This window comes from Panthera pardus, unplaced genomic scaffold (genome assembly GCF_024362965.1).
Source record: "Panthera pardus isolate Hobbes unplaced genomic scaffold, ASM2436296v1 HiC_scaffold_1, whole genome shotgun sequence".
Classification (NCBI taxonomy): Eukaryota; Metazoa; Chordata; class Mammalia; order Carnivora; family Felidae; genus Panthera; species Panthera pardus.
The window spans coordinates 11,201,274-11,325,420 of NW_026526654.1; the positions used below are offsets into that span (position 1 = coordinate 11,201,274).

General features: G+C 49.0%; 3 protein-coding genes across 7 annotated transcripts; 1 reads left to right on the forward strand and 2 right to left on the reverse strand.

The window, feature by feature from the left end:
* Positions 1 to 42,474: 42,474 nt before the first annotated feature.
* ING1 (inhibitor of growth family member 1) lies at positions 42,475 to 49,436 on the reverse strand. Of its 3 annotated transcripts, none has more exons than XM_019443898.2 (2): positions 49,269 to 49,436; positions 42,475 to 43,422 (listed from the first exon to the last, which is right to left on the reverse strand). In XM_019443898.2, exons 1-2 carry the CDS (start codon positions 49,408 to 49,410, stop codon positions 42,719 to 42,721), a joined length of 846 nt encoding a protein of 281 aa, XP_019299443.1. In that variant the 5' UTR covers positions 49,411 to 49,436; the 3' UTR covers positions 42,475 to 42,718. The 3 variants fall into 3 exon arrangements, with proteins under 3 accessions (XP_019299443.1, XP_019299445.1, XP_053744729.1); XM_019443900.2 differs by lacking the exon at positions 49,269 to 49,436 and adding an exon at positions 48,138 to 48,617; XM_053888754.1 differs by lacking the exon at positions 49,269 to 49,436 and adding an exon at positions 44,847 to 44,988.
* A 4,597-nt stretch (positions 49,437 to 54,033) lies between these two features.
* CARS2 (cysteinyl-tRNA synthetase 2, mitochondrial) lies at positions 54,034 to 99,108 on the forward strand. Of its 3 annotated transcripts, none has more exons than XM_019443902.2 (15): positions 54,035 to 54,330; positions 54,588 to 54,638; positions 59,555 to 59,672; positions 66,831 to 66,902; positions 67,020 to 67,125; positions 69,527 to 69,610; positions 71,775 to 71,904; positions 84,338 to 84,471; positions 86,752 to 86,819; positions 93,815 to 93,881; positions 94,433 to 94,571; positions 96,325 to 96,448; positions 97,104 to 97,228; positions 98,426 to 98,632; positions 98,957 to 99,108. In XM_019443902.2, exons 1-15 carry the CDS (start codon positions 54,119 to 54,121, stop codon positions 99,051 to 99,053), a joined length of 1,734 nt encoding a protein of 577 aa, XP_019299447.1. In that variant the 5' UTR covers positions 54,035 to 54,118; the 3' UTR covers positions 99,054 to 99,108. The 3 variants fall into 3 exon arrangements, with proteins under 3 accessions (XP_019299448.1, XP_019299447.1, XP_019299449.1); XM_019443904.2 differs by having other exon boundaries at positions 54,037 to 54,330; positions 97,130 to 97,228; XM_019443903.2 differs by lacking the exon at positions 54,588 to 54,638 and having other exon boundaries at positions 54,034 to 54,330.
* Positions 99,109 to 100,992: 1,884 nt separating this feature from the next.
* NAXD (NAD(P)HX dehydratase) lies at positions 100,993 to 119,277 on the reverse strand. Its single transcript, XM_019443905.2, is given in 11 exon segments — positions 100,993 to 101,263; positions 102,149 to 102,192; positions 102,194 to 102,270; positions 103,386 to 103,506; positions 104,046 to 104,150; positions 104,231 to 104,281; positions 109,783 to 109,891; positions 111,898 to 111,986; positions 112,684 to 112,729; positions 115,398 to 115,548; positions 119,158 to 119,277. Coding segments are annotated over 11 exon segments (1,044 nt in total). The 5' UTR covers positions 119,258 to 119,277; the 3' UTR covers positions 100,993 to 101,112.
* Between the last annotated feature and the right edge of the window lie 4,870 nt (positions 119,278 to 124,147).

Below are 124,147 nucleotides of genomic sequence, written 5' to 3' on the forward strand. Positions count from 1 at the left end.
GGGGAAGTGGGTGGACAGTGGGTTACCTAGGTGATGGGTAAGGAGGGCACTCGTGATGAGCAGGGGTCGGGCTCTGTGCTGACAGGGCCTGTGTGGGATTCCCTCTTTCTCTCTCTTCAAAAATAAATAAATAAACATTAAAAAACAAAACAAAACAAAACAAAAACTTGAGGGCAGGGTGCCTGGGTGGTTCAGTCAGTTAAGTACCCGACTTTAGCTCGGGTCATGATCTCCCAGGCCATGAGTTCAAGCCCCGAGTCAGGCTCTGTACTGACAGTGTGGAGCCTGCTTAGGATTCTCTCTCTCCTTCTCTGCCCCTCCCCTGCTCACTCTCTCTCTCAATATATAAATGAACATTAAGACAAATTTTTTTAACTTGAAAAAACAAAGGATTTATATGGAATTGGGGCACCTGAGTGGCTCAGTCAGTTAAGCACTCGATTCTTGATTTCAGCTCAGGTCATGATCTCACGGTTGGTGGGTTCAAGCCCTGCCTCGGGCTCTGTGCTGACAGCTCAGAGCCTGCTTGGGGTTCTCTGTCTCCCTCTCTCTGCCCCTCCCCCTCCTCTCAAAATAAGTGAACATTAAAAAGTAAAGGATTATATGGAATAAATGAGGCAATGCTGGGCTATACAGCGGAAGGGAATAGGCTTGTATAAAATGCTTCAGTGCTGCAGTTACTGAGAAAACCAGTGGGGTCAGCAAACTGAGGACACAGATCTAGTGCAGAGAAGAGAGCCGGGAGGGCAGCGATGCGGCCAGGGTTTGCTGGCCTTCCGTCCTGGGAGTCCATTGTGTTCATGCTCCTGATGGCATGTGGGTCCCAGTAGTGCTAGCCGCAGGAGGGGGCAGCATTTCTTTTTTTCTAACTTTTGGAAGAGTTTTTGAAGAATTGGTAAATGAGTGGTAGAATTCAGGGACAAAGCCACGTGGGCTTCTCTTTTTCAGTCGTTGTTTCACTACTGATTCGATCTCTTCCGTTCGGCCCGCACCAGCCCCTGCCCTTCCTCTTGCCCTCCCGGGCCCTGGCGCTCCATACTAACCCGTTATTGGCCTGCACCTGAGTTAAGGTCCACAACTCGGGTGCCCATCCTGTCTGCCCTGCTCTCCCTGCGATGTACCTGCTATTGTTTCTGGACCCATGAGAATAGGGAAGTTAGCCATCCACCCAGACAGCAGCTCAGGGCATAGTCTCCTGGGCTCCATGATTTAACCAACCTGTCCACCCTCCAGTGGGCCTTGGAGATGCCACTTCTGGGGTTGCAAATGCCAAATGGGCCACTCTTCACAGGGAACTTGCAGAAATCAGAACACCCCCGAGGTTATAGCCTAAAACCATAGGAGAGAGACTGAGATTCCACTCCCACTGTCTTCCCTCAAAATGTGATTGCTGGGGGCCCCTGGGTCTTTTAGTCGGTTAAGTGTCCAACTTTGGCTCAGGTCATGATCTCACGGTTTCTGGGTTCAAGCGCCACGTGAGGCTCTGTGCTGTCAGCGCAAAGTCTGCTTCGGATCCTCTGTCCCCCTCTCTCTCTGCCCTCTCCCACTCATTCTCTCTCTCTGTCGTCTCTCTCTCTCTCTAAATAAGTAAATAAAATTTAGAGGAAAAAATTGATTGGTCAAAGATCTAAGACTGCAGGCAACAAAGAGATGAATCCACCTGTAACTATAGGCATAGAAGAGAATGTTTGGAACGTACTCTGGCCCTACTCTAGACACCCAAACAGTTCTGGACGCAGCCGCGCATGGCGGGAACCCCATGAGCACCACTGCAGGAAGGCCGGGCAAACACAGCGCAAACTGATGGCTTGACAGCTTAAGAATTTGAAGGAAACAAGCCAGGGCCAGCTGTTCCCTCCAACACCCCAGCAGGTAGGCGTGTTTGCAGATCCCGTAAGGAAGAGGGACGCTGGGTTTAGAATTGCGTAGGACAGACGCCTGGGGGGCTCAGTCGGTGGAGCGTCCAACTCTTGATCTCAGCTCAGGTCATGATCCCAGGGTCGTGGGATCGAGCCCCGCGTCAGGCTCCGCACTGAGTGTGGAGCCTGCTTGGGACTCTCTCTCTCTCTCTGTCCCTCCCCCGCTGGCACTCTCTCTCTCTCAAGATTAGTTGATAGATAGATAGATAGATGATAGATACAAAGAATTGCCTGGCTTTGAAATGCTCCATGGATCCTGCCAGAGTCCACAACTAACTCCATGCGTGGGGGACATAATCCCCCTCAGGGGACACCCCCAACTTCCGAGCGGGTTCTCCCGCTAACACTTCTGCCACCTTGGAGTAGGCACACCACGCTTGGGACTCCTCCCTGACACCTGCTCACCGAAAGCCCCTCCTCTCACAAGGGGTCCTCACCCCCATGCCCCACCCCCACCACCCGGCTCTCCGCTCAGCTCTACTGTCGACAGGAAAGCCTCAGGAGGTCAGTCACCTTCAAGCAGAGCATGACTATGTCTCTGCTCTCCTGGGAGCCCCACCATTGATGCCCAACTCCACTCCCCACACCTTTGTCTTTCGTGAGTGCTCCGCCCTTCCCGCTCCCGCTCAGAGTCCCCGAACCCCTTTCTACCTTCACGCACGGACCCCATTAACTGGACACCTGAGTCCTGTGGCCTTTCTTGCTCCCCTGAAACTCTCACAGTAGAAAAAATGCTTCCATGCCGTGGCCAAGCTTACGGCCACGTTCTCAAAAACTAGAGGCCCCAGGTCTACAGCCTAAAATTAACCCGAGGACCCCTGAACATGGTGCACATGAGAATACCCCGAGGTATGGGAAGAGAGCTGAGCCGGGTGTGTGGGAGAGCCGGCCGTCTCCCAGCGCATCCTGGATTGAGGCAGTTAAGCATCTGACTCGTGAGTTAGGCTCAGGCTGTGATCTCACAGTTCATGAGTTTGAGCCCTGCATTGGATTCTGCACAGTGTGGAGCCTGCTTGGGATTCTCTCTCTCTCTCTCTCTCTCTCTCTCAAAATAAATAAATAAGCTTTAAAAAAAAGCTATTGAGTTCCAATCCTGTCAAAGGCCGATTTTTTCATTAAAATTCCTATTAAACTCTTCCCAGAAGAGTAACCAAAGCAGTGTAGACCCTGCCTCAGAATGAGCCTCGTCGGAGGTCAGTGAGCACGTCCCCAACAAAGCAAGGGCCACAGCTGTGGCGTGATGGCAAACCTTCTGGCCGCTAAGAGTCACAAAGACTGCTCCCGTCAAAATCTTGTCACTTAAATACTTAGTAAATAAATTTCTTCAAACCATTTCACATCCGTGCCCCTCAAGGATCCACAGACTCACCTCATGACTACTGGACTTCCAAAAGGTAAGGGAAAGCACTTTAAAATGTAACACTTATAGTTTCTCTTAGTATAAAAGTGAGAATCGTGCATTTGTTTTTATTATGTGTATACATACATGCATACATTTATTCTGTAGGCAACTAAGAATAGAAAATGACGAGTCGATTTTTACATTTTATCAAGAAATTATAGAGATTTTATTTTTACAATTTAAGGGGACAGAACCAACAACACACTTTTTAAAATACTCAGAGAAGGGGCATCTGGGGGATCAGTCGGTTGAGCATCCAACTCTTGATTTCAGCTCAGGTCATGATCTTGTGAACCGTGGGATCGAGCCCCACATCGGGCTCCGTGCCGACAGCTGGGACCCTGCTTGGGATTCTCTCTCTCTCTCTCTCTCTCTCTCTCTGTCTCCCTCTCTGCCCCTCCCCCTGCTCATGCTCTCTCTTTCTCAAAACAAACAAACATTTAAAAAATGAATAAAGTAAAATAAAATACTCCTAAAAAGCATCCACAATGGAAACACCAACACATGAATGAAAATGAAAACCAGCGACAGTGTGACCCTCCAGCATAATGATGGAGGCGTTCACGTGGGATTTCCCTGAGAGAGCAGTCTGGCCTTGCCCTGGTGAAAATCCACACAGCAGCCTAAAATCAAATGACTTCTGGATAAACATGCGGCCACCCACCTCCGCATTTTTTCAGAGACAAAACGGCGCAAAGGCAAAAATTGTTTGTAATCTGTACATGTGAGTAACCCGCACTGGTTGGCAGAAAGGATCCTGGGGCTGTTTGGACGAAACTGCAGCTGCTTGGAGATGAACATCATGAACTAGATTTATCATTGAGGTCTTCTTGGTGTATTAAGAACTAAGATAATCCAATTTGTGACTCGTCAGTAGACATGAGAAAGAAGGTGTGTTCTGTTTCAGGATACAAAGTTCAACGTATAAGGATGGAACAGGTCTCATTAATTCTGCTGTCCAGGACTGTCACACCCCAAAACTCATTTTTCTGTCCATTTGATCTCACGTGGATGAAAGGTGAAGTTAAGACTCCTATTGTATTTTAATTTCCTCTTGCGTCTCTTAGTTGTACCTTATAAACGTGATGCTTTTTTAAAACTTTTAAATCTTATTTTTAATTTTTAAACTTATTTTTAACTATTTTTATTTAGCTACTTTGTTTTTAACTTTTTATTCTATTCTTAACTAGTTTTATTTTATTTAACTTTTTTATTCATTTTAACTATTTAACTTTTTAAATGTTTATTTGAGAAGGAGAGCATGAGCGAGCGAGATGGGGAGGGATGGAGCAAGACGGACAGAGAGGGAATCCCAAGCAGGCTCCGAGCTGTCAGCACAGAGCCCGACTCAGGGCTCCATCCCATGAACCTTGAGATCACGACCTGAGCCGAAACCAGGAGTCAGACGCTTAACCGACTGAGCCACCCAGATGCCCCTATTTTAATTTTTAATTTTAATTTTATTTTGGAATGACTCCAAAGTATAAAATGTATGAAAAAAAGCAATACCCATATATCTTTCACCTTGATTCCCCAGTTATTCATATTTTACCCTTTTTGTCTTATCGTCCTTTCTCTCCTTCTATTTATCTGTTATTATTTTCTGAACCATCTGAGAGTAAGTTGAAGATGCAATGTCTTATTCCCCCTAAAAACTTAAGAAGTATTTTCCTAAAAATAAGGTCACTCTCCCACTTGACGGTAAAACCAGCACCAGTGCAATGCCACCGTCTGATCCGCAGACTCCCTTCTGCGGCACCCGAGTCAATGTGACTTTCCAGCACAATGTTGGAGGTTCCCGGTCCACCTGGACCACACGCTGCGTGTGACTGTCTCCTCAGTGTCCCTCACTCGGGGCCAGCTCCTCAGTCTTCACGGGTCTTTAATAACCTTGAGAGCCGTAGAACAGCCTAGTTACCTTGGGGACTGTTTCTAAACTTGGCTTTGTCTGATATTTCCTCCTGATTATATTCAGAATGTGCATTTTTGGTAAGAATACCGCAAAAAGGACACTGTGTTCTCCGTGTGGCGTATCAGGAGACGCACGATGTCCCTTTGTCTCCGCGGTACAGGTAATTGCGTGCGAGTGCTGGAAACCGTGTATGCTCTTTATCGCTGAGGATTCTTATCTGAATTGTTACCATGATGACTTTGCCAAATGTTGGTTTTCTAATTCCATCACTCCTTCTACTTGTATTAGTTGGGATTCTGCTGTATTTTCTTACTTGTTCCTGTCAGATGATACCCACAGATCTTTATTTTACTCAGTGGGTCGTAATCTATCTATTGTGACACTCAGATGTGGCCCATAGAAGCTTCTTCAAGATGACTCCCACGTCGTTTGACGTGTTCCCGGTAGCTTTGACGTTTCCTCACTTTCCGGCACAAGAGACGTTCCAGGCACAACACATTTCCCTGTGCAGCCTGGAGTCGGGCTTTTTTCAAGAAACCCTGCTTCCTTTTAGCGGAGAAGGGTATTAGAAACCACGATCTGGCCGCGAGACCTGCTGGTTGCATGGGGCCCATCGCTTCGAAGCCCTGAGTGCACAGAACTAGGAAGCACGTGTGCAGGCACATCTGAATTGACATGAGTTCATATTGATGGAATTAACTCTAATTCAATACAACGGAGGCTGTCTGCCCCTTTTCATATTTGTAATCCTCTACGGGTTTGGAATATGGCTCTGATTAACCTCGGTGCATTACACACTTGCTCAGGTCCCCTGCACCAAACCTCCTGGCCCCCCAGACCATCTATTTGGCTGAAGCCTGCAGACGCAGCCTCACAGATGTTCCCCCCTGGGTGGCTCTAACAAACTCTCGAGTGGTCCTCCAGAATTCTCTGCTCCCAGTCCCAGCGAATGCATAATCTCACCCGCCACATCCCCCACCGAGGAGAGGGGAAGGGAGACGGTACGTTCATGATTCATTAACACTGGTAACTGTCATAACTTCACTGGATATTGTTCCTGTTAGAATTACAAAGCACTGGGGTCGCGCGGGTGACTCAGTCGGTTAAGCGTCTGGCTCTTGATTTTGGCTCTTGTCATGATCTCATGGTTTGTGGGTTTGAGCCCCACGTGGGGGTCAGCACTGACAGCGTGCAGCCTGCTTGGGATCCTCTCTCTCTCTGCCCCTGCCCTGTGCTCAATCTCTCTCTCTCTCAAAACAAATAAATAAACATTAAAAAAAGAATTACAAATCACCATGCTTTGCTTCGTTTAATTCCTATTCTTAATTCAGTGTAGTCTGAAATGAAGATTTATATCTTTTAAACAAGTTTTTATTTTGCTGGAATTTTAGAGTTATAGAAAAAGGCGCAAAATGGGAGAGTCCCATCTGCCCCTCCCCCAGTATCTGCTCATGTCTCCATCTCACACAATTCGGTACATTTGTCAACATTCAGAGATTAAAGTTGGCATGTTTCCACTAGCCGAGCTCCAGAGTTTGTCTGGATGTCACCAGTTGCTGTGTGAATGGCCTTCTTCCGTGCAGAGACCCCACCCAGGACCCCCCATGGCGTTCAGCCATCATGTGTCTGTGGCAATTCATCAGTCTGTCCTTGTTTTCCATGACCTTGGCGGTGTGGGGAACATTGGCAGGTATGTGATGGACTGATGTTTTCACTGTGTTTAAACTAGGGTTGTAGGGTTGTTCTGGAGGACACTGAAAGTGAAGTGTCCTTCTTTCTCCCCACATCCTACCAGACACGCGCCATCAGCACAAATGGGCACTGGTGACATTAATCTGGATCGCAGACTTCTCGGCAGTGAAGCCACCATTTTCTGGTCTCCAGACTCTAATCTTGGGAAGTAAATCGCTGAATCCAGTCCATCCTCCAGGGGTGGGTGGGGCGGGGGGAGATTGGGCTCCGCCTCCTGGAAAGGGAGTACCTTCCTGTATCATTTGGAATTATTCTCCAAGGAACATGGGTCTTCTTTCCCTCTTTAGTTACTCTTCCAATCGTTTCTTTATAGCAATATGGATTCATGTTCAGTCTACTATACATACAGATACAGAATACAGAAATCATCACAGATATATGTGTATACCTGGGTTAGAGTGCATACATACATCTCCTAGCTTCATCTGCTACGAGGTCCTATGAGAAGTGATAACGGGGAGCGACAGGCACAGCTACCACCAGCTCTTGGTGTCTGAATATCATCCTCCGATGAAATGAATCAGACTCCCTGGAAAATAATGGATTCTGGGATGGGCCTGGAGGATCTAGTAGTGCAAACAAATAAGGAGTGCTCAAAAAACAAAAGAATGGGGACGCATCGGAGGGATATGGGAGCCAACCAGAAGAGCTCTCACGGGCCGAAGCTAGAACAATTTGAGCAATAGAGTGATTCTTTTTGTTATTATACCTGTGTATTCTATCAATGTGTCAATACTTACATTCTACCAAATCTTCTGTGGCTGCAAATATGCTGCTGGCCTTTTAACAGCCATTGCACAGTGACTGCAGTGTGTAAATCCATAAGATAAAATCCCAGAGATAGAATTGCTGGCTCAGATTTCAGTGGTGGCCATTCCTTATGGCCTCTTGTTGTTTTAGCATGGAAAATGTCTTCTCAGATTTGTCTAAAAGTACTAATTAGCGCCCGTACAGATTCTCTGCTGTAGTCGTTCCTTTCATGGGGCCATGAACCCAGATGGATCATCTCACATATGCAGGTGGTCGTCACGATCACTTTTACATATGAAGGTTAAAATTTTATTCTCATTGCTTTTTGGTCATTGAAGTTGGTCTTTAGGAGAAAAGAGAGATGAATGTAGAAACCAAACATTCCACGTTGTTCTGAATAAGTAATTCACAACAGTCGCACTTTCTGTTTCGTGGAGGAAGATTTTATTAATTACAAGGGAAAGGGAATATAAGGAACTGAACAATTATAGTAAAGATCAAGAGGGAGAGAGTACAGAGAACAAAGAAGGCTAACACACCAAACCGGGTACTCGTAACACCCCCCCTTCTGGCAGGGGAAGGCCCGTGGTGAGCAGCCCGCTTGGAGTCCTGATTAAGGGTCCTGGGCAGACTGTCCTCCCCTCAGGTGAGAGTTCAGCTAGCTCTTCCCACCAGTGCAACAGGTGCACCACCCACCCGTGTGTGATCTATGCTGAGTCATGAAGTTTACCTAAGTGCAGTCCCGAGCAAGCTGGTTTTTCTCTGTTTCTCTTATTGTATCAGGATCTTAGGAACCTGGCATCCGCGTTTTTCTCTTCCCTCCCTGATCCATTCCAGGGGCCCAGCCCGGTCCGGCTCCGGGAGGTGAGGCATGATAATCCCCCTTGGTGTCAGGAACAGAAGGGTCAGTTCTGATCCCGAGGCCAGATACGGAGCACAAGCCAAGTAAGCCCCCCCGTGATTGCGTATGTGTGGCTCTGGGCAGAAACGCACAAGTCACACAAAACAGCTTCAGTACAGAACACACCTGGAGGTGAATGTTTACATATTGTTTCGTCATCTTTTAAAATTCTAGATTACGTACACTTCTCCGTATCTTCGAGTTTTCTCCAAGTAGAAATTCTCAATGGCTGGGGAGTAGTCCCGTTGTCCAGTGAAGCATACATTTTTACATCATTTTACTATTTTTAAATATTTTGTCTGAAACTGAGAACAAACTGAGGGTTGATGGGGGGTGGGAGGGAGGGCAGGGTGGGTGATGGGTATTGAGGAGGGCACCTTTTGGGATGAGCACTGGGTGTTGTATGGAAACCAATTTGACAGTAAATTTCATATATTAAAAAATAAAAAAATAAAAAATAAATTAAAAAAAAAATATTTTGTCTGTTTCTTTTATTTTATTTTTACGTTTTTATTTCCACTCCAGTTGGTTAAGATACAGTGTAATATTAGATTCTGCTATACATTATTTTTTAGTTTAGTTTTTGGGTCTTTTTTATATAAAGATCGTATTTTTAAGTAATCTCTGCATCCAACATGGGGCTCAAACTCACAACCCCAAGATCAAGAGTCACACGCTCCACTGACAGAGCCAGTCAGGCACCCACCCTCTAACTTTGTTTAACAGATTATAAATAGTAACATACATTACAACTAAAACTGTAAGGCATATCTTTATATGTAAACCTTTCCAGACCTCTCTGATTATTTCAAGGGGATTTTTGAAAATGATGTCGTAGGACAATCGGAAAGCGCACCTGGAGGTTTGAAACACAATGGCAAACCACCCTCTGTACTGATTGTATCCACTCACCACTCCCCCATCAGAGGGTGACTTCAGGGAAGTAACTTGAAAGTGTCCCTGAGCGAGTTAAAATAAAATTCTAAGTGTCCCTGAGCAGGTTAAAATGAAATTCTAGCCAGCTACACTTAGCTAGCTAGATGTCAGGTCACTAAATCTGAAATAGGTTCTAGCTAAAGAGGACTTAGCTGACTATGGATCCAGCAGACCCTGAGCTTCTTGGAACCCAAGGGCTGAAGAAGCCGATGCAAGGTCATTTGAAGGCTAGTAAAAGGTCATATCCTCTCCCGATGTACTCAAAGGTATCTCTTCCCCGATCCAGAAATTCATTGCATGAAATGAGCTCTTTGGGTGAAAAAATCTGAAAGTAAGACCATAAGGAAAAGATAGTGAGGATGAGAAGTTTCTTGGAGGTGGGGGCTTAGGAGGGGGGCCATGGGGTGCATTCATGCCTCCCCAGAGGATAGGTGCAGGTGCACTCCCCCATGGTGGCCATGAACCTAGAATTCCCTGCTCTGGACACCTAGAAGAACCAGTAGTGAGGAAGTGGAAGCCCTTGGGTGGGCGAGCCTCAGAACCAAGACCAGATGCTATGGTCTCCTGTTAGATTAAGCAGAGCTGACATCTAGAAAACATTTGTGTCTTTAAAAATAATGTGGGGGAGGGGCGCCTGGGTGGCTCAGTCAGTTGAGCATCTGACTTCAGTCATGATCTCCTGGTTCACGAGTTTGAGCCCCATGTCAGGCTCTGTGCTAACAGCTCAGAGCCTGGAGCCTGCTTCCGATTCTGTGTCTCCCTCTTTCTCTGCCCCTCCGCTGCTCACACTCTGTCTCTCTCTGTCTCTCAAAAATGAATGAATGTTAAAAAAATTTTTTTTAATAATAACGTGGGGGAGGGAATATCTTTCAGCTAAAATGTGTAATTTTTGTTGTACAATAATACTGTAGAGGCGCTTGGGTGGCTCAGTTGGTTAAGTATCCGACCTCAGCTCAGGTGACAATCTCGCAGTTTGTGGGTTTGAGCCCCGCGTCGGGCTCTGTGCTGACAGCTCAGAGCCTGGAGCCTGCTTCGGATTCTGTATCCCCGTCTCTCTCTGCCCCTCCCCCGCTCATGCTCTGCCTCTCCCTCTCTCTCAAAAGTAAACATTAAAAAAAAATTTTTTTAATAATACTATAAACATAAATATTATAAAAATCAAAAATTCTAAGAAGAAAGTACAGATCATCAGATGAATTAAGTCTTCAGCTTTAAAGGATACTGGACTTCTCAGGGTTTGTAAGGAAACAGCCATGGCTATTTTTAGTCATACTCATGACCAACTCTTGGGCAGGGCAGACTCATTCGGTTCCGCTCATCAGGCTAACAAGATTCCAAAGACCTCATGGCCACTTCCGAGAAACAAGAACTTAGTTCCAAGAACTAAGCAAGCCAGGCTGTGACCTGCACCCCTGTGCTCCAGATGTGGCAGAACCACTTGGAGAAAGGAGTGGGTATATGTATGAACTGACACTGATTCTTCCTGTAGAATGGTCTGGAATGACACCACAGCCATTAGCTGCATTTCCACACCTGCAACATGGAGGACTTCCTGTGTGATCGGAAAGAGGCTGCTATGACGTACACGAGAGATCAGAGACTCTCTCTTTTGAAACTCCAAGGTCATAGAAATCATAGTCATATTCCACAAAATAACTATATATGACCTTCAAGGATAGGCCCTTCCTCTTATTATTTTAAGAAAACTATATCAATCTGCTCCTGTTTAACTCATTAGACCAGCAAAAAGTTCAAACGTCTTGGGAACTTACAAAATAAAATAACATTCCATTGCTCTTTTGAATGAAAATTATAAATATATATAAACCTTTAAATAACGGAATAGGGATTTTTGATACATTTCTATTCCTATTTTTACTATTCACGTTGTAGTTTGCCGTCAGATCTAGAACAATAATGACCAAGGTCAATCACATGTGTTTTCGTTACTCGTATTTCTGCTTCAAAAAAAATAAACATTATGCATTCTACTATAAAAAAAAAAGATTAAGCAGACAACTTGTCCAATGAACAATCTTACTGTTCATTCTCCCAATTTTCAGTTAAGACACTAAGTCTTTGGTGAGGAATCCAGATGGGAAATGGCGGAGGTCCAGCCCCATTGGGTGGCTTCAGACGCCATGCTGTAATTCCTCACAGAAGGGTGGTTGCCCCAGAAAACCCCTACCTGAGTGGCTCAGACTGGGGACTCATGGCCTGGCTACTTGGGGCACCCATGGAGACAGCTTCCAGGTGCCAGAGCCCCGCTGTCAGGACTCACACACCTCAAGCACTGGGCCCTGTGGGTGGGTCATGATAAGTGTCTACTGGTTAACTGAAAACTGTACAAACTTCATCGAAGAAGGACTTACAAAATGGTAGGAGGAGAACAGAGAGATTCACAGAGAGTGGGAGACAGAACAACAGTTTCCCAGAGGCTCCCCTGTAGGTGGGGGCAAGGGGGAGGAGTGAGGGCCAGGAGAGGAGGGGGCCAGGGGGCAGGGACCCTTAAGGGTCACATATGCCCTAGAGTTTGCCACATCTGTGTGTCATGTCTTGGGTGGCCATGCTTGCTCCTCGTCCAATAAAACTTGGCAACATTCAAGCTGTTTGAAAGACCAAACAACTCATTTAGAATCCACTTGTGTTAGAAACGCACCTAAGGAATTCAGTTTTCTTAATTGGGTAAGGCAGTTTCATTAACCCTTCACAGAACTTTATCACAATCACACTACTCTTCAAATGAAGTGAGAAACCTAGAATACCAACTCTAGATTATATAATAGAAGGGGCGTGAGATTCATTTTGAATTATGAAAAAAGGTGGCAAAATAAAAAAAATCAAACTTGATATTAAACAAGTAAAATGCAGTCCTGCGTTTCCCACTGGGCTGGCAAAGGAGAACAGAACTGGGCTTTGAAATTGTTGAAGCTTCTTTTTAAAGTAGACTTGGGATTTTAAACCCTCTGGTCTCTGAAACAATCATGGAGGCATTTATGAGGTTTTCAAATGAGTGGTGGCTGGGCAGAACCAGTTAGCAAAGTGGAGGGGGCCCCGCCCCAACTACTGGCGGGCAGGTAAGACCCCCAGTCTCCATGGCCACTTGGAGTCCACCTCGGTCCATTGAGGGAGGAACTGCCGATTCATGCTTTTCTCACATCATCTCCCCACCACCTATCAGGAACATCCATCCTTACAAAGCAGCCCGGAAATTCTTGGCATTGGACAATAAAGTGAAAAAGACAGCAAGATGTTTATTGCTGAACAAAATATTAGCAAGATAAGGCTGTGTTCGTGATTCAGATTTTCCACCCTAACCTATGTTAGGCAGGAGTGACAGAGGAAACAGACACAGATGCCTGGAGGAATACCTTTAAGGCTAGAAGCATCTTTGCTTGGTAAAAGAATTAAATCAACCAGTGTTCTCCACACAGTCTCCACTGTTCACCCATCGGTACATAGTGTTTGCACCTGTGCCCCTAGTCTATGCATATTTATAAGTCACATGCATGAAAGATACTGGAAAAACAGCAATTTTCTTTAATTTTTTAACATTTTATTTATTTTTGAGAGAGACAGAGCACAAGCAGGGGAGGGACAGAGAGAGAGGGAGACACAGAAGCTGAAGCAGGCTCCTGTCAGCACAGAGCCCAATATGGGGCTCAAACCCACAAAGGTGAGATCATGACCTGAGCCGAAGTCGGATGCTTAACCAACTGCTCCACCCAGGCATCCCCCAAAATAGCAATTGTAAATTGCTATTTTTTTGGTAAAAAAAGTAAATCATAAGTATTCGAATATTTCCTTCCTGCTCCCCAGTGTAGAATTCTGGTCCTGGGGGGGGTCACCATGCACTTTGGAGTCTACTGAAATGGTAAAGGAATTCATGGAAACATGCAGCCTGTATTTTAATTCAGAATATAACAAAGGCAAGTTGAAGAAAGAGGATGGATAGATAAAAGAGAAGAAGCATGTTCATGAGGGAAAAGGAACATGTTCTGGGTATTTTGGTTGTCTTTTCTCTCGGTTTGTATTAAGTTGTATCACTCACATTTCTAAACAGAGACATGGCACTTTGATTTTGCATTTATTCAGAATGTTAGGTTTTAACTTCGCTCTCGTAAGAATAGAGCTATAGCAAGGAGCAGATTAAAACCCTGTAGGACTTTAAGAAAGCAGGGAAGGGAGGAGGATAGGAGGAAGGGCGTTGAGACTACTGAGAGCACTTAAAAATGTCCAGGTTATCCAGGAAGAGTGAGGAACGGAGACACAGTCAACTGGGTGAGTGTCACCTGGGAAGAGCCGGTGAACACTGCCCTGGGGGATGGGCACAGCAAACTGAGAGTCCTTGGGGGCCATTAAAATCTGAGGACACATGAGCAGTAAGGACCTGGTGCTTTACAGGCAGGGGACACAGGATGGGGACACTAGATGGGGACACTGGACAGGGAGGCAGGGACACTGGATGGGGCACCAGACGCTGCCCCCTGACCCGGGCTGCACCTTTCATATCTCGCTCCATCCCAGTGTCAACACTGCAGCCTCCAGTGAAACCCTCCCGGCTGCTCCAAACTCAGTGGCCACTGTCTGCCTTGTGCCACTGCTGTGACCAGTACGGATTTCTATTGCTGCGTACTTTTCACTATGCTGCAATTACTAACATTAGCCTCTGACTGGGAGAACACAGAGTCAGGACTATGCTTTCTTTAGAACCCATGTTAACCGCAGAACAGATAACACACAATCCACCAAAGCCGATTGAAGAATGAAGGCTGAATTTGAAAGAGTGGTTTGGTGAGACAATCCAATGATTGTGGCTAATGTTGATACCAGTGGCGGGGTCGGGGGTGGGGGGATGCCTGGGTGGCTCAGTCAGTTAAACATATGACTCTTGGTTTTAGCTCAGGTCACGATCTCATGGTTTGTGAGTTTGAGCCCCATGTCCAGCTCTGTGCTGACAGTGCAGAGCCTGCTTGGGATTCTCTCTCTCTCTCTCTCTCTCTCTCTCTCTCTCTCTGTCTCTCTCTCTCTCCCCCCACCCCAAAAATAAATAAACTTTAAAAAAATACCAATGAGAGAATGAGGAATACCACCGGGAAGCAGCAGAAGTTGCAAAATTCTTAGGCTGAGAATATTTTTCTAAACCTTTGGAATCTGATTCCTCTAATTATGCAATTTGTCTGCAACGTAAACTTCTCTGCTGTCCTATTGTATCAAACCCGTGTGATTCCAATTAAAGTACAACGGGGCGACTTCCCAGCTAATTCGATTAAAATAAAGTTCACATGAATAGTCAGCTTCCCAGGGTCCTGTCTCATCCACACTGTGGTGTTGAGTTACAGCCTCAAGGGTTTTCAGAAAGGAAATTGCTTGGATTGTACTTAGAATTTCAAACCAATTACTTGAACCTGCAAGGGTTGTTTCTGGCGTTTGTTCCAGTAGTATTTCCTGTGCACGCGCTAATGTGTGCCAGGGCCCAGGATGTAGAAGTGAATCAATCAAGGTTCCTGGTCTCTTGGAACTCAAGGTTTAATGGGCAGAGGGAGTTGATAAGGCCCGTTTCCAGTCATAGGGCAGGCTGGATCTCCTGGAAAGCCCTGAGGTTGAAGTGATTCCTATGTTAGAAAATACTTTTTAAATGCATTGCCGACATGGCATGAAGTTAAAACAATTCCACAGAGGCCAAAACCAAAATGAAAGCAGAAAGCCTTGTTGGTGCCCAAAATGTCTTTCCCCTTAGGCTAAACGCTCCGGCCTGGGGCTACCCCCTGCGGGCGGCAGGGGGCCCAAGGCACAGAGTGGACCCTCACCTCTCTCGAGGCCTCCCTGGTCCAGAGCCCACCCCAGCTGCAAGTGTAGCATCATCCATGCTCAGAAAGCTAGAACAAGGATAGATTTGCCATGCGGAACAGGACAGCAAGGAAAACTATCTTTGTCAACTGTGGTCGGAAATGCAAAAATGCCCTCCCTTTCTCGTGTGTTTGTGGTGTGGATTTAACCAGCTTTATGGTTTGAAAAACCCCACACTGAGATTTTTGTTGGCCTTGGTTTCCAGGTTGCTGGGGGTCAGCAGAAGAAATGAACGTTCCAGTGGAAGACGTCACCTTCAACCACAGCCTCGACTCCTATTGATGAAATCCCGAAGAGATCAGCTGCATCACGGAAGGAAGTGAGCTCATTAATTAATTTTAAAAACAACAAGAGAACGAGGTCCTACAGCTGAGAATGACAGACAGCAGCATAAAATCCTCGAAGACTTCAGATACTACAAGTATTGCACTATGAGTTATATACGATGTAGAATTATCCATCATAGAATGACTATGTTTAAAATGATTTTGAAATAAAAGCTTAATGATATGATTAAAGAGCAAGGAAGTTTTTCAAATAACCAAGTAGAAGTTTCAGAAATGAAAACCATAATTGAAATTTAAAATTTAATGTAGAATAGGGATGGGGCACGTGGGCGGTTCAGTTGGTGATGCGTCCGGCTGTCAATCTTGGCTCAGGTCTTGATCTCGGGGTCGTGACTTCAGGCCCCGCGCCGGGCTCCATTCTGGGCACGGAACCTACTTAAATAATAATAATGTAGAATAAATATCAGATTCAATATTACTGTCAAGGGAATTCGTGACCTGGACGATAGAGCCAAAGGAGTTATCTGGGATGTAATGTGCGTAGATCAAGGTAGAAAATGCATTTAGTAGGGACATGAAGAGAATGAGAATTTGGATCCCTGTGTGATCAGAGCTCCAGACGGCTGAGATGGAGAGAATCTGAAAGAGTAAACCACCAACAGATTTTTGCTAAAGGAAACCCCAAAGTCAGAACTTAAGGCGGAAGAAAACCTCCCAGGGACAACTTCTGAGGCGCGGGAGCTGTGGTGAGCAAAGGTGTGAAGGAGCGAGGGCAGATCTGGACAATATTGGCCGTACGAAACAGCGATAATGTCTGATTTGTGACAATAATGGTGCCATCCCGGGCAACGGTGTATCTACATGGGTGTTTATATTGTTACAGAGGAGACACGGGTGTGAATTAACCTCAGGCCTTGCTGGGGATACAGGACAAGGTCCAGAGTAAGGACTAAAGGCATACAGAGGGTGTATCACTCCTCAATGTTGGTCTTGGCAGTTATTTGGGGGGATACGACACCAAAAGCACAGGCAACAAAAGCAAAGATAAACACACGAGAGGACATCAAACTAAAAAGCTTCTTGTGTCACAAAGGAAATCAACAAAATGAAAAGGCCACCTACAGGATGGGAGGAAATATTTGCAAACCATGTATCTGATAAGGGGGTAATATTAAAATATATAAGGAACTTGGGCAACTCAAAAGCAAAAAAAAAAAAAAAATTTTTTTAATGGGCAAAGGATCTGATAGACATTTTTCCAAAGAAGATATGTCTTCTAGCAGAGGCCTACCAGCATCAGGGAAATGCAAACCAAAGCCACCATGAGAGATCACCCTCACACCTTTAGGATGCGACGATCTCAAAGACAAGAGGGCAATGCTGGCACGGATGTGCAGAGGGGACCCTCGTGTGGAGGGGCCTCGAAGGACGAGAAGTGGACCAGCAGTCCCACTGCTGGGGATTCACCTGAAGGAAAAATGAAGCCAGGATCGTGAAGAGACATCTGTGGCCCCATGATCACCACAGCATTACTCACAATCGTCAAGATACGGAAACAACCCATCTGCTGACAGATGAACAGGGAAAGAAGACACGGTATTTATACACAGTGGAATATTACTCGGCCGCAAGCAAGAAGGAAATCCTGCTGTCTGCGACAACACGGATGAATCTAGAAGACATTATGTGAAGTGAAATGGGGCAGAGCAAGACCCTGCGTGATCTTACTTATATGTGGAATACTGTTTTTATGTTGAATTCACAGAAAGGGAGAGCAGAATGGTGAGGACCAGGGGCTGGGGGCCGGGGGTGGGGGTGGGGACGGGGAGACGCTGGTCAAAGGTTATAGATGAACAAGCTGTGGGCATCTAATGAACAGCACGGTGATTATAGCCAATAATACTGTGTTATGTACTTGAAATCATCCAGAGAGTAGACCTGAAGCATTTCCAGCCTCACACAAGACAACTAAGCGAAGTGATGGATGTGTTAATTGGCCTGATTGTGGTCATTTTGTAAAATGGACATATGTCAGATCATCAGGTTATATGCTTTAAATACACACAAATTTAGGAGCGCCTGGGTGCCTCAGCTGGTTGAGCATCTGACTTTTTTTTTTTTCAACTTTTTTTTTTTTTTTTTAATTTATTTTTGGGACAGAGAGAGACAGAGCATGAACGGGGGAGGGGCAGAGAGAGAGGGAGACACAGAATCGGAAACAGGCTCCAGGCTCCGAGCCATCAGCCCAGAGCCCGACGCGGGGCTCGAACTCACGGACCGCGAGATCGTGACCTGGCTGAAGTCGGACGCTCAACCGACTGCGCCACCCAGGCGCCCCTGACTTTTTTTTTTTTTAATGTTTATTTATTTTTCAGAGAGAGAGAGAGAGAGAGAGACAGAGTGCAAGCAGGAGAGGGGCAGAGAGAGAGGGAGACACAGAATCCGAAGCAGGCTCCAGGCTCCGAGCTGTCAGCACAGACCCAGGCGTGGGGCACGAACCCACAAACCCTGAGATCATGACCTGAGCCGAAGTCAGACGCCCAACGGACTGAGCCACCCAGGTGCCCAGAGCATCCGACTCTTGATTTCAGCTCAGGTCATGATCTCACAGTTCATGGGGTGAAACCCAGCATCAGGATCTGTGCTGACAGTGCAGAGCCTGCTTGGGATTCTCTCTATCTCTCTCTAATCTCTGCCCCTCCCCCACTCACGCTCATACTCTCTTAAAATAAATAAATAAACTTTAAAAAAATATTTATTTATTTTTGAGGGGAGAACACAAGCAGGGGAGAGGGGGACAGAGGATCCAAAGCGGGCTCTGCACTGACAGGCTGACAGCAGAGAGCTGGACGTGGAGCTCAAACTCACAAACCACAAGATCATGATCTGAGCCAAAGTCAGACACTCAACTGACTGAGCCACCCAGGCACCCCAAAATAAATAAATAAACTTAAAAAAAATGTGAATACATAGAATTTTATTTGTCAATTATACCTCAATAAAGTTGGAGGGGAAAACATAAATAAATAACAAAAGCTATGAAAAACAACAAAATAAACTCAACGAAAGAAGAAAGTTCTATTAATCAGAAATCAATAAAATGAAAATAATCACAGATTTGATCAATAAAACCAGATACAGTCACTTTGGAAGGACTACTATTTGACCACCCGATGTAAGAAACAAAATACAATATCCAATAAACAACACTAGAAAGGAGAGAGGTTACACGACCATAGTCATTGAGGAGATAAAAGTAGGCAATACCTTCAGCAGCAGATCGATACATGTGACAACCTGGATGAAACTGATGACTTTCAGGGGAAATGCACCAGAGAGTATAGGAAATGTCAAATGGAGTCAAGGAGAGGTAGAGAGGTCCCGGATGTAAGGAACCAGAACCTCCCTGCTGTCATGACTGCTCCGTTACTGAAGCCGCGTCCACTGACCCCCCTGGGCCTTTCCTGTGCCTGTGACTTGCCCTGACTGTGCTCCTGGCGAGGGTCAGGCTCCCTGCTGGCCACCTCTCTAGCTGCACTCTCCTAGCTGCACACTGATGGTCCCAGTGACTGTCTCTGCTGGCACGGGGGCAGGTTCGGCCAGCCAGCCTGCAGCTGGCAGGGCTGGCGGTCCCCAGCTGGTGAAGCAGCCCGTTGACGCCCGGGCTCTGCGTCTGGGGACCGACCGGGTTCCACCCGGCCTGGGCACCGCTGACCTTGGGCGCTCGAGTTAACTGGTGGCGAGGTGACAGTTTCTGGTTTCAGTTTGGGCAGACCTCTCAGTGGGCACTTGGTGCGCAAGGGCACCTGGGCCGGTTTCTCCCGCTTCCTGGCCTTGGCTCTTGGACTTCATTCAGCCACCTCCGAACAAGGGGTGTGGGGTCTCATAGCCTCCTTTTCTTGCTGAAGAGAAGGCTGATGAGGAAGCCGGGCAGTTCAGCCAGCGAAACCCTGACTTTGAGGGAGGAACTAGAAACCAGGGAGCCGTTCGGTTCAGTGCTGAGGGCCCACATTTGGGGGAGGAACCAACGCTCACAGGGGAGCTCTGGCTTCAGTCAGTTTGTGTGTTTGCTGCAGCTTTTGGTAGCTGAACACAACCGCCGTGTTCTAAGTGGAAAATGGGAAATGAGCACATATCTCTGCTGGCAGCCCTTTGGGTCATATTCTCCCAAACTGAGCAATCTTTTTTTTTTTTTGCAACACTGCTTGGCCACAATATTCATTAGATTCCGGAGAAAAATGGCCAGTGAACGGGTCTATAAATTATGGTACCAACTTGCAATGAGATTTGTGTTGTAAAGGGGAGACATCTGGAAATTGGGCCTTTTTGTCACATCTTGTTTTGCGTATTTGGGTGTGCGTCCACGCACGTTGTAAATGTGAGATCTTCTCGACCTCCAGTGACATTGCTAAAATTAACTTGCAAAAGAGCTCTGTTTAGTTGGTTTAAAGGTAAGCGCTTATAAGAAGTGGGCATTCTGCAACTCAGAAACACAGAAACGAACTCAAATGTTTTACAAGTTCACATGATCTGGGAAAACATATGCTATTAAAGCTAATATAAAGTCGTTTTAATTAACCTGGACACATCTTTAGAATTGTCAGCATCACATATGAGGCTTTTTTACGCTTACTGAAAGTTAAGTTGGTGTTATCTCCGTTGCAAAATTTGTCCAGAAAGAAACAGAACTTTCCAACTCTAAGGCCTCATGAAGTTTTACCGGTAAGCTAAGAACAAACACACAGGTGTAGATAATTTTAACAAATGTCATTAAGACTACTGGAAATAATCGTGGAAACAACTCTGTATGTGAGGAAAGCGAGGCTGGGTATTTAAAGGGGGAACACTTAGGACAAAATCTGAATGAATGTAGAAAAGGGTTGTAGGAGGTTCGTGAGAAGAGAATCTTTGGAAAGGACCTCCGTGTGTGATCGGGACCAGGATGGTGGAGAGCAGTAGGGAAAGGGGTTTATCAGAGAGCGATCGACACCTTGGCGGGAAGGGAGGGTAAAAGTAAGATTGGGCAGAAGTTGAGCAGTGACACGGCATCAACGGGAGTCCCAGCTGGTTCTCCGAGGAGCCCCGACAGCTGGACTGCCCTCCAGAACCATCCTAAATTGGGCCAAAAGGGCTGGGCTTTCCTAACAGTCCTTGGATGGGACCACCTGCGAAGGGGGGCCCTGGGCAAGGCGGGTGTCTTCAATGAAGGCAGATCCCTGGCGGCCTTCTCACAGCTGGGGGTCCTTCATTCCTGAAGGGGGTTCTGGTCGGCACAGCATCCAGCCTCAGAGCGGAGATCCACGCGGTTCCCTGCATGTCCTTGTCTCAATAAGCACATCTCAACGCGGGAGACGACAGGGAAGAAAAGGTAGGGACTGCACATATGTTTCCAAAAATGCACCTTGAGGGGATGAATGAGCTTTAATATAAAGTGCACCTGTATAAGGTTGGAATTGGGGTTTTCACTCTGTGGAAATGAGTTTTCTTAGATTATTAGCCTAAATTGTAAACCAAGGTTTTTCTTTATCCTTAATCTGCTTAGAAAAACAAAGTTTCTATGTTTTGTCTTTATTAGGTTGTTGATTACTTAACGTTGAATCTTAGCAATATTTTTTAAAGTTTATTTATTTTTAGAGAAAGAGTGAGCAGGGGAGGGAGAGAGAGAGAGAGAGAGAGAGAGAGAGAGAGAGAGAGAGAGAGAGAGTCAGAGTCCCAAGTAGGCTCCACACTGTCAGCACAGAGCCCAACTCGGGGCTCAAACTCACCAGCCAAGCCATGAGATTGTGACCTGAGCTGAAGTCAAGAGTCAGACGCTTAACCAGCTGAGCCACTCAGGTGCCCCTGAATCCTCTCATTATTAAAAGAACTAAGTTTTCTTAATAATTACGTAACCCTCTGAATTTACCTTTTAGAATCTCTTATTGTGACCTAGATAAATAGATAAAGAAGTTTTATAATGACTTGTAATCCTATTTAGGCATGTGCTTTTCAACTTTTTGATATTTCAAGGAACTTCCCAAAATTCAACTTTTCTTTCTTTCTTTCTTTTTCATTTTATTTTTCTCATCATGACAAGTGCCCTCCTTAATCCCCATCACCTATTTCCCCCATGCTCCCACCCCATCCCCTCTGGGAACCATCAGTGTTCTCCATAGTGACGAGTCTGTTTCTTGGTTTCTCTCACTCTCTTTCTTTTGCTCGTTTGTTTTGTTTCTTGAATTCCACATGAGTGAAATCATAAGGTGTTTGTCTTTCTCTGACTTATGTCACTCAGCATCATACCCTCTAGATCCATCCATGTTGTTGCAGATTGCAAGGTCTCATTCTTTTTTATGGCTGAGTAATATCCCATGGTGTATATAGAGTTATAGAATAGATAGATACCACATATTTATCCACACATTATTGACAGATGCGTGGGTTGCTGCCATGAGTTTGGTTATCGTACATGATGCTGCAATAAACATAGGGGTATGTGCATCCTTTTGAATTAGTATTTTTGTATTTTGGGGAAACCCGGTAGTGCGATTGCCAGATCCAAGGGTAGTTCTATTTTTAACTTCTTGGGGAACCTCCATACTGTTTTCCACAGTGGCTGTACCAGTTTGCATCCCATCAACAGTGCATGAGGGTTCCTCTTTCTCTGCGTCCTCGCCAACACTTAAAGTCTCAATGGTTTACTTTTGCTTTTATTTCCCTACCCTCAGGAGACCTATCTAGAAAGATGTTGCTATGGCCAGTGTCAGAGAAGTTACTTCCTGTGCTCTCTTCTAGAATTTTCATGGTTTTGGGTCTCACATCTAGGTCTTTTAATCCATTTTGAGTTTATTTTTTTTGTATGGTGTAGGAAAGTGGTCCAGTCTCATTCTTTTGCATGTAGCTGTCCAGTTTTCCCAGCACCATTTGTTGAAGAGACTGGTTTTTTCTCATTGCATATTCTTGCCTCCTTCATCAAAGATTAACTGACTGTATAATTGTGGGTTTATTTCTGGGTTTTCTCTTCTATTCCATTGACCTCTGGGCCTATTTCTATGCCAGTACCGTACTGTTTTGATTACCATCACTTTGCAATGTAACTTGAAGTCTGGAATCGTGATGCCTCCAGCTTTGCATTTCTTTTTCAAGGTTGCTTTGGCTTTCTGAGGTCTTTTGTGGTTCCACACACATTTTGGGACTGTGTGTTCTAGCTCTGTGAAAAATGCTATTGGTATGGTGATAGGGATGGCACTAGATGTATAGATTGCTCTGGGTAGTGTGGACATTTTAACAATATTTGTTCTTCTAGCCGATGAGCGCGGGATGTCTTTCCAATTCTTTGCTTCGTCTGCAATTTCTTTCATCCGTGTTTTCAGAATACGGGTCTTTCACCTCTTTCATCAATATTCATTTCAATATTCCTAGGTATTTTGTTGCTTTTAGCGCCACGGTAAATGGGATTGTTAATCTCACTTTCTGCTGCTTCATCCTTAGTGACGAGGAATGCCGCAGAGTTTGGTACGTTGATTTTGTATCCTGTGCCTTTACTACACTCATTCATCAGTTCGAGTAGTTTTTGGTGGAATCTCTGGGGTTTTCTATATATGGTACCAGGTCATCTGGACAGAGTGAGAGTTTTACTTCTTTCTTGCCGCTTTGGATGCCTTTTATTTCTTTATGCTGTTTGATTTCTGTGGCGAGGGCTTCCAGTACTGCGTTGAATAAAAGTGGTGACAGTGGACATTCTCATCTTATTCCTGACCTTAGGGAAAAGGCTCTCAGTTCTTCCCCATTGAGTATGGTGTTCACTGTGGGTTTTTCATATATGGCCTTTATTATGTTGAGCTATGTTTCCTCCAAACCTTTGTTGAGTTTTTTATTTTTCTTTTTTTGAGAGAGACAGAGCACAAGTGGGGAGAGGCAGAGAGAGAGACACACACACACAGAATCCGAAGCAGGGTCCAGGCTCCGAGCTGTCAGCACGGAGCCCAACGTAGGGCTCGAACTCACGAGCCATGAGATCATGACCTGAGCCGAAGTCAGACTCTTAACCGACTGAGGCACCCAGGTGCCCCAAGAGTTTTTATAATGAATGGATGTTGTACTTTGTCAAATGCTTTTTCTGCATCTAGTGAAATGATCATATGGTTTTTATCCTCTCTCTTATTGATGTGATATATCATGTTGATTGTTTGCAAATATTTAAAATACCCTTGCATCCTGGGAATAAGTCCTACTTGATTATGGTATATGATTTTTTAAAATATATTTTTGGATTTGGTTTGCTAATATTTTGTTGAGGATTTTTGAATCTATATTCATGAGATATATATTGACCTACAATTCTCTCTTTTTGTGGTGTCTTTATCTGGTTTTGGTATCAGGGTAATATTGAACTCATAGAATGAATTTGGAAGTTTTTCTTCCTTTTCTATTTTTTCGGAAAGGTTTGAGAAGAATAGACATTAACTCTTCTCTAAATGTTCACAGGTACAACTCACCTGTGAAGCCATCCAGTCCTGGACTTTTGTTTGCTGGGAGGTTTTGTTTTTTTTTTTAACCTTTCTTTTTTAATTTTATTTTTATTGAGAGAGAGAGAGAGAGAGAGAGAGAGAGCAAGTGGGGGGTGGGGCAGAGAGAGGGAGAGAGAGAATCCCAAGCAGGCTCTGCTCTGTCAGCACAGAGCTGACACAGGGCTCAAACTCACAAACGATGAGACCATGACCTGAGCCAAAGTTAAGAGTCAGATGCTTAACCTATTGAGCCACCCCGAGGCCCCATTTTTGCTGGGAGTTTTTAAATTACTGATTCAGTTTCATTGCTGGTTATCGGTCTGTTCAAATTTTCTATATTTTCCTGCTTCAGTTTGGGTAGATTATATGTTTCTAGGAATTTATCCATTTCTTCTGAGTTGTCCAATTTGTTGGCACATAGGTTTTCATAATTTTCTGTTAAAATTGTTTGTGTTTCTGTGGTGTGAGTTGTTATTCTCCTCTTTTATTAGTAATTTTGTTTATTTGGGTCCTTTTTTTAAAATGAGTCTAGCTAGAGGTTTATCAATCTTGGTGATCTTTTCCGAGGGACCAGCCCCTGGTGTCATTCATTGATCTGTTCTCTTGTTTTGTTTTTGTTTTTTTAGTTTCTATATCATTTATTTCAGCTCTAATCTTCATTATTTCCTTATGCTGGGCTTGGGTTTTGTTTGCTCTTTTTTTTTTTTTTCCTAGCTCCTTTATGTGTAAGTTTAGGTTGAGATTTTTCTTGCTTCTTGAGGCCTGTGTTGCTATAAACTTCCCTCTTAGAACCATTTTTGCTGTAACCAAAGATTTTGGACCATTGTGTTTTCATTTTCATCTGTTTCCCATGCAATGTCTTTGATTTCCTGGTTGACTCATTCATTGTTTAGTGGCATGTGATTTCACCTCCACGTACTTACAGTTTTTCCAGATTTTTCTTGTGGTTGATTTCTACTTTCGTAACATTGTGGTCAGAAAAGATGCACAGTGGGGCGCCTGGGTGGGTCAGTCAGTTAAGCGTCTGACTCTTGATTTTGGCTCAGGTCATGATTTCATGGTTTGTAGGCTCAAGCCCTGCATCAGGCTCTGTGCTGACAGTGCAGAGCCTACTTGGGATTCTGTCTCCTTCTCTCTCTTCCCCTCCCTCGCTTGCTCTCTCTCTCTCTCTCTCTCTCTTAAATAAATAAACAAAAAAAGAAAAAGAAAGAAAAGATGCATGATATGACTTTGATCTTTTTTAATTTGTTGAGGCTTGTTTTGTGGTCTAATGCGTAATCTATTCTGAAGAAAGTTCCGTGTGCACTTGAAAAGAATGTGTATTTTGGAACGTTCTGAATATGTCTGTCAAGTCCATCTGGTCCAGTGTGTCATCCAAAGCCAGTGTTTCCTTGTTGATTGTCCGTTTGGATGATCTGTCCATTGATGTAAGTGTGGTGTTAAAGTCCCCTAATATTATTGTATTTACTATTGATTATTTCTTTTATGTTTGTTATTATTGTTTTAGGTACTTGGGATAGTCTATGTTGGGTGCATAAATATTTATAATTGTTATCTCTTCTTGTTGGATTGTCCCCTTTGTTTTGGTATTCCTTCTTTGTCTCTTGTTTCAGTCTTTGTTTTAAAGTCTATTTTGTCCAATTTAAGTATTACTACCCTAGATTTCTTTTGGCATCCATTTGCATGATGAATGTTTCCCAAAGTTCAACTTCTAAATGAAGTCTTTTTGACGATTTTTGCTTGTTTATTTGGTATGTCAAATCACATGGGAAGCATTGTGAAATAAGTGATGATAACCTTAGGTTATATTATATGGTTGGATGCTATAACTGTTCCAGAAATTATATAAAGGCCTATGGTTTTTATATGTCCTGGTATAATGCCATCACTTGTAGCCCTAATAATTGACATGTTATGTGTCACAGAATTTCCTTGTCAATTGCACTGTTACGAGGAATACATGTCTCTGATACCTTTAAGATCATAAAAGTAAGAGTGAGAGTTTCTGGAACTAATTGGAAAATTGCACCCAACACTCTTGTTTGAAACACGGCTGGTTGTCTAATGTTTGCTCTTCCAGAGTTAAAGCTACCTATGACTTTTAGATATTTGGTAAAATATTCCTTTGTAAACAAATAGGAAAACTTTATCTTTTTCTCTCTATGTGATCCCTTCAGAAATCAGAAAGTCTCAGTATTTTTATATTTTCATGGCAATATATTTATTTGCATAAGTTCAATAAGAATCTGATCTTCTTGTAATAGGCCACCATTGGAACACTGGTCATATTACTAAGGCTTTGGCTGGGTTACCATATTTGAGAGAGACAGGTATAGACTCGGACATGTCCAGACAACTTTAAGGAGATAAGGTCAACTTTATGAATCCAATAGAGCCCCTTCAAAGAATTGACCTGGTACGTTGCTATTTATAGGGTTCCCAGAAGCCTCCCCAAGTGAGTAAAAAAGACCATTTCCCAGCAGGCACAGGAGTGTCAGGATATTTGGGGACTTTGAGAAGAGAGGAATTCACTCAAATCTATAGGTATTATGGGTGAAATCTGATGGCAAGTATTTGGCGTGGCTTATTAGTCTCAAGAAGCTGTTAAAAACTCAACCTGAAATTTCTTATGAACAGTTCCAGTAAAGGAAATTTAAAAAAACAAAAAACAACAACTATGTGGCCAATCATTATTCTTGCTGTGTTTGTGTAAATAATCAGGCCAACTTTGTTAAAATTGGACAGATTTACAAATAAATTAGTCTTAATTTGGCTATCTTTGGAAATAGGGTGATTTAAAAAAATTTTTTTAATGCTTATTTATTTCTGAGACAGAGAAAGACAGAGCACAAGTAGGGGAGGGGCAGAGAGAGAGAGAGGGAGACACAGAATCCGAAGCAGGCTCTAGGCTCCGAGCTGTCAGCACAGAGCCCGATGTGGGGCTCAAACTCACAAACCGTGAGATCATGACCTGAGCCGAAGTCGTTTGCTCAACCGACTGAGGCACCCAGGCACCCCAGAAATAAGGGTGATTTTAAAAAGAAACATCAGGGGCACCTGGGTGGCTCAGTTGGTTAAGCGTCTGACTCTTGGTTTCAGTTCAGGTCATGATCTCACAGTTTGTGAGATTGAGCCTCACGTCGGGCTCTCTGCGCTGACAGTGCAGCGTCTGCTTGGGATTCTCCCTCCCTCTCAAAAACAAATAAATATTTTTTTAAAAGAGAGAAAAGTCGGGGCGCCTGAGTGCCTCAGTTGGTTAAGCATCCGACTTCAGTTCAGGTCATGATCTCACAGTTGGTGAGTTCGAGCCCCGCATCAGGCTCTGTGCTGACAGTTCAGAACCTGGAGCCTGCTTTGGACTCTGTGTCTCCCCATTTCTCTCTGCCCCTCCCCCAGTCGAGCTTTGTCTGTCTGTCTGTCTCTCTCTCTCAAAAATAAACAATAAAATTTAAAAAAAGAGAGAGAGAAAAGTCATGTTTCAGTAACACAGCTTTGTTGATGTTAGATTCTAGTTCTGATTAGTTATCTTCAAGTGTTTGTTGTTTGTCTATAAAACTGGGCAGGATCTTGAATTCTTCTGGTTTCCTTGAACATCTGGCTATGACTCTCCAAACTAAGGTTTCCAGTCTTCTCCCATTCTCTTGGCTTGGAATCATTGAACTAAAACTGCTCTTTTTCCCGAAGCCCTGCAGACTGAAACTAGACAACTTGAGGTCAACCTCAGAGAGAACTTGCCATAGTGACCCATGTGTAGACAGTCTTCATTCCTGTCATTGTGTGGTGTGGGCCACTCAGAAAGAGAAGGAGGCATACAGGTAATTGAACAAGTTTATTTCAGTCATCCCAATGTGGTGGGTCTGCCATTGAAAAATTCAGACTTTGAGACGCTCATGGATGGGAACAATTTTATGGATCAAAGACAAAAAAGAACTGCATGCAGGGTGACCCGTTAGCTGCAGTCCACTGTTGAGGACACCAGGAATCAGACTGACTGCCTAAGGGAACAAAGACCCCAAAACCCTCTATGATGACTTTAGTACCAGACATAGACTTAACTAAATATCAACCCCAATATTCCTTGGAGGACCAGAGAAGAGCTAAGCGATGGGGATTTGGACACCACGCCGACTCTAAAGCTGGCTGCAAATATAATGAACCATTTTCCCAAAACATCTTATGGAAGAAGTAATTAACCACATTCACCAAAGCACCCTTTATGGGTATCAATAAAGATCTTCGGTGGACCCAGAAATATATCGCAGGTCCCGATCTTCAGAGAACTCTTCAAAAATGTGACATCTGTGTTAAAAAACAACCCTAAAGCTGGGCCCCTACCCGTTCTAAAAGGTATACAATGTAGAGGCCCTAGACGTGGAGAAGGCTGCCAGGTAGCCTTCACCATGATGCCAAAAACAACAGGGTAATTCTTGATATTTGCTAGTATTTCAGTAGACAACTTTACAAGTTGGGTTGGGCTTTCCCCATGCTGTTCCGACTTCAGAAGTTGTCAAAACACCTGTAAATGATGGCATTCCTAGGTTTGGACTGCCGCTAACAATTCAGAGTGACAACAGGTTGGCATTTGTGGCAAAAGTCACACAAGCAATGTCCAATGCCTTGGTCATTCTTTTTTTTTTTTTTAATTTTTTTTTAACATTTATTTATTATTGAGAGAGACAGAGCATGAGCATGGGAGGGGCAGAGAGAGGGCGAGACACAGAATCCGAAGCAGGATCCAGGCTCCGAGCTGTCAGCACAGAGCCTGACGCGGGGCTCAAACCCAGGAACCGCAAACCCAGGAACCCGAGCTGAAGTCGGACGCTTCACCGACTGAGCCACCCAGGCGCCCCTATTGCCTTGGTCATTCTATAGAAATTACGTGCTTCCTGCAGACCCCAACCAATTGGAAAAACAGAAAAAATGAACTTTGGCAAAGATATGCCGAGAAATCAACTTAACTTGGGGAAAAAGCCTTGCTGGCTGTCCTGCCTTGGGTGAGTGTGACCCCCAGAAGTATGCTTGGTTCAAGCTCCTCTGAGATGTTATGTGGAAGACTGTACACCCTTGTTGTGACTTAGGAATTCCTGACAGGCTCACACTTAGGGAGTTGGATACGATCAGGTACATTTGATACATAAGTTTGCTTCTAGCAGGCTGACGAACCCACAGATGTGCCTCTTCCTGACCTGAATCCTGGAGACGTGGTGTCAATAAAGACCTGGAAGGCAGGTGCCTGGAGGACCGGCTCTAAATTCATGGGACAGGACTTTACGAGGTGCTGTTGACCACCCATTCCTCAGTAAAACTACAAGGAATTAAGCCGTGGATTCACCACCCTGGGACTACAGGCATCCGCAGGTTCCCCACACCCTGTCAGCAAGGAAGCCATAGAAAAGAACCCAGCTTGGACCATTCAACCTGTGACAGACCTGACACAACGATTTAGGAGAGCCAGTCTGAAGAAATCAATCAATAAGTACAACATGCTGCTTGGTCACGACAGCTCTCCCCTAAAGTCCTAGATAAATACAGTACAAAAACTAATAACCAAAGTGCAAAAGTCCTGGTAATGCAGAAGGTTGGGTTCCATCTGGAAACTCGAGAATATTTCTAGGCACGTGTGGAAAGGTTCCATTCCTCTACCCCAGTCTTCACCCCATGTCAAGCAGGAAGTAACCAGAGCCATAAAAACTCTAGGTACCCAGAATCCTGTGGTGCTGATCCTTTACCCAGAAAATCTCAGTTAGCTGATGAATTTCTACAAATAATGGGAAATTTCCAAGCAAGCAAGATGGCCAGATCAAGGACCAACATACAGAATTTAACTGCTTTCCTACATGCAAATAACAGCCAATAAAGCAAAGTCATGGAAAAACTCGTCCATGTATGGTAGCAACTAAAATGCAAAGTTCCAATAAGAGATAGGAGGAAAACTACCAAACTTCACTAAAGGATATAGTAGATGCTGTAAGTGAATGGAAACACACGACACACCCGCACGAAAAGATTCAAATACCAAATATATAGATATTCTCCAATAGTTAATGGAAAGTAATAGAATGTTTGCCCTATTATATATAAAAATAGATACTAGAGGGGCACCTGGGTGACTCAGTCGGTTAAGCATCCAACTTCAGCTCAGGGTCATGATCTTGTGGTTTGCGAGTTCAAGCCCCGTGTCGGGCTCTGTGCTGACAGCTCAGAACCTAGAGCCTACTTTGGATTCTGTGTCTCGCCCTCTCCCCCTTCCCTGCTCATGCTGAGTCTCTCTGTCTCTCAATAATAAGTTAAGTAAAAGTTAAAAAAAAATAGATAATAGAAGGGCGTGCCTGGGTGGCTCAGTCGGTCAAGCATCCGACTTCAGCTCAGGGTCATGATCTTGTGGTTTGCGAGTTCAAGCCCCGTGTTGGGCTCTGTGCTGACAGCTCGGAGCCTGGAGCCTGCTTCAGATTCTGTGTCTCCCTCCCTCTGCCCCTCCCCCACTCATGCTCTGTCTCTCTCTCTCTCTCTCAAAAATAAATAAACATTAAAAAGAATTTTGATAGATACTATAAAGCTACTGCAACAAAAACACTGGAGCTCGTTGCTGCAGATCAGTCAGTAAGTGGAAACTGGAGACATCTGTGTATTTATGGAACCTCAGCATATACTAGAGTTGACATTTCATAGGAGTGAGAAAGTAGTGGATGATTTGGCATTGGATTGAGACAATGGACCATCCATTTGGCTAAATACATGGTGAGGGTTAATATGCAACATTATTTTAAGTTCTATGCACTTTTATATACTTGTCTTGCCTGAACTTCATAGAAACACACTGAGGGATACATATTGTTACCATTTCACAAAACTGAGCCTTGGAGACAGGAAACAACCTCACTGGTCACCCAACACTCCCCCCACCCACCCCCAACCACCCAGAGCACAGCCATAGCCTCTGGCTTCTGGGTGTATCTGCCATGCCTCACGGCATCGCCCCCACTTCCCCATTGTATTCCAGCAGTTTCTGGAACTCCCCACCCCAAACACCAAATAAATTCCAGATGGATAAAGAAGGGTTTTTTTTTAAATATAAAGAATAGGGAATATTTTATAATCTTAGGATGGAAAAGACTTTCTTAAGCAAAATATAAACCCTTATAAGGACAAAAAGTTCAGAGCAGCCAATCTCAAAATTTAAAGCTTCTTTATGACAAAAGATGCCATAAACCAAAGTAACAACAACAGACTGGGAGAAAATATTTGCACATAACAAAGCAATAAGACAATTAATGACTTTAGTATAAATACAAATGGCCAATATACACCTGAAGAGTTGCAGAAAATCACTACAAACAAGGGAAGTGCAAAGTATATTTAAATACACATACTTATATATAAAATATACAATATGTATTATATAATATGTATAAAATATGTAATATTTAAGTAGTTAATCTATACTACATAATAACCATACAATTATATCTTTTTCTCAAGATAGGAAAACGTGTTAATATCCAGCAATGATAAAGATAAGGGGAGGGAAATATTCTCATATACTCTGGTATAAGTGCAAAAGGGCACAGCTTTTTGGGCAATTTGGCAGAATGATAAAAGTGTGAGGTTCTTCTCTTAAAATTTCATTTCTGGATATCGTAGAGAAATGCTCCCACGTGCATGATGAGACCAACACAGAGATACCCATCTTAGAATGGTTTGCAGTAAGGAACAAGTTGTAGCAATCAACATGTTGACCAACAGAGGAGTGTTTACATAAGTTAGGACAAAATTATTTGCAGTAGTTAATTATATGTTAATCTTTATGTACTGACATGCAAAGATCTCCAGGGCAAAGTGTTACCTAGGAAAAAAATTAGTGTAAGATCAATACAGAGGATACGATGCCATTTACGTACAGGGCAAAGGGAAACCATATCTTTGCACAGGTTACCTACTGCTGTGTAACAAAACACCCCAAGTTAACTTTCCTGAGCCTCTGCGGTTTGGTCAGGGCTGTGCACTCGGTGTCACCTGGGGTTGGAACCACCTGCGGGCTTGCTCGTGCGTCTGGTGGGAGGCTCTGGCTGCCCAGAGACTCTGCTGAAGTTGTGGCAGGAACACCCATCTGGCCTTGGTGGGTGGCTGAGTCTCAGGGTGAGCCTCTGTGGACTGGGCTGGGCCGGAGCTATGCTGCCCTGTCCACCCTCACCTGGGTAGTCTCGAGGCCTCCCGGCCGGCTGGCCATGGTCTCCTTCTGAGCACAGGCTGGAAGGTTCATCCAGAGGCCAGGGGAGGGGAACTAGGCCCCGCCTTTAATGGGAGGAGTGAGAAATTTGTGGTTTCAAAACCACCAGAGAGGCGTGTACGTAATACCCTGGACAGAGATCTGTGAAGACAGACACAGCTGTGATGCTGGGGAGGTTAGCAGGGCTGGGCAGCTTAGGTGGTGGTAGATTTGGTCAGTGTAGAAACCCAACGTGGACTAGCTGAAGAACAAAAGGGTTTTTTTAAATTTGTTTTTTTAATTTACATCCAGGTTAGTTAGCATGTAGTGCAACAATGATTTCAGGAGTAGATTCCTTAGTGCCCCTCCCCCACTTAGCCCATCCCTCCCTCCCACAACCCCTCCAGTAACCCTCAGTTTGTTCTCCATATTTATGAGTCTCTTCTGTTTTGTCCCCCTCCCTCTTTTTATATTATTTTTGCCTCCCTTCCCTTGTGTTCATCTGTTTTGTCTCTTAAAGTCCTCATATGAATGAAGTCATAAGATTTTTGTCCTTCTCTGATTAATTTCACTTAGCATAATACCTTCCAGTTCCATCCACATAGTTGCAAATGGCAAGATTGCATTCTTTTTGATTGCCGAGTAATACTCCATTGTGTGTGTGTGTGTGTGTGTGTGTGTGTGTGTGTGTGTGTGTGAATGTATGTACACACACACCACATCTTCTTTATCCATTCATCCATCGATGGACATTTGGTCTCTTTCCATACTTTGGCTATTGTTGATAGTGCTTCTATCAACATTGGGGTGCATGTGTCCCTTTGAAACAGCTCACTCCTATCCCTTAGGTAAATACCTAGTAGTGCAATTGCTGGGTCGTAGGGTAGTTCTATTTTTAATTTTTGAGGAACCTCCATACTGTTTTCCGGAATGGCTGCACCAGCTTGCATTCCCACCAACAATGCAAAAGAGATCCTCTTTTTCCGCATCCTTGCCAACATCTGTTGTTGCCTGAGTTGTTAATGTTAGCCATTCTGACAGGGGTGAGGTGGTATCTCATGGTGGTTTTGATTTGCATTTCCCTGGTGATGAGAGGTGTTGAGCATTTTTTCATGTGTCAGTTGGCCATCTGGATGTCCTCCTTGGAGAAGTGTCTATTCATGTCTTTTGCCCATTTCTTCACTGGATTATTTGTTTTTTGGGTGTTAAGTTTGTTAAGTTCTTTATAGATTTTGGATACTAACCCTTTATCTGATATGTCATTTGCAAATATCTTTTCCCATTCTGTCAGTTGCCTTTTAGTTTTGCTGATTGCTTCCTTCACTGTGCAGAAGCTTTTTATTTTGATGAGGTCCCAGTAGTTCATTTTTGCTTTTGTTTCCCTTGCCTCTGGAGACGTGTTGAGTAAGAAGTTGCTGCAGCCGAGATAAAAGAGGTTTTGCTTTCTCCTCGAGGATTTTGATGGCTTCCTGTCTTACATTGAGATCTTTCATCCATTTTGAGTTTATTTTTGTGTCTCCTGTAACAAAGTGGTCCAGGCTCATTTTTCTGCATGTTGCTGTCCAGTTTTCCCAGCACCACTTGCTGAAGAGACTGTCTTTATTTCATTGGATATTCTCTCCTGCTTTGTAAAAAAATTAGTTGGCCATTGTTTGTGGGTCCATTTCTGAGTTCTCTATTCTGTTCCATTGATCTGACTGTCTGTTCTTGTGCCAGTACCATACTATCTTGATGATTACAGCTTTGTAATACAGCTTGAAGTCCACAAAAGGGTTTCTTGACTCGCACAATTCGCCATTCCAGGGATTCAAACGATGCCACCAGGGACTACACTTATCTCTGTTTTCCAGGCAGACTTTCTCCACGTGGTGGGCAAGGCAACCCCAAGAAGCCTCAGATCCAAATCTCACACCTTAGCGGTTCCAACAGAAGAGAAAAGTCACTGTGCTGGTAACCAGAAAAAGTTCCGGGAAAGATGCATAGCCATGGGCTTGGGGTGCCTGCCTGCCCCCACACTCCCGCTGGGCCAGCAGTGGGCACTGTAAGCAGCCAGGTCTTGGTGGCCTTGGTGGCCTTGGTGGTCTCTTCAGCAGCTGCCTACTATTCTTACTCTGATTTGCTTTGGGAAATCTCCTTTCTTGTGGTTGCTCTTGGGTACGTATTTCAAACATTTTCCTTCCCGCATGTGAAATATATCCAGTCTTTTTACTCTTTGAGGCTTGGTCCATCGTATTGATGAGGAGTCTTTCGTGGCTTCCATAGATTGAGACACCAATTCTCTCAATGTTATGTGTTTGATTTTATTGTCTTCTTTATTGGGGGTGATCTTCTGCTTTTCTGCACTTCAGGAATATTGGCCTGGCACCCTCAGCTGTCAAGATCCCAAGCTGCCCTATTGTCAAGGGGGACAGAATGGTTCAGGTGACAGAACAGTCTTGTCACACACACACCATGGTGTTACCACTTCCCTATGAAGCCAGAGATGTCATTTGTTGCCTTCTTCCCTACGCCAGATACTAAAAAAATATAAATAAAATTGTTCTAAGACTCTTACTGTGAAGTAGCCTTATAGGAGCAAAAGAAGAAATAAAATTAGCATATCCGTCCATGTATTTTGTTTCCGCAAGACATTGGCCCCGCTTATAACAGTAATCCCACCACAGTAAGTTTTTGCCAGTATGAACCAATTTGCTCCCCTGTGGTCTGTTCAGCTGTTTTGTATTTTTCGAAAAGTAGGTTGTGCTGGTACAAACTCAGTGGCAGGAATTGCAGCCTCTAAGATTTGCTCCACACCGGCAGGTCCTGTCAGAGGTTCTTAAGTGTGAATGATGTGCTTACTGGACACTGAATGTTCAGATAACTTTTAAATACAGAGTAACATGAATAAACCTGCAAACTGTTTTCAGAATTGTCCTCACACATTCTGTTCTCACCCTTCCCTTCTGCAGCTCAGTTGGGTCTCTCCTTTTGTTAATATTCTTGAGTCCAGGAATAAGGTTTCAAAATTTGCAAAGTGAAATGCTCCTTATTAGCCTTTGACACCGAATGATGAGCCGTGAAAGGTTCTAGGAAAGTCCATCCTTATGGGTCACTGCCTTCAACTACCTGATGTTTTCTGGCAGATCTTTGTGCCCTGAGAGTATTTCACTGTTGGCCAAGTTTTAATCATGTTTAGGGAGGAGATCAATGATGAAAAGTGTCACAAATATTTTGAAAATCATGTGTATTGACCACAGAATAATTACAGTCCTCACCACCTAATTTTTACTTACCTTGAAATATAAAAGTTAGGGCGCCTGGGTGGCTCAGTCGGTTAAGCGTCCAACTTCAGCTCAGGTCATGATCTCACGGTCTGTGGTTTCAAGCCTCGCGTCGGGCTCTGTGCTGTCAGTTCAGAGCCTGGAGCCTTCTTTAGATTCTGTGTCTCCCTCTCTCTCTGCCCCCTCCCCCGCTCACGCTCTGTCTCTCAAAATATGAATAAATGTTAAAAAATTTTTAAAAAATAAAGTGTGCAAACATGTTTAAAAAAAAGAAAGAAATATAAAAGTTAATTTCCATTCCCTGAGCATATCCCAAGTAATGTGGAAAGAATGAAGCCAAATACAGCCTGGTTGCCATGGTGGCAGTGTAATTACCCGTTTTAAACACAGCATCTATCAGGGCAAGAAGGATTTTAAAAATGGAAAAGTTTACTCCAAACACAGTACCTGACTGTCCAAGCCAGACTCGTGGCTCAGCATCTAGCAAGCCATCTGCCCTTGGCCATAGTTGGGGCCACATGTGTCTTCTCCACCTGTGCAGAACTGTTCCTCAGGTCACATCTGTGAAGATCTCATCACCACCTGTCCCCGGCGCCACTCTGCTTCCTGGATTTTCTGAAAGGTTTCTCTTCCATCTCTGCTTAAGGCCTAGTCAGTCCGTTACCGTTAGTTGCAGACAAAAGATGCTTAAATACAACAGTAGAGAAAACAAATAACTATCAAGCAATCTCTCATGCAGAAATAAATTTGGGAGACAGCAAACCATTTCAAGCATCTTTGTAAGTGGATAAATTGTTAATAAACCCTACAAACAATTATTTACATCTGTTCTTTTGAAACTTCATAGTAGAAAATATCAAATGCATTGGGTGACCAAAATCTAACCAAATTCCATTTCTCAAATATTAATCATTTAGAAATACTGCATTTCTAACGGCCTATACATCTATCCTAAAAACATTTCCTTTACCCAAGTTTGAAATTCTGTCCTAGGTGTGATCATAGAACATTTAGAAGTTAGAAAAGAAAATGTCAAAGAAAGAAAAGAAAATGTCTTGTTTTTCTGTCAATTCACGGATCGATTATATACTTAACACACATCTACTGAAGGCCTCTGCTCTCTGCAGACAGCAGCTCCCCCCACGCCCGCAGGAGGGAGGCCAGCCCCAGGCTCAGACGGCAGCGTGGGCACTGGCCTCGGTGACCAGACCACCCAGGTCTGGCTCAGGAGCCTTACCACTGACTTGAGCGACTACATCGTTCTGGGCCTCAGTCTCCTCACCTACACACGGAAGTGACTGAGCTAATTTTGGGTCTACTCGGATTCAATCAAGAGGGGAGTCAACAGGACGATTACCATGTCTCTCCACCCCTGGGTTCTACACAGAGAAACAGGGTCATTTCTGGAAAAGCAGCTGCAGCGCCCCCCGCCCCCCGCCAAAAGGACGGAAGACGAAGCCGCCACTGTATTTTACAGCTGGACTTGATGTTTCTCTCCAGCTGTAAGCAATCTCAATTCCATTTTTTGTTTAATGTTTACTTATTTTTGAGAGAGAGAGAGAGAGACAGAGCATGAGTGGGGGAGGGGCAGAGAGAGGGAGACACAGAATCCAAAGCAGGCTCCAGGCTCTGAGCTGTCAGCACAGAGCCTGACGCGGGGCTTGAACCCACGAACCGTGAGATCACGACCTGAGCCAAAGTCAGACCCTTAACCGACTGAGCCACTCAGGTGCCCCTCAACTCCATTTTCCAGAACACATCTGTTAATTGGAATGATCAACAATGGACCAGAATTGTGTAGGATTCAGCATCCTTAGAGTGGGTGCGCACATTAGCTGGGCTCATCCCCAGACTGCGGGACACACACGGTCAGAGTTGTCTAGGAGGATGCTGGGCGAGAAAACTGACCTCCCCAAGGTAGGCTGTACTGTCCGCCAGTCCCGATTCAGACCTTCTGACTTCACATATCATTCTGCACCTGGTAAACTGCGTAAAGTCTTAGGGGTGAAATGCAATCCTAAAACTGACTACGAGGCGAGGCAGGAAGCATGCGAGAACAAGGCGCAGGTGCACCTGGAGGGAAAGCCTGTGTGTGCTGCGCTCGGCAGCATCGGTCTTTCCTTCCCGTAAGAAGCCCAGCCACGAAGACCCCAGGCTGACCACCCTGATGTCTTATTCCGGCTCTACTCCTGGACCATGTGAGTTTCTTGGATCTTATTGTTTTTGTGGTCATAAACTGAGGGTAATTCCCTACCACACTGGGAAGCAAGGACAGAGACGAGACCACTGTAGACACCTGGTTCCACTCCTGACATCAGTTACTTTGGGCCAATGGTGCCACGGCCTGCCACCCGGCGCGTCTCCTGTGCAGGATGGTGGCTAAGAGGATACAGGCTTTGCAGACACATGTGGGCCCCCTGCCAGGTCGTGGCATCCTCTCCAGGAACACTAATGTCTTCCCAGGCAGGGCTGTTGGGAAGATTTAACATACAGTATACACGGTGCCTGCACACGCAGACGATACATGGCGGCTGTTACTTTTATATGTTGGCTGAATAATTTAAGGTTGACTCAAACCTGACATTTTCTTGTTTAGTAAGAAAACTCTGGTTTAAAATGAAGCACTGAATGGCACAAATCAAGACTTAGCCAGTTACTGTTTGCAGGGACTTCTTTTTAAGTAAGGATTTCTCTGTTTTGTTCATTCATTACAAGTGGGGGGTAGGGGCAGACACAGAGATTTCCAAGCAGGCTCTACGCGGTCAGCAGAGCCTGACATGGGGCTCAAGCTCACGGCCCCAGAGATCACGACCTGAGCTGAGATCAAGAGTTGGACACCTAACCAACCAAGGCACCCGGTTGCCCTTCTAAGTAGGGATTTTAAGTTGAGAAAGCATCGACCCCATCTTGATGAACAAAATCAGGTAATACAAAGTGTTTGAGGCAAGAGAAGTGAGCTAATGCTTTCCTTCATTCCAGTTAAAACCATGTATTTGTTGTCCTTTTTTGGTGGGTTGGGGGAGCGGGACACAGCACACTGGTGTCTGTGAGGGAAACAAAGCCCCCACAAAACCCTGAAGAGGCCCTTTTGGTACGTGACGGACCTCTCTCCTGCTGTTCCCACCCCCGAGCCCTCCACAAGCTTGTAGACGGAGGGTAAGGAGAACACGAGTTCCTCAACAGCAGTAAATGATGACTAGCCAGTTCTCCAGGTTAAACGAACCCAGAAGTCTACCTCCCAAATTGCTTAAAAGCACCTGGGCCCCAAGACTAAAGAGCTCAAGCTGAAACAGCGGGAGACCGACAGCCACGAGACCTCGTTCCGTACATGTAGTGATCGCAAGCAATCAGCAATTCCTTTAGACAGACGGTGCAGAAAGGCTGGTCTCCTGCAAAAAAAACACATCATGTCTTTAAATAGCACGTGGACAAAATGTTTGAAACTCTGCCTAATGAGGTTTGATACCTTAATACATTCTGAACACTATGAACATGAGATACAAAAGGATATTACGAGTAAACATCCGTTCTTTCCAAAGTAGGTAGATAGTAAGACCATGCCTTTTATGTTGGTACATGCGTTATTACGTCAGCACTTGCAGCCTCTTACAGCCTTGGGTACAAAGACCAGCACACCCCAGTGTCGTCTGGGTGGGTGGCCTGTGGGTCCTGCCACTGCGGTGTTCCTTCTCACGATGGGGACGCAGGCTCCTGTGCCCCAAGAAAGCCATGCCACGGCTGTCAGTACACACCGGTTACCTGGATGAACCAAGGTCCTCAGTCCAGATTAAAATGAAGCATTCAATTGGGGCACCTTGGGGCTCAGTCGGTTGAGCGTCTGACTCAGTTTCGGCTCAGGTCATGGTCTCATGGCTTTATGGGTTTAAGCCCCACATTGGGCTTTGTGCTGATGGTGTGGAGCCTGCTTGGGACTCTCTCTCCCTCTCTCTCTCAAAATGAATAAACTTAAAAAAAAAAAAAAAGTAAATAAAAAGAGGTATTCATTCTACTGCAAAGTTTAGACTGTCTATGTGAAGCGTAGTAACTCAGTTATTAAATGCAAACAATAGATGGCTGCCAGAGCAGGCATGGGCAAAACGGGTGAGGGGGTCAAAAGATACAAACTTCCAGTTGTAAAATATGCCAGGGATAGGAGTACAGCAGGATGACCACAGTTAATAATACTGTATTGCACATTTGAAAGTTGCTAAGAGAGTGAATCTTTAAAAAGTCCTTATCAACAAGTTTAAACAAAAAAAGTTTAACTGTAGTGACAGGTTAACTAGGCTTACTGTGACGACTTCGTAATACATAGAAACATCGAGTTATCGTGTACCTCTGAAACTAAAACGTTACAGGTCAGTTATACCTTAATTTAAAAACTTTTATAAACAAAGAAATCTAAGCAGCCGTTCCACGTTAGCTAGCCTGGCATTCATCTAGTTTCACAGACTCTGGCCCCCTTGCAGTGTTTCCCACGGCCACCTGCATCTCTCTACTGTATCTAATCATGACCTAAAGCCTAAAGCTTGACGTGCTGAGTACTCACGTGTGATTTTACTGTTCACTGGAAATAATAAAAGGGATTTAAAGATCACTAAGTCAACAAAATCTTCCTAGACCATCAAATCCAACAGAATCTGCTTCTGTAACATTCCGTATTTTTAGAAAAAAACGCCTAGGCTTTTGTCCTTATGGGAAACTTCATCAAAGGTAGGGGAAAAATACCCAGCATTTGTCTTATCCACTTACCCTGACTTATTTATTTCTCAGAGGCACCTTTTATGAAATAGGGGTTTTAAAAGTGACCCGTGGATGGAGTTAAGCTGTTTATTCAAGATCAAACCCCTAAGGGACAAAGATGGGTTTAAACCCAGCAAAGTTTAGCCTCTGTGTATGTGTCTCTACTACAGCCTTTTACATACACCAGAACTGTATAAATATGAAGAAATCCAGTATTAGCAACTGTGTTCTATTCAATCTTAACTCCCATAACTTCACTTTCAGCGTTAGCTCTAATTAAAATAGAAGTAGAAAAAGCAAATGGAATTTTCTAGAAGGAAAGATTCTTTTGAACTACTTTTATTGCCACTGGACTGCTAATCAAGTATCTTAGCTTTTTATTATTTGTCTAGGTTAATCTTAACACTCAAAAAGATTCTTAAGGGGCACCTGGGTGGCTCAGTCGAGCACCCGACTTCGGCTCAGGTCACAGTCTTGCGGTCTGTGGGTTTGAGCCTCATGATGGGCTCTGTGCTGACAGCCTATCAGTGCAGAGCCTGCTTCAGATCCTCTGTCCCCCTCTTTCTGCCCCTCCCCCACTCACACTCTCCCCCAAAATAAGTAAATGTTAAAAAAAATTTTTCTTAAATGTTTCTGAAGTTTTGCCTTCTTGTAGATCCTGATATGCAAAAAGGTCACATTTGAAGGTATAATGAACTGCAATTCGCATTTCTTCACCAGACAGTTCTCTATGACAGGGATTCACTGTAAAACACTGAGGGATTTCCATCTGGCACAGATAATGTTCTCGGTGTTCATCAAATGAAGTAAACACTCAGAAAACAACCTAGTGTTTACCCAGAGCCCTGTGTGCTCCAGCGGCCACTCAGTTCTTCCTTGTGACGGCTTCATAAGTGGCTACAAGGCAGACTATACGAAAGAAATTCTCTTCTCCACTTACCGCTTAGAAATGTGAACCATATTATCCCCTATAAATGAAGTTGGTCTACATCAGAAATCAGCAAACCTCTTGAGCGCAGGGCCAGAAAATAATATCAGCTTTGTGGGCCATTTGGTCTCTGTTGCAAACAACTCTGCCATCGTACAAAAGCAGCCACAGACGATGCTTAAGCGGATGAGAATGGCTGTGTGCCAATAAAACTTTATTTATGGACACTAAAATCTGAATTTTATAATTTTCGTGTATCATAAAACAGGATTTTTTTTTAACCATTTAACAATATAAAGCTCATTCTTGGCTCACGGGCCCTACAAAAACAGGTGGCAAACTGGATTTGGCTTATGGGCAGTATTTCCCACCCCCTGGTCTACATATATATTCTGCTTTGACATTTATTTGCTGGCAATTAGATAACTTCTACTTCGTTATTAAGAACGACAAAAGAACTTGCTTAAGGCTTCATCTAAACTGCTGGTATACAAATTTGTAAAACAAAAGTTTAAAAATTACTTCCATCCAAATTAAATATCCTGCTAGAGGAGCAAAGAGACCAAATTTATCTCTCGACCTCGCGTCTGCACAGCTCTCGTGCACACACAGGAAACACACCTTAGTCTTACAGTGGCATTTGATGACCCTGAGACAAGCACAGGGTCGCTTGGAAATGCACATTTACGCGCCTTATGTAAATGAGTATGGCCACACTGGGGTGTGTGATGGCACAGAGTGATTCGAAGTTCCATGACCAAGCCACTTCCATGTCGTTTCATAAAAAATATGTCCAATCACTTAAAAAATGGCCACTTGGGGAACAAGCCAGTATATAAGATGTTTGCCAGGTAAAACTTAAACCATTTCCTTTTCTACAAAATAATCTTCAAATTTAAAACCTTTATATTGAATTGTTAGATGGACAGACATTATTAGAGCAAGAAACAGATTTGCTACGGGCTATGTTTGTAGCAATTCGGCTAATTTTTTTCAACATACTCATGAAGTGATGACATTATTTTTATTGAAATAGCAGCTACGTGAAATCTCTTTCCACATTTACTGCGTTAGGTTGCTTCCAGGCCACCCCCAGCCCAGCCAACCAAAAACAAAAAACAAATCAGTCTGAGACTCACTTGAGTGTTTAATTCAAACCTATATTTGTAGTTTCTAAAATGTTGATCCACAGACCACTCTCTGGTTACACGTGTGTAGCAATGAAAACAAAGGCAGAGAATCCCGGCCATCCCGACAAAAGGAACAGCTCCTTTCCCAACATCCTTTAAAAATACACATGGGACCGTCTGGCACATCAGCGCGGGCGGTGGTGGAACACACGGGCTCCTGGTGCTCTCCTCCCTGCGGGCCCAGCTCCGCCAACTACCTGTTGTAAGCCCGCTCCTTTTTGGATTTCTCCAGGGCCTTGTCCATGGTTTTCTCATTCTCCCCTCGACACTTGGGACAGTACCACTTGCCCTTTGGTTTATGATTCAGCCCCACGCAGGAGAAGTGGAACCACTCGATGGGGCACTCGTCATTGTCGCAGCCGATCATTTCTCCATAGGAGACCTGATTGCACAGACAGTACGTGGGCTCGTTCGGGTCGATGGGAAGGTCTGCAGGGGACGCCTCCCTCTCGGCTTTGGCCTTGGAGCGCTTCTTCTTCTTGGAGGCTTTCGCCTTCTTCTCCTTGGGCGTTCCCGAGGTGACATCATCATGGTCGTGATGATTGGCCGCGTTCTCCCGGTTCTCGTTGTTGCGCTGCCGCCGGGACCTCTTGCTGTTGGTCTTTTCCGCCTGCGTGACGGTCTCGCTCTTGGACTTATCCTGGCCGGCTTTGCCACTGTGGCCAGTGGTGTCATTGACCTCCTGGTGGGCCTCAAAGAGCTCCACGTGACTGTCCACCTGCCTGGTCCGGTTCTCCACCAGCTCCACCATCTGACTCACGATCTGGATCTTCTCGTCTCCCAGCTCCTGGCTCCGAATCAGGGCTCTCTGAATGCAGTGTAACACTCTCCTCTTCTGGACACCGTCTGTCTCACGTTTAAATTTCTCATAGTACTCATCCAGCTCCTTTAGGATTTCTGCAGAGGGAAAAAGAAGCATTACACCCATGCCACAAACACTGCTGAACCTTTTATTTGATTCTCCAGTCTAGGAGAAAGCAATGGCGAAGCACAGAAACGATCGCTGCAAGATTTCCTAGGATGAAAATCCTGCAACCTACAGGCCTTTCGAGGGGGCACCGTTTTTCTCTATTGAAAAAAATCCCTGGAACTAAATACAGATGCCAACACCGTTCCGGTTCAGCGAGGTGCCGCTCAGAGCCCCCCGGGGGGCTCTGTGCATTCAGAAGCATGAGGAACGTTTCTCGGAATGGGCAAGGACGAGGAAAAGTTTAAATTTAGATGAAGTGCTGGCACCCAAACTTTTATTTTCTATAAAATTAATGATTTATGTCCTATATTTCCATTATTTTATTCAAATATTCTTCTAACTTAAAGGCCTGTATTTCCTTCATTTTAATGTACCAATGTCTAGAATACCCTGTTAGAGAACGTATATAAATAGTACCCAGTGACCCAGAGCCTCAGTTTGTCACATCTTTCTCCTCCTACCACATTATTCCTCCGTATTTACTGAAAACAAGAATGGTTTGTCACAATAAAGCCCAACAACCTAGCTTTGCTTTGAAACAAGGGTGTCACATTTTGCTTTCGCATTTACTGCTTAAGACAATACACATTCATATCTATAAAAACAAACAGATTTTAAAACATTACCAAAAACAAAAACCCTCAGTACTATATTTAAACCTTGTACAGGGGATGCCTGGCTGGCTCAGTCTGTAGAGCATGTGACTCTTGATTTTAGGGTTGCGAGTTCAAGCCCCACATTGGGTATAGAGATTACTTAAAAATAAAATCTTACAAAACAAAAAAACAAAAAGCCCCAAAAACTCTGTACAGACACTATATGATTGGAAAATGTAACTTGGGAAAATTAGGAAATTTCCCAAGAAATAAAAGTTGTTAAATTATCTTGATCAAAATAAAGTAAATATTCTTGCCAAAAGCTATTGAAATACAAATAGAAATTCCCAGTTATTTTCCCCAAACAGTAACAAATCTAAATAGAATCAGGGGCACGTGGCTTAGTCGGAAGAGCACACAAATCTTGATCTCTCAGGGTTGTGAGTTCCAGCCCCATGATGGGTGTAGAGATTATTAAATATCAATAAATAGTATCAGATTTTTTTTTCCCTGAAACCCTCTGTAGTCTCTTAAAATAATGCAATTCTACTCTCCAACCAGGAAGTATGTGTATGTATGGGGCCGGTGGTGAGGGGGGCAGGGGAGCAGGGGCCGGTGGTGAGGGGGGCAGGGGAGCAGTCGGTGATGTATAAAATGTAACCTGCAAGGGTTCCAGATCTTATCTTCAAATAGTTATAAGGCATAAACCTAACACTGAAATAAACACAGGCACTTAGGCCAACCCTGAAGCTTACCTAAATGTAAGTATTCTGGGGTGCCTGGGTGGCTCATTCCATTAAGTATTGAACTCTGGATTTCAGCTCAGGTCATGATCTCAAGGTTCATGAGTTCAAGCTCTACATCAGGCTCTGCGTCGACACTGACAGTGTGGAGTCTGCTTAGGATTCTCTCTCCCCCATGTTCTCTTTCTCTCTCTCAAAAATAAAGAAAACAAAAAAGAGAGCTCTGAAGATACTTCCTAATTGAACAACGTAGACTATCTGCCACCAGAAAGGAGGAATCCCACAGTCTCATAGCGTCTTAGAGTAATTCTGAAAATAGGCTCAAGGTATCTAAGTTCTGTTTCATAGATATTAAAATATGAGTTTCTGCAACGTATTTTTAAATTGATTGCACATTACAAAACTATTATCTGGTTTAATCAAGTAACCTTTTTTTTTTTTTTTTTTTTAAGTTTATTTTGAGAGAGAGCAAGCGGGGGAGTCAGGGAGAGAATCCCAAGGACGGTCAGCACTGTCAGCGCAGAACTGTACACAGGGCTTGAACTCACCAACCTTCAGATGAACCTGAGCCACCGATTCAGAGTTAGATGCTTAACCAACCAACCAAGCCACTCAGATGCCCCTCAAGTAACCAAATTTCTAACGACAATGTTACTCTTTGATAGAAGAGAGAACGATTTTACCTTATTGCTAATATTAAAATCAGTAAGGTATGGCTTCTTTTATATCACAAGCAAACTTATATCCATGTGAGGCCTCAGTCTTGGGAAAGAAACAAAAATGACATCACAAAATTACCCAGAAGTAATTCTGTTCCCTACACAATGGCTTAATTTCTGAGACTCTCCAAGTACACCGTTCCATCAGCAAAGCCAGTTAAGTACACACTGTAACAAGACCACCACCAGTTCTAACTGCGCGGGCGCCCTGCCAGGACACTTTCAGGAGCTTCTTCAGTTCCACCAGCTCAAACTGCTGCTGACGTTCCTTCTGAAACGCTCCACACCAACATCACTGTAGGCAAGCAATGGTACCACGGAAAGAATTTAAGGATTAAGTGAGACTGTAGCAAAATTTAATGTGATCTGGCCAATGTATAAAAGGCTGCACTGGTGTTCTTTATGAAGCTGACTTCCATTGCGAGGTGGGTATTTTTAAAATACTTGAAACATAACGCAAAAATAAGTCTGAATTCAATAATCCAAGCATAACCTCAAATAACATTTAAAATTGGTAAACTAATTATAATCCATCTTTATGAAGCAGTCTCCAGTTGATGCGTACTAAGCAAGTCTGACCCGCAACACAGGCCCTTCGAACGAAAAGCCCGAGTGTTCCCACGTACGGTGCACACCCCCACATGCACAGCGGAGCCCCCAGGCGAGGGGTGACCATTACCGGCAGCTCACTCGGCGGCACCGGCTGCCCGCGGGCACGCCGTCTTCCCCGCAGGAGCAACCAGCCCCGCCGCGGGTGCAGGCTGTACTGGAGACACCTGATCCCGAAGCAGCAACAAAGTAACTTCGAGGGGATGCTAGATGAATTCACAAACACTGTCATCTTGAAATTTCCTGTAGGCGCTAACGGACGGTGAGGGCGACGACTCCCTTTGACCTCTGCACCGAGTCGCCGTCCCGGCTCGCCCTGCGCCCGGCCCCTGTCCCCTCACGCTTCCCCCGCTCCGCGCGGACCTGGACCATCGACGGGCCCGGGGAGGGAGGCCTGAGCTGCAACCTCTGCAGCTCCGGCACCGGGACGCCGCCATTGCTCCGCGGCCGGAAATGGCCAGGCTCGAGCCCCTGAGGGACAGGGGCGGGGCCTGGCCCCCAGCCAATGAGGAGGCGGTCAGCGGCCGTCGCGCCCCGCCCCGAGAGCCACCGCCTGTGGGGATCGCCGGGCCGTAGGGCGGAGGCCGAGCGGGGCTCCAATCACAGCACAGGATCGACGAACACGGCCCACCCCAGCAGCGCCAATGGCCAATCCCAGGCCGGAGGCCGGGCGACCCGAAGACATTCAAATCAACTCGACTCCCCTCCTCCTCCCCGCCCCTCTGAAGAAAAAAGAAGGCAGCGGAAACAGAGACCCGTGCCAGTCACTGCGCAATGCCCACCCTCCTCCGGCGCAGCAACCAATAACTCAGCAGCGGATGGATAAGGACATTCCATGGGGGACGCCGAGACCAATCACAGGGAAGCCAAAGCGGGACGTTCGCAATATGCTAATAAGACCCCTATAAAAGTCGCTGCGAAGCAGAGACTCGGCTAGAGCGCGCAGGGGGCGCCATGCCCGCAGGGGTGCCCGTTGCGCTTCGGGGCGTGCGGCTGCTTCCCACCTTCCCCCCCCCCCCCACGCTTCCGTTTCCCTGCTGCGCAGCCCTGTAAACATTAGTAAACTCCGAGTGACGATCCGCGTCCCATACGCAGCCCCCACTGCCGTGCCTGACCTGGCAGGAAAGTTTCCCCAACAGCCAACAATTCCCAGCGGACACGAACCCTCCTCCTCTGTCCGGAACTCTGGGCAGCCGGGGCTGCAGAGAACGACCCACAGGTCCTCTCCCCTGCCATGTTCCTCTGCAAACAGACAATCTTTGCCCGCGCCCCCCGAGCACAGATGGGCGACTTCCTCGACCCATCCTCCCTTCCCTTCCCTCTCTTCCTCTCCCCTTCCCCACCGCACGCACAGAATAAAGCCCTAGCCCTCAGCGAACTACACCCGGCCGCGCCACCCCCTACACGGCGGCCCTCACTCGGTGTCCAGCTCCACGGGAGGCCCGGGGGGCTGCGCGGGGGCGGAGGCGGCCGGGGCCACACCGCGCGGAGTGCCGACCCCGGACTTTATATAACACTCAGATTCGGGACTGGGTGGGGGTGGCTCCGGGGATGGCAAGCAGAGCAGGGGACCCGCCGCCCGCAGCGCCCTCCCAGAAGCCCTGCGCGCAGCCCCGTCGCTGCGCCCCTCAGCCCCAGCTACCGCGGCACATCCCTCCCTCGGCGCCCTAGCCTGCGCCCCCCTGCGCCCCCTCCCCCGCAGCACCCCGCCTCGTCACTTCACTACAAAGAGCGCTTTGCTCGCGCAGCCTGGCATTGAGACCTCTCGTTCCTCCTTCCTCCTCCGTGTCCGGGCTTCGCGCACAAGGACCTTGGCGAATCAAAGACGCTCCAGACCTTTTGTTCCTGCCCGGCCGGGGCCACCTCCGCGGGCCCGCGGCTCCTCCGGGCGGGGAACAGGACGGCCCGCGGCCCCGCGGCGCGCCGCGACCGGCGGGGATGGAGCGGCCGCCCCCGCCCATCCATCCCGCCGTACCTTGGTATTTCGCGTCGATCTCCCGCATCAGCGAGACGTTTCTCTGCAGGTCGAATGGCAGAGACTCGATGGAGTCCAGGTAGTCCTCCACATAGTTCACCAGGTGGATCTGCTCCCCGTTGGCAGGGCTCAACATGGTTCACCGAGGTCCCCGGCGACTCGGCGCGGCTTTCCGCTTCCTCCAGCCCCCGCCCCCTCGGAGCCCAGCGCTGCAAAATGCAAAGCTCCCGCCCGCCGGCGCCCCCCCTCCGGCCGGCCCCGCGCCGCTACATCTGCGAGCCGCGCCGCCTGGGCCCGGGGACCCGGCGCCTGGCGGGCCGGGCCGGCGCTCGGCGGCCTCGGGCGCGGGGCGGGCGCGGGCTGCGCGTGCGGGCGCGCACCCCGGCGCAAGGGCCGGGGCCGGGGCCGAGCGAGCGCGGGAAGGGGCGCGCGCCGCCCGCCGCGCCGCACTTGTCCAACGTGGAGAACCCAAATACCAGTTTCAAACACTTGGGAAACATTCGGCCCCCCGCACCGCGCATGCGCCCCGCCCCCCCACGGCCCCCTCCCCGCGGGCCCCGCCCCCGCCGCATCACGCCCCTCACCGGCCCGGCCGCGCGGGGGGTGTGGCTTTGTCTGTCACTTTGGCTGGGGAAGGGGTCGCGGGAACAGGGGCGGCGGGCGAAGCGCAAACTTTACTAGGAGTTTCGCACTTGGAAGCAGAGCCTGTCGGGCGGCAGTGCACGCCCACCGGGGAACGTGGGGAGCAGCCGGCCTCGCCGAAGACCCGGTCGGAACCGACTTAGTCGTGGTACCAATGCCGCCGAGGCCATCGCTCGCCTGGGTTGCCACCTCCCTATCCACACCCAGCCCCTCACTCTCCAGAGCCCCGCCGCGCAGCCGGGCATAAGTAAGGCCCGAAACAGACTGGCAACGCCAAGACCCAATCCGCTCGCCGCCCTTCCTCGATAGCCCAATCAAACCGAAGGAGAGGCGGGACGAGTGAGGATAACCCCTCCCACGCTCTTACTACGAGAAACCCGCGTCCCGCGGGGGGCGGAGGGAGGGGGCGCGCCGTGCAGGGCGGAAGTGGTGGCGCATGCGTACTTGCACGGCCAGGGAAGCCATCGGCCCGGGAGGGAGGAGACCTACCATTAGGCGGCCGGACCACCGCTCCCAGCAACCTCAGCGGCTCGCGCGCCTGCGCGGTCCTCACCGCCTTCCCTTTGTGTCGCCGGCTGGAGCCCAGTGCCGAGCGGCTTGGAGACAAAGGGGCCCAAGAGGGGAGTTGCATTCGTAGCCGGGCTCCCGCAGAGGGCGGGCGATCCCGACCCCATCCCGACTGTGCCCTGGGATCCGATCTTATTCGAAAGGCCACTCAGATCGGGGCGGGGCAGGCGTCCGGGACCCTCTCCCCTTGCCATCTCGGCCTCTCCCCTCCCCCCACGGCCTCTCTCCCCACCCTAAGCTCCCGGATTTGGGTTTTCTGAAAAGCCCCGCGCAGACGATCCCGTTGCCTAGGCGACGGACCAGCGCGCAGGCCCGCCGCTTCCGGCAGAGGCCCCGCCCCGTGGGCGTGGCCGCGCTCCGCCTTTGTCCTCTGGGCTCCGGCCTCTACGGCCACAGCTGGTGCCTCCGGGGCGGGCCTCCGCTGCAGCGATCCTGTGCAGCTCGCAGGCTTCCTTCCCCCAGGTGGGCGGGGTGTCCTGTCGGGGTCTCTGACCGTGTAGCTGGCTCAGCTCTACCTGCTCCCGGTCTCTGCGGGCTGAGCAGGTGCCCTGGATCCCGCGGGATGCTCCTCCACAGACTCCGAGCCAGGGCGCTCAACTGCTGTGCAAACTCGGAGTGCTCGGCGAAGGGAGGCATGTTGTCAATAGGCCAGGCCATTGGCGATTTTTAAATTACTGTATGTTAGGGGCGCCTGGCTGGCTCAGCCCGTGGAGCCTGCGACTCCTGATCTCCATCCAGGCAGTGAGTTCCAGCCCCAAGTTGGGTGTAGAGATTACTTAAAAATAAAATCTTTAAATAAAAAGTAAAGAAAAATAAATTACTGTGTGTAAGCCACTAATATTTCAGATCAGTCCGACTTTTATAAAATAGGTTGTTATCCGGTGGTACTCATTCCAGCGATCGTACGGCATTTTGTGAGAGGGATGCCAGTAGAGCAAATGAGACTAAATCGAGCTGTTTTGTCTTTGAAATGGTTGGTTCTCGTTCCAACGTTGTTGCGGTGATAAACGACGAAGAATGTAGCACTTTAAAGTAAATAGATTTGATCTTCACTCTTAAACCCCTTCATCCCTTCCCCACATCAAAAGAATGCTCGCTTTGATAATTGGGAAAATAGTTATTTTACTTATGGATTCACACTTCTTTCAGTCTTGGCTCAGTTTAAAGCAAACGATGAAGTTTCATTTCATTTTATACAACAAAATGTATTGGCCACTAGTCTGCACGAAAAGACTTGAATACTATGACATTATGTGACAATAGAAATGGTATATGGGATAGAGATAGGATACAAAGTTGAATAAGAAAAATAATTACTAAAAAATAATTACTTTTCTCTGAGAGCAGACAAAAAATTTTTAAGTACTTATTAGTAGATCTTTGCATTTATTGGCTCTAGAATGAGTGTTTGTCTGAATTTAAGAATAAAGGTAAGACATAATTTACTGCTTCCAGGGATAAGCCAGTTTGAACTAGGGTATCTTAAAAAAAAAATTTTTTTTTAAATGTTTATTTATTTTTGAGAGACAGGGAGAGGGGGAGGGGGTAGCGGGGGAGGGGTAGAAAGAGAAGACCTATAATCCAAAGCAGGTTCCAGGCTCTGAGCTGTCAGCACAGAGCCTGTTGGGGGCTGAAACTCAGAAACCATGAGACCTGAGCCCAAGTCGGAAGTTTAACGCACTGCGCCATCCAGGCGCCCCTGAACTAGGTTATCTTTTTTAAAAATCACGATATTATCTGAATAATGATTCCTTTCATGTTTCCATGGTCTTCACAGACACAGAAACAAAAGGTTATCTTAATCATTCAACAAGAAATATTTCGTGAGTGCCAACCAGGTGCTAGCTACTGCCTAGGCCCTGGGGATACAGCAGTGACTAAGGAGCTTACATTCTATAAGATAGTTTACCCTGTGGGCTAAAAAGTCAGAAAATATTTTATTAGCTTTATAAAGTTCTTAAAAAACATAACAATGACTTAACAGTTTTCTGAACAAGGTTAGAAGACCAAAGGCTAAAACGTAACTATGATCATGCATTTTAAATATACTACTAAGGAAAAGTAATTCTGAAAATACATCGAAGAACCCTGGCTGTTTTAGTTCTGCTCTTTGGAGTGTGTTGCAAAGATGGATATTACATTTTTTTTCTGAATTATATTTCTAGTTTAACTGGTGATACTCAAACTCATGGGGGAATAAAATCAGAAGTGAACATACAGTTTTTGTTTGTTTCTTTTCAGGTGCTTAAAAAAAATAACACATTTATTTCAAACTTGAAATACCTTAAACACTGTGCTACCTTATCTACCCTACTTTGGGTTTGCAAGACTTGGCCTTAAAAGCAAAGGTATTACTGAGAACTACATTTTTGGTTGTCATTAAGGACTAGGAAATGGCGTTCAAGATACTTTGAGATCATTATTATTATTTCTTTTTTTTTTTTTTTTTTTTTTTTTTGAGAGAGAGGAAGCGAGCAAGCAGGAGAAGGGCAGAAAGAGAGGGAGAGAGAGAGAATCCCAAGCAGCCTCCACACTGCAAAGCCCAAACCCATGAACCATGAGATCATGACTTGAGCCGAAATCAAGAGTAGGACGCTTAACCCGCTGAGCCACACAGGTGCCCCTGAAATCATTAATTCTAATATACTTCTTTGTTCTGACCCAGCGGGAGGACGAGTCCCTCCAAATTAACAGGATTCTCTTTTTTGGGAATATATTTGCTAATCTTCCCAGTCATTTTTACTATACCTGAATATTCAACCTGCAAAAGGAGTTGTATTTTAATTATTCATAATTAATCATATTTTAATTATTCTGTATCATTAAATAGAGGGTTATGTTTATCATAGTTTTGATGATTTCCAGAAGACTTAAGAAAAAGTAGAATTGCTGCCAGTTAGGGCTGAACATATTACACGACCGGTTTTCTGAAGACAGAAGATCCCATTGTTCATTTAAAAGTCATGACTTTTCTATGGCCAATTCAAACATGCCAGCTATACAGATTCATGTGTAGGATTTGGTCTTCAGTGTTACTAAATCTGTTTTCAAAACTTCTAGCCTTTCCCGTGAATTCTGTGTGTTGTCACAGATTGCCTTTTGTTCATTTTCCTCTTTTACCAGCACATCTAATATCTGGACCAGAGCTTTCCCTACCAGATATTTTACTGCCCAGATTTCCTCCCACAGGCACAACAGGTGGATTTCACAGAGTAATTCAGCAACCCTTTGCTGAATTTAATCTGCTTACAGTGAGAGAGTTCAAAAAAATTTACAATCTCAAGTACTCAGAAAAATATACACATTGTACTACAAATAAGAGACAGTAACAAAGGAACCAAAATAGGGATGCAGAGAGCAAGGGAGGGATAACCTGCCAGTAGGACTTTGAGGAGTCAGGGAGCCTGTGCTTAGCACTGAGGGAGAAGTCGCCTAATTCTCAACCACAGGTTCTAACGCTTCAGCACTATGCATTAGAACAGAGTTTACGTTGGATTACAATTTAGCTTGAAGTACAATTGCAGAATTAGACTTCAGGGATCTTGAAAGAAAGAAAAAAATAAGGAACATACCATTTTGTCTCTGGTTAAGAATTTTCCTTTCAACTGAATGACCAAAACAAACCAAAAAAAGGAAAGAAAAGAAAAAAAAAACAATTTAGGGACCTCTGTGCGGTTTTGAGGAATGTAAAAACAAAGGGGATTTCTTTCTCTTTCTCTCTCTTTTTTGAGACATTGTTTTGCAAGACATCAGTAAGGGTACTTTTGTCAAGACAATATGAAAGCGACTTCAAATGAATCCGCCTTTTAAAAGTCCCACTGAAACCGCAATTCAGATTGTTTTTGTTCTCGAGAGGAGATGATATAGAATGTTTAACCTTAATGAATCCCAAGTAGACACTTCCCACTACTGGCACTTGATGAATGGGGCGGTTTCCAAGCTTTGGTCTTGCATCCGGAGACAGAATGCTGTCTTGGGGTGCAAGTGTGCCTTGTGCTGTTAAGTGGAGACGTGCTGTGTGCGTCTTGGGGTATCAATATGCTGTGCTGGGGTGCACACGTGCCTTGTGCACATTGGGATCATACGTTGCTGTGTTGGGGTGCAGACGTTCTGTGTTGAGGTGATGTGTTTGCTGTGTGTGTGCGCTGGGGCACAAACGTGCTGTGTTGGGGTGCAGACGTGCTGCGTAGGGGTGCTGATGTGCTGCGTGTTGTGTTGGGGTGAGACGTGCTTCCTGAACAGGCGAGAAGCCGGAGGCGTGTGCCCGCACGGTGAACTCCGGCACGGGCGGGAGGTGGGCACCGGCCCTAATTCGTCAGCGCACAGCCCGCACGACGGGCTCCAGGGAGAAGGGCCCCCTCCTCCGGACGCGAAGGAGCGCCTCTTCCTACCTCCTCCCGCGCCCGCGCCGCGCCCCGCCCCCAGCGCCGCAGCAGGCGCCACATGCCTGTGGGAGGCGCCGCGGCCACTTCCCGACCCCTTCTTCGGGGGTTGACAAGGCCGAGGCAGGTCATCTTCCGGAATGGGCGGGCAGGGCTGCGACCCCTTCCGGGATGGGCGTGGCGTGGTCAGATCCTTTTCCGGGTTGGGCGGGGCCTGGGCGTCCGCCGTTCTGGGTTGGACAGGTCACGGAAAGCCTTTTCCGGGGTAGGCGGGATCTGGAGGCCCTCTTCCGGGTGGGCGGGCCCAGTGCGAGTCCCTCCCGGAGTGGGCGTGGCGAGCCTGTCCCGCGGCCGCAGGTCCCCAGGCTCCGAGCCGCGCGCCTGCAGGCCATGCTGCGAGCGTGCGGGGCGGGCGTGGGGCCCCAGCTTCTGCGGGCGGCGCTGGGCCTGGGGGCCTGGCCCGGTCCGGAGCGGGCGGCGTCGGGGACGCGCGGGCAGGGCTGGCTGCAGCCGGCGGGCCACGACACGGGCGTCAAGGTGTACAACAGCCTTACCCGGAGGAAGGACCCCTTGATCGTGGGCAGCGCGGACGCCGCCTCCTGGTAGCCGCCGGGGACCTGGGGGACCGGGGTGCTGGGGACCAGGGCGGGAAGGACTGTGCGTCGGAAGGTTCTCAGGTGGAAAGCATCCAGTAAGTGACAAGTGCGTGGCGGCACAGTTGGAGATACTGTGCTGTAGTCACGGGTACTTGACAGGCTTGGGCTGGGAATCCCCCAAACGTGGTTCTATGATACCCTGAGAATGTGGTGTCCTTTCTTGCAAGTATGATTCACGTGATGGATTGTAACTGTGTTCCTAGGTATAGCTGTGGACCAACTGTCTATGATCATGCACACCTTGGCCATGCTTGGTGAGTGACCCCAGTTTGATTTTTCACGCTTCAAGCGACCATTTATTTTGTAAAGAAAGAGTCTTTTGCAGGTTTTTTCCATTTCTCAAGTGGCAGCTTAATACTGAATATAGTCCTGGTGCTGTGGGAAGCACACCTGTTAACAGTCTCTCATTTCGTTCTTGTAGTAGTGCTAAGCGCTCATGCCCATTTCACAGGTGAGGAAACTGAGGGAGGCAATGAGGAGCGGTGATAAATGACCTGTTTTGGAATTAGATGTTTAATGCGATGAGGCCATTCCAGGGGTTAGGACTCAGCTGGTGAGTTATTTCTGGCCCCACTAACTTCTTTCCAACTTTGGACAAGCCACTTTATTACCTTGAGTCCTGCTTTCTTTATCTTTGTGACGGGGACGATAATTGTATCCATCTTTTTTCAACCTGCACAATTTTTTGAAATAACGCCCATACAGTGCTGCTTGCAGAGTGCCTGAAGTGTGATGCGTGGTGGGGACTTCACAGTTAGTGTGAGGAACTTCCCCGAGGTCACACATTCAGGAAGCCTGGAGCCTGGTGTCTCTGATCTCCCAGGTACTCGCTTTCTCAACCTGCTAACCAGCAGCTGCACTCCTGCCTACCTTTGTCAGAATTGCACTTTTCCGAATACTCTCTATGTTCTCTCATTCGTGTTTTAAACTTGTTGTGTTTCAGACCTAGACTAAAAGTGAAAAGCTACCTGTACTCATTACACTTCTTACAAAATCATGTATCACCCAGGAAGTTTGGAGCATTTTTTGTGTTTTGTTAACATCAGTAGTGTGGGAATCCTTTCTTCCTTCACTGTGGGCTAACTTAGCGTTACTTGTAAAAAGCATATCTTGACCTCTTTATTGAAGTATGAAATATGTTGGGGAAGTATTAAAAAACAAGAACTCTTCCCAACCTGGAAAAACCTCTCCACAAAGGCAGAAGAGAAAGCAAAGTTTATTGTTGAGTAACATTAAATCAGAACGGGACATGGTCACAGGCAGCCCGCTAACAGGATTGCAAAGACAGAACTCTCACTCTCATAGAGCCAGGTGAGTGACACTTGTGAGATCAGGTGGGGTTTGTGACGTGCAGTCAGATGACACGTCCGGCCCGTCCCTCTTCCTTCCTTGATGACTTTATTTCAGAAGGGTGGCTCTTAGCTCTGATGGATGTTAGCAAACAAACGGGGTCCCAGTGATCAATACAAGTTCTGTTTACTGAGCGTTGATGCCGCAAACTGAAGAAAGGAAATGTTTCACTATAAAGCTGCTTAGACTGAAGGTCTTCTAGAAGCCATCCGCACAATTTTCCACTTGCCCAGGAGACCTTTCCCCTCTGCATGCACGAGATCGCGTTAGTGTGTCGTGTTGGGGTTTACACTGGTTAATAAATACCTGAAACTCAGAGCACCTGGGTGGTTCAGTCAGTTGAGCATCCGACTTTGGCTCAGGTCAAGATCTTGCAGTTTGTGAGTTCGAGCCCCAGATCAGTCTCACTGCTGTCAGCATGGAGCCCATTTCAGATCTTCTGCTCCTCTCTCTGCCCCTCCCCTGCTCATGCATGTTCTCTCAAAAAAAAGGAAACATTTAAAAAAAATATCTGAAACTTTAAAAAAAAAAAAAAAAGGTGGCTCTCGGGTCCTTGAGAGTTTCCTGGTCGTAGGACTCAACAGAGGCTTCCTTAGCCATTAAAGCCATCTACAGAAAACATTTCATAAAAATTAAAACAAACCTTTTTTTTTTTTTTTTTTTTTTTTTTTTTAATTTTAGAGCACACATGTGTGCCTGGGAGTGGGCAGAGGGAGGGACAGAATCTTAAGCAGTCTCCACACTCAGCGCAGACCCTGGCGTGGGGCTCAATCCCACCACCTTGGGATCATGACCTGAACCCAAATGAAGAGTCAGATGCTCCACCAACCGACCCACCCAGGTGCTCCTGACATCCATTTTAGTAGGACTGAGGAATTTCTGAAAGAAAGGGGCGGTGGGGGAGAGCCTGTTTCCTTATTTTCAGCTAGGAGAACCAAGCCTCTTGATTATAATTTGTACTTGCCCTTACAAATACAGAAAAAAGTACAAATGTTAAGCGTACAGCAGAATGAAGTGTTCATGGCTCTTAGAGGGAGACATGTTACCGACAGCCTAGAAGCCTCCCCAGCGCCCCATTCGTCAGTCTTGCGCCCCCCCCCCCCCGACTCCCCTCAAGGATAACTGCTAGGGAAGGCTGGGCTGGGAGACAGAACCCATTCTTCAGGAGTCCTTCAGGATGTCCCTGGGGGTGGAAAATCTAAGAACTACAAGATTCTGAAGATATGAGGTCGTATGGGCAGGGAGGGGCAGGCCTGGCTCCACTGCCCCTAAGGTAAAGTTCGAAGTCCTGAGGTCGTCTCTGCAGTTCTATAAGCCTGTCCCGACTTACTGTCCAGGCTCACGTCTCCCCACCTTCCTCCCCAGGTAACCACACTGGCCTCTACTGAAAAAGACGTGTACCGGGCACCTGGCTGGCTCAGTCAGTAGTGTGTGCGACTCTTGATCTCAGGGTTGTGAGTTCAAGCCCCACCTTGGGCGTAGAGCTTACTTAAAAAAGAAAAAGAAAGAAAGACATGTAGTTAACAGACACAACACCTGCTCTTGCTGTGTGCCAGGCTCTGCTCTAAATGCTCTGCAAACACCAGCCACTGTAACACCCTAACGGCACCGGATGATGGTGCTGTGATCCCCCAGCTACAGATGGGGACATGCCGGGAAGGGGCTGACATCGTGGACATGGAGTGGCCCCTGGGGGAGTCATGCACCTGTGGCCTCAGTGCCATGAAGCCCTTAAACTCCTCAGGGCCAAGCATGTGACTCTTTTTACTTTGTGCTTCTTACTTTTTCTCTGAAATCTCACTGCTTGTAGGGTCTTTCCCTGCTCAAGTCGCAGGAAGGGCATGGTGACGCCTGTAGGAACTCGTGCTGCACAGGCCTCAGGATCACGTCCAGCAACCCCATGGGGTGGTGGGATTTTGCCCAGTTTCTGAGTAAGCAGTTAAAGCCTTCAAATGATTAAATATCTTGGCAAGGAGTTTCTGACATCGCTTTGTCACCCAAGCTGCGTTCGGGGAGTGGGGGTGTGGCAAGCCGAAGGGGTGTGATAACAGGGCTCGTCTTCGAGGGAAAAGGATGTTCGGAACTTAGGTTGTGCGGATGACAGATGAGCGTGAGACTACCTGACCTTGAGCTTTAAGGTTGCTTTTATGAGAAGCCAGATTCTTTTTGCAATTTATATCCAAGTTAGTTGGCGTTTAGTGCAATAATGATTTCAGGAGTAGATTCCAGCGATTCATCCCCTACTTATAACACCCAGTGCTCATCCCAGCAAGTGTCTTCCTGAATGCCCCTGACCCATTTAGCCCGTCCCCCTACCCACCTCCCCTCCAGCAACCCTCAGTTTGTTCTCTGTATTTAAGTGTCTCTCTCTCTATATTTTTTTAATGTTTACTTTTGAGAGAGAGACTGAGTGTGAGCTGGGGGGAGGGGCAGAGAGAGAGAGGGAGACACAGAATCCAAAGCAGGCTCTAGGCTCTGAGCTGTCAGCACAGAGCCCGACACGGGGCTGAAACCCACAATCCATGAGATCGTGACCTGACCCAAAGTCAGACGTTCAACTGACTGAGCCACCCAGGTGCCTGTGAATTTAAGAGTTTCTTATGTTTTGTCCCCCTCCCTGTCTTTATCTTATTTTTCCTTCCCTTTCCCCGTGTTCATCTGTTTTATATCTTAAATTCCACATGTGAGTGAAGTCATATGATATTGTCTTTGACCAATTTCACTTATCATAATGCCATCCAGTTCCATCCATGTAGTTGCAAATGGCAAGATTTCCATTCATTTTGATTGCCGAGTAATACTCCATTGTATCTATATATACCACATCTTCTTTATCCATTCATCCATCGATGGACGTTTGGGCTCTTTCCATACTTTGGCTATTGTTGATAGTGCTGCTATAAACATGGGGGTGCACGTGTCCCTTCAAAACAGGACTCCTGTAACCCTTGGGTAAATACCTAGTAGTGCAATTGCTGGGTCGTAAGGTAGTTCTATTTTCATTTTTTTGAGGAAACTCCACACTGTTTTCCAGAGTGTGAAGCCAGACTCTTGACATTTACAATTTTTTTTTATGTTTATATATTTTTTTGAGAGAGAGAGAGCACGAGCGCAAGCTAGGGAGGAGCAGAGAGAGGGGGGGAGAGAGAGAGAATCCCAAGCAGGCTCCATGGTGTCAGCACAGAGCCTGACGCAGGGCTCGAACTCCCAAAATGGGACATCATGACCTGAGCCCAAATCAAGAGTTGGACATTCAACTGACTGAGCCACCGGGCACCTCCAGATTCTTGACATTTTAAATGGCTCTTGAACCCTTCTGGTTTTATAAGTTTGAGTTGCCCCAGTGTAGCCCACGGATAAGCCGATGTGTTAATATTCTATGATAGTTTTACACGTTCTTTAGGAGTGACACTGTACAGCTTTCATTGTACTTGCCTCGATTTGTTGTTACTGCTGTTCTGCCCTAGCGAAACATTACAGTTACTCTAGAACACGAACTGGGATGGTAACAGCTCTCTGTATTTTAAGCACCTAGTGCCATTGTATCAGCGGTGAATTTTTATACAATCCAATGGATGTAAGCGCACTTACCAGCTCCAACGTTAAAAGTGCTAATACTGCACCTGACATTGAGGGGATGCCTTTGTTAGTTTCTCGCGAGGACCCGCGTGGGCCCTTCTCCTAGCTGCACGTGAGCTGTCCGTTCTGTCACACACCCGACTGCTCTGTGGCGGCCTGTTAAAATGTAAGGCACTCCGTTTTAAAGGTCACGGCGGTGATTTTCTGCATTAAAGACGCCCTAATACTTATTTCCTTGCAGCTCATATGTTAGATTTGATATCATTCGAAGGATCCTCACGAGGGTTTTCGGATGCAACATCATCATGGTGATGGGAATCACGGACGTGGATGATAAAATCATCAAAAGAGCCGGTGAGGTAAGCGTCGACGACGACCATGTTGATCGTGTGAGTGTTCTGATCCCTGCGTGGCAGTGCCGTGGCTGTTGCACACGTGTGTTTTATGTCTCACTGTCCGTGTGTGACCCAGCGAGGTTGTGCTGACAGGTTCTCAGAGGAATCCCTGTCCCGGTAAAAGAGGCCTGTTCGATTCTGGTCGCCAAAGCCTTTGATGCCGAGTCTCGCTCTGTCCCGGTCTCCTGCTTGAACCTCATCCTTTTCTGGCCCCTCGGCCCCCCAGCCTCCTGCGCAGAGGGAAGTCAAGGGCCACTTTGGGCTAGAGAAACTGAGCTCATGGGAGGCTGAATTTTCCCACCTGTTATGTGTGAAGCAAACGGGGCACTTACAACTCATACGGTATTTAGGGGAAGTTTTTTGGGGGAAGTTTTAACTGAGGGGTTGAAGTTAAATATTATAGTTAAATTTTTAAAAGTCAACTTTCAAAGGTTTGTCTCTTCTGCTTGTCATAATTAGCAACTTTGACAATTATCTCTAAAGATCTGTAAAGGATTGTTAAACGGTCCAATCTGTGCAAAAACCTACACAGAGCATGTGACATTCCTGTTATTTTAGACATTCCTGTTATTCCTGTATGTATGTACTGAACACTGTATGTGCTATTTTTTTTCTTTAGGAAACCAGTTTATAATGTTTTATAGTCTGCTTCCTCCACTTAGTGTATTTTGAGAATTTTCTTCACGTTCTTAAATATTCTCGAGCATTTTTAAATAGCCTCGTAACATTCCATCACATGGACATATCATAATTTATTTACCGTTCTTAGTTTTGGACTCTTAAGTGCTTCCATAGTCAAACTTATTTTCTAGAAACCACATCTCCCTGTTTCTCACAACTTGCCTTTTTTTTTTTTTTTTTTTTGTAACTTTTATTTACTTAAGAAATCTCTACACCTGACATGGGCTCGATGTCACGACCCTGAGATTAAGAGTTGCACGCTCCTCTGACTGAGCCAGCCGGGCGCCCCCCAATTTGCCTTTTTAACAACTCGACAGCATTCCATGCAGGGGGCTATGCAGCAGCTCCCCGTCTGGGCTGCGTCGTTTATAGCTGTTAAAGATAGGGCTGCTGTGAATGTCTTTTTTCCATAATGTCTTGTTTCACTAAATACTTTTCCCAAAGTGGAATTTCTGGTTGAAGGAGGAGTGGGTTCTTTGATAAGGCTTTTCTTCTAAGAGTTGGGCCACTCAGAGCGTTTACCAGCGGCACTGAACATGGGCTCCGGCTTTAAATGTGTTTCCTCGAGTCCCTCGGCACAGCTGGGTTGGCCAGTGGGCAGCTTAGCCGGTGTGCCGTGTTCCCCTAAGGTAGACTCAATCTCCGTTTCCAGAACTGTCCCCGAGGGTGTATCGAGCCACCAGGGGTCAGACCTCCGCCTGGCTTTGTGCCCACGAAGGTGAGGGAGACGCTTCCTGGCCGCACGGAGCTTGTGTCCCCCATGAGGCGGACGATCCCACAGAGGGATGCTCGTGTGTCACATGGCTCATCTTCTAGCCAGGATGGGGGACCACAAGGAAATCCATCAAACCGCCCCGGAATTCAGAAATGACTCCCTGGAGGAGGTTAGCCCGCTGACCCGCAGTTAGTGTCAGAACAGGGTTGAGTCCCGGGACACCGGCTGCACGTTCGGTGACAGAAGATACCGCAGGCTGGGAGCGGAGAGCGGGCAGGCCGGCCTGGGTCACCGTCCCTGGTGCCCTGGTGGCTTCCATTCTGTCTCTGCCGCTGGGGTCAGGTGTCCCCTGCTCCAGCCAAGGCCGTGCAGACGTGGGGAGCCGTCCCTTCGTCGGGAGCTGCAGTGAGGGGCAGACGTGAGAGGACAGCAGGGAAGGCAGGGGCGAGGGGTCCCCGGGCAGGTACCACTCTGCGACAGCTGGCTGACCCCACAGGAGGAGGGGCTTGGAGTGGCTTCCCCAGGACTGTGTGACTTGAGTGCGTGCTCAGCCACCTCGCTGGGGGCACAGCCAGAAGGCTGATTCTAGAGTGAAGCTTTTGAGCAAACGAGCTGGCCTGGGGAGGGGCGGGGGGCAGGGAGCTGTGCTGTTGTCTGGAATGTGCTAGGAGCGGAGGCTGGCCTGGGCAGGCGCTGGGAAGGCTGACCCCACAGGGGCTGAGCAGGAAGGCCTGTGTTCAGAATGGAGACGGCACCCAGAAATCCATGGTCTCTGACGTTGTGAGCACGTACTTGGAAGGAACATGGCAGCACGAGGCGTTTGGAAATGCAGGTTGGTTAAGGAGGAAGGTGACGCCGTGAGTGTTTCCTCCATCCTTACCCTCAGTGGGCACCTGACAGCCCAGATGGGTCCCTGAACTTGATGAATCGGGCTCTGCTGTGAATCTGCAAAATCGGGGGTGGAAACCTCGACCTGAAAGGCCTGGGTGGAGACGGTCAGGCTCTGGAGGGCCCCGGGGGAAGGGGTGGGGGTTGGTTAGCCAAGTGGGTGACGGGACACATGTCCCAGGAGGGGCGGCAGCAGGGGTAAACGCAGCTAGAGGGAAGTTAGAGGATTTCACAGATACCATGAGGAGGCAGCGCATGTCAAAGAATTATGTTATACTTAAGGGCACAGGCATGCCTCATTCGGTTAAGTGTCTGACTCTTGATCTCAGCTCAAGTCATGATCTCATGGTTCGTGGGATCAAGCCCCATGTCAGGCTCCGTGCTGACCATGCAGAGCCTGCTTGGGATTCTCTCTCTCTCTCTCTCTCTCTCTCTCTCCCTCCCTCCCTCCCTCCCTCCCTCCCTCCCTCTGCCCCCCCCTTCTGTTTCTTTTTTTTTTTTTAATTTTTTTTTTTTTTCAACGTTTTTTATTTATTTTTTTGGGGACAGAGAGAGACAGACAGAGCATGAACGGGGGAGGGGCAGAGAGAGGGAGACACAGAATCGGAAACAGGCTCCAGGCTCTGAGCCATCAGCCCAGAGCCCGACGCGGGGCTCGAACTCACGGACCGCGAGATCGTGACCTGGCTGAAGTCGGACGCTTAACCGACTGCGCCACCCAGGCGCCCCCCCCTTCTGTTTCTGCTCCTCTCCTGCGTGTGCTCACTCTCTCTGTCTCAAAATAAACCAAAAACAACAACAAAAAAATCATCTCCTACTTACACTATGAACAGGCTGGTAGAATTGGCTGAAAGATTCTGTATGCAGAGAGCGCTTAATTTTTGACCCCTGAGAATTTCCATACTTGTCCTGTCATATGATGCTAATGTGGCACTGGGTAGATCTCTTCAAGATATATCTGTAGGATGATAAAGCGCGTATCTGAAACATGGTTATGAAAACATCTATTTGTTTTTTAGCATCTCGCAAAAAAGGCCGTCTTTGATCCAGTGCAACCTTTTTAAGTGACGGCGGTATTCTTCGTGCCATCTGCTCCGGCACTTTTAAAATATTTTAAATTATAACATTATGCTTTTCTGAATCACTCCCTTGACTTTAATTTTTGGCTCAGTGTTACAGTTTGTCGGGGATAAAAACCACAGACGGGTTTCTGGGGTGAGGGTTTCCAGAGGAATATGGTACATCTGCATAGTCACCGTTTGTAAGAAAACTTGTAATGAGTGTGGCATAGAGATTTGAGCCAAAGGTATTCTTTCTGTGCTTCAAGAACACCGGCCCCTGTTGCTCTTCTTTCTGGGAGGAAGGCTGGACGCTCAGCGTGAGTGCCAAGGCCCGAGCAGTGGGACTCTTGCCAGGGGGAGAACCAGCTTGAAATGGTTTATGATGGTCAGGGCGAGCTGGACAGGAATCTGAAATCACAGGACTAAGACGCCGTTTGGGCACCTGCGTCCTACGGTTTGCTGGGGGGGGTGGGGAGTGGGGAGCAGTGCCAGCCCGATGGTAGTGGGATGACCAGCTGCCTAAAAATCAAATTTAAAAACTTTACTTTTAGAATATGATTCCGCTCCTCCCTGCAAAGCCGGCAATGGATTGATATTCCCCTTACAATTCACTGTCACTCAGCATTTCCGAACCATGCCCTCTGGGCTCGTGCGTGTGAGCTGGAGAAGCCACAGGCGGAAGAGGGGTTGCGTGTTTGCAGTATGGTACTTGCTAGGTCGTTACAGGAGTGTGTGTGTGGCCGTGTGCGTGAGTGTGCATGTGTGCAGCTGTGCGTGTGCGTGTGTGCAGCCGTGCGCATGTGTGCGTGTGCATGTGTGTGCAGCTGTGTGTGTGTGCTGCTGTGCGCACACGTGCATGTGTGTGCAGCCTTGAACGTATATGTGCGGCCGTGTGTGAGTGGCCGTGTGTGTGCGTACATGTGCTGCTGTGCGCATGTGTGTGCAGCTGCGTGCATTCATGTGTGCAGCCGTGTGCGTGTGTGTGCAGCTGCGTGCATGCATGTGTGCAGCCATGCACGTCTGTGCGTGTGTGTGTCTGCAGCCATGCGTGTGTGTGCATGTGTGTGCGTGTGCATGTGTTCTTACTATTCCCCTTCTTCTGAACTAGAGACCCAGATTCTAAAGTTCACACGGGACGGCACAAAAGCAAGAGTAGCAGGAAAGTTCTGTAAAAGAAGAGTATTAAGGAGGGAGTAGTCTGACCCGATATTAAAACATACTTTTAAAGCTATGGAAAATTTTTTGTTTTCATAATCTTTCCCTTTTCTGGCACAGTTTTGAGGTCAAACAGACCTACAGTCAATTGCATTTAGTGCACACGAGGCCCACAGCACGGTGACGTGTGCACCTGTGAGCCCGTCTCCCGTGTGCAGACGCATGTCTCCATCCATCCATCACCCTAAAAGTCTCCTCTGCCCCTGGCCATCCTCCCTCCGTGCCACCCTGCCCCCGAGCATTCACCAGTCTGCTTTTTGTCGCTCTCAAGGTTGTAGGAATTAAAGGTCATTGTACAGATACAATGAGCAGATAACAGGACACGTTAGAAAGTTGGACGTAGACACATTAAATAATGGAAATTTGTTTTATGGTAACGATGGCACTTCACATCAGTGGGGAAGAGAGGAATTATCCAGTAGAAAATGTTGACTGTTAGGTAAGCATCTGGGAGAAAAATAAACCCCAGTTGAATGTGTGCCTCAACCAAATCTAGGGCAGATTGGAGACTTAATATAAAAGAAATGGAACTCCAAATTACTAAAGGAACTTTGGGGCAGTTTTTATAGCCTCTTACTGGGGAAGGCTTTCCTAAATTTGTTTCCAAACCCAGGAGCCATTTGTGGGAAAAGATTGAGAAATATAATTTTTTTTAACGTTTATTCATTTTTTGAGAGAGACAGAGCATGAGCGGGAGAGGGGCAGAGAGGGGGAGACACAGAATCCGAAGCAGGCTCCAGGCTCTTTGCTGACAGCTCAGAGCCCGATGCGGGGGCTCAAACTCATGAACTGCGAGATCATGACCTGAGCCAAAGTCGGACACTCAACCGACTGAGCCACCCAGGTGCCCCAAAGATTGAGAAATATAAAGGATTGCTAAATATAAAAATTTTTTCTACGTGACCTAAGATAACCATAGTGTTGAAAGACTGTGAAAATAATTGAAATTCACATCAGAGATAAAAGGCTAATTTCTTTCATGTAAAAATACTTCCTACAAATCGGTAAGAAGAGAAACGGGTATGGTGGCCATACGTTCCCTGTGAATGTTTCCTAAACACGTGAGATGTTCACGCCCCCTCAGAGGAGGGAAATACATGTTACAGTTACGAGAAAGCATCCGTTAGCTGTCATGTTGACAGCGTCCAGAGGTGAGTCCCCTGCGCGGTTGGGGCTGGCCCCGCAGACACTGACGCACCCTCCATGGGGACTGTGGACAGTAGCCAGCAAGGGTATGTGCATGTGCCCTCTGCCCGGCTGTCTCAAGTCCAGGGCCGTAGCTCAGAAATGAACTTGCATGTGTGTGACGTGACGTGTGTCCCAGCAGAAGACAGCGTGACGAGGGGCCTGGGGAGGGGCTCTGAGTGTGGGTGTGTGATGGGAGGCAGTCAGGGGACAGGTCCAGGTGGTGGTGGTATTGTGTGCAGGCCGCAGGTTCAAGGCAGGGCGGTACATTTCAGGAGGGAGTTGCAGATACGTGTGGGGGGGTGCTGGGTGTCGTGTCTTCAACAGAGGTGTTAACCAGCATCGTCCATTCACACCATTGTCTTCACAGCCGCACCGAATCCTCGTGGCAAACTTGGGGGTCATCTCTGTGTTGCAAAGAAAGCCTGAGGCACAGGGGTTCATTGCCTTCCCTACGGCCATACAGCTGAACCGCCCCTTTGTTCGCCAGGTTTATTTATTCAGTACCTGTCTGTTGGTGAAAATTTCTAGGATGATTATCTGTCTGGGGCCCTGGGCAGGGAAGACCATGGCTGCAGAGTGATGGGGTTGGAGGGGGCATCTCACTTGGGAAAGTTTCTTACTGTCCGGGAAGCGGGAAACGGAGCCCTGACCTGGGGGCCAGGGGCTGGGGAGGAGCCAGGGCTGCGGAGGCCAGTTGAGGGAGGGAGCGGCTCCCACTGCCTTCACATGCCCAACAGTGTCCGGTGCCGTGTCCTGCTTTTGGTCTCTGAGTGTTTTTTTCTGCTGATGCCGAAAAGTAAAAAATACTTTGGGAGCCTGGTTTTGTGCGCCAGCGCCCTCTGAGAAGCTGGGGCTGCAGGTGCGCGTCCCCATATGCCCCAAGCGCAGAATTCCACGTCTGTCTCCAGGGCCGGCCTGCCCACCCGCCCTTGGGTGGAACACTGCCCGCCCACTGCCCTGTGTTCAGGTGCTGTGTTACTTTCAAAATACTTCCCCGAGTTCCTCTTTCATGTATTTTTGACTTGTTTTCTTTTGCCCCCTGAGGGGTAAGGGATAAGATAGGAACCCAAGTTTCTGCTTATTATGTAGAATAGATTGAAGTAGCTTGCCCTTGCCCTTGCCCTTGCCCTAGAAAAGTGGAGGCTTTTGTGTGTGTTTTTGGGTTTGAATTACGTAACAGAAATCGTCACATTGTTTATTCCTTTTTTCTCTCTAACCAGAACACGGGGTCTGTAATGAGCCTTCGTGACTAGCTAAGTGACTACAAGGACTTGGAGACCTGACACTGAGAGCCCCTGTGTGAGCCGGCCGTGGTGAACTGAGGCCAGCCGCGTGGGGCTCCACCTGCTGACCAGCTCGCCTGTCTCTCTGCAGATGAATGTGTCACCTGCTTCTCTGGCCAATCTTTACGAAGAGAATTTTAAACAAGACATGGCAGCCTTGAAGGTAAAGCGTGTTGTTGAGTCCTCTCACCACAAGGGGGTGCCATGAGCGGTGGAAGCCAGCACGGTGGACCTCCACTTTTCACCCGCCGAAAGTCACTTCTCCTTTGCCTTCCGTCAGGTTCTCCCCCCGACAGTGTACTTGAGGGTAACTGAAAATATTCCTCACATCATTTCTTTCATCGAAGGAATAATTGCTAACGGGCATGCTTATTCGACAGCACAAGGTAGGGTTATGCTGCTTGAACTGATCATTGGGGAAACGCCTGTAGGGTTTGGAGGAACTGGACACGTGTGAACGACTTCCTGGAGTAAGCCGGATGGTTTACTGTCTTTCTTGAGGTGATTCCTGTGTGAAACGTGAGATTTTCTTATGGTTATTGTACCTCTTGGCGAAGCTGTTGAATCCGTTCTTTTTAAAAGTATTTTCCGTGGTCACAGGAAGACATGAACATCTGGAGAGCTCACCTAGATAAAGCAGTTACCGCGGCCAGGTGGCAGGTGTACAGGTGTTCTTTCGAACCCTTCTTTTAGCATGGTTGCAATTTTCCATGACAAAAAGCTGGGGACGAAAGCCGTACCCTTAAAGTTGCACATTTTGTTAAAGACTAGCCCTCTGACATTTTTCTCTGTGTGCGGGTGTATGTTTGAGGGGCCAGCGAAATCGGGCTGTGGACATCCTGACCCTCCCACGTGCACCTCTGAGTAAGAGAGCACCCCGCATAACCGGGGTCGTTATCCGACCGAGGTGCTGGACAGTCCCTACCGCATCCTGTCCTCCACATATTCACGCCCTGCATTTGTCCCTGCCTCCCCCAGCCTGGTCCCCTGCTGGCTGCCCACTGTCCGGGGCTGTGCCTTCTGTCTGCGTTACCACTGGTCAGCTGTTTGGGGGGGCCCCTTCCTCTGGCTGTGTGTGTATGTGTGTCCCTCTGGCCGAGGTCTCCTGTCCTCGGAACTTTTCTCCTGGCATTTCTGCCTCTGGGATGTCCTTCACTCTCAGCTGCACCCCCTCCCCCTCCCCCCGGTCCTTCCTGATCCAAGTCCCACCTGTCCTGGACCCCCCAACCAAAGCTTTCTCCCTCCCAGAACGCTGCTTCACCGCTCGTGGTGGAAAGCGGACTTCGGCCCTGTTCTGGTGCCGGTGCTGTGTGGTTGGTAGCCACGCACGTGCTGCCTGAACTTGCTGGTCATGCCCTTGTGTTTTGTCACTTTTTGTCATTTCTGGGGCCACAGGAACCTTGTGCTGTTAATGAATGACCCACCAGCATGCCCAGCCTGGGGCTGGGAGAAACGGGTATTGTGACGTTTGTTGCAAGTAAATAACAAGTTAAGTCACAAACTGTAAGGCCTGAGGGTGGACACAGCTTCTGCAGGTCACTGGACTTACTGGCCGGAAGCATCCTTCTTGCAGGGTTCTTGCTGGGAACACAGACCCATGTGAGGGGCCCTGGGTCCCCCAGGTCCCCGGACCGTGCGCTGCCTCTCTCGGTAACCTCTGCGTACACAAGAGCATGCGTTTTTGGTTTTGTTTTTCCTTTACCTTATTTAGATTTTGTTTCCAAGAAGAACTTGTTTTTAAGGGGCTTAGGGGACTGAACTGGAGTTTGCTCCAGAAAATACAAGAATTGTTTCCCTGTGGCCGCCCTGTGACGTGGAGTGAGACGCACCACCTGGAGGGCAACCCTCACGAGGGGCAGAGGCGCTCATCCGAACGCGCTTTATCATTTTATTACTGTGCTTTATTGTCAGTTTTTAATAATAGCGTAAATGTAATGAAGTCAAAGTAAACTGATGTTAACTCAAACTCCATTAATTTGAACTTTTCAACAGTTCCGTAAAATCTCGGTTGTAATTTGAATTTTGAACTCTTTGAGGAAACAGTTCAGCAAATCGGTAACATGAGCAAAGGTGAGGAGAATTGTCTCCTTTTGGAGAGCGTGTTGACGTTCTGACGTGGTGGACAGCAGCTCCCAGTGTCCCTACTTACCCTCGGCGTAGCTTGGGCTCTCATACGAGCTCTGGGAGAAGAGGGCAGGCTGGAGCAGCGCCCAGGCACCCAGGGCCCTTGTGTCAAGTCCTTCCCTGCCCCACCCCCACCCCCAGTCAGGATAGAGATCTGATGTCACAGTCCTGGCCACTGAGCACTGGGCTCCTTCCTGTGGCGGGGGGGGGGGGGGAGGGGGGGGCGGTGCTCCAGCACCCGCTTCCCCCTCGTCCATCAGGGTGCTCAAGTGTGGAGGTGTTTGGGCTCCAAGTGAAGAGATGGTCGTAGACATATCTGGGTCAAGACGGGTTTTTTGTAGCCGCAGAGCCCAGAGCTGAACGCAGGCTGCGGTAACACTCTTTTTCCCCTCTCGTGAAAAAGAACCACCTCGTTTGACGTAGATCTTACACTTGGGTTTTCACACCCACTCTGGATGTTCGTGATGTGTGCAAATGCGTGCTTTTATGAAATAGTGGTGGTGGCATGAATTCTGAGTTAGAGACAGAACAAAGGGGCCACGTGAAGGCCAGATGCCAGATTCTGAGTTTGAGTCCTAATTACCAGTCAGCTCCCAAGCCCGTGTAGATGCTGATACTTAAGACTTGAGAAATGATGAGTTTCTAATTACCTTTGTAAAACAGGCAACGTCTACTTCGATCTGCGGTCAAGAGGAGACAGGTACGGCAAGCTCGTGGGTGCGGTCCCCAGTCCCGCCGCAGAGCCAGGTGGGTGGACACCCCCCCTCCCCTGTGCTCAGCCTCCCCCTCCCCTGTGCTCAGCTTCCCCCTCCCCTGTGCTCGGCCATGGTGATGGCGCCAGACCGTCCATCCCAGCCGTGCTGTGCATTTAAGTCCCTCTTTTCTAAGAGAGGAAATTTGTGGAGTATGAGGTTCACACGGCAAGTCGTGAGTCTCCCCCAGCCCTTCCCCAGAGAGCACACGTTCACGGTGTCCCATCTCCCCACTCTCCTCCGCCTTGCTGGTGTGTTCGGTTCCACGTGTACTTGGCCATACGTTACATCCCCGTAGGTATTTTACCATATAGTACGTTCCTAGGGGATTTTAATCTCTTCCTGCAGTCCCTTCTATTCCAGTGACTGTTAGAATGAAGCTATTTTTGTGGAGAAGAAATGTGTATAGAGAAGTAAATTTAAAATAATTTTAGGGGCGCCTGGGTGGCTCAGTTGCTTAAGCATCCGACTCTTGATTTTGGCTCAGGTCATGATCTCACGGTTCGTGGGATCGAGCCCCGCGCTGGGCTCTGTGCCGATGGCATGGAGCCTTCTTGGGAGTCTCTCTCTCCTGCTCTCTCTCAGCCCCTCCCCTGCTCTCTCTCTCAAAATAAATAAACTAAAAAAAAAATAATAATAATTTTAAAAGGATACTATTTAAAAGAACCAAATAAAAACAAGCAACATCTCAAAAGACAAATTGTCCAAGTCATTTCTGTCTTCAGGCATTATCCTCTGCTCTATAAACAATGCCATTTAAATTTAATTACTGACAGTATTATTTGACTCCTCAGAAATGGTGTCTGTTACTCTTAGTAGTATCCTCCCCTTCTGAAAGGCCAGAACCGAGGACCGCTGGACTGGCCACACGTGTTCATATGCGGTGTGCCCCCCGGAGTCACAGGACGAGCTTCTGAGACACATGTTCTAGCATCAGCAATGCTTTTGTGTTTTGATGGACTTTATTTTTGGGGGTACTTATAGACTCACAGCAAAACCGAGGGGAAGGAACAGAGATTTCCCACATTCCCCTGCCCCTACTCGTGCACAGCCTTCCCCATTATCAGTGTCACCCACCAGAATAGGACGTTTGTCATAGTGGACCTGTGTTACACATCATCACCCAGAGCCCATGGTTTAACATCAGGGTTCACTCCTGGTGTTGTACATTCTTTGGAGTTGGGCACGTGTGTAATGACACGTATCCACCATTGTGGTATCACACGGGGCCACCTCCCTGCCCTCAGACCCCTCCCCGTGCTCCACCTGTCCGTCTTCTATCCCTCCTGACCCCTGGCAACCAAAGATCTTTTATCATCTGCATAGTTCAGCCTTCTCTAGAATGCCATAAAGTTGAAATCATATACAGTCTGTGACCTTTTCAGACTTGCTTTTTTCACTCAATACACATTTAAACGAAAATGTGCATTTAAGCCACTAGGCCCCACCAGGACATGGGCAAGGGCAGAGCCCCTTGGGGACAGGGGACTCAACTACCTTCCACGTCTCTTCATGGCTTGATAGCTCATTTCTTTTTAGTGTCGAGTAATATTCCACTGTCTGGATACAACACGGTTTATCCACTCACCTGTCAGAGGGAATCTTGGCCACTTCAAGTTTTGGAACAGAGAGCCCAGTAGTGGTTCATCGTACAACCTCGTGTTATCTCCTGACCCTCCTCTTTGGGGTTTTCTTGCCCCTCCAATGTGATGGATATTCTGGTTTTTGGTGTGTGGTTTTTGTTGTTGTTATTTTTCTCTATATAATTCTCTTTTGGGGGGAAAAGTTACCTGAAACTCATTTGCTGGCAAACACAGCTTTCTCACAACAAGAATAAGGCAGAGAGAGCTCAGCTCAGTGCCCCCCTGGGAAGAGGCCTCAGTGTTTGTTATTTGAAATCCCGACTCGTTCTGCTTGGTGGGAGCTGGCCTTAGCTCTGCAGTGAGACCTCACAGTCCGGCATGTTTTAGATAAAAGCGTTGGGTAGTCCTTCCAGTGGCCACCTGGGGAGAGAGACCCGTGAATGAGAGATGTGAGGTCACTGATAGGAAGGCACAACATCTTTGGGTTGTGCCTCCTGCCTCCGTCTGGTGGCGGTGCTGTGTGGGTTTGCCTGTTGTAGATTCTCGCCCCTGATCGGTCACTTGATCTGTTGGCAGTTGATTCTGACAAGCGGCACCCCAGCGACTTTGCCCTGTGGAAGGCAGCTAAACCCCGGGAGGTGTTTTGGGCCTCTCCTTGGGGAAACGGGAGACCTGGCTGGCACATCGAATGTTCCACCATCTCAAGGTAAGGTTTTGTGTCGCCATGGTGGCTCACACAGTGCCCAACCTGGCTGGCACAGGGTGTGGGTGTGGACAGTGGGGACCATTCCGGGGCTTGGGAGGAAGGCTCCGGGCTCCAGAGGAAGGCACCAGCCGTAAGAAGGGAAACCAAACCCCGTCCAGTCCTAGCACCTGTTCTTTTTAGTGGAAAAGCTAGGTGTACAGGTCGGTTCTGGATTTCCCGTCACACACTGGACACTTCCAGGTGCCCCTTTGTCTTTCCTCTGCTGTGGGTTTGGGGCGGGCCCCTCAGGGACAGGGCACTAGACCACCTTCCTCTTGATTTTCTTCTTTTTTTCTCTTTCATTTTTTTATCTTAGTTCCGGTATAGTTAACATGCTGTGTTCTGTTAGTTTCAGGTGCACAACGTGGTGATTCAACAATTTCGTACTTTATTCAGTGTTCATCACTATGAATGTACCCTTAATCCGCACCCCCTATAACCCCCATCCCCCGCCCACCTCCCCTCTGGTGACCATCAAGTCTCTATAGGGTTAAGAGTCTTTCTGGGTTTGTCTCTTCTCCTTTGTTCATTTTGTTTCTTAAATTCCACACATGAGCGAGATCATAGGTATTTTTGTCTTTCTCTGACATATTTTGCTAGCCTTTATTACGCTGTCTAGATCCATCCATATTGTTGCAAATGGCAAGATTTATTCATTGGCTGAATACTATTCTATCGTGCGTGTGTGTGTATGTATTTATGAGTACATATATGTGTGTGTGTATGTATGAGTATATATATATGTATGGGTGTACATATGTATGTATCTATGTACAAAACAGTTTCCTTATCCATTCATCTATTGATGCACACTAGGGCCGCTTCCATAGTTTAGCTCTTATGAATAATGCTGAATAAACATAGGAGTGCATGTATCTTTTTGAATTAGCGTTTTTGTATTTTGGGGGTAAATACCCAGAAGTCTGATGACTGGATCCAAGGGTAGGTCTATTTTTAACTTTTTGAGGAGCCTCCATACTATTTTCCACAGTGGCTGCACCAGTTTGCATTCCCACCAACAGCACATGAGGGTCCCTTTTTCGCCACCTTCTCGCCAACACTGGTTGTTTGTTGTATTGATGATTTTAGCCATTCTGACAGGTGTGAGGTAATCTCGTAGTTTTGATTTGTATTTCCCTGATGAGAATGATGTTGAGCATCTTTTCATGTGTCTGTTGGCCATTTGGATGTCTTCTTTGGAGAAATGTCTATTCACTTTGGCCCATTTTTCATTGGATTCTTTGGGTTGTTTTTTTTTGTTTGTTTTTTTAATTTTTTTTTTTTCAACGTTTTTTTTTTTATTTATTTTTGGGACAGAGAGAGACAGAGCATGAACGGGGGAGGGGCAGAGAGAGAGGGAGACACAGAATCGGAAACAGGCTCCAGGCTCCGAGCCATCAGCCCAGAGCCTGACGCGGGACTCTAACTCACGGACCGTGAGATCGTGACCTGGCTGAAGTCGGACGCTTAACCGACTGCGCCACCCAGGCGCCCCTCTTTGGGTTGTTTTGTGTTGATTTGTATCCATACTTTTTCCTTCCTTCCTCCCTCCCTCCCTCCCTTCCTCCCTCCCTCTTTCAAGTAGGCTTCACACCCAGCACGGAGCCCAACACAGGGCTTGAACTTATGATCCTGAGATGAAGACCTGAACTGAGATCAGGAGTCAGATGCTTAACAGACTGAGCAACCCAGGCATCCCTGAGTTGTTTAGTTCTTTATGTATTTTAGACACTAGCCCTTTATCTGATATGTCATTTGCAGATATCTTCCCCCGTTCAGTATGTTTTCTTTTAGTTTTGTTGATTGTTTCCTTTGCTGTACGGAAGCTTTTAATTTTGATGAAGTCCTAATAGTTTATTTTTGCCTTTATTTCCCTTGTCTCAGGAGACATATCCAGAAAGATGTTCCTATGGCTGATGTCAGATCACTGCCTGTGCTCTCTAGAAGGATCATTATGGTTTCAGGTCCCACATTTAGAGCCATCATCCATTTTGAGTTTATTTTTGTGGATGGTATAAGAAAGTGGTTGTTTCATTCTTTTGTATGTAGCTGTCTAGTTTTCCCAACACCATTTGTTGAAGAGACTGTCTTTTTCTCTTTTTCTTGCATATTCCTGTCTTCTGTGTTGAAAATTGGCCATAGAGTTGTGGGTTTATTTCTGGGTTTTCCATTCTGTTCCATTGATCTGTGATGTCTGTTTTCACCAGTACTGTGCTGTTTTCATTACTAACACTTGAAGTCTACAATTGTGATATCTCCAGTTTTTTCTTTTTCGAGATTGCTTTGGTTGTTTGGGGTCTTTTGTGGTTCCATACAAATTCTAGAATTGTTTGTTCTAGCTCTGTGAAAAATGCTGTTGGTATTTTGATAGAGATTATAATAAATGTATAGATTACTTTAGGTAGTATGGACATTTTAACATTTGTTCTTCCAATCCATGAGCATGGAATGTCTCTCTTTTTAAGTAAGTTCTATGCCCAGTGTGGGGCTTAAACTCACAACCCCCCAAATCAAGAGTTGCGTGCTCTACCGACTGAGCCAGCCAGTTTTGTTTTTTTGATGAGTCTGGCTAGAGGTCTGTCAATTTTTCTGATCTTTTCAAAGAACCAGCCCCTGGTTTCATTGATGTGTTCTCTTGTGTGTTTTTTTGTTTGTTTGGTTGGTTTTGTTTGTTTTTTAGTTTGTATATCATTTATTTCTGCTCTAATCTTTATTGTTTCCTTCTTTCTGGTGGTTTGAGGTTTTGCTTGTTCTTTTTCTAGCTCCTTTATGTGTAAGGTTAGATTGTTCATTGAGATTTTTTCTTGCTTCTTGAGGTAGGCTTGTGTTGCTATAGACTTCCCTCTTAGAGCCACTTTTGCTGCATTCCAAAACATGTAGACCATTGTGTTTTCATTTTCATTTGTTTCCATGTAATGTCATTGATTTCTTGATTGATCCACTCATTATTTAATAGCATGTTATTCAATCTCCCTGTATTTGTAGTTTTCCCAGATTTTTTTCTTGTGGTTGATTTCTAGTTTCATAGTGTTGTGGTCAGAAAAGATACATGGTATGACTTTGATCTTATTCAATTTGTAGAGATTCATTTTGTGGCCTAATGTGGCCTAATTCTCTTCTGGAGAATGTTCTATGTGCACTTGAAAAGAATGTGTATTCTGTTTTAAGATGGAATGTTGTGAATATATCTGTTAAATCCATCTGGTCCATTGAGATGAGAGGGGTGTTAAAGTCCCCTATTATTGTGTTACTATCAATTAGCTCCTTTATGTTTGTTACTAACTGTTGTATGTATTTGGGTGGTCCCATGTTGGGTTCATAAATATTTACAGTGATTATATCTTCTTGTTGGATCGTCTCCTTCATTATTTTATAGTGTTCTTCTTTGTCTGTTGTTCCAGTCTTTGTTTTAAAGTCTTTTTTGTCTAGCATAAGTATTCCTACCTGGCTGTCTTTTGACGTCTGTTTGTATTATAAATGTTTCTCCATTCTCTCACTTTTGTCTGAAATGAGTCTTGGGGTGCCTGGGTGGTTCACTCGGTTGAGCGTCCAACTTGATTTTGGCTCAGGTTATGACCCCAGGGTCATGGGATTGAGCCTCACATCAGGCTCCATGCTCAACACGGGGATGCTCTCTCTTTCTCTGAAATAAAAAAAATAAATAAAAAATAAAAAAAGATTTGAAATGAGTTTCTTGTAGGCATCATATATAGATGGGTCTTATCTTTTTATCCACTGTCACCTTATGTCTTTTGATCGTAGCATTTAGTTTACATTCAAAGTAATTCTTGATAGATATGTATTTATTGTCGTTTTGTTACTTGTTTTGTGGTTGTTTTCATAGTTTTTCTCTGCTCCTGTCTCCTCTTTCATGGTTTGCTGGCGCTCTTTAGTGATATATTTGAATTTCTTTCTCTTTATTTTTTTGCAATCTATTATTGGTTTTTGATTTGTGGTTACCTCTAGGTTTGTTTATATTGTCTCCTGTATATAGCAGTCTATATTAGGTTGATGATCACTTAAGCTTTAACCAATTTTTTATTCTTAACCATGTTTTAGGTATATGGTGTCATACTTTACATCCTTTTATTTTGTAAGTCCTTTGACTGATTTTTTATAGATATACTTATTTTTACTGCTTTTGTGTTTTTTCATTTTCATAGTCTTAGTTTGGTCTTCCCTTTCTACTCAGAGAGTCCCCTTTAACATTTCTTACAGGTTTGGTTTAGTGGTTATGAATTCCTTTAGTTTTTGTCCAAGAAACTCTTCATCTCTCCTTTTATGAGTGATAGCCTTGCCAGATAGAGTATTCTTGGATGCAGGTTTTTTTCTTTCAGTACTTTGAATATATTATGCCTCTCTGGCCTGCAGAGTTTCTGCTGTTCCGAAAAATTCGCTGATAGCCTTATGGGGTTTCCACTGTATGTAACTGTCTTCTCTTGCTGTTTTAATTTTTTTTTTATCACTATATTTTGCCATTTTGATTATTCTGTATCTTGGTGTGGACCCCCTTGGGTTACTTTCCTTGGGGGATTTCTGTGCCTCCTGAATCCAGATATCTGACTCCTTCCCCAGAGGAGGGAAATTTTCAGCTATTATTTCTTCAGATAAATTTTCTGTCCCCTTTTCTCTTATTCTGGAATCCCTATAACGTGCTTGTTATTACACTTGACAGGGTTGCTGAGTTCCCAAAGTTTATCCTCATTTTGAATTTTTTTTTTTTTCTCTCACCAGCTCAGTTTGATTACTTTCTGTTGCTCTGTCTTCCGGATCATTAATTAGCTCCTCTGCTTCCTGTAGCCTGCTGTTTATTCCACCCAGTGTATTTTTAGTTTCATTTATTGTGTTCTTCATCACTGTTTTTGTTTGGTTGTTTGTTTAATCTTTCTGTTAAGGGCCTCACTGACATCCTCCACTCTTTTCTCAAATCCAGTGAGTATCTTTATGATCACTACTTTAAATTCTCTTTCAGATACAGTACTTACCTCTGTTTCACTTGGGTATCTTGCTGCGGTTTTATCCTGCTCTTTCATTTCGGACATACCCCTCTGTCTCATTATATCTAACTCTCTGTTTCTAGGTGTTGGGAAAGTCAGCTATGTCTCTTGCTCTTGAAAGTAGTGGGCGGTATGCACTTTTAACTTTTAAAAGTCGGTATGCCTGACTTTTAACAAGGGGCACTGGTCCTTTTCCACGGGGGATGCCAAGCTGCTGTGGAAACGGGGTGGCTGGGGCTACTCTGCGAAGTATGCACGGGAAGGGGGGTGCAGTTTTAATAAGGTTTGTGTGTCCTCCCTGGGAGGTGACCCGCCACCCCACCGGGATCGAGGCCCCACAAAATATGTGGGTTGGGACATTCGGTGTTGGTGAGCTTCGGGTCAGTCTTCTGGGGAAGGGGATCGCAGCACTGGGGCTAAGTCAAGCATGGGGTAGGGGGACAGTATAAGCAATTTAGGTCATGTCAGTGCAGTGCTGGTTCCCACAGGTGGCTGTGTGTTTATGCTGAGGGGCAAGGGAGGGAAATGGTGTCTTCCATGGCCTTTGTTTCTGGAGGGATCTCCCTATGATCCCTGCCTCTCCAGATACGTCTGAGATGAGTAAATAGCTGTCCTTCCTGTATGCCCCAGGCTTTTTTCAAACTGCTGCTTTGGAGTTAGGACATGTGCAGGCTGTTTGTTGTGATCCCTCTTTAAGGGCAGACACTCAGCTTCCTAACACCCTCCTGGCTCTCCCAGAGCCTAGCTGCTGATTTTTTTTTAATTCTAGGTTTTTAATTCCTGCTGGTTGTAAGAACTCATGAAATTCGGCCTCTCTCACTTTCAAAGCCAAATGCTGTGGGGATTCATCTCCTCCGTGGGGGCTCCCCGGCATGAGAGTCTGTTTCTTGCCCTCCTGCCTGCTCCTGGCTCCCTCCCGACTGTGGTCAGCCGGGGCCATTTTAGCTCCTGACTGCATCTTTGCCCTGCCCACCCCTCTTTGATGTGGCCTCTCCTCTACCTTTAGCTGTGGAGTTTGTTCTGGGAGTCTTTGGGTCATTTTCTGGGTTATTTCTGCTGATGTGAGTGTTTTCTAGTTGTATCTGTGGGACAACGTGAGCTTAGGATTCTCCTATTTCACCGTCTTCCCAGCCTCTCCCTAGACCACCTTCCTTTTACTTGCTCTTGGTTACCAACCCGCTCCCCAGAGATGGTTCTGGATCGGACCCCTCAGGCACCACCCCAGCTTCCCCTTTCCTGGCTCCTCAGTCTTCAGTCTGCCCACTCTCCCAGCTCTTCCTGGGCAGCACCAAGTACTGGATATTTCTGTCTTGGGGGATCTCCACAAACAGATGCTTTTGTGATCTCAGTTCCAGATTTGCAGGAATCTGCAGAATCTCCAGATTCTGCTGCCTTTTTTTTTTTTTTTTTTTTTTTTTTTTTTAGAGAGAGAGAGAATGAGCAGGAGTGGGGCAGAGAGAGGGAGGGTGAGAATCCCAAATAGGCTCCGACAGCATGGAGCCCAGTGCAGGGCTTGAACTCACAAATCACGAGAGCATAACCTGAGGCAGAGTCAAAAGTCAGGACGCTTAACTGACTGAGCCACTCAGGTGCCCCGTCTGCTTCTCATCTTACCATCTGCATTTGACCTGCTGTTGTCTCCAGGCATCCCCACTGACTCCTGAGGTCTCCTGAGGTCAGCAGTGACCCCCGCCGCCAGCTGGTCAGTGACTGGTGGTCAATACACCTGCCCTTTCCTTGGCTTCTGTGAAACAACTTTCTTCTGGTTTTGCTGGGGCCTCCTCCACCTTAGATCTCTGTAGACGGGTCCTCTGACTTCCCATGGTTCTGTCGGTAGCGAGACGCCCCTTTTCTGTGTGTGTGTGGGGGGGGGGGTCGGTGGGTGGTGGGGCACACGGTAGGCGGCACACCACATGTGCTCTCTTGTACAGGCGTGCCTCATTTTACTGTGCTTTGTAGACGCTGCTGTTTACAGACTGAAGGTCTGTGGCAACCCTGTGTAGAGCAGGTCAGTTGGCACGAGTAGCATTTGCTCACTCTGTCTCTCTGTGTCACATTTTGGTGATTCTTGCCATAGCTCAAGCTTTTTTATTATCGTTATAGTTGGTATAGTGATCTGTGATCAGTGATATTTGGTGCTACTGTTGTGATTGGAGGCACGTGACCCCCGCCAGGTAAGATGGCGAACTTAATTGACACGTGTGTGTTCCGACTGCTCTGCCAACTGGCTGTTGCCCCATCTGTCTCCCTCTTCTCGGGCCTCCCTATTCCCTGAGACACAACAGTGTTGAAATTAGGCCACTGATAAGCCTACAGTAGCCTCTAAGTGTTTAAGTGAAAGGGAGAGTCACACGTTTGCCACTTAAAATTTTTTTTAATGTTTTATCTATGTTCGAGAGACAGAGCATGGGTGGGGGAGGGGGAGAGAGAGAGGGAGACCCAGAATCCAAAGCAGGCTCCAGGCTCTGAGCTGTCAGCACAGAGCCCAATGCGGGGCTCGAACCCACGAACGACGAGATCGTGACCTGAGCTGAAGTCGGACGCTTACCAACTGAGCCACCCAAGCGCCAGATGTCCCTTACTTGAAATCAAAAGCTAGAAATGCTTAAGCGCAGTGAGGAAGGCTTGTGAAGACTCAAGACAGGCCAAAAGCTGGACCTCTCGTGCTGAACAATTAGCTGCCTTGTGAATGTAGAGGAAAAGTTCTTGAAGGAGATGAAAAGTGGTATTGCGGTAACCACATGAATGAGAAGAAAGTGAAACAGCTTTTCTACTGATATGGAGAAAGTTTTAGTCATCTGGATAGAAGATCACACCAGCCACAACATTCCCTTAAACCAAGCCTACTCTGGAGCGAGGCCCTGACTCTCTTTAATTCTGTGAAGGCTGAGGGAGTTGAGGAAGCTGCAGAAGGAAAGTCTGAAGCTGGCAGAGGTTGGTTCCTGAGCTTTAAGAAGCTGTTTCTGTAAAAGCGCAAGGTGGAGAAGCGAGCGCCGACCCAGAAGCTGCAGTGAGCTGTCCAGAAGATCTAGCTAAGACAGTGAATGAAGGAGCTACGTTAAACCACAGATTCTCAGTGTAGACAGAGCACCTCTCTGTCAGAAGAAGATGCCATCTCGGACTTCACAGCTGGAAAGAAGTAGTCAATGCCTTGCTTCAAAGGACAGACTGACGCCCTTTTAGGGGCTAATGCAGGCGGCTGGCGACTTTAAGTTGAAGCCAGTACTCATTTACCATTCCACAAATCCTAGGGCCCTTAAGAATTAACGCTGAATCTATTCTGTGTTCTGCAAGTGAACAACAAAGTCCGGATGACAGCCCATCCGTTTACAACATGGTTTCCTGAATGTTGTGAGCCCACTCTTGAGACCTGCTGATCAGAGAAAAAGATTACTTTTAAATGTTTTTTTTTTTTTTTTTTTAACGTTTATTTTTGACAGAGAGAGAGAGACAGAGCATGAACGGGGGAGGGTCAGAGAGGGAGACACAGAATTTGAAACAAGCTCCAGGCTCTGAGCTGTCGGCACAGAGCCCGACACGGGGCTCGAACTCACGGACCACGAGATCATGACCTGAGCCGAAGTCGGCTGCTCAACCGACTGAGCCACCCAGGCACCCCGAAAAAGGTTACTTTTGAAACTGCTCATTGACAACACACCTGGTCACCCAAGAGCTCTGATGGAGCTGCACAAGTTTAGCGCTGTGTTCCTGCCCGTTAACCCAGCACCCATTCATTCTACAGCCCGTGGATCAAGGAGGAATTTCAACTTTCAAGTCTTAATATTTAAAAAGCACATTTTGTAAGGCTATAGCTGCAGCAGAAAGTGATTCCTCTGGTGGATCTGGGAAAAGTAAACTGAAAACCTTCTGGAAAGAATTCCCCATTCTAGATGCCACCGGGAACATTTGTGATTCATGGAAAGAGGTCACATTTCAACATGAGTAGGAGTTTGGAAGATGCCGATCCAACATCATGGAAGAGCTTGAGGGGCTCGAGACTTCCGGGGAGGCAGTCACTGAGCTGTGGTGGAAACAGCAAGACAACTAGACTCAGAAGTGGGGGCTGAAGACACGACTGAATGGCTGCATCTCAAGGTAAAACTTGAACGGTTGAGGAGTTGCTTCTTAAGGATGAGCAAAGAAAGTGCTTTCTTGAGATTCCTGGTGGAGACGCCATGGAGATTGGTGAAATGACAACAGTCATTTATGAAAGCTACGAGACTGCGTCATAAACTCAGTTGAAAAAGCTGCGGTAGGGTCTGAGAGAATTTTGAAAGAAGTTCTGTGGGTAAAATGCTATCAAATAGCTTTGCCTAAAACAGAAATCATTCATGGATGGGAGAGTCCATCGATGTGGCAAACTTTCGTGTTGTCTTATTTTAAGAAACCACCACGGCCACCCCAGCCTTCATCAGTCACAGCCCTGATGAGTTAGTGGCCACCACCATCAGACAAGACTCTCCACCGGCAAAAAGATTACCAGCCACTGAAAGTTCACGTGGTGGTTTGCATTTTCAAGCAATAAAGTATCTTTTCATTAGGGTGTGTACCGCGTTTTGTAGACAGAATGCTGTTGCACACTTAATAGCCGACAGTGTAGTGTGAACATTTATATACGCTGGGAAACCAAAAAGTTCATCTGATTGACTTGTGATACTTGCGTTACTGCGGTGGTCTGGAACCGAGCCTGCGGGAATCTCCTGGGTTGCCAGCAATATCTTTTTCTCCCTCTGCACTGTGTCCGGGAACCGCCTGCGGTGGTTCTCGAAGCCTGTCATTGTGCCTCAGCTCCATGGCGCTGTGCTGTGTGGGTGCACCATTCAGCTAGCTGGGACCCTATGGATGAGCGTTCAGTTCCCAGTGTTTTGTTCTTATAAATACCTGCAGTGAGTAGCCTGCAGTGAGTAACACTATTTATTTCCTGTTTCTGGAGGTGAGGGGCTTTTTAGTATCGTTAGGAGCCCATGATTTTCAAACATTTGATGTGTTTGCCTTCATCGCAGATGTTTATTATAATAAGCAGTTTTAAAGATTAGAAACATAGGGGCACCTGGGTGGCTCAGTCGGTTAAGTGTCCAACTTAGGCTCAAGTCATGATGTCGCGGTTCATGAGTTCAAGCCCCGCGTTGGGCTCTGTGCTGACAGCTCAGAGCCTGGAGCCTGCTTCAGATTCTGTGTCTCCCTCTCTCTCTGCCCCTCCCCTGCTCACACTCTGTCTCTGTCTCAAAAATAAACATTAAAAAAAAAGAATTTAAAAAAGAATATTAAAGATTAGAAACATAAAATACAATTAAGGTAAACAGGTCAAAGTGCCGGCTACGCCCAAACTTGAAGACCGGCAAACCCAGCCCCCTTGAGTTGGTCACCGTGTGGTGCTGTTTGCTGGCCAAGTCTGAGCGCACGCGTCGGGCGAGTAATGCCCCAAGACAGCACTCTGCCCCAGCCACTGACCCCAGACTGGCTTCCTTGTCCGGGGACGCTCTTTCCGTTCCACCGGGTGGGAGGGCCACGTCCTCCGGGACCCGCCGATCCAAGATGCGTTCATTCCACTGATGGCCTAGAGGGATGCTTTTCCACCGCGCCTCCCCTCCTGTCCTCACCTGTGATGACGTCCAGATGACTCTTCTGGAAACGCATCCGGGAGCTCCAGGCCCAACTTTTCGTTAACAAACTACCGTCCTGTCAGTCCTGCTGTATACACTTAGGTGTATATATAAATGCTTTTGATTTAAGACCAACGTGGGCTGCATATTAGGTTGTAAAAAGATACTTATTTGTAGATTCGAATAATTTCTCTAAAGTAGTAGAAAAAATGAACTAAATTTCAAATTAATGTTCCCATTAAATATTTTTGTTGAAATCTAATGAACTAAGAGAACTCCTCGGGGTTCTCTTATATTGAAACAGGTCTAACATATGGACAAGGATAGAAACTAATGTAAGCAACAGCAAGGATCCACAGTGTAGCTTTTTTTTTTTTTTTAAGTAACCTCCACCCCAACGTGGGGCTTGAACTCACAACCCTGAGACCAAGGGCCGCAGAGCCAGCCCGGCACCCCCTCCCCCATTTAGCTTTGTTAAACCCTCATGCTGTCAGCTTTGTCTCTGATCTTTGTAAAAACGAATCACTCATTATAAATAGAAAGGAGCCTCTGTTGCTCTCCTCCCTAGTCCTGCCCCTCCTGCCTCATGCGCCCTGCGCAGTGTTTGAACCAAGACTCCGAGATTCTCTAAGCCCGTCACCAAGGATGTACAAGAATGGGCTGGCAGGTTTTTGCCATGCCTGGCGTCTCTGTGGCCAGCGTGGACGTGGTCTTTCCAGAGCCGGCCTGGTGGGAGAAGAGTCGGCTTTCAGCAGAGGGAGCTCAGTGAGGCTATGGCCCCTTTGGAAATGTCTTTTTTAACCACAGTGTCTGCACCCGCAGCCCCTCTGAGCTCTGGGACGGGGAGGGGACAGGTGGCTGCATCTGCCCACAGGCCTGCGTTCCCCCCATGCTGACCGCGCGTCTCCGTGTCGTCCGAAGCGTCCTGCTCAGCCTGGCCTGTAGGTGCTGGTGCCTGTTGCTTCGCAGGTGCTCTGGGGACAGAGCCAGCTCCGTGGCCCCCAGCAGCCCTGTAGGTTTTAGGGTGCAGTTTTGTGGGACGTGAGGTTTTCCGGGAACGCCACAGAATCAGACGAAGCAGATGTGCCGGCAGCTGAAATGCATTGCTTTGAATTCAGTTACCTTGTTATTTATAAGTGATCACTAAATAGGTACATTTTCAAGAGCCATGACAAGAATTCTCTTGATTTTATAGTTCTCTTTTGTTAAAGTTGGAAAACCACTCAACTCTACCTGTTGAAGAAGAAAACATAATTTTGTTGTTTTTAAAAACTGTATATTGTAGGTGAATATTGTAGGTATTTTCCATTTGAAAGACATTCTTCTTTGGGGCATCTGGGTGACTCAGTCGGTTGACCATCCAACTTCGGCTCAGGTCATCTCACAGTTAGTGGGTTCGAGCCCCACGTCAGGCTCTGTGCTGACAGCTCGGAGCCTGAAGCCTGTTCGGATTCTGTGTCTCCCTCTCTCTCTGCCCCTCCCCCGCTCGGGCTCTGTGTCTCTGTCTCATAAATAAATAAACATTAAAAAAAATAATAAACAAAAACAGTATATTGTATCCAGAACAAGGAGAATTAAGCCTCTTTACTAGGATGTAAAACTATGAATCAGGGATTTATGAAGTAAAAACAGAATTTCAGTTTCTCCCTTTTGCATCAGCTAAATGATCACACATACTGATTTTAGATTGAGATCCATTTGATCCTTGCACAAAGGACAGGAGGGCTGGCCGCCAGACGGGGTATGGAGACGCGTGCTGTTTGAACTGACCCCCCACTCTGTGCTGTCCTGCAGCTTGGTGTTTGGAAGCCGGCTGGACATCCACTCGGGCGGGATAGACTTAGCTTTCCCGCATCACGAGAACGAAATCGCCCAGTGCGAGGCCTTCCATCAGTGCAGGCAGTGGGGAAATTATTTTCTGCATTCTGGTAAGTCGTGACTTCAGGTTGACTGTGCTCTATTTCGGTGCTGTCGCTTCTGTCACAATTGGAAAGACATAGCTCGGTTCGCAGGGGAAGAACCTGTCCTCTGTCAAGGTGTTGGAGTTTAAGTCCGCCGGATGTGAACTTCCTTGGATGGGACTGGAGTTACGAGGGCGGGAGGGCTGACTAGTGCGTGCAGAATGTTCTCCATCGCTGGGGCAGCGCTGGCAGAGGCACTCTGCTGGCTGGCGCACGAGGCCCGGCCTCACTCATGCAGGCGTCCGTGACTATAAGCCCTGAGGCTGCTTGGCCCAAAGCGTGTCCACTGCCACGTTTTCCAGTGGACAACGACTGCCCCCACAGTCGCCGCCACGTCTGCCGCTGTGCCCTGGAACAGCCGTCGTGGGTCTCTGCCACCCCAAGCCCATTTCTGCACCTCCTTGGAGGAGCGTGTGGAGGAAATGCAGAAGCGGGGCCAGTGAGTTGTCTGGTACCCGCTCCGGGACAGAACCCGGCAGGGGCCAAACTGCATTTCTGCCGGTGGTGTGCACGCTGGCGACTCCCTGGAGGGGACAGGAGCCCCGTGATGCTGCAGGGCCAGCCCGGTGGGCGCCTCAGAAGTGACCCCCGGAGCCCAGTGTAGCCCACAGTCAGGGGCCCACCCTTGGCTTCAGGAACCTCGGGAAATAGAGCCTCCCTTTGGCCTGGGGACTGGAGAGGAAGGCCCACGTCGAGTAAATGTGTGCAGAGCCTGTCGGGCAGGGAGCCTCCGCGGAATGAAGGGCTGTGTCCCACCCCGGGTCAGCTGTGTGGGGGCCTGTACCACACGTCATGGTCGTGCTCCTGGTCACTTAGTTTTCTCCTGCGCCTGTCAGCGAATGTGGGCCCAGGGACCAGAGGGGACAGCGGGCCAGCGCCCCTCCTGCTTCCCTCCAGGAGTCACTAACGAGGTGTTTGGGGGCCACAGAAAAGCAGGTCCTGTTCACCCCCGGTTTGGGAACAGAAAAGGGTTTTCGTTGCTGCATTGTGACGACTGTGACAAACTATTAAGACAGCGGGCTCTCTGCCACTCTGCTGTCACCCTGTCCTGGAGAGACACTGGTGTCTCCTGATGCACAGGAGGGTTAACACCCCTCTTCTGAAGTAAGTGAACGGAAGATGAGTAGTCGGATGTATTTCATTTTCTAAATATTGTCAATTAAAAAAAATGGGGGGGGCCTGGGTGGCCCCGTCGGTTGAACGCCCCGACTCTTGATTTTGGCTCAGCTCATGATCCCATGCTTCGTGGGATCGAGCCCCGAGTCAGGCTCTGCACTGAGTGCGGATCCTGTTTGGGATTCTCTCCTTCTCTGCCCCCCTCCCCCGCCACGCATTCTCCCTCTCTCTCAAAATAAATAAACTTGAAAAGAAAAAAAAATTTAGTTAAAAAAACTAATAAAAAAGCGTTTAAGTTTAGTTATAATCTCTACATCTGACAAGGGGCCCGAATTTGCCACTCTGAGAGCAAGTCACATGCCCTTCCAGCTGAGTCAGCCAGGTGCCCCTAAGAGAGTTTTAATTGTGTTTGGTATATATGTGTTCTATGACGTTATGTGTTTGAGGTCATAGTTGTTTGGAAGCTACACTTTTTAACCAGTTCTCAGAAAAACTGGCCTTGGGGCTCCCTTGTGCTCGGGCTCCTGTCAGAGAAGGCAGAAGCATCTTCTGCGGGAGAGGTGAGGCCCCCCATCTCCCGCGCCCCACTCCCCCCCGCCCCGGAAGGAAACCGTGTGAAAGCAGGGACTGAGAAGCTCCTGACGTGGGCTCTTGTCTCCCATCACACACACACACACTCACACACTCACACTCACACACTCTCCCAGGCCCTTGAGAGGCCCGTGCCAGCAGACTGCAGCACACAATCGGATCATTCGCAGAGACCCGCGCTTTGGAACCTCCGAAAACCGGCACGTATTGCCAGGTGCGGGGTCTGCAGAGCCCCGGGCTCTGTCCTTTCCTGGGGTGAGGGGTCTGCGGGACAGGGCGGGGCAGACCTGCCGACCTCGAGCAGGCGTGGCTGTGGGTTACCTTTTCCTGGGGGGCCGAGCGTGGGCGAGGGTCTGGGGAGGGGGGGTGGGGCACGGGTGAGGGTCTGGGGGGGCACACTATCCACACAGATGCGGGCGTGTGCCTGCTGGGGATGCAGCGCAGCATTGCGGGAAGTGGTGCCTGGCGCTCCGACAGAACCAGCCCTCTCCTCCTCCTCCTCCCACCAGACTTGGCACAAATCACCGTTTTTTGTTTCAGGGCATTTGCACGTGAAAGGCAAAGAAGAAAAAATGTCCAAATCGCTGAAAAACTACATCACTGTTAAGGTAACCCTGCACCGCTGGCCTGTCTGGAAGGGCGACCCCAGGTCTTTGACCCCCGTGCTCCAGGTCCTTGTCCCGTGGCCCCGACAGGCTTCTCCTACCTCCCAGCTTAACGTGCGGTCTGGGGGTAGAGGCAGCCCTACTCTGCCACCCGGTGCCCTCTCGGGGCGGTGCCCTCCGCGTCCCCCTGCCCTTTCCGGGCGGCCTCCCCATGGATGCTGCCTAGCTCCTCCTGCGTGCTGGGACTCACGCCACCTTCTTGCCTGAGCCCCTTCCCGCACTCAACCCCGAGTCACACCTACCCTTTCCTGTCCCACCACCAGCCTGCTGGCCTGTGGCTTTGGGGCTTCACTGCCTGTGGTTTTGTTTTTTTTTTTAAACTATTTTATTTATTTATTTATTTATTTATTTATTTATTTTTTGGGACAGAGAGAGACAGAGCATGAACGGGGGAGGGGCAGAGAGAGAGGGAGACACAGAATCAGAAACAGGCTCCAGGCTCCGAGCCATCAGCCCAGAGCCTGACGCGGGGCTCGAACTCACAGACCGCGAGATCGTGACCTGGCTGAAGTCGGACGCTTAACTGACTGCGCCACCCAGGCGCCCCTACTGCCTGTGGTTTTGAAAGCCACCTGTTGAGAAAAGCATCACTGCGCCGTGGGGATGAGGGGTGGGAGGGGGCGTCCACACGAGTGGAAAGCACATGAGCCAATGGGAGCGCTCCAAACACTTCGGTCTTCGTGTTTGGGGCCGTGAAGCCAAACACGGTTGTAATGGCAAATACTGAAGTGACAAGGACAGTTACCAGACCTTTGTCCCCTGAGTACCCGGCCCGGAGAGCTGTCCCCACCAGAGTTACGTTACATACAGCCGGCCCCGTATCTGCGGTCTCACTCACCGGTGTCCAGAGGCAGTGACAGCCTCACGCTGCGCCACTGCCCTCCTGTCATCCCAGGGGACGCTTATTTTCTCACAAGAGGGGCGAGAACAGGACCAGAAGGTATGTCGACAGAGACAGAGGCCACGGGCACTTACATCACAGTATGTTGCCACAGCCGTCCTGTAGTTGATCTCGTGCTGTGCCTCAATTACAATGAAACGTCGTCACAGGCATGTTTCTTTAGGGAAGACCAGTAAACACGGGGCTCGGTGCTATCACGTGTCCAGGCGTACACAGGGCCTCAGAACGCACCCCCTCCGTGGACGGGGCGGGCTGGAAGCCAGAGCGGGGGTCCTTCTCATAAAAGCGTCTTTATCGACTCCTCTTTAGCAGAAGTGTTCATTCTTAGACACGTTTTCCTGCAGAAAAGTTACTTACACGCTCACCACACAGGTTCAAGAGTTATCACTTTTCCTGCACCTAAGGGAGTGGTGGGCGTGTGTGCACGTGTGTGCACGTATGCATGGTGTATGTGTGTCTCATCACCACTGTCGTTGAACCGTTCAACACCGCAGGCGTCACGACCCTTCCCCATCCCGCCCGCACTCCTGAGGACAAGAGTGACACGTCAGCAGTGGCTTCTCAATACCAGTTCCCCAGTCTGCGTTCTGACTTTTCCACGTGTCCAGTGTCCCTCAGAGCCTGGTGTTTTTAAAACCAAGACCCGGTGAAGCTTCGCGTGCTGCGTTTGCGGGTCGTGTCTTTCCAGGCTTCTCAGGGGAAATGCTCCGTGGTGGGAAGGCACGGAACCGAGTTCCCGTCGTAACCGTTCTGCGGGTACAGCGCGGTCGTGCTGACTGCCCTTGCTGTCGGGCTGGACGGCTCTGCCGCTTCCTCCTCGTGCACAACCGACACTCTCCCCATTGAGCATCTCCCCGCCCGGCCCGGCCCCGGCATTCCTCATCCGCTTTCTGTTCCCACGTTGGGGGTGTTCCGTGGACCTCGCGCCAGCACAGACAGCGTTCATCCCGTTGTGGCTGTTTCACTGGGCACCGCGTTCACACATCACCATAGCGGGTGACCGGGGCTCCTCCCTCCTCACACGCAATTATATCCTCCTGTTGTTTGGTTGGGTGGGTTGTTTTGGCTTCTGATCGACAACAGCCTCTCCCTGTGGTGTTAACCTTTTTGAAGGGATGAGGCCAGTTTTGGTGAATGGCCCACGTTTTGCATGTCTGTGGTGTCCTGTATCATATGTCCTTTGCATATCTGTGGTTTCCTGTCTTTCCTCATAACTGGAAGCGAGGCCTCAGGCCTGATTCGGTTCAGGTTCAATCTTTCTGGTGGGAAACTTCCTCCGTGGTGCTGTGGGCTTCACGCAGCATCCCTCTGGGGCCACAGCGTCAGGCTGTCCTGCTGGTGACGCTGGGCTTGACTGCTCGGGTAAGGGATGGCCACCAGTGGAGATTCTTTTTTCTGTATTTTTTTAGTATTTTTAAAATTTTTAAAAAAATGTTTTTGTTTATTTTTGAGACCGAGAGAGACAGAGCATGAGCAGGGGAGGGCCAGAGAGAGAGGGAGACACAGAATCTGAAGCAGGCTCCGGGCTCCGAGCTGTCAGCACAGAGCCTAATGCGGGGCTCAAACTCACAGACTGTGAGATCATGACCTGAGCTGAAGTTGGACGCTTAACCGACTGAGCCACCCAGGTGCCCTTTTTCTTTCTTTTTTAAAGTTTATTTATTTATTTTATTTATTTATTTTTTTAATTTTTTTTTTTTAACCTTTATTTATTTTTGAGACAGAGACAGACAGAGCATGAATGGGGGAGGGGCAGAGAGAGAGGGAGACACAGAATCGGAAGCAGGCTCCAGGCTCTGAGCCATCAGCCCAGAGCCCAACGCGGGGCTCAAACTCACGGACCGCGAGATCGTGACCTGAGCTGAAGTCGGACGCTTAACCGACTGAGCCACCCAGGCGCCCCTAAAGTTTATTTATTTTGAGAGAAGGAGAACAGGGGAGGGGCAGAGAGAGAGGGCAACACAGAATCAGAAGCAGGCTCCAGGCTCTGAGCTGTCAGCACAGAGCCTGACACGGGGCTCAAACTCACAGACCGTGAGATCATGACCTGAGCTGAAGTCGGATGCTTCACTGACTGAGCCCCCCCAGGCGCCCCGCTGACAGAGAGGTTCTTATTTGTCTTTCGTGAACATGGAGAACCGGCGAGGTGATCTGCATGGGGCGTCCTCTTCCCAGACCACCTCCAGTCTGTGGTTTTCTCATGCTCTGGTGGCTTCACCCCATCGTGCGTGTCTCTGGTCCCTGCAAAGCACGCTATCTTGTGCTGTTGCCCCCGTCACACTCCCTGGCTGGCAGTCCTTTTCAGAGACGGGGGCTTGTCTGTTCTTTTTTTGGTACCACTAGGAGTTAAGCTTTTATTTTCACTCTGTGTATTATCAGTTCAGCTTTCATTCTTTTTGTGCTGAAATTATTCCAGCTCTGGCCTGGGCAGGGGGGAGGGACGGGGAAGAGGCTCCTTCTTCTGGGGGAAATGCCCCGCGCATCCTGGCTTTTGGCCCCGTTTCCCGTTGCATCCTGCCCCAGTGCTGCCACTCCCCCCAAGGAGCTCGCTGCCTTTGCGGGAAGATGGAATCTCGAACCAAGATCTGGATGCTCGGTGTGTCTACCGCAAGAGTGACATTGTTTCCAGGCCTCTTCAGGGGACAGAGCTGGTGGAGATGAACCCATGTGCGTGTAGTTGGTCCCTGGAGTTCATTGTGAACTATCCAGTCCCATACTATAGGACTTTCTGGTTTTAGCTCTTTTCCCTCTTTATGAAAAATCTTGTTTCCTTCCTTACAACAGCACATCAACTTCATGCTTTCTCTTAAAATTGACATATTTAAAATGTTAATACCAATAGTCTTATTAATGGTAAAACTACTGAGTGAAGTTAAAGTTTCCTTGCAATTCTTGTTTTTAAGAACACCTTTATTGAGATATAATTCACAGAGGATTCACATTTTTTTTCATTTTATTTATTTTAGAGAAAGCACACACGGGGGAAGAAGGACAGAGAGGTAGAGAGAACATCCCAAGCAGACTCTGCACTGTCAGCATGGAGCACAACATGGGGCTTGAACTCACAAACCATGAGATCATGCCCTGAGCTGAAACCAAAAATCAGACACTCAACTGACTGAGCCACCCCAGGATTCACCCTTTAAATTGTATTATTTGGTGGTTCTCAGTGTCTTCAGTGGCTGCACAAGTCTGTGTTCCCACCAACGGTGCACGAGGGTTCCTATTTCTTCTCCACATCCTCACCAACACCTATCGTTTCTTGTGTTGTTGATTTTAGCCACTCTGACAGGTGTGAGGTGGTGTCTCATAGTGGTTTTGATTTGCATTTCCCCGATGATGAGTGATGAGCATCTTTTCAGGTGTCGGCCATCTGGATGTCTTCTCTGGAGAAGTGTCTGTTCATGTCTTTTGCCCATTTTTGAATCAGGTTGTCTTTTGCTCTTCATAGATTTTGGATACTCACCTCTTTATCAGATACACAGTTTGCAAATGTTTTCTCCCATTCCGTGGGCTGCCTTTCCGTTTTGTTGATGGTTTCTCTTGCTTGGTGGTTGGATGCGGTTGCCTTTTCCTTCTGTTATTACCAGGAATTAGTCCCCAGAGACTGATTGCTGTAGAAAGACTACAGATTTCTACTCAAAGTACTATACTCTACAGGCGCCACCCCCCTAAGGGGGTAAAAATTCTGAATGGGAGGAAAACCCCTTTAAAATAAAATCGTAGGGGCACCTGGGTGGCTCAGTTGGTGGAGTGTCTGATTTTGGCTCAGGTCATGATCCCAGGGCTGGAGGATTGAGCCCCGCTCAGCGTGGAGCCCGCTTAAGACTCTTCCTCTGCTCCCTCCCCTGCTCATGTTCTCTCTCTCTCTCTAATACTAAATAAATAGTAAAGTAAAATAAAAATAAAATCCTACCATCCTAACATCTTAAAACCCTTTTTGGAGTGAAATAGAGAACACAGCTACCCAGAAATATACGAAAATGGAAGGGAGGCTGTCTTTGTTTAGAGACGTCAGAGAGCTTCATCAGACATAAAATGGCTGTATTACCACAGAGTCTTTAAATGTTTTTACTAAATGCACAAATACAAGCATAAAGTCAGCAGGGAAGGAAAGGTACCCAGTTCACAGAAAACACAGACGTGTGCAGAACAGGTGCATTCTGGGTGTGGCCGTATTGGGACCCAGGAGATGCACCGCTTTGCTCTGCTGCAGACCACTCCCCACGACTCCCACTGCACACACCCGACATCTGGCAACATCTTGGGAGGAGAACACAAGCAGCAGTAGCAACAACAAGGAACTGAAGTGAAGGGGGGCGGGGCGGCACGGGTCCCCTGATGCCAGCTCGCAAGGAAGCAGCTCACACCCGGCTGTAGAGCCGTGGAGCCTGTGCTTTTGGGAAGGAATTCTCAAGAAATGGCCCCAAGCTGAGGGGACCCCGCGCGGGAAGCCTGCCCCCCCGGCCCCCGCTCTGCAGGTGCAGACCCAGATGGGCACTTGGGTCCACCGGGGCCGCACACGGGAGCTGTGACACCAGGGGCCTGTGCCTCAGCTGCCCTGCTCACACAGCCTCACAGACCGCAGTGGGGAAGGGACCCAGAAGTAAGACCTAAGTGGGGTGCAGCTTGGAGCCCGCAGCAGAGCAGGGATCTGGTGCCGTGTGGGCCGCTTGTCAGCTCTCCGCGCCTCGTGTCTTTGTCACCGTGGTGGGGCAGACGCTGTTGTGACGCAGTGCAGCTTAGCAGTTTGTGACGAAGTCGTGGGAGCCTTCCAGTAGGTTCTGCCATTGGCAGTGTAGCAAGTACTCAGCATGTAAGGGGCTACATCCACCCCCCACCCCCCCACCACCACAAGGCCACGTCAGCCCCGGGCGTCCTGTTATTGCTATGCGGGCCCCAGGAGGCCAGCGGTCATGTTAACCCAGGGGACAGGCTCTGCCACTGCCTCCAGGGAGCTGCCCACCGGTCCTCATGCAGGGTCCCGGCCACCGCGTCCCCCCCAGCTGTGACATGTGGGTCCCTATGGCCAAGGGGAGGCTGGAAGCCACCACTAGACGTGGAGCGGGAGAAGGGCTGAGAGAGTCTCCTTTTGCTTACACAGAGTCCACGACGCAGGGACATTTGACTCAAACCCCACGTTGTCAGAGGGTCCCGTTGGAGCCGGCCTGTCCTCGGGGCCACTGCTGGTCATCGGTGTGGGCCCCCGTGGGCTGGGTCTGAGTGTCCCAGGCAGGCCAAGCGGTGCCCAGTGGCCTGTCTTTGCATCCCTGCCCTGTGAGGTCGCCGAGTGCCTCTCACCAGCCACCACAGACAGGGTTTGGGGTTGTTTTAACAACTTCTACAACAGGTTCTTGGGGCATCTGGGTGGTTCGGTGAGTTAAGCATCTGACTTTGGCTCAGGTCATGATCTCACGGTTCATGAGTTCGAGCCTCGCGTTGGGTTCTGTGCTGACAGCTGGGAGCCTGGAACCTGCTTCGGATTCTGTGTCTCCCTCTCTCTCTGCCCCTCCCCTGCTCCTGCGCTCTCTCAAAAGTAAATGAACATTAAAAAAAAATTAAAAAGAATTTAAATGACAGGTTGTTAGTTTTCCTCAGTTTAACCAGGGGCAGGGTATCCTCTGAGAACACGAGCTGGGTGCCCGCCTCACTGCAGTGCGTCAGGGAACAGCCTGTGGGAGGGTGAGTTGGTCTCTGCCCTCAGTCTGACCCTGGTCCTGGCCTGTTTTGATGTCCCAGGCGGCTTCCGCTCCTGGGACCCCTGCCATCATGGGGCCTGGAGCTGTGCCCATCCTCTTGGGACCATGTCATGGCAAGGGGCTCCCAAGGTCAACATCGGTGTGGACCCCCTGCGTCAGCGCAGAGCAGGGGGCCTTCCCCGCAGACGCAGTCTGAAGGGAAACGTGGGGAACGTGCAAATAGGGTGGAAACAAAACCAAGCTGTCCATAAAAACTCCGACGTCTTGGTAAGTGGGGTTGGCTCACACGGTCATAGCGCACGTTATAATTTCTGGGTTCTCCCTGATTTCTCTGCCAGGACTTCCTGAAGACGTTCTCCCCCGACGTCTTCCGGCTCTTCTGCATGCGAAGCAGCTACAGGTCAGGTGAGGCCGCGGCTAGGGGCCGAACCCAGTGGTTCGAAGGACCCACACTCAGGCTGGGGAGGAAGCACAGCCTTGTAAGTGTGGCTGCCCTCGTGCCTGTGGGTTTGGGTTCTGAGTGCAAGCCCAGCGCTCGGCCAGAAGATTCTAGAAGCTTGTGTCTTGGAGGCCGTGGGTTCTCCAGTCAGCCCCTGCCCTGCTCTGTGTGGGTCTGGATGGGGTCCCCCGGTGACCCCCTCCCAGGTGGAGAGTGCGTTCTCACTGTAAACGCTGAGTTTGAGGGCCTGTCCTGAAATACAAGCCCCGTGTCCCCACCACCGACTGATCCCCCAAGCAGTGGTTCCGGGCCCAGGATCTCCTGTCCGCAGGAATGAACCCCTTGGCCAGGCGTACTGGGGGTGGTTCTCCGTGTCTTCCAAGGAGGGGAGGCCTGGGGCGGGGCGGACCCTCGCGGTCCCAGGGGGCAGGGGGGCGGTGGTATCTGTGTCTGCTGCTTCACTTGTGGCTGCGAAGTGCAGTAGCTCCCCAGGTGACCACACGTGTCCCCTCCGCAGCCGTGGACTACAGTGATGGCACCATGCTGGAGGCCAAGCACCTCCTCCTGGCGGCAGCCGCATTCATCGAGGACGCCCGGGCCTACATGAAGGGGCAGCTGGTGTGCGGCCCCGTCGGGGAAGGCCTGCTGTGGGAGAGGTGGGTGCCCCCCATCCGCCCCAGGGTCCTGGGTGCTCGATGTGGGGCTGCTGAGAGGGCAGAGGCTTCTGGGGGCTGATGCGGCACCTCAGGCGAGTGGTGGTCCTGCTGGGGAGGGACGAGGACGCCCTCAGAGGGCAGCTGTGCAGGGGTGGGTGACACCCGTGCCCGGACAGGGCACTCACTGGTGTGCTGGTGAGTGACGCACAGAGGTTCCAGGTGCCTCGCTCCATGGTTCGGTAGGGCTGGTGGGTGCGAGGCTGAGTGGAGGGGGGTGGCCTTGGTGGCTGAGCTCAGACCTGATCGGGGGTCGACCTGAGGGTCTGCATGAGTGTGTGTCCCCCTGCCCTCTGCTGTTGCACGCGGGTGTCTGTGGTCACAAGGCAGCCGAGGTAAGTATTAAGCGGGGGACATGGGGGGACCCCCGACCCTCCACGTGGAAATCGCCTGGTTCTGCTGCTTTGTTAAGTGGTTAGATGTGTTCACAAGACCAGGGATTGACATCAGAGATGGAAAGGAGCTGGAAAGACCCAGGAAACTGGGGAAATGCTTGTCTGGTTAGGAGGAAAAGCAGCAAAGCCTGGAGCACTGGGACAGGTGGGGGGGGGGGGGGGTGGCACCATCAGCAAGACTCGGCAGCCATCTAGATGGCGGATACAAGGGACAGGTGGACACCCTCTTTGCCTTAGGCGCTCCTCACTACTGGGCCTGGTGGAGGGAGGGGGTAGAGGCCATTCGGCACTCTGGAGGCCAGGTTCTGCTTTGTGACAGAGAGCCCTAATTGTGGCCTGTTCCTCGTTGCCTGGTCACTCAGGCCAGGCTGGAGAGCAGCCACTGCCCCACCATCCAGGGACGCAGGCCCACCAGAGGGGCGAGTGTCCAGGGGCTTTGCCGCCCCAGTTCAGGGCTGCTTATGATGCCGGAAAGGGTCCCGGGGCTCCACCTGCTTGGAAATCGGGGAGTTCGCAGGAAGTGGGGGGATGTCCAGTAATGGTGGACAATAGGGAGCTCATGTTGCAGACGAAGCTTCAGAGTATGAGGCAGCAGGCGTGCAGGAGAGGGGAGGGCCAAGGGACACTTGCACGTCCTTGCCATGGCTGCGGGGGGGGGGGGGGGGGCGGGGGGAGGTGGACTATCACGGAGACTGCACTGGCTGGCAGGGCTGTCACAGCAGAGGGACAGAGGTGGAGAGGCTGCAGCCAGGTGTGGGGAGCAGGACGCACTCAGAACCTGGGGGAGGTGGGGGCAGGCCCTAGGGGCCATTGGATCCCAGACGCTCTGACTAGCTGCCCACAGACAGGTGTGGTTCATGGGGTGGGGGCAGGGCACAAGCTGCTGTGGCCTGCTGGGACTGCGTGACCCTGAGGTGGCCCGTCGGGACCTGAGGCTGCCCTCCGAGGGAGGCCGGGCTCTCACCATGCAACCAGGTGCCCTGCCTGCAGGCTCCTGGGCAGGGGGGTTGACCTCGTGCCGTCCTTCCCTCCAAGCCTGCCCAGGCCACTTCTGTGTAATGCGGGCCGAATGCGGCCTGGCCTCGCAGGAATGCTGCCTTTCCCACCACCGCATTCTTAAACCCTTACAAGCTGCCCACACGCATAGCAGGGGTTCAAACCTGGGTTTTAGGGGCTTTCTCCCTCTGAATTCTGGGGTAACGTGACGATTCTGGGCTAGTTCTCAGTAGGGGCGTCTGCAGTGGGGAGGGCCCTGTGCTGGGCAGGGCGGGGGCGCTGAGGAACACCCGTGTCTCTCCAAGGCTCCGCCACACCAGGGAGGCTGTGAAGGCTGCGCTGGCAGACGACTTTGACACGCCTGCAGCGGTGGACGCGGTCATGGACCTCATCCACCGCGGGAACGGACAGCTGCAGGCACGCACTAAGGTAGCCCCAGCACGCGGCCGTAGCATTTTCCATCGGCGGGAAGGCAGGGATGCCACCCTGCCACCTCCTGGGGTGGCCCCCAAGGCCTCCCCTGACTTCTGGGAGCTGCCCTGTCCTGCACGGGACCCGCCCTCCCAGAGCAGGGAGGTTGCACACACGGACAGGCAGCATCACGTGTTTGCTGATACAGGAAGTACCTCCTGATGCCCCCGTTTGCTCAGGGGAACTCGGGAGAACCCGAGTTTGATGGGATGTGAACTAGGACGTTGGGGGAAGCTGTGTGTTGGGACCCCAACTGTGCCCACCCCACCAGGCCCATCTTTGGGCCTTGGCAATAATCCCCTTGGTGAGGCTCTGTCCCCGTGAGCCAGTGACCCCCCCCCCCCAAGGACCCACCTGCTGAGAGCATCACACCGGGGGTTAGGTTTCAATATCCAACTTTGGGGGACACAAGCATTCAGACCTACCAGATCCCCGTGTTACAGATGGGTAGACTGAGGTGCAGGGGTGATGTGGCTTCCCTGTCGTGCGGCGGGCTGGTGAGGGGCAGCTCTAGGACTGAGTCTAGAATGTCCTCCCGGCACGAGGACCTGAAGCCGGGACCGGCGGGCACCTGCCAGGTCTCTGTTCCACGTCACTTCCTGTGCTTTGAAAGCGCCCCTTTTGGGTGATCTGCCCCAGGAGCCCAGTGGTCCCAGGAGTCCTGCCGTGTTCGGCTCCATCGTGTCCTACATTGAACACTTCTTCGAGACCGTCGGGATCTCTCTGGCAGACAGACAGGTACACCTTTCTCTTTTCAGGCCTCACTTGTAGGATTAGGACTATGTGCAGGAACCACTGACTTTTCCCCTTTTAAAACATTCATTTCAGTGGATAATTGTGTTGAATTTACTTACGTGCTTAAAACACATTCTTTAAAAAGGAAAGAGGCTTAGAGCTAGTATCTTCCTTCCGGAAGCTGCAGGGAGCCCATGCGGACTGCCTGCTGTCACTTCTGCACGTGTACTCCTGTGTGGTGTTGACTTTGTAAGACTCAAAACGCAGGTAGCTGCACAGAGGACGTTTTTCCTGAGCCTCTTGAGAGTAAGCTGCCGGCCGAGCCCCTCGGTGTCTCCTGCCCCCCCCCCCCCCCGCCTCCTCCTCAGGCAGCCTTCCACACACACCCCCTCCAGGGCCCCACCTCCATGGCACCCTCCCCACGCTGTCCTGCCTGATGGCTTCAGGACTGCGAGACCAGGGAAGGAGGGGAAAGGTCAGGGCTTCAGACAGGTGTGACCGTCACACGCGTGCTGGGATCTCTCTTCCCAGATTGTGCTGTTGAGTAAGAAGAGGCCTGCCTGGCCCGGCCCTCATCAGAAAGTGCTCCCTCACCTTCCCCGCCTCGGCAGCTGATACCGGCTCCCACTTGGGGCTCACGTTTTTGTAGTTGGAAAATCGTCTTTTACTGCAGAAGCAGTAACTGAAGATAGTATAGGTTCCAGAAGCTTGACCCCACAGTTGTGAAATGTGTAATTCACACATGTGAACAGCTGCTAGGATCCCCTCCCGTAAGGAAGAAGCTGTGTCGGGGAGAGACAACTTCTGGCAGCTTCAGATGCATGCGACCCACTGAAATTTCTCCCCTGGGCACGGGGAGTGTTGGCCAGTGTGCGAACCACGTGCGAGGTCTATGCAGTTTTGAGTATCTGGTTAGAGGGAACAGATTCGGTTCCATTAGTCGGTATGGCGTGGACTTTCCGACTCTTGGTAATCACATCTGTGCACTCGCAGCTCCTGGCACGGCCGCCTGGCCTCCCGGGGACCCCTCCCTCCTAAGGACGTGGGTGGCAATGGGGAGCTCTGCCTGGTGACCCAGGTGTGCAGGCCAGGAGTGTGGAGAGGGGCCAAGGGCCCAGCCCAGGGAGGATGTGCTGCACCCCCCACCCCGGACACGGCCGCTTCCCGGCCTCACTAACCACGCTGCTCCCCTGGGTATAGTTCGTTCCAGGCGACGGCAGCCAGGCCGCTCTCCACAGCGTGGTGGAGGAACTGGTACGGTTCCGGCTCAAGGTCCGGCAGTTCGCGCTGGCCAGCGGAAAGGCCACCGGGGAGGCCCAGCGGCAGCAGCGGCTGGACAGGCAGCCCCTGCTGGAGGCGTGTGACGCTCTGCGCCAGGACCTCACCGCCCACGGCATCAGCATTAAGGTGAGCCACCACGGCCGGGGGCACCGTCACCCCGAGGGCCTGTGTAAACCAGGTGGGGGCACGCAGACACGGGATGGTCCGAGCCAGACCCGCTGGGCTGATGGCGCTCGTGAGCAGAGGACCACCCCTCCCCCTGCCCCATTGACACGAGGGACCCATGGGAATATGTACTGGGGAGGAGACGCTGCGGCTGGGGACGGATGCAGGAGCAGGCCCAGGTGGCCCAGGCCCGTGGAAGCATTGGTGGTGGCAGTGAGCCCTGCGTCGCCCCCTCACGCCGTGAGCTGAGGGAGTCCACTCAGCCAGAACCTTCTTCCTCTGCAGGACAGGAGCAGCACGTCCACGTGGGAGCTGCTGGGTCAGGACCGCAGACCAGGGAGCTGAGGGCTCCCGACACAGTTCTGTAAAAGCTTTACATTAAAGTTTCCTATTGTAGCTGTTCAGTGAACATGGAAGTAAATCACAGTGACGCTGTATGCCCGAAATGTGCATTCTTCATGGTGCCGATGGACAGGGGCGGTTCTCAAACCTCCTCGACAACATTGGTCCTTGACACTGGCCCTGTGTCCCCGGGTGACACCATGGCAGGACCCCACGAACACTGGAGCCCCGACATCAGGACGCAGGTCTCACAGGAGTCAGGACGGAGTGGCCTGCACCTTGAGCCCTGGGCAGTGCTGAACTAGGGGTGAGGACCCGTCCCTACATTCCCTTCTGGCTACACAGGTAACGTGTTAATCATAGGAAACAACATAACCACTCCCGCAGTCACTGCTGCACTCTGACCGTGGTCTCTTCACACCGCATGTAACCTTTTCAACCATGGTTCTCGTGTGCCATCCTTTGTGGGAGACATAATTGGGCCGTGCTCCAGCGGCCGATTCTGGAAGAGTCTGGATGCCAGGGTGAGAACAAGTCACAGGGTGGGACATGGCCGCGTGGCTCATGGCATGGCTGAGCGTGTGGTCTCCCTGCTTTCAGTCCGTCTCTTCCCCCCCCCCCCCCACCCCGACACCCCGCAGGCCGTGGCTGCACCCCCCCTGCTGTCCCATACTGCCGAGATGGCATTTCCTGGGCCTGTGGGTGAGCACACGGCCACCTTCACTTCATCCCTGGCCTCCAGGACCCCAAAAGGCACCAGTGTCCCCTTCTACCCATTCATAACTAGACTTGCCTACAGTGACCCAGCTCGTGCAAATATACCCTGGGCAGGTATGCCTCTTACAAGGATACCAGAGTCCCTTCAGTACCTGGGGGTCACACTGTCCCCTGATGGCCGGAGGCCGACCTCGGCCCCCCAAATGTGCTCTGTGTTGCTAGCCTGCTCTCAGGAAAAGCACATCCCTAGCTGGAGCTAGTAAGTTCATACGGGTTTATAAAAGCACAAGAAAGCAGTTAATTTTCGTAACAGCCACTTGCCCCTAGCTACAGGAATTTTGAGCAAGAGGGTTTGTACTTAGAGCAAACCTATAAAAACCGTTGCTGTGACTACTACAGTTTATTTTCAGCAGAAGGAAAGGCCGAGCGCATTTTAACAACGTTGGCAACAGGCTTTTACATTTTCATCTCCCTGCTGTGTCCTCACCTAGGAAAGGCGTCTGCTAAAAAAGGAATACAAAACCATGCGTTGAAATAGTCACCAGGATGTAGATAGAATTCCCCAAAACGAAAAACAGGAAGTTTTTAAAGTTACACCTGAAACAAGGGGGGGTGGGGAGGGAGAGACAGGTTTTTAAGAAATGTGGCTTTAAAGGAAGGATCCATTTGAGGTCAGGGGTCACCCCAAACATCAGGGGAAAATGGCGTTTGAAGGAACCACATGGGTCACGAGCGGCTGCCCAGGCATCACACAGACATCAGCTTCTTGACCGGAATCTGCTCCTGAGGACACACCACCTCCAACCAGCAGGGCCCTGCTGTCTGACCGTGTTCAGTCCCCGTGCCCCGATGGGCCACGTCGGAACCCCACCCACCGCTCAGGGCTGTGTCGTTTGCTCCAAAAACCAATCACTGATTGTTCTGAAATGCTTCCATTAGCCCAAACCACCAATGCTTATTTCTGCCGGGTTTCAACGTAATCAGTGTTTAAAAAGCAAACATGAACGAGAAAACGAAGGCCACGCCACCCGGTGGGCCTCAATTTTAAAAAGCACAGCTCATCATCGTGCAGGTGTTTGGACAGGACCCAGGGGATCCCCGTGGGGGAGCATCTAGCACGGGGAGCTCCTCACAGAAACAGGAAGCAGGCCGAGTCCACAGCACCAGCTCAGCGGCTGGGACCGTGTACGTCTTTCTCTCCATCACTGCTGAACAGCCAGGAAAGTTCAGGAATCCCGTTCAGTGTCCCTGTAACACCTATAGCTACGTATTAAGGCCAAAACCAACCTGTGGATCATGCTGCTCTCGTACCCCGAGGACAGGGACCCGCGACAAACGCAGCGTCCCCATCCGTGGTGCGGCCTGTTTCCCGTTGGCTTGGCTCAGGTTTCGAAGAGTCTGCGGAACGCGGGCCCGACCTCCGCGATCATGTCGGTGGTGGTGGTGGAGCGGCCGTGCTTCTGGAAAGCCTGGTGGCTGCACTGGCGTGTGAGAGAGCATGCGCCCAGGGCGGCCAGGAGCAGAGGGCTGGACCTGGAGGGAGGACCGTCAGACAGGCTCCACTTTCCCTCCCACGTCCCCCTGACACCCCAAACAGGTTCAAGCCTGCTGGGCCCGAGGCAGAAGGCGGCTTTATGACCAGGGACACGGATATGCCCGGACACAATACCCACCTGCCTGGAGGACACACCGCAGCTCCCCCCCACAAAGCATGGCCTAGAGCGCCCTCGGTGCCAGGGTGCGAGGACGACCAAAGATCTGAGAACGCGGGTCCTCGCCCCCGTCTGACACCAGACCCCCGTGTGGCACCCGCACGGTTCCTGCCCACCAGCAGTGCCGCCACCCTGCAGGTCCCATAAAGCTTCACGGGTGTCGAGGGGGCCTCCAGACCCGGGACATCCCGCCCCGGCCCATGTGGCCACCAGTGTCACATGATGCGTGTGCAGGATGGGGTGGGGGGAACCTGCCCGAGCTCACAGTTCCGACCCGGAATGTGAGCCAAGCCTGCATCTCCAGTCCTGCCACTCAGAGGAAACTCCACTCTTTCGGGACAACGGGCACAGCCGGCTCCCCTAGGCCCCGCGTGTTGGTCCCACGCTTCTGCCGTACGAGGGGGTACACCTCGTACCCCCTGGAACAGGGTCCCAAGCATGGCCACCATGTTAGAATTAACTGGGGGGGGCTTTAAAAACTCCTGACACCTCGGAGCCATGGGCGCCAAGCAACAGGGCAGGGCCCCAACCTCGCATGGAGCAGGAGCTGTGCGGGTGACTGTCCTGGGACCCCCCCTGCCCTGGGGTCGCCTCCACGTGATCCTGAGCTTTCCCCTGCAATGTTCCAAGCGGCTAAACGTACGAGCAAACGAAGTGGCTCACACGGCTGGGAACCGGAAGGACAAGGGAGGAAGACGTCACATACCCGTTTGTCTTCTCGGGGCTGGCGTGCAGCGCCCAGTGCACCAGGGACACCCAGGGCGCCCGACATCAGGTCTCCCTGGCCGCCACACCTGCGGCTGCTGCCTTCGTGGGCACACTCGAGCACTGCGGGGCAGGAGGGACAGGGCCGTCAGAGCGAACTGGCCTGTGCCCGGGGTGCGATCTGGATCAGCTCCGGCCCTTCCTGTCTGCTCCTAATGAGGCAGTGTGTTTTTAAGGAGAGCAAAGCCAGACGGGTCTGGAACCACCTGAGCCGCGCAGGTAGCGAGCAGACTCGTACAACTGGTAGGGCGCTGCCGGAACACATCGGAGAATAGCACAGGTACATGGGGTGGCCAGGCTCATGGGCTCCGAGAGCCCAGGCCACCCAGGGGACCGGCACCACCTTCAGGGAGGTGCGTGCCACGCGAGTGCCTCCGGCACAGACCCAGCTGTGACCGTTTCGTTCACTCTGTGTCACGAGCAGCTGTTCTGAAAATACGGATCTTGAAAACGGGTTATTACAGCCTCTGAATGTGTCACACTCCAGAGCTCTCTCCAGCAATAAAAGCCCCAAGGGTCTCAGGGTCCCCCAGAGGACACGTGCTGTGTCTGTTGACCGCGGCCACGTGAGTTGAGCACTCTCGGTGCTCAAGGGTTTCTTCCCCCTTACAGCAGGTGACAGTCCTGGGTCACGCTGTTACAGCCAGTGTGCTCCCTGCCCCCCATCATGGTAAGTGAGCAGAGGACTGGCTTTCAGGGCACTAGGGAGGCAATGCAGCCGCCAGAACCTCCCCCTGCTCGGCCCACTCAACAGCCCACAGGCCCCGGCGCAAGGACGAGGGGGACGCAGCCCTTCCAGCACCTGGCAACCCCTTCCCCGGGGGTCGGCTCTGAGCACCTCCTCACTCTCCCACTGTTTTCACAATAGAACAGAATGCGGTAGAATAGTCAAACTCGTCTATGACCCCGCAGGAGTGGGAGGCAGCAGGCCAGGGACCCTGGAGCACCCCCTGCTGACGGGACCGCGTCGCCACCGCCCCTGGCGATGGGGAGGGTGAACGCCCTGTGTGCTCAGTCCCCTTTGCCAAACAGGAATAAAACTAAGCTCATCAGGAAGTCCCTCTGTGTGGAACACGTGTGGCACAAGGGACCGCATGTGCCACGGGGATGGGTCTTCCAGAGCCCAGGGCCCAGCACGGCCACCCGGGCTGACAGGCGTGAGGCCTACAGCTACCCACCGTGTTCGCCGTCAGACATCACGTCCCGCTCCCCTTTCCGGACCACGGTCACGTTCCCCAAGGCCTGGCTGAGTCTCCGTACGGCTTCACGATGATCACTGCCGTTCACAAGGTCCCTAAGCTGCGAGGTGGGACATCACAGACAAAGCTGTCGGCGGACGCCAATGGCGGCACGAGCATCACAAATACCGCCCTCCTGTTGACACGGAACACTGCCCGTGGTGGAACTTTCAAGGCTCACAGAAGTGACACAGGCCTGAATGATGACGCGCTAACATTCACGGGGTGCTCAATATGGAAGAACTCGTGGGTTTACATCCGTTTGTGTCATTTCGTCCTCACAGGCCCTACGAGGTGATGCCGTCATTACCCACATTCCACAGGCCAGGCCTGATCCACAGAGCACCCACCCACCTCTCATCCACCAAGAGACACGCTAGCGAGAAGATGCCCCATCATCACACTCCCCGCCAGGAACCAACAGCACTGTTAGCATGTGGGGAACACGCATCTACCCGCTGGCCGTGTGCAGGGACAGGTGGGGTAGAATCACAGCATCGTCCCACCCCGTCTTCGAGAGTGGAGAGGGGGGACCTCACACCCCCATCTCAGGAGGGACTCAGGCTCATGCCCCGTCTCCTGGGAGGTCAGCAAACTCACCACGGCGTCAGAGAGTCTGGTGAATTCCCCGTGGTTGGGAGTGAGAACGGCCTTCCGGTAGCCGTGGATGAGGGCCGGGTGCTGAGCAATGAGCCACAGCCCATCCTGCAGACAAGAACAGGTATTTAGCGCACAGCCTCAGGGCCTGGCTGTGAGAAGGGGAGCAGAGGAGAGGCCACACTCACCGCATCGATGATGATGGGGACATCCCTGGCCTTGGATGCTTCTAAGATGCCCTACAAGGAAAAGGAAACCACACTGAGCGACAAGCCCTCACCCCTCGACAAGCCCTCACCCCTCGTTGGAATTCAAAGAACACCAAGCAAGCAGTTCCGCAATGAATTACAACAGGTCATTGACAAGCAGAAATTAAATGTGGGCAACAAACAGAACAGACCCCCCCTGACCCAACAGCGGGCCCCTCTGGAAGTCAGGGCCAGCCCACAGGGTGGACCCCCAAGGCACAGTCTCCCACTCTCCCATCAGCACTCACCCGGGGTTCCCAAATCATCAGTTCTTATGCAAATTTCCTAACACTTTGTGTTTTAAAATAAGTGACCACGGGGCACCTGGACGGCCTTCCATTAATATCCTCAGCTCTGGTCAGGATCCCAGGTGGGACTGAGCCCTACACTGGGCTCTGCGCTACCAGCGGGGAGCCTGCTTGGGACCCTCTCTCTTACCCTCCCCCTGCTCACATATGCACTCGCATGTGCCCCGCTCTATCTCGAAATAAACTTTAAAAATAAAAAGATAAATAAAACCAGTGATGATAATAAGCAATAAATCACCTCTGACAAGGTTATACTCCAAGTTTCAGAAGTTTTTTACTAAATTATCTTTTTTTCCCAATATATGAAGTTTATTGTCAAATTGGTTTCCATACAACACCCAGTGCTCATCCCAAAAGGTGCCCTCCTCAATACCCATCACCCACCCTCCCCTCCCTCCCACCCCCCCATCAACCCTCAGTTTGTTCTCAGTTTTTAAGAGTCTCTTATGCTTTGGCTCTCTCCCACTCTAACCTCTTTTTTTTTTTTTTTTTTCCTTCCCCTCCCCCATGGGTTTCTGTTAAGTTTCTCAGGATCCACATAAGCTATCTATCCATAATCAACATACATACACTTGCTTATTGCTATGAACCAGTATTTTACAAGATCATGTGCTGCAAATGCACTTGAAAGTAGAAAACATTAAGAGAACAATGAAACAAGAGCCCTGCTCTAGGACAGCTGGTGTCCTTGGAACAGGAGAAGAGGAAGGACACGGACAACATGGAGACAACTGTGTGATGACACAGCAGGAAGGCCAAGGAGACAGGCCTCAGGAAAAAGCAAACCTGCCGACACTCTGCTGTCAGACATCTTCCAGGACAGGGGGAGCGGGGGGACCAATGTCTGCTGTCCCAGCCCCCGCCTGTGGTTGTCTGTGGTGGCCACCTGAGCAGGCAGGTACAGATGTCTAGTGCCTCAACGGCGTAAACTCCAGTGTCTTCTGGGCCCAAGAGGAAAAGCAAAGGAACCAGGGGATAAATCCAGGACAAGTGACAGCTGCCTTAATGACGGCCCTGACTTGGGATTTGTAAGATGTGTCAATCTCTGTGAGGCAACTGTTTGACTTAGGCTTCAAGCGAAACGGTCCAAGATATGTACTGAGCAGCTAGGACATCGCCAGGTCACACGCTCTGGACCTCCAGAAAGCATCTTGTGATGTACACCGGCTCAGAGTCCAAAGACCGTCCCCGAAGCCCCAGCTCTGCCACTTAGAGTTGAGTGAACTTGAATCACTTTACTTCTGTGAGACCGGGTTTTCTGATCGCTAAAATAAGGATAAGGCCTTGAGTAATACTCTGAAGTTTGTATGAGGACTAGAGATACCGCCTCTAAAGATTTACCCAGCTCTTGGCAAGGGAGCTGACAGTCCACAAATGGTAGCTGCAGTAATCATTTTAAGTACACAGTCTAGCCCTGAGCCTGACAACTGCTTAGGTCTAACACACATTTACCTTTAAACTCCTATTTCCTTCAAGTAAATTATTTTGGAGGCTCCGAGGACCTGCACATACCTGAAATGCAACCATTAAAAAAAGGAAACAGTAAAACAAAATACATGGTAAGCAGAAATAACTTAAAACATTAAAAGGTAAATCCACATACGTTTCACACAAAGTTATTCTGAAAATGAAACGAAGAGCCCATGAGACCAGAGCTGCGCTGCCCCACGGCCTCAGTGGTCCTTTGCTGACACGGGTGTGAGCGACGGGAGAGCGGCCAAAAGCCCCCTCAAACGAGGGTCGGGGCACAAGGGCCTCGTGGAGCCGTACTTCCTCCCTTACAACGAAAAACACTCCTGCTTGCTTGGAGTCTGGCTCTCCCATTAGAACAGATTCAGCTTGGCTAATTCCACTTTCCCGGATCTCTGGGTGCAGGCTGCAGCGTCTGGCCACAACGAGGATGCCTCCACCTCTGTGCTTTCCTATCACACTTCTCCCAGAGAACAGTGAAGTCCACGTTCAAACACCGAGAAACCTCAGGCAACACAGCGGGGCATCTGAGTCATGTAACGTCACAGGTCACTTGGCTCTCCTGAAGCACAGAGCCACGTGTCAGTTGCCCACTGAAGGACCAACTGCTTCCATCACTCGGAGGACTCGTACGAAGTGCACTGTGCACATGGCTTCGTCCCCACTGACTCCGCTGCCAGGACAGCGGCCACAGTGGCGGCCAGGGCCCCAGAACACAGGAGACAGAGGGGAGCCCAGGGAGACCAGCTGATGACACGACCACACCTCTCTCCGTGCACATCCAGTTAGCGCTACAGGGTCCTACAGGGTCCTACAGGGTGGATGGAAAGGAGTAAACGAGCGCCCCCCACAGGTCAGAGGAGGCTGCGCAGCAGCCCCGAGTGTCCAGCAGAAAGACGCAGCTGCAAACAAACCAGCAGGGGGCGCCCAAGGGTCAATGGGTTGAGGGTCCCACTCCTGATTTCCGCTCAGGTCGTGATCCCAGGGTTGTGGGCTTGAGCTCTGCATCAAGGCTAAAGATCCTCTCCCTCCTGCCCCCCACCCTGACTCGTGCTTGCTCGCTCGCCTCTCTTTAAAAATTTAAAACAAGTAAACCAGGAGTACTCCCTGGGGGACAGGGCTGAGGGGAGAAGGGACGATGGCCCCCAGAGCAGAGTCCTGGCCAGGGCAGCACTCCAGCAGAGGGAACAGCCGTACGCACAACTTGCAGACAGTTATCCTGAAGAAGACGCCCAAAAGAAATGGATGTACACTCATGCACAAATGTTCAAGACATCAGCACTGCAACAGGAAAAAGCCAGAAGCAGCCCAAATGAACTAGTTAAATATGGCATGTGGTGATGTAGCTATTAAGAATCATGAGGAATATACACATACCCTGTCAGGAGAAAGTGTCCAGGACTTAGCACTGAACAAGCACAAACTACAGATAAATAGAATGAGGCTAGTCAAGAGCCTACATTCTAGATCTGGAAAACTCTGATTCAAAACCAGCATATGAACTGGAAGACTTCACAGCAGCAATACCCGCCCCCCCCCGCCCCCACCCCAGCTGACCTACAGATTCAACACAATCCCCGTCGGAATCCCATCTGCCTCTTCGGCAAACTGACACGCTGATCCTAAAACTCCTGGAAAAGTGCACGGGACCTAGGACAGCCAGAATACTCTTGAAATGAACAAAGCTGGAGAGATCCCACAAAGCTTATTGCATAGCCACCGTCATCAGGACTGTGTGGCACCAGCACATGGACGGCCGTACAAACCAATGTACAGAAACCAGAGCCCAGAAATAAACCCTTACGCCCACGGATTTCCAGCAAGGACACCCAGACAGCTCACTCGAGGCAAGTGGAGCTAGAACTGAACATCCACTTGCCAAAGAACACAGGTGGACTGCTTCCTTATACCATACGTCAAAATCAACTCAAAATGGACCACAAACCTAAATATCACAGCTAAAAAACAATTAAGCTCTTAAAAGGCAGGACGTGATCAGAATTAAAAATGTGTGCTGCAAGGGGCACCTGAATGGCTCAGTCGGTTAAGTGTCCATCTGACTTTGGCTCAGGTCATGATCTCATGGTCTGTTGGTTCCAGCCCTGCGTTGGGCTCTGTGCTGACAGCTGGGAACCTGGAGCCTGCTTTGGAGTCTGTGTCTCCCTCTCTCTCTGCCCCTCCCCCACTTGCGCTCTGTCCCTCAAAGATGAATAAACATTAAAAAATAATTTAAAGTATGCTGCAAAAAACAAAAATCAAAAACAAAAATTGTGCAGCAAACACAAGTTCCTCAAAACGTGAACAAAAGTGATCACAAAACCTGTAACAAAGATTCGTGGTGGCGTTACTCGTAACAGCCCAAGCAGAAGCCACCCAATCGTCCATCAAGTGATGGACAGGTAAACAAAATGTGGTCCATCCACAAGGGAACGTCAAACAGCAATGAAAGGAGTGGAGCCCTGGGCCACAGTGGACACAGATGAACCCCGAAATGCTGGGTAAACACAGCTGGTCACAAATGCCACGTAGTGTAAGACTGAACTGCTAGGAAAGGCCCAGAACAGGCAGAGCCACAGACCATGCTGCCTGACACCTCACCTTGGCGGGGGTGGGGGGTCAGGATTCCAACATGTTGAGACTGGAGGGACACACACACTCAGACCACAGCTCTTAAAAGCAGCAGCCAGAATTTTGAGGTTACGTTGAATCCATCCACACCAATAGCAGATCTATGTCTCCACAGCACGTGAGCAAGAAACCTCGCCATAATTCGATAATCAGCGTCAAGGAGCACGAAAGAAGAAGAAAGAGGCCAGAGAGACTGTTGTGAGCTCCACTCTGTCACGGGGCCAGCGGTGAACTGGTAGGTCACAAAAGGTCAAGAATCCCATCATCCTGAGGGTCATAGGGGCACCAAACACTCTGACCCTATTCCGGCAGGAACCCTCACTTGCCTCTCTTCCCAAAGACAAACCATGTGGCAGAGAGGCTGTCCCAGGCCCTGTCCCACCCACGCTGCGTGGACAGCCACCATCTCAGGACAAGAGCACACTGCAGACCTACTGTGTACGCACGGGGATGCCCCTCCCGTCTCCCTCTCGCCTCACGTGACCCAAGGGGCCTGGCACTCCTCAGCTATGATTGCACCAACTTTTCAGCAAGAGGTCAAGGCTCCAGGGCTGGATGATGCCACCGGGCAGGCAGCATGCCCCCGTGCTGGTGCAGGTGGCTCCGAAGCAGGAGCGCCCCAATGCCCCTCATTTACAGGGTGTCACCTGGAACTACTGTTCAACTGTGCAGGACTGGCTCTCAGATTATCTGCCCCAAATGTCCCAAGTGTTAGCTCTTTCGGCTCTCTGGAGGACAAGTCAGTGGCTGTCCTCCCATGGCAGGCGTCTGTCCCCACGCCTCTTGTTCCAGAGCAGAGTGGGACACCCGCACGTGAGCGATCCCAGTGACTCCCCCGCTGCAGGGTGAAAAGCTGACGCCCCAAGAGCAAGAGACGCATCCCATCCCGGTTGGTTGTTAAAACCTAAAGGTTTGCTACTCTCTCTCTGCCTAGTTCCTCCTCCCTCCCCCAAACCATCTCCATGACTCCATCAAGAGGCACCAGAACACTGAACAGACGCTCCATCAAAGTGCTCATCTTCTGACTTCTGAGCTCAGTCGGGTCCATGAGAAGAGGGAAGTTCGGTAATTCTCTACGTTACTTACCTTAACGTTTTCGAGAAGAACGTTGTCTCTGCCCAGGCCAGGTCCTACCACCAGGGCGTGCAGTCGGGGCAACCATGTCTCCACGTCCCGCACGGCACTGGGGCTGTCGCTGCGCAAGGAAAAGAAGGGCAGAGCACTTACAGTCTGCACGTGCTGGCTTACCCTTTAGGGAGACCACACGTTCTTCTGGATTCCCCCGTTCTTATTCCGAGTTCCTTCTCTGTGCCGGCACCGCGCCCGGCATCCAGCCATCAGCCTCCCTGGCCTCCTCCGCACACGGGTTCTCCCCAGAACACCCAGCTGTGGAAACCTAGCTCTCAACATCTACGATAAGCCAGATAAGACACGTGCCTCCTTCATAACCATCTCTGCCCTCTGGAAGGAACCCGTCTGTCTCCATCACTCACAGGAGGCGCCCGGGGGACCCTGTACAACGGAAGAGCGCCTTCACTTAGCACAAGACCTGACAGCTGGAGGCACTTGTGTCACTCCTTCCCACCCACCATCTCGCTCTTAGACTCTTGGAACCCACCATGTAAAGCCTTGCCCAGAACAACCCCACCGTGAGCCCCAAGCAGCCGTGCTTAGTCTTTGTGTGACTGCAGGGACGCAGGCACTTCCAAGAGGGTGCGGTTGTCCAGAACACCCCGCCCCCCCCCCCCCCCCCCCCCCCCCCGCTCCCAGATGTCTGCATGCTGGGCTGAACCTGCTGACACGCACTCCTGGGTGGCCTCATCCTGTCTCCTGGCTTTAAACCTCTCCCACACGTGAACAACCCGATTTACCCTTTCCCTGACCACCTCCGTCTCGTCCGGTGCCTGACGGCAATGCGCTCGGATGTCCGACAGGCAAGTGAAAACATACCCAAAAGCCAGCCCCTGACGGTCAGGCTCACCCGAACCTGCTCCCCCACGCCCCCACCTTGTTAACGGACAACCAGCTTGGACCGAAGCCAGGGCGGCCTTCACAACTCTTTTCCTTCTACCCCGCATCCCACCTGTCAGCAGCCCCTGGGCTGTACTTTCAGACGTGCCGCGAATCTACCTCCTTCTCCTACTCGTACCCATCACTCACTGTCACCTATGACACCCCCATGCAACCCCTGCTTCCACCCTGGGCCCCAAGAGCTGTCAACACAGCAGCCAGACGAGCCTGTTACAATATCCACTGGATGCGGCTGTTGCCCTGCTCAGGGGCTCCAGCGGCCCCTCTGCACTTACATGAAAGCCAGACCCTCGTGATGACCCCCACAACCTGCTAAGCTTGACCCTGAACCTCTCTGGTCACCTGCCCTACCTGGAGCTCCTATTGCTCCCCAACACCCCGCAGCCTGAGCTGTTGCATCAGCCCTTCCCCGTGTCTGCAGGGCCCTACCTGAACGCACCCTCTGGGCCCCCGCTCACGATCACCCCACGGAAAAGCACACACACGCCACGTGCATGCACCCCATGTGACATGTGGTGTTCCGTCCCCTGCCCTGGCTCTCCGCGTGGTCTTTACCGCCCTCTGACACACTTGTCCTACTTGTCTGTCTCCAGGACTTTGCTGCCCAGTAGGACAGACATCAGCCCCATGTGGCTACTTAAGTTTAATTAAAATAAAAGCTCAGCTTCTGAGTCCCACTGGCCACATTTTAAGTGCTGGGTAGCCACGCGTGGTCAGCAGCAAGGAGAACGTTTTCATCACTGCAGAAAGCTCTAGGGCACAGGGCTGTCCCAGAAAGGAAGCTGCACAGAAGCAGGTGTTTTGTCTGCTTGGTCCTATACTGTCCCTCTGGAAGCAGGGCAGGGACTGGAAGGGGAAGCATTTGCTGAATGAGGAAACGGCCCCACTACGGTCGGACGGGCTCCTCATTACTGCTGTGGGGGCGTGGCCACAGGCAAGGCCCCGACCTCTCCCTGGAGGCCTCAGCCCTTTCTGACAGCCACGGCACACAGGGCCCTGGTGGCCCGAATCTCGTCCCACGCTGCACACACATGGCTGCTGGGCTTCTGACCTTACGGCTTTGTCCCCTCTCCTGAGGGCACCTCCCGTCACCTCCCAGCACAGCAGCCACCGGGCAGAGGCGCCTGCAGCCCCTGACGAGCTGCGAACCACCCGCACGGCTCCACTCACAGAACAGGGTGAACGATCAGCTCCGGGCTGTACGACTTGATCACGGGAGCAGCCTCCCGCGTGCAGAACACGTGCGATAGATCTGCACCCTAAGAAATGAGCACAAGGGTGGACTCAAAGCACAGCCCACCCGGCAGGCACCGAAGGGGTGTCCGTACAAGCCCCTCGCCGCGGCCCCACACTAGGGTGAAGTGGCTCAGAGCAGGACAGACCCTAAGGAAAGGTCTGCAGAGAAAGCCTTTTGCCGCACCCCCTCCCCCCCAAGAGGCAGGTCAACCCAGACCAACTCAGCGGTGTCACCCTAAGGGCCGCGGGGGGGGCACATTTCACTCATACTGTGCCGACAGGGCTATTAGGACTTGATCAAAGGCCTAGGAAATCGCGAGGTGTAAAGACGCCAACTGCTTAAGGCAGGACAGAGGCGGTGTCCCAGGATTGCACTGAAGTACAGTCCTAATGAAACTTCAATTAAAAACTCCCAGTTCTTTGGTCACAGCACAAGGTCAGGATAGATTTCAAGGTGCTTTTCGGGGCATCTGGGGGTTCAGTCGGTTAAGTGTCTGACTCTTGGTTTTGGCTCAGGTCATAATCTCACAGTTCAAGGGATCAAGCCCTGAATCAGGCTCTGTGCTGACAGTGCAGAGCCTGCTTGGGATTCTCTCTCCCCCTCTCTCTGCACCGCCGCCCCCCGCCCCCGACCCTGTCTCCTTCTCTTCCTTTCAAAAATAAACTTTAAAAGACAAAGACAAGCTCTTCACTAGACAGAGAAGCTGTAAACAGACCTACCACTTTGAGAGCGGAAATTGCTGCGAAGTAGGGGGCTCCTGTGTACCTAAAAAGGAAGATACTTACAGTCAGAAACTACTGGGAAAGAGTCAATACAGCAGGTTTATCAGAGGGTTACAAAGACATGAATCACACGGCCCAAGGCCCAACACCTCGCAGGTGCTCAGAAAATGTTCAGTGAACTTCAGCAAACATGGGTCACGACCAGACAAGTCACTGTGTCACATAAGACCTTTGTGCCACATCAGGACCGCCACTTTCTGCAGCACGGTGCCCACACAGAAGACGGAGGCGGCCACGTGAGCTCACTGAAGGGTCTGCCAGGAGACCCCCAGGGGCAGGGGAGCACAACACAATCAGGCACCGAGACTCACACAGCTTCCTCCTGCTTCCGCCCTACCATTCCAGAATGCCTATAACTGTTTTTAAGGTTGCATCAAACACAGAAAGGAAAATTCTTTTTGGGGGGGGAAGAGGGGAGAGAGAACCCATTCACATAAGGGCGAGGGGGCAGAGGGGTGGAAGGAAGGAGAGGAACTAAAGCAGGCTCCACACTCAGCAAGGAGCCTGATGCAGGGCTCGACCCCATAACCACGAGATCATGACCTGAGCCAAAATCAAGAGTTGGACGCTTAACCTACTGAGCCACCTAGGTGCCCCTAGAGAGGAAAATTCTTGAACTTGTCATCGGACTAGTGTAACCTTTACGTCAATCCCGAGCAGCGAAGGGAACCTAGGAAAAAGACTGAGGACTCTCTACACGAGACACTCTCCCAGAGCAGGGCCGCCAACGGGCCGGGAGCACAAGGCAGGACACACACACCCTCTCTGGCCCACCCCACAACGAGGACACAAAACAACGAAAACCAGCTTGCCTACTGCCCAGCAGAAGCTGCCCATAGTCACAGGGCAGGGGGGCGGGGGATGCTTGCTGGTGGCAGCACACACACTGGTATCTGGAAGGCTAACAACGTGTCCTTACTGTATTATCATGTGGGGTACCATAAGGCTGTCACTTCACACATCTCTGAAGTGCTTGAATTTTTATAAACAAGTACATAATGCTTTTCTAACCAGAACGAAGAGGATCCTACTTTAAAGGTTAGTTCCTAAAGCTAATGGACAGATTTTAAATTAGATAATTACCCCCTAGCACGCTACACTACCAGACTATCTAAAAAGAAAACCTGAAGACCAATTCTTCCCATGCAAACGTCCCAAAATACAAAGCCAGAGATGGAGGGGATCTGAGGAATAAAACCCCCGACATAAACCCCCGACATGCTCAACACTCTCAAGGGGGCCGGGACCCAAGGGCCTGGCAGGGGCCCCCATCCCAGAGGCCGGAGGAGGGCTGTCTTTTAACTGGGGGCCTAAAGGAAGAAAGGCAGCTAAGAGCTAGTGATCCAAGAGTCCAACATGCGGTAGCAGGAAGAGAACCAGGTGCGACATGACAGCCAGTAAAAGGCAAACTTCCCCCATCCAAAGGGATCATGTCTACAGACAGAAAGCACTCAGCAAATCTCAACATTATTGAAAAGAAGACACACCCAGACACATCTGGAGAAAACTGCAGAATTCTTAAAAAAAAAAAAAAAAAAGAAAAAGAAAACCTTACAAACAGCCAAGCAAGAGTAAATTACTTACTTACAGATTAAGGTGAACTTTTAAGGTGCAGAGTGGAGGCTAGAGGACAATATGATCACGTGTGTGGATTACCAGAGAAAATCGCTGCCACCTCGGCCAAGGCGCAACTCAGCCTGCCTAGCAAGACACCGGGGGTGTGCAAGTCCTCCACGGGCCCCCTGCACACTCTGCACAAAGACCATGCCAGAAGAGGCCAAGGACTCCTACCCTGACTGCAGCCCACCAGGCCAGGCAGGAAGCAGACAGCAGTGTAAGTGACAATATACAAAGTGACAGTCAGCAGTGAGAGCTCTCTAGGAATTCTTAGATCACGTGTTCACTCTCCCCAGAGGCATTTCTAATTCACAGTAGGTAGAAAAGGCAGCCACTAGCTACATTTGAAAGTATAATAGGGGCGTCTGGGGGGCTCAGTCAGTCAAGCGTCCAACTTTGGCTCACCATCAGTGAGTTCAAGCCCCGCAACAGACTCTGTGCTGATAGCTGGGAGCCTGGAACCTGCTTTGGATTCGGTGGCTCCCTCTCTCTCTCTGCTCCTCCCCCATTCGCATGCGGTCTCTCACTCTTAAAAATAAATAAACATTAAAAAACGAGGACAAATTACAAAATGTTATGCGTCGAATAACTCAGCGGCAAAATATATAAAACCAGAAGAGAGACCGGGCCATGAGAAAAGGGTAGGCTCTAATTTCATTAATGACTCCCACGAACATCTTCAAATTGACAAAGTACACCAAACACATGCTGTTTTTATCCTGATTACAAAGTAATACCTGTTTGTAGCATGGAGCCTGGTCCATATAGACAAGGGTAAGGCAAGAAAAAACAGCCTCAGTCTCCACCACAGGCAAAATCGTAACATTGACACACCCCCGCGGACCGCACACTCAGGGCCCGTTTTCTCCTATTCAGTCAAGAAGCTCATCAGTGAAAGATACCGAGTGTTGTAACATGGAACTACATTTAGAGATGATTACTGGGGTCTAACTGGACAGATGGCGGGCCGCTAAGGAGGCAGACAGCCAGGTAACAGAGGTTGTTGACACGCTAACGTGGTCCAAGTCACTTACTCCTGGCAGCCTCCGACTATACCTATTCTTCCGTCCTGACCTTTGTGCTTCTTGGTGGTTAGAGGAGGGATGATATTCCTCACCAGCTGTAAAGTATTTTCCATATCCGTTATTGAATGTGGTTTATGCAATGAAAATGCTCTTCTTAAAACTGAAAAACAGGAAAACAAATTATTTAGAAAAATAAGTATCCATCGGCATACACAAAAGAGACTGAAACAAGACAGCCTGTTAACCAAAACACCTCACAAAGCTGACTTAATATCAATGCTAGATTTTTATCCAAAGGCTTATTTTATTTCTATAAGCAAATGTTTGGAAATTACAACACAAAACACAAGCTGTACGTTATCAAATTTGTTTCTGAAATGTATCATTTTGAAGTCTAGCTAATCTTTCAGAAAATGTTTTTAATGCATTTCTACTTAATAAACTATACACATTCCATTTCAATCCTCCTTTAAGTCTTTTCTCTCAAACTGGAAAAGCAACTTCCCACTTGTTACCTTTCACGGTCACATTCAAGTCTGAGATTCACATTACTCCCAATTTGCCAGTCATGCTTCTGACACTCAGTTGGATACATTAAGTAGTCCAGAAATGGGGGGCGCCTGGGTGGCTCAGTAGGTTAAGTGTCCCACTCTTGATTTCGGCTCAGGTCATCGTCTCATGGTTTTTGAGTTCAAGCCAATGCACTGATAGGGCAGAGTCTCCTTAGGATTCTCTCTCTCTCTCTCTCTCTCTCTCTCTCTCTCTCTCTCTCTCTTTCTCTGCCCCTCCCGTGTGCACTGTCTCTCAAAATAAACTTTAAAAACTTAAAAAAAAAAAAAAAAAAAGCAACCTAGAAATGGCATTCTAAATAATAAGGTGATCTTTAACTGTCAGCCCCATACTTTCTACCTTCTTGCAAACCAACACAAGCTACGACTCAAAACAATCACTGTAAACCTCTGGCCAAGAAAAGGCACAAGTGGGCTTGCTCAGGGACAGCCCCAGCCCGCTGACCCCTGTGCTTCCAAAGTCCCGGGGAGTGTCCACAGTGCCACCTCCCAGAGGCGCTGCCTGTCCACACCCCAAATCTGGGGGCTGCACAGTCTCCTCGTGGGCACCCCCCGGTGAGCTGCATGAAGGGAGCTAGAGCCATTATAGTCACATGTGACAAATCACTGCTTGAGAGCAATCCACACGGTCATGAAAATGGTTGCTCTGTGTTTGTTCCAAACGTTAGCACATCTACGTAAGGACCGGACTGGACAACACAAGAATATCAAAGAACGGCCACTCCTTCAAATTCTCCACATCAAGAAATACAGTTGCTTTTTACATTTTTTAAAAATTTATTTATTTTTGAAGGAGAGACAGAGTGTAAGTGGGGGAGGAGCAGAGAGAGAGGGAGACACAGAATCCGAAGCAGGCTCCAGGCTCCGAGCTGTCAGCACAGAGCCCAACGCGGGGCTTGAACCCATGAACCCTGAGATCATGACCAGAGCCGAAGTCGGGCCATTAACCGACTGAGCCACCCAGGTGCCCCTATGGTTGCTTTTTAAAGTCTAGAATTGTGAAAGCACAATCCAAACTTACCGGTCATTCAAGGGTTGTTCTGGGTTCCTGACAATGTTGTGGTTTATCAGGGACCGTAACTTTATGCTAAGGACTTAGCCACACACAAAATACTCCTAAGGCCACCCCACAGCCCTTTGCCTACACAGAACATGGTTCAGCCCCACCTACAGATTCAGGCTAGGGGTCCCCTCACCCCCAACCACCTTAGAGTGGCACAGAGCAAGACACTCCATAGACGTTGGATGAATTCAAAGCATGTTGGTTTATTCTCATTAGAAGCCAGTCTGTCCACTTACAGACCAGGACACTGGAGCCCAGGGAGACAGGCCTGTGAGGACACCTGGGTTAGTGACAGGTAAGCCAGGCCAGAAGACACCGCTGTACCAAAATGCTGCCGTTTTAAGGCAAATCGTTTTTCTTTAACCAAATAGTCACCACACCAACCAAAAGATGAGACAGAGATGATCAAACCTGTTTCAACTGCCCCCATAACCATTAGGGTCTGGGGAATAAAACCACTCGTGAACCAGTAAATCCACGCTGCTCACCAGCACCCGCCCCATCCACCTGAGGGCCAAACCAAGGTCAGTTACATTTCCTTACACTTGGCAGTTAATCGGTTTCAGCTGGCTTACCGGGGGCAGACCCCGTTCGGGGTTGTCCACAGAAATATTTAAATAGAAACATCAAAGTTCTGCAGGAGAAAAAGGCCTTGACCAAAGGCGATTCCAAATGTATCCAATTAAGGGGCGCCTCCGCCGCTCAGTCAGTTAAGCTGTCTGACCAGCTCAGGTCATGATCTTGCGGTTTGTGAGTTTGAGCCCCGAGTCCGGCTCTGTGCTGACAGCTCGGAGCCTGGAGCCTGGAGCCTGCTTGGGATTCTGTGTCTCCCTCTCTCTTTGCCCCTCCCCTGCTCATGCTCTGTCTCTCTCTCTCAATAATAAATGTTAAAAAAAAAAAAAAATTAATCCAATTAAGTCACCTGGTCTTCACAACAATTCTGAGTCTGGAAGAACAGGTCAAACCTGCCCGTTTTTTGTTTGTTTTAAGTGGCTGAGGCCGACTGGAGAACTGAACGGATTTCGTAAGCCTGGGCTGTTTTCTGGAATTACTTACCACCAACGACCCTCCCTGATAACATGTCTCTTTGTGCCCGCTGTGCCTTTACACTAACGAGACCCGTCCTAATTTGGAGTCCCTGCACCTGACAGCATTCTGGACAATAACAGAGATGTCCTAAAGCCAGCACAAGGGGTCAGTGCTCGAGAACTCCACCTGTGTTTTGGTAAAAGTTCAGCAGGTCGGCTTAGTAATAAATCTTCAAACTCCAAGAGAAATACTAACTCATCACAGGGTACAAATTTAGGAGAAAGGGCTACCAATAAAAAGTCTCTGAACAAACTGTGACCAGAGGCTCCATATGCGTCTCAAAGCGTTTGACACCTGAAACTAACGGCATGCTGTGTGTCAACACGACTTCATACTGTGTGTCAACTATCGTGCAGAAAAACAAAAACCCAAAACTCCTTAGGTTATTCTGTGCCAGGCCCAACTATATACACGCCTTTGGTAAAATCCATCTGATGACTATTACAGCAAAAGTAAATTTTACCACTTCAGTTACTTACTGGCTAGGGAACCGTGGCTTGCTTAATTTTCGTTTTCTCAGAGCCTCTTCCACACAAAGGCGGATAAACAAATGTCTCCACCGTGTTGTGAGAAGTGAGAAAATACAATATACAAGCTCTTTCACGGCTTAAAATATATTCCTGTATCTTACACAAACACAAATAATGTACATGTACATAAACATCCACAGGGCAGAGAGGAAAACCCCTCGAGGGGGTACGGGGCTCCGACTGGGACACGCTTGTTCCTTACGCGCCTAAATCCTTTTACACCGTCCGTCCTACTTAACAGCCGAGGCCGGGGCTGGGTCCTCGGGGGGTCATTCGGGTGAACCCCGCATGCGACCTGGGCCCCAGGCGCGCCCACCGGGGCCGGGCTGCGCGGGGCGCCCCAGGACCCGCTCGGTCCCCTCGCCCAGCGCTTCCGGCACTTCCAGTCCGAGACGCGGAGGAAACTCTGCACCGCCTCGGCCGGCCTGCTGGCCCTGGCCCGGCCCCCCCGACGCCCCCGCGTCGTCCCCGGCTTTCGGCGGCGCCTCCCGTCCGGACGAGCGCCTGCGGCCAGGTACCTGCGTCCAGCGGCGGCCCGTAGAGCGCGAGGGCGGCCGACAGCAACGCAACCACGGCTGCGCCAGCGACCACAGCCCCGGCCCCCGCCCGAGTGGCCATCCCTGCAAGGCCGATAGCGACCTTACCTCGCCGGCCGACCCGGGCAGCCACCCAGACGCGACCCACGACCATCGGCGGACTTCCGGGCTCGCGCCCCGCCCCGCGCCGCCGCCGGAAACACGGAGGCCCGCGCCGTCCCGGAAGCAGGCGCTCAGTCCGGCCTCGCCCCACCCACAGGCCAGCCTCCACCAGTCATAGTAGGTCTCCTATGATTGACAAGCTCAATGCCCAACCCAGCAGGGCCCCAGCTCCGGACGCCTGGAGTTTTGCCGGAAAGCAGGTTAGGGCATCAGCGTGCGCCGTAGTGATTGGGGGTTTGGGTTGTTTTTGTTGTTCCTATTTTGGGCGGGGAGCATTGTGGGAAGTGGGGCAGCACGCTGCCTCGTTGACAGACACTTTGCTTTTGGGAAGCAGGTGGAGGGGTCCGGAGGAGCATCTCTGCGCAGCCCAGTCCCTCATGTGCCCGACCTCTCCCCTGGACTCCCAGACTAGTCCGTCCAGCTCGGTGGCCCCCGCCAGGCTCCCCGCCTCCATAAGCCGGAGCTCTGCCATCGCAGCTGCTCGAGTCAGAAACCCGGAGGGCAGGCTCGCTCCCCTCGTTCCCCCGCACGCATCCCTCCTCCTGAGGGCCTGCCTTGTGGAGGCCGCTTTTAGGGAAACAGGCTTGAGCGGTGGAATGCAGAAAGGGTCCACGGCGACCCCCTGGCTGAATACGCACAGGCCCATCAGGAGACCCACCTCAGGACAGCCGTAGCCCCTAACTGACCAACGGGCTACTTACAACCAGGCGCAGTTACGCAAACAGGGAGAATTGCATGCCTTGCCATACTTCGTCTTCCCCCTTTAAAGTAGCCCCCGCCCACTGTCTCCTTGCAGACAGCCGCTGCTCCCTTGCCCTGTATGCAAACGTGCATCCCCTTTGCTCTGCCTCAGGTGAATTCTTTCACTTCCCTCGCCCCTGGCTTCCACCCCCATCATAGCCTCACGTTTGGGGGCCCCCATCCCACCGGGAGAGACACCACGTTTAGACACCACATGCCTTAGAAACGGATTCAGAATTTGCCTGCTGGCACACTCTGCTTGAAGCGCTGTCGTGGCTAGGAGATGATGGCAGTGGCACTCTGTTAGTGTCCTGGGGCTCCCATAACAAATTGCCACACCCCGGGAGAGGGGGACACAGAACAAGAGAAATTTCTTGTTTTATGGTTCTGAAGGCCAGAAGTCTACGATCGAGCCTTGCCCTCTGTAGCTTCTCTCGGTGGCATCATCCTATCATCCTGGGCGTCCCTTGCCTGGCAGCTGTATCACTACAATCTCTCCTGTGAGTGTCCTCAGGTCATGGTACTCGAGTCTTCTTGCAAGGACACCAGTCATATTGAACTAAGGCCCACTCTGATTACCTTATCATAATTTGAACGTCTGCAAAGACTCTGCTTCCAAATACGGTTACACTGACAGGTGCTGGGGGTTGAGACTTAACATATCTTGGGAGACACAACTTCCCCATAACACCTTGTAAATCCATCTCCCTATTTCCCTACAGCAACAGAATGATTTTTTTTTTTTAAGATAATTTGTTTTGAGAGACAGGAGGGGCAGAGAGAGAAGCAGAGAAAGAATCCTAAGTGGGCTTTGCAGTGTCAGTGTGTCAGTGCAGAGCCCTAGGCGGGGCTTGGTCCCACTGAGTAGGTGAAGGTCTAGCATTAGGCAGGGATAGATAAGGGATCCTCAGGGAGGCAGGCTGCAGTCCAAGTGAGAGGCTGAAGGGTTTTGGAAAAAAAAAAAAGGATAAATGTATCCCAGACCCACCTGGGCTAGGTGCCATGACTGCAGTCTCACGAACGTTCTGATAAGGTCCCAATAAAAAATCAAAGACAAAAATCCTTGGTGGCAACCCAGTCAGGGACCCCTCTTACTCTTGAGAGCTTTGTAACTTCAGCTCAATAAACTCTATCGCTTTGCTCACTCTCTGTTGTCCATGAGATTCATTCTTCGACTCCGGGAGACCGGGACCAGTGTCTCTCCCACCCTCCTGTAACACCATGAACCCTGAGATCATGACCCGTGCCAAAATCAAGAGTCAGACGCTTAACCAACTGAACCACCTAGGCGCCTCGACAGAATGATCTTTCTTAAATGAAAGATCACGTCACTCCTCCGTACAGAACCCTCCAATGATTTCCCGCGTTGGAGCAAAATCCAACTAGGTGCTGTCTTTCCCAAGGAATAATTTACATAACAAAAACTTCACTGATTTTAAGTGTACAATTCCATGAGTTTGCACAAATGTATATAACCATGTAGTCACCACCACATTCATGATTTAGAACACTTCTATCAACACTCCCACATCAGGCTTTTGATGCTATTATAAATGGTATTTTCTTAGTTTGAATTTTTAATTGCTCATTGCTTATATACAGAAATACAATTGATTTTTATATATTGACCTTGTATCCTTTGACCAGGCTAAATTCACTTATTAGTTCTAGCAGATACTTTTAAGATTATTTGGGCTCTTCTTATAAGCAATGACAGTTTGCCATTTTTGATGACGTTAACTTCATTGACTTCCATCACTTGTTAAGGTGGTAGGTAGCCACCAGATTTTTATTATCAGTATGAACTCCTGAATTTTCATTTTACTCAGTAAAATATATGAGTTTTTATTTTATCTTATTCAGAATTTTAAATTTTATATATTTTTAACTGCCCAGTTATTTATTACCAGTATGAATTCATGAATTTTTATTTCATTAGTTCATTTTATTTTCATCTTATTTATGTTACTCTTTTTAATATTTAAAGAAAAATTTTAACATTTATTTTTGAGAGAAAGAGACAGAGCGTGAGGGGGAGAGGGACAGAGAGAGAGGAAGACACAGAATCGGAATCAGGCTCCAGACTCTGAGCTGTCAGCGCAGAGCCCGACGCGGGGCTGGAACTCACGGACCGCGAGATCATGACCTGAGCCGAAGTCGGACACTTAACCGACTGAGCCACCCAGGCACCCCTCTTTTTAATATTTTAAATGCAAACATATTTAAATATTTACATTTCTTTTTTTTTGTTTTTTAAAAATTTGTTTTTTGAGAGAGAGACAGCATGAATGGGGGAGGGGCAGAGAGAGGGGGAGACAGAATCCAAAGCAGATTCCAGACTCTGAGCTGTCAGTACAGAGCCCGAACTGAGAGATCATGACCTGAGTGGAAGTCTGATGCTTAGCTAACGGAGCCACCCAGGTGCCCTAAATATTTACATTTCCACCATTCCCCTAGGGACCCCAGCCTCAGAGCCAACTCTAATCCTTGTGATAAAATCCTTCCCACAGAACGCAGCATGTGAGTTCCTTCTCCTGTGGGGGGTGGGGGAGGAGATCTGTGCGACCTTAGAAAAGTTGTGCAGATCGATCTAAAGGACTCTGCCTCACTCAGCTGTGGAGCCGTGAAGAGGTCATTGGCACTGGCCCAGCGCCAGTGGAGGTGTCATGGCCGAAGCAAGAGCTTGAAGCTCACTGGACGCAGACCTGCTTCACTGCAGTGTTAGGATGGGCCTTCCCAAGCCAAAACCACAGGGAGAGGAATGTAACCCATCTAAAATGCGGGCACCCACTTGGTTTCCAAACATCACCTCTGAACTAGAACAGCTTCACCTTTGGCCCATCCTTCTGGCAACGTCCAGAGGTGACCTTCACCTTCCAACAGTCCTCCCCAGGTTCTTGGCCTCCAGGCTGCTGTCCTCATCAGCCAGGCTCAGAAATTGATCCAAGAGAGAACAATCGGAACCCAGATCTTTTACTATCCAAATATCACCTTGGATAATATCATAGAAGACTTGTAAGAACGTTTTTCAGTATTCACCCACAAAATCTGAAAGTTCATTAATGCTGAAATAATCTGTAATTTTCTTAGTAAGCTTGAGGGGACCATAATTAGCATAACACTGACAAGGGATTTGCATTCCAATTAGCATATTCCTATTAATTTAATTACCGCGGTGGGAGCAGCTCCTTAGCCTGCCCTTTGATAATTGGGAGGCTGTCCTTTGCTTTGAGAACTATCTCTCGTGACATCTTACCTATTATTTTTAGCTTTGCAATGAAGAGCCATATAATTAGGGGATATAGCCAGAAGGAAAAATAAAATTTATGTCCAGGATCAGCAAATTTTTATTTTCAGACTTAAGGAAAAGCCAGTCAGGCTTAGGTAGATTTGGTTTCCCCGGGGGCTTATTTGAAATGCAGAAGCACAAAGGGACCTATTCTTTCCATAACAGTTAAGTCGTCCATTTCAAGGGATTGCTGTGATTCAGCGTCTTTCTTAAAAGCACAAATAAAATAACCAATTGAAATGTTGATGCTGTTATTGATTTGCCTGGAACATTCTTTACCTGGTGTGGCCTCAGCAGGACGTTGTCCTCGCGACCCCAGGAGAGGCCAGTGGTGAATGCTGAACACAGTTTCACCATAGTCTCAACCCATAGGTCAGTTCGATGGGGCTGGAGAACAAAATTACCAAAATCTCATGAATAAAGCACTTTTCATATCTGTCACCCTTGCAGACGGCACTGCGTTGGTGTTCTTAATCACTTTGTCTTACATAAAACTCCAAGAGACTGTTTCTCCTTCCTTTCTCCCTGCATTTACCGAAGGAAACCACACTGCACTGGATCTGAGGTCATGAAACTCATCTTACTGACCTCTGTTCGGCGGGGGGGCGGGGTGAGGCTGAGAGCAAGTAAAACGTCTGGCTGTATAAAAAAGGAAAGAAAATCTAGCTAGTGCTAATCTCAGTGAGAAACTTTAGAAGGCCTACAGTTTAAATAAAAACATCTTATATAATCATAACATAAGGGAAAAAATACTAGGTTGAGTCTGGATGTGAGTTCTAA

What these genes read in the sequence shown, in the direction of transcription:
- ING1 (XM_019443898.2), bottom strand. Translation starts at nt 49,410, where the DNA reads ATGCAACTCCCCTCTTGGGCCCCTTTGTCTCCAAGCCGCTCGGCACTG. An exon ending in GGTGGTCCGGCCGCCTAATG is followed by an intron (nt 43,423 to 49,268) that starts GTAGGTCTCCTC and finishes TTCCCTCTGCAG; the next exon opens with AAATCCTAAAGGAGCTGGAT.
- CARS2 (XM_019443902.2), top strand. Translation starts at nt 54,119, where the DNA reads ATGCTGCGAGCGTGCGGGGCGGGCGTGGGGCCCCAGCTTCTGCGGGCG. An exon ending in CAGTCCCGCCGCAGAGCCAG is followed by an intron (nt 69,611 to 71,774) that starts GTGGGTGGACAC and finishes ATCTGTTGGCAG; the next exon opens with TTGATTCTGACAAGCGGCAC. An exon ending in AGCTGCAGGCACGCACTAAG is followed by an intron (nt 96,449 to 97,103) that starts GTAGCCCCAGCA and finishes GTGCTTTGAAAG; the next exon opens with CGCCCCTTTTGGGTGATCTG.